The sequence below is a fragment of the Anabrus simplex genome, chromosome 1, assembly GCF_040414725.1.
Source record: "Anabrus simplex isolate iqAnaSimp1 chromosome 1, ASM4041472v1, whole genome shotgun sequence".
Classification (NCBI taxonomy): Eukaryota; Metazoa; Arthropoda; class Insecta; order Orthoptera; family Tettigoniidae; genus Anabrus; species Anabrus simplex.
The window spans coordinates 593,225,062-593,369,240 of NC_090265.1; the positions used below are offsets into that span (position 1 = coordinate 593,225,062).

Genomic DNA, 144,179 nt, shown 5'->3' on the forward strand with positions numbered 1-144,179 from the left:
CTTTTCCTATAAGCATTTTTAATATGGATCAAATTCTTGAGGAGATTCGGCGTGGTGTCTTCTTGGGTGCCTTTGCAGTACTGAACCCGCTGCTGGACTGCATTTGTAGTCATTACCCGTCCAGACCCGTTTCCAGCGTTATTATTATTATTATTATTATTATTATTATTATTATTATTATTATTATTATAGATGTTCTGGACCCCACAGCAAGATGCAAGACCGCTAATTAGTGGTAAATTCCATCTGCTGCCACAATGACATTTTTGACATTGTGACCAGCACCATTGTCGCGCGTAGGCAAGTACGCGGAATTTCTGGCGTTACGAATGACATACTTCCGTGCATTATTGACCTTATTATAGAGGTGAACAATTGGACAGTCAATCTCATTCCTATCGTTTACACAGCCTCCAAAGCTTCTGGTTTCATAAATGATAACTATTAATGGGAAGTTGTATTTCTCCTTTCTATAATCTCCGTGGTATGTTGATCTTTGAAGTGAGACAATTTGTGTTTTAAAATGGCTCAAGTTACTCTAGAAGATAAATCAATTTGGGATGATGCTGAGGTAAATAATAGTTTCGATGTGGTTTTCTCATTTTCGTTAAGTTTGAAGATGTTACTTTATATAAGTACTAAATATTCCAGATTTTTAGAATCGCTGTACTGCAATGATTGTGTTCGGAATGACGTGCAGTATTTTCATTGAAATAGTGTCTTATGTGTAGGTTAGGTCATACCGCATCCCGAAAGAAATTGATGTATGTTTTTAGAATAAGTGTAAATAATCATTGTAACAGCTGGAAATCGAATTGTACGACTAGGGTATTATTTTCTTTGTGACAAAAATTAATGCGCTTATGAATCACTACTTTTCTAGCCTATTCTGTTTTTTGTGTGATAATATTTAAGTATCGTTAAATAATCTGGGAGTAGTAGGTCAGTGTTATATAACATGTTAATATAAATATGATATACAGTAGTACCAAAAATATTTATAAATACAACATTATATCTACAGAGTAAGGTTATAGCGTAGTCAAAATGCAAGTGACTAATAGAATCAACACTTCTTCAAATGTTACCATTCTTCTTTTTTGTATTCATTTTCAAGTTTTAAGAATATTTTTTAATATTTCAGTAGTAGTAACATCATTTGACAACTTCTCTTTTAGTAGAACTAGGTCCAATGGTTTTCTGTGGTTTCCCATTTGCACACCAGGCAAATGCTGGGGCTGTACCTTAATTAAGGCCACGGCCGCTTCCTTCCAACTCCTAAGCCTTTCCTATCCCATCGTCGCCATAAGACCTATCTGTGTCGGTGCAACGTAAAGCCCCTAGAAAAAAAAAAAAAAAAAAAAAAAAAAAAAAAAAAAAAAAAAAAAAAAAAAGAGAGAACTAGGTCCTTAGCCTGCACTGCGCCGGAATGGTACGTACACGGTACATGCTGTTGTTACTTTTGGAGATTGGAAAATGGTTTTCTTAAATATAACAGAAGTAGAATAGGTAATTCAGTGAGGGAACATTCGTTAATTGCATGTCTTTGAATACAGTTCAACACTGAGCAAGCTCGCTGTTCGGTTAGGGGGCTGCAGTTGTGAGCTTGCACTCCGGAGATAGTCGGGAGCTCTTAAGATGGTTTTCCGTGGCTTCCCATTTTCAAACCAGGCAAATGCTGGTGCTCTACCTTAATTAACCCTTACTCTTGTCGACTGCTCTAGCAGTCGGGAGGGAGCTGTGCCGCGCACCCGGTGGACTTCTGTAGCAGTTGTGCTGGATCTATGCCTCATAGCCGGTCAACTGCTGTAGAAGTCGCGTGTCTTTCAGCTGTTTTCATTTTTGCTACGATAGACTGCTGGGGAAGTTCGGCCTTAGAGGTCTCTTGTGGCTGACTTGGGAGCCTAATAGTTACAGCTATGATCACCAGATGACAGGAGTAACCAGTTTGAAGGCGAAAGCAATGTGTCCAGTATGCTACTCATTTCGTGCCTAGTTGCTCTCCTATGCTGACATGTTTGTGCTTCTTGATTTAGCTTTCAGTCGCCTTTAAATTGTAAATGGCCTAATGACATAGGAAAGATATACTGCGGAGGAAGCTCTTGCCCTCATATTGGGTAGTGAATTTGAAGAAGATGACGATGTTACTGATTTATCATCTGATTCTGGTGATGGAATGACTTCAATCACACCTTCTAATTCAGGTACGTTTTCTAATTAAGTTACCGCTTCGTCGTCTAAAGGTTTGCCTACTTTGATGATTCAACTGAAGATGAAGACCAGGTGCCTGAACCACCGAGCAGAGAACAAAATCGGAAAGGAGAACCTTAATCCGAAGAGACATAATTTTGATGCAGCTAATTCTGGACTGAAAAGTTTAACGGACAAAGCTAGTATGTTAAGTTCCTTTCAGCTGTTTTCAAACACAAGTATCATAACTCTTCTTTGCAAGAAGACTATTAGATACTGTGGATTTCCACATTAAAAATAAAATACATTTAACTCTTCCTGTTCTCGCGTCATTGCGAGCCGTATGCGGACGGAAGAGCAGAGCGGGAAAAGTATCCTGTACAGCGGGCTCGGTGTGCCACTCGCTACTCGCGTCCAGAGGTGTCATGCCACCAAACTCACTACGCGGGAGTGAAACGGTTATGGACGGAGCCGCTTTCTTCCCACTCCTAGCCCATTCCTATCCCATCATCGCCATAAGACCTATCTGTGTCGATGTGACATAAAGCAAAATTGTTTTGTACAAAGAACTTGGCAGCACGAGCCCATTTATCAGTATGACATTGCACCCCATCTGGCCTAGATGCATGCCCTGATTTGTTTGGGAAGGGTGTCATAAAGCTATTGTATCCTCTCCTGAGGCAAGCTGGCCCAAAACTGTTGTAACTGGTCCTTGATATCCTGGATACTGGCTCTGAGGCGGTTTGACATCCGAGCTGGTCCCACACATGTTCTATCGGGAACAGATCTGGGGATCTTCTTGGCCAGGGGAGTACCTCAACATCATGCAGACAGTTCATAGAGACACTTAGCGTGTGTGGACGAGCATTGTCCTGTTGAAAAATGGCACCACGATACTGTCACATGAGAGGTAACACTTGACGACGCATGATGTCCGTGGCATACTGTTGTGCTGTCAAAGTTCCCTCAATCACTACCAGCCATGGCCTGAAGTCATACTAGACGGCTGCTCTCACCATGATGCCAGGAGATACACCGCTGTGCCTCCTAAACTTTGGAAAAATGGGACCTCTCCCCAGTTTACCGCCATAGAGACGATGTTTATCTGGGTTAGTGCAGGACTGCGATTCATTGCTGAATGGCACCATTCCAAATGCAGCCGTTTGTGTTGTGGTGTTAACAACAGCCTACGCATGGGACAGTAATTCCCTAGCCTGACTGCTGCTAGTCTCCAACCAATAGTGCGGTATGATACAGAATGTTGCAGGGAGTCCATTACTTGTTCCTGGATGGCAGGCGCAGATGTGAAGGGGGTTATGATGTGCTTGGTGCACAATACAGCAATCCTGTCTTGTGGTGGTCAACCGGAATCTTGACGACGAGTATGCCTGTCCTCGTGTTCCTTTGCAGCTCAAAATTGGGCCACTGTCACATCTGAATGCCCCACAAATTTGCATATTGCACGATTCGACCAGCCGAAAATGGAGACCTACAATGAGGTCCCTTCCAAACTCGGTCAGGTGCTGATAATGCTGTCTCACATGAGTTCTTGGCATCTCCGTGTTCTTCACAGTGATCACTCAACATTTGTCCGCCTTCGTAGCGTAACGTTTAGTGTTATTAGCTGCCGTCCTTGGGGGCCCGGGTTCGATTCCCGGTACTGTCAGGAATTTAAAACTGACAGGAGGGCTGGTATGTAGTTGAAATGGCACATGCAGCTCACCTCCAATGGGGGTGTGCCTGAAAAGAGCTGCACCACTTCGGGATGAGGACACGAGTTTACCTAACATTTGACACTGTTCACACCCCGTATATACCCTACCAGGCCTGGTAACAACACTAAACATGAACAACACTAATGCACTTTGGTGGCCATTCTACCTTTCACAGAGAATAGCAACTCTAATCATTTACATACCTTCCAATGGTATGTATATGTATGAAGTTACGTTGACATCCAACCAGTTCTTGGTGCTTCAATTTTTTTGTCATGCAATGTACTATCTGCATCTGATGAGAAGTCGCGGCAGCATGTTGGTACGGCACGAGTAACAGGTACTACAGTAAGCTACAAACATTAGCTGTGATAGACAGTGCGAGCTTTCTGAAACAGATGTTCATTATTAAACTGTTCAATATGCAGTAATTACAGTAAACGTGAAACTAAAGAACAATTACCCTACCACTTTGAAAAACCGTTATCATTGGTTGCATATTATTTCTATTGTAAGTACAGTTTGTGCTGTACCGGGCTAGTTGGCCTTGCGGTTAGGAGCGCGCAGCTGTGAGCTCCCGCCCAGGATAGTGGGTTCGAAATGCTTAATGCTTAATTAAGGCCACGGCTGCTTCCCTCCCATTCCTAGGCCTTTCCTGTCCCATCGTCGCCATAAGACCTATCTATGTTGGTGCAACATAAAGCAACTAGCAAAAAAAAAAGAAAGTTTGTGCTACAGTAACGAGTGAATGAATGACTTGTGATGTTATGAAAAGGAAAAAAAGAAAAGAATCACTTGTTATACCTACAAATTTTTTAGTGAAAATTTACTTTTCTCAGTTTCCTTCTTTATATTATTCTTTCTGTAAGGTACACCTATCCTTAGGATTACTTATAAATATATATTATACAGCATAATTACTCTTTCATTATTTTCTGATTGTAGGAATCTCTTGGTGAGGAAGTTCTGCGAATGTCAACAGATGAAATTGTAAGTCGTACTAGATTGCTTGACAATGAGATAAAGATAATGAAGAGTGAAGTTATGAGAATTTCTCATGAACTTCAGGCACAAAATGAAAAAATCAAAGAAAACACAGAAAAGATTAAAGTCAATAAGACACTACCATACTTAGTTTCCAATGTCATTGAGCTTTTGGACGTTGATCCTCAAGATCAGGGAGAAGAAGATGGTGCTGTGGTAGATCTAGATTCTCAGCGTAAGGGCAAGTGTGCTGTTATCAAGACATCCACTCGTCAGGTAAGAAAGTACTCCTATCTTTTGTTCGAAATCTTACAGTAGTAAAAAAAGAATTTACTATGCCACTGCTTCATAGCTAGTGCATTGATGTTTGCGATACATGTGGTGACTCTTAGTACTAATGCTGCGTGGCATGGGATATAGTTATAATAAAAATTGGCTCCTGTTTCTTTATGATGAAACATTTCTTTACGTCCCAACACGATTGAAAAATTAGCAGACTTCTTTTTGCATTAATGAAACTGAGGAAGAGGTTCCTTAGGTAGGGCTACTCTTTTTTTAAAATTCTTTGTGTATAAAAGAAAATGATTTTTTTAAAATCAGAGTTCGGAAATAAAAAGCTTAAAAATAAACCTCATTAATTGTATTTATATTCATGATGCTGTTGAATTTCTGTTGCATCATATCAGTTCAGTTCAATATAGTTTTTAAGAGAGGGTCGTTTTTCTAGATGAATCACCTGCTTTCGGAATTGATTTTCTAGGGATTTACTGATAACTTTCCAAGAGGTTATCATAACTAGAAGGAAGAAGATGCAAAATTCTTCCCATTCATTGAAATAAAATTTTCTGCATAATATTACTATATGACTCATCAGTCCCTATCCTCCATTTGTGCGTTGGTCACTACACCTCTTTCTACGAGGGCTATTTTTTTTTTAAGATCCAATCGGTCACAAAATTAAAACCACAGTGAAAATCAAAAATGTTCTATTTGCAACATTTAGCTACATCGTTCAGCTACTTCTCTCTATAGTCACTGTTCCAACATAGTCATTTGCCATAGCGTGGTACCAACTTTCCAATATCCTCGTCATAGAAGGCAGCCACCTGTGCTTTCAGCCACTTCTCTATGCTGGTCTGTAGCTTGTTGTCTGTGCCAAAATGCTGTTCTCCTAGCCAGCGTTTCATGTGAGCAAAGAGATGAAAATCAGAGGGAGCCAAGTCTGGGCTGGATGATGGGTGATCAAACAGTTTCCATTGAAAATGCTGCAGGAGCATCTTTATTATAGCTGCAGTGTGCGGCCGAGATTTGTCATGAAGGACAATGCATGATGACAAATATTCCTCTTCGCTTGATCTGAATTGCCTATCGTAGATGTTGAAGAGTCGTGCTGAATGAAGCTGCAGTGATGGTTGTGCCACGTTCCATGAATTCCATGAACAAAACACCTTTTTGGTCCCATATCACAGTAGCCATACACTTTCTGATGGAGAAGGTTCACTTGCTCTTCTTTGGTTTACCCAGGGAACGAGAATGTGTCCACTGTTTGGATTGCTCTTCTGTTTCTTCTTTTTCGAAATGGGCCTATGTCTCGTCCCCTGTGACATTTTTGTTCAAAAAAATCTCCTTCAGCACGGTAGCACTGGAGAAATGTTAAGGTGGCGCCCATTTGGTGTGTTTAGTGATGGTCGGACAGCATCTTGGGAGCCCATTTCTCACAGTTTGTGGTACTTAAGTCTTTCACTAAAGAACTGACCTTGAAATTTTGGGAAACAAATCACTCAACGCAAATTGTGAACCGGCGATTTTCTCAAATCACCTGATCTACTTGCTGAACAAGATCATCAGTTTACACTCGCTTCCTTCCTTGATCGCCTGCATCATGAATGTCTATACGTCCTGCTTCAAAGTTCCTGCACCATTAACACACTTTGCTGTCGCTCATGAAAGTTTCACCTTACACATTACTCATTCATCAAAGAATTTTGGCTGCATTGCACCCCCCAGCATGAAGAAATCAAATGGCAGCAAACACTTCACATTTGGCAGGGGACTCTATTGTTCTAGGCATGTTTACATGCTCACTGCACACTCAGAACTGACAAGTGCGACATGACGCGGTCCACGGGCATATTAGAGACATTGTGCAACGCTTCATCAGATTCTCACTGTGATTTTAATTTCGCGACCGATCAGACCTTGAAAAAAATAATAGCTCTTGTACATCACCTATACCATCCCCCACCCCCTCGTAAGTTTTGTGGTAAGGTTATTTGTTTGTAAGGTAGATTTGAATGTAGGTGTGTTTGTCTCTAGTGAGATGTAAACTGTAAAACTTGTTTTACATTCATCAGGTGAAATGTAGAAAATTAATAGAGCATAGATATTTTGTAATCCTGTTTGATAATTGGTGGTATTAATAAAGTTGAACAATTACTTGAGAGCAGCATATCAAAAGGAAGCAGAGTAGGCACTCGAGAAATCCACTGTTTGGATTGCTCATTTGTTTCTTCATTTTCGAAATAGCCCATATTCGTACCCTGTGACAATTTTGTTAAAAAATCTCCTTCAGCATGGTAGCACTGGAGAAACATTAAGGTGGCACCCATTTGCTGTATTTTGTGCTCCATTTCCATATAAATAACATTATTATCCTACGGATGCATGCGTCTCTGTATTCAGCATTGTATTTTGCAATGTTGTGCAAAATAAAACAGCTTAAAGTAAGGGATGGAACTTTTCATGTGTGCACGCGTATTTTGTTTTGTAGTATACGAAAACGCTCCTAGAAGACAAACGGCCAAACAGCTTAGAAGAATCAAAAGAGACCATCAAAAAGAAAACCTAGCTAACATAGATGAATCATTCAAACAACATAAGACACAAGACTATTATAGGACATTTAAACTATATCAATCAGTGTATACTCCACCTACACTCATGATGAGAAATAAACAAGGACAACTAGCACACAATAATCAGGAGAATGCCAAAATTCTAGCTGATCACTTCAAAGAATTACTAAATGCTGATGACCCAAAAGAATACCTAGAATTTTCACCTGATCCAAAAAATAAAACACGCTTAGACAAGGCTTAGACTTAGACTTCCATGAGGCACTTTAAGCGATTAATTGGCTCAAGAATTATAAAGCTGCAGGAGAAAATCAAATGGTTGCAGAGCTGTGGAAGAATGCAAATAACCAAACACTTTAAAACCTACACAAACACATCATAGACATATGGAACTCTGAAAAACTGCCTGCAGAATGGAATACAGCTATAATTCATCCAATACACAAAAAGGGGGATAGACTGGATCCAAGTAATTACCGAGGGATCTCTCTACTTGATATCACATATAAGATCCTGTCTAGAATTATCCTCATGAGAATTCAAGAACAGCTCGACCAAGAACTTGGGGAGTATCAGGGGGGATTTCGACCTGAAAGAAGTTGTCCTGACCAAATCATTAGTCTTAAGTGGATTATGAACCATCAAAGAATGAGAAACAAAAAGCTAGTTATCACTTTTGTTGACTTCAAGAAAGCATATGACAGTAGTATTCATCGTGAGTCATTACTTAAAATCCTTAAAGAATTTGGGTTACACCAGAAACTCATTAATCTCGTTGGTGTTACCCTCAAGAACACTAGAGCAAAAGTTAAATTCCGAGGAGAGTTGTCTGAATCATTTGAAATCCGGACTGGACTTCGACAGGGGGATGGTCTCTCACCAATACTGTTTAACTGTGCATTGGAGAAAGTTGTGCGAAAATGGTCTAAGAAATGTCAGCCAAACATCAAGATTGGCAAAAATATCAAACTTAATTGTCTAGCATTTGCAGATGACCTTGTGATACTTGCAAGTAGTGTGGAAGAGACTAAACTCCAAATTGAAGAATTCGAACGAATAGCAGCAAAAATTGGATTACAAATCTCCTTTGAAAAGACGGAAATGATGCCATCCTTCAAAGTTGAAACATCACCTATCACACTGACTAATAACAAACAAATTAAGGTGGTTAATAAATTTAAATATCTTGGAGAGAATATTACTTGGAACTTAAAAGAGAAAATATCAGTTGAAAATAGAATTGCCAAATTAAAACAAGCACAACACATTACTTGGCCAACCTACAAGAAGAAATCTCTCTCGATAAATGCAAAATTTAAACACTACAACTCCGTTATTAAGCCTGAAGCAACCTATGCTAGTGAAACCATATTCAGTTTGAATACGAAATCAACTACAGATAAATTACAGAAAATAGATAGACGAATCATTAGAACAATTCTAAACAAAAAACACAAGTAGTTGGACAATGGCAATTACTATCTAATAAAGTTGTATACCAGGAGACTGAGTCTATAATAGATACAATGCAGAAAAGAAGAGTTGCTTTTTTCTGTCACATATCACGACTACCAGAGACTAGGATACTCAAACATTTATTCAACTACTTTTGGAATAGTAAAACTAAAAATCACTGGTTCAAAGAAGTCCAAGAAGATTTAAATGAATTAGGCTTGACAATTCAACAAATTGAAAACAGAGAAAAGAAGATCATCCTGAGAAATAACGACATGAGACTTAAACTGAAGACCTATACACGCAAACAGTACAACATAACTGACGAAGAACAGGCAGCCAGGTCAGAGAGAATGAAACATTTCTGGGAACAAAAGAAGAAACATCAACCAAATTTGTAACCAATATTCATAAGACTTGACTGTATATAGTGCAACCTTTCCACCCTACGCCATTTGCCGCATAGAACCAATTGACTGCATGATAATCCCTAAAATGTCGAGATACCGCCATATAGCACCATACGCCAAGGCGCTTGATGGAAAGGGACCTTTTTAGTCTAGAGTCAGATGCCACCTCATCAGGAAGGAACGAAAAAGAAAATTTTTCAGAAATGATGGGTGAGCAAAAGCTCTTCCGACTGTGCAAGGGTCTACTACACCCTTCCGTTCCATAGAATCAAACCACCGACCTCCCAGGGCCATGGTGCGTTCGCGGCGAAAGATTAAAGAAAATAACACATAACTAGCTTAAAGGCATAAATGAACGGAAGGAAACTTGGGATACAATGTTATTCGGCAAAATGACAGGCAGACAAAAGTTCAAATACCTATTTATTGAGCCTTGATAAATCAAATTAATTAAAAGTTGACCCTGAATATTTATAGTATATCAATGTTGAATATGCAGTGTCCAGTGGACTAAATACCAATTGTAAAATGTCAAAATTTTATTTCTCCTTTACCTCTTTCTTCTTCCCGACATGATGATAAATATTACATTATAATTTGTATAACATACTTTTTTTTTAAAATCAGAAATATCCTTATAAATGCGACGGTTATCATTAAGAACTTTCTTCACTATCAGAAAGAAGCAATTATTTATACAACAACAAAAAAATTGAAGATAACTTGAAGTGGTCACCTAGCTAAATTAATTATATTACAAAAAGTAAACAAATAATAAGTGAATGCTAGTCGATAAAATCCTAATCAAAATAAAATGACTGATGTCGGGTCCAGAAATCGAACCCACATCCCATTGAATCCATTGACAAAAATTATGAAAATAAAACTCGATTTGTCATCCACATAAAGAGTGAAACACGACTAAAAGAATGTATAAAAAAGGAAAATATGTACACATAATACGAAAAGAAACAATAAACAATATACACATTCAATTGGCTGTAAAAAAAAAAAATGTGACAACAAAAATCCATGGTTGCCTCAGAACTCGAACCGATGATATCCAGGATGGCATCGACAAACGGGTCTATAAAAACTCCCTTTCTTAATTAATCATAGGGTCAACAAATAAATAATAATACTGGCGTTCCAGTTAGTTAAATATTATTATAAGATCTTACATGGAAAAGTAAAAGAATCCTTTAAACTATAATCGGTGTCGCGCTGCCTTCATTCTAAGTGGAATAGCTCGAACAATACAGTATACAGTAATCCCCTACAAGGGGCAAGCCTTCTTCTGACTCCCCTCAGGTCGTAAATCTCTTGACGTCAAAGCCCTAGCAAATAATGGCCTGTTATGGCAGAAATATCTTTTCAACATCTCAAGGCGAAACCAAATCGTTTCCCTTGGAACACATATTTGTTAAATAATCTAATTTCATTACGTATTCCAAAGCTCCACTGGCTTATTAGTTCACTGCCTTATCACAATTCTTTAACTCAATATCAGGCCACCTTTTATCTTATCATATTCACATCCTCAGAATTAGAATGACCAGGTTCGCTTCCATCCGATTACAGAATACAACCTAGGTTTTTCCTACATTTTAAACTCAAACCAATAAAATCAAATATGGATTTTAAACATATCCATAATGTTATTCTCATATATAGAAAGGGAAAATATTCGACATTAAAGGAAAACGCTAATCTCAATAGGAGGGCGTTTGTTTGATGTCCAGGCATGTCACAAGTTACGCATATAATTAATACAGCCATCTACAAATATTATCATGCAAATTACGTGAAAATAAGAGTGCCTTCCTATCCTGATGTTAACAGCCGATAGTCCGTTTTTGAAAGCATAATCACCATGCATTATCATAATAAGCTTGGATATCACGTAAATAAATTTATTTAAATTACGGTTTGGCTCAGTGCCAAAACAAATCTACATTCTATTCCTTTTACCTAATCTAAGCACTCTCAGACTAATATTTTATCATCACATCAAATACATGCATTATGTTAATTATATATATTTAAGCCCATGGAGTAGACTATTAATTCCATGAAATGAACATAAATGAATATGAAGATCACTCACAAGTTCTCTCTCTAATTCAAAAATACATGCAATTTACATTTCTAGCCTAATTTATGTGATCTGCATATTGAATAACTGCGCATTTATTTAGAAAATTATTTAATTTTAGTACTTATCATCATGTCGTAATAATCCAAGGTTCGGGTCCTGAGGAAGACCCTCATTTTTCCTTTTTAAGCTTCCATGGTGTTGACGTTGGTCACGGGTTCATGTCCGTTGCTACTCCCGCTGAGCGCGTTCGTAATCCAATGGTTATCTTCTACACTTATAACAGCTTTTATGAGATTAACACTTGTTGCGTCACTTTAACACAAAAAAAATACAATTATTACACTTTAATGAAATTAACACTTGTTGCATCACTTTTAAAAAATTACAATTATACCGTTCTTGCGGTCACATAACTTCAACCTTTTTTAAATACTATTGTTTGTAGACAGTTATATATTCTCGAAGATGTAAACTGTATATTTGCAGTCTGAAACGCTAAATAGATCAGAACACCATCAAACCGTGGTTCTGCTTTGGATCCTTCGTGTCAAATGGATACTGTTGTCATCACTGCTGTTCCTTTTATAAACTTACCCCCACTCATGAAAGAGACAGTGGCTAATCCCCACTACTTTTTTAAATTAATAGTTCCACGTGTCGTATGACACCGGTAATACACTCAAACGTGTGACTCAGATTCTTAAGTAGTCTGGTTATGTGCGGAACCTGAATTGTTTGGCCATTTATTTAAAATTAATTATCAGAATAATGCCCCTACAATGTCCTCCATGAGAGTGCTGCGTACAAAGGAAGCGTCCTGACGCTTAGCGTGTTATATAATGCAACGATTGCGTATTCTTCCACACGTTAATATATTATAAAGAATTGGAATTTTGGCAGATGTCTATAATGAAATCATATAACATCCCGAGGTTTCCCACATTAAATATTATTCATGTCTCGAAATCTCATCATACAAATGCAACTCGCGAGCTGGCAACATCATGTTTCGGCCATTTCTCAACGGGTGAAGGTATCATTATCGATTTTTCTGGCTTGACATTTTCTTTTCTCTCTCTCTCTCTCTTTCTCTATCTGTGTATTCTTTTAGTTAAGACGGAGTGGTGTTTAGCAGGCTACAAAGGTTGTGTAAGCAGGTGCAACCTAATGCAACTTTTTGTAACAAGTACGAGGGAGCTTTACAAAGGTTTTTCACTGCCATTTAATTAATAAATAAATATGTACATGACCGATAAGGTCACAATAGATTGATTTCAGTGCTCCAATGTGGGCGTAAAATAAATTTTAAAAACCCAGGAAAACACTTTTTCTCGTGTCTGAATCATCTTTCAATCACCTTGATTTAAACACTTATTGCATTATTTTTGTTCTGGAGTAACATTGTCTTGGAATGAGGTTGTAAGCCATGGAGTTAGCCCATAACCAGAGTATCCAAGCAGAAGTTCCCTAGCTAGGTTCCACTGCATGATTTAAAAAATGTCTGAATGTTTCCATGTACATGAGTTGTGTAGAGACCCTGGTCAAGAAGCAGCAACACTTGTGAATTCATCTCTGGAGTTGCAGGTAGCCTGAACATTAATGCTGCAAAAACCCTTCCTGTTGACATATTCATCCCCATGCAGAGTGGGCTTTAGGATTGGAGTATGGGTACAGTCAATAGCCTCTACAGCTGAACGGAAGTCATACTTTCCTTGCCTTGGTCTTTCTCCTTCTGTAGATCTTCAATGGATGAAGGGAATCTAATCCAGATATTTGAATTTTCGATAATAGTCGCCATAACATTTAAAACCGTTAAATATGCCATTGTCTGGTGAACTCCCATGTCTTTCCCTATGCCACTTTAGAAACACAGATCTCTATCTGTTTTCCCTAGGACCGTTTTAGTGGGCGCACTGCCCTGCAGCTTTTAGAGACCACCCAGCTAACATAAACTAGGTATGTGCTATATCATAGTTACATAATGTTAATACATATTTGGGTCATTGGGTGCTCCAAATTAAAATGTAAATACTGTAAAACTGTTTATTTAAATGAAATAATTTTTGTCAGCATAATTGCGTCAGTTACATCAGAGTTTAAATGTTGAGCTTGACTAACATGTAGTGTCGTGCACAAGTCGTGTCTGGATTAAATTGAAATAACAAATAACGTAGTTCAACCTATTCAATACAAGTAAATAAGAAATGTGGTGTTACATTCCTATTTAATTATAAGCAGGAGCGGTACCGGTTTCGACCCTAATCTGGGTCATCATCAGCCGAATAAAATGCAAAAACAATGCATAGGTAAATGAGAAAAGAATGAGTCTTTAACAAAAACAGTTGAAGAAGCAATATAAGATAATGGGGATAGGCACTGCTCTTGCTTGTAATTAAATAGGAATGTAACACCACATTTCTTATTTATTTGTTTTGAATATTTGAACTACGTTATTTATTTCAATTTAGTTGTGATACAGTTCAATACGGAACATCATAAAATTTTTATCTCGTGTATGGATTAGCGTGGAATCGCATGCGAGCACTTGATTCCGCATGACACTCCACAGCAACCGAGTGGTTAGCCCCAGTGTTACATGATTACGAACAAGCAGTAGAACGATAGAAGTTCAAAATACTCTGCTATGTCTTGTTCGTGGTAACACTATAATAGTTCAATTTTGCAGTTAATGTTTACCTGTCTGATAATATTGTTAATGCCCTTAGGGGAATAAATTGAAATTTTATCATATTCACTTTTTATGTAGTATTCTGCCCGCATGCTCATTTCTTTCACCCAGCTGACAAAAATTTCTGGGGAGAATACTGTCTGATATACCGAAGGCACCCTATCCTAGATTTAAAATTATCACTTGGAAAATGTTCATTTAGCCACATTTTCTTTATCAAACCAATATAGAAGACGATAATAAACATCACGTGAGTCTCTGTGAACTTCATAAAACTTTCTCGCCTGGAAAACAGGCATATATTCACATATATTCAGCTATAGCATCAAGCAATTACCTCTCTAGCCTTTGCTGAGCAAGCTACTGAGGTACCTCACGAATTCTTGAGCACCTAGTCCTTTTGCAGAGCATTTGCTAATCTTGTTCATATGAAAATGGGAGCAATTGCTATGATCGTGAGCAAGTGCTCTTGGAATGCTCCCTATTTGGACACATGCTCGTCAGTTTTATTCATAGCATTTGGAGCACCTGCTCCAAAAACTTGAGCAAAAAGCAGGTGCTCAGCTTCATTAATACCACTCAATAATTATTACAAACACCTTCCATGTCGTTTCAAGAATACTATTGTTTTGCATTATTTTACAAAGGCTTTAGTGTATCATGGGGGAAAGAAGTAATAGTTTTGAGTCTTCAGGACCTGTGTTATTTGCAAGTCCTTGGAAGATGCTTAAAAATACATTTTTGAGAGAAGTGCAAATGACCAAACGCAGAGAAATTTTGTTAACTGATTGTATTTGTAGTCTTGATGCTGTGAATTTCTGTTGCAGCATATCAGTTTAATCTTCACTGCCGTATAGTCTTACTTCATATTCTTGTATATTTACATTTTAAGTCCATATAATAATAATTTTGTGTGGCTATTTCTAACCGAGTGCAGCCCTTGTAAGGCAGACCCTCCGATGAGGGTGGGCGGCATCTGCCATGTGTAGGTAACTGCGTGTTATTGTGGTGGAGGATAGTGTTATGTGTGGTGTGTGAGTTGTAGGGATGTTGGGGACAGCACAAACACCCAGTTCCCGGGCCATTGGAATTAACCAATGAAGGTTAAAATCCCTGACCTGGCCGGGAATCGAACCCGGGACCCTCTGAACCGAAGGCCAGTACGCTGACCATTCAGCCAACGAGTCGGACTGAAGTCTATATGAATCCTCCATATTCAAAACTAGCTGTTACCCACAGCTTTGCTTGCTTGGATTTTGTAATTTGATAAAAGTAGTCATTCCTCGGTACTGCACTAAGACATTATCTGAAAATTCCCAAAGTATAAAAATGCACCAAAAAATTGAGTTTCACTTACCCCAGTACCTCTTTGTAAACAAGGTTTGTGGTATTCCCTTTTGAGGCTAAGGTGACTGTAGTTGGGCCCACGAAAGTTGGAGTCTGACATTTGAGCAGCAAAAGCAGTAACTATGAAGTATGCTGCGTTGTAGTTACCTCCATTTGTGGCATATCGCCCTTTCATACAGGCTGAATATTTAATCAAATGTGTAGGTCTAATGCAATTCAGTAAACTTGGACCCGTTCCTAAGCTTGTGTAATAATTCCAGCATTTAAGACAGAACACGTCATTGCCGATAAATATGAGATTTCATAATCACTAAACTGAAAATAACCTCAACAAATGCACATGTTAAATAGAGAATAGAACTGTACAACTAGCCAGTGATTAACTTACACACACACAAAAAAAAAAAAAAAAAAAAGACAATGAAAATAATTTTCAGGAAACAAACACTTAAATAATTACATAAACCAGCAACAAGTAACACAGCTGACACAGTACCACTCTGAATAATATCACAAAAGCAATTGAGAGCAAGCTAAACCACAAGGCGATAGATTCCTTAAATATGGCATCTCTGTTATCGTTGCCATAGCAACAGACTCTTTTCGAGTGGCGTTAGTCAACTTTTGCTAAATATCAGACTCCAACTCCTGTGGACCCAACTAAAGGCTACTGACAGAGCTAACTCTGGAACATGGGACATAGATCTGTCCATATGAGAAACAGCCCTCTCTCAAATTGAAAAAAAAAAAAAAAAATAAATAAAGTGTTTCTTTATATTTAAAGGAGATTACAAAATACGTCTGCAACATCTTTAGTTTTCGAGATGTAAGTATCCTCATAAAAAAAGACTTAATTCCTATTTTTCCTGGGGCACATGCAAGAGCTCTCCATCTGATTCGATTTGGTGCCACAGTTTTGATATTCTTCGAGGACTTCCCAACCGACGCCACCTCCGCTTCCACTGTTTGACGCCATGTTATCCTTGGTCTCCCTCTTCTTCTAGCCCCTTGTGGATTTTATTCAAAAGCCTGTTTTGGAATGCTGTCAGGACCTATCTATTTCCATTTACCTTCTTTTATCTGAATTTCAGCTTTGCGTTGTTGGGTACGCTCCCACAATTCCTGATTTGATATAATATCTGGCCATCGCACTCTTGCGATGGTTCTTAAACATCTATTAATGAAAGTCTGGACCTTGCGTGTTATCTCTCCAGTCATCTTCCACGTCTCACATCCGTAGAAGAGCACTGATTTCACATTTGTCTCAAAGATCCTCAATTTAGTCTTTGTTCTCAATTATCTGGACTTCCACACCGGCCAGAGCTGAGCAAAGGCCCCTTTGGCCTTGTTTACCCTATTTTGGACATCTTCATTTACTCCTCCACTTCTAGAAATAATACTTTCTAGGTAACAGAAGTTATCAACTCACTCTGTCTCGTTCTCTAATACCAGTGGGTTCGTGTTTCTGGCATTGATCTTTAGCTCCTTTGTTTTGGCAGTGTTTATTTTGAGTCCCACCTTTTGTGCTTCCATTTCAAGGTTTTTCATTTTCTCTAGTGCATACCATGGAGGCCACTGTGTAGGCTAATTGGAGCCACCGGCAGTGCCAATGCACTAGGAGAGACCAACGGACCAATTATATTGGTATTATAAATTTACTCATTCGGAACAAATATTTCAGGTTCCCTATGGGAATCATCTTTATAATCTGATGGCCAGGCAGGCATCAATTTTTGAAAATGAGATAAAGTCTCTCATAGTGCATTGGCACTGCCGGTGGCTCCATGCACTAGCCAAGCGTTTTGGTGGGTGTGCTATTTACCAACTAATGAGCCCAACTTAGCACACTGGGATGAAATGCTGGCAACCAGGAATGAGTTAGCTGGAAAATTTATAATGTCCAATAACTGACCAACTATATTGGTAAGTCCAAATCTTCCAGACAATCCATCATCCCCCATTGTATTCCTCTCTGCTTCCCTTCAACAACTTTTCTCATGACCTGATCTAATGACAACAAGAACAGCAAAGGTGAGAGCAGGCACCCTTGTCTCACTCTCGACTCTATTTCAAAGGGCTCCATCATGTTCCACTTGGCAGGTGTAACCTCTGTATAACATTTTTACCATGTTGATGATTTTCGTTGGAACCCCATACCCCTGCATCACTCTCCAGATTGCTTGGCGCTGTACACTGTCAAAAGCTCTTTCAAAGTCAACGAATGCCAAGTACAGTGAAGACTGATATTCCGTGGACTGTTCTACTATAATTAATGAGCTATTTATTTGATCTATACAGGATCGATGTTCTCTAAAACCTGCCTGCTCTTTCCGGATCTTAGCCTCCAATGGTTCTCTCAAGCAGTTCAGTATGATTCTCTAAAACCTTTACTTGGTATAGCCAAGAGTATAATTCCTCGCCAGTTGGTGCAACAAGTCAGATCCCCCATGCCCTTCTTCTAATCCTCTGGGAGTGTCCCCGCCTTCCAAATGTCTTTGAACAATGGCAAAAGCATCTCAGCTGACAACTCGTAGTCTACATTCAACACCTCAATCACAATATTATACACGCCAGGTGCTTTGCCTGCCTTGCAGCTTTGCAGTGACTTTATGATCTCGCTCTTCGTCGGCAGGTTGATATTCACTCTCAATTCCGGAACCTCTCAATAGTCTTCCTCCCCTTGGTCCTCCTGTACCGTGACTTTTTTTAGCACTTCTCTGAAATACTCTTTCCATCTTCTCATTTGTTCTTCACTATGCGTAAGCTTCTTATCTTCCTTGGATTTTATTGGCCCATGCTGATTGAATTTCTTTTGAGACAGTTGTTTTGTAATGTTGTAGAGCTGTTTTGAGTCTCCTTTAAGTGCTGCCTCCTGTGCCAACTCTGCTAGGCTATTTACCTGATTTCTTCTATAATTTCTTGCTGCTTTCTTTGTCCGTTCAACTGTTCTGTCAAGCTTCTTTTCTTTGTTTCATCTTTGCAATGATTTAGCTTTGTTTTGATCTCTCTTCTATGTTCTTCTAGGTATTGTCTGATATCCGTACCTTTTTCCTGTTTTGCTTGAATCCCAGAATCTCCTCACTTGCTGATTTTATCCTTTCCCATTTTCCACTCACTCTCATTTCATGTGGGCCTCCTCCTGCATTATCTAGATCAAGTGAACTGTACCTATTCTTCAGCTTGATTACAAAATTCTTTTTACCTTCAGCATCTTTCAGTTTTTCGACGTTGAATTTTCTCTTTCCACTTTGTGTATTTCTTCGGTTTACTGAAGCAATCTTCAGTTTATCTTTAACTATTACCAGGTAGTGGTCGCTTCCACAATCTGTGCCTCCTTTGTTCCGAGTGTCTAAGAGGGTTTAAATTATAGTGGGTAGACAAGCGACATAAAAATTGATAATAAAAATCTGAGACTGGGAAATTATGCCAGGATAATAAATTTTTGTAAAAGAAAATTAACACATTCATTTAAACTGAATATACTGTAAGGTACATTATGTGCATTAATACGCTAAAAGTTCCTTAAATATGCATTATACATTACTTTTTTCCTAAAAAGGCCAAAACATGCAAACATGCACAAAAAAAGTACACTTATTTGAAACGGGAAGGTAATGAAATGGGTAAGTACTCAGGTTTAGCTATGTCCTAGGTTCATATAAAAACATGCATTTTCATGAAAGTCTCGTCTAGTTATTGATGCTTGCGACAATAAAATATTATTAGACTTTTTATAATGTCATTTGCAAATATGGGTTTATGAAAGCTTACAACTACTCTTTATTAGTTACAAAATGTGTGCAAAGCGGGGCAGAACATTTTTAAACTTCGCTCTACTGATTATACACGCACAGCCCCATTCCACTACCAATTGTAGTTAGCTCCATGCTCTCCCCAAATAGTCGCCTTATATCCATGTCTCACTTCCACTACATCTCAGCCTATACCACACCATAGCCACACTGTGTCGACTTGCTAGCATTTTGCTGCGCATTCCTCCCATTGCTGGCCGGAGGACAGAGGAACTCTACGGAGTACTCTTATGTCCATCAGTGTGTTAATGAGATATTGTATCATAGATATTTAAGAGATTCATAATAAAAAATGTTAATATAAATACAGGTAGTGAAATGAATATCATTCTTAGGGCATCTAATATGGTCACCAGATAATAGAATGAGTAGAAAAATAATAGAAAAATTAAAGAAGAGTAAGAATAATATTACATGGATCACAGAACTTAAAGAAGACATGAGAGAGTTGCATATTACAATAGATTTAAAATACAAAACAAATACACTCAGCATGTTGAAAGATAAACACACCAGACTACAGACAAAAATCAATAAGCAGAGAATAGGAGGAGTGATTCCAGAAGCAGAAAGAAAATTACGTTCAGAAAGGATGAAACAGTATTGGGCTGACAAAAGGAAGAAAACCCTCCATAAACCTAAGTAGTCCTATGTTGGCTCAAAAATAAAAATAAAAATAAGAACAGGTAGTGAATAGATTTTTGAATCTTTTATAATTTAGTCTTTTTACAAGTTGTGTTTTCCATACTCTAATTTAATCATTGTTGTGTAGAGTGAATGGTAGCCTATAGAATGAAGTTTTCTTTACCATATCAGTAGTATTTTTCCTTTTGTAATCCCATTATAAGATTCCTGATTTCCTTTGTCAGAAGAGCTTACTTAGTTCTTTGTTTATTCTCATTTCCAGACATACTTTTTACCAGTAATTGGCTTAGTTGATGCTGAGCGTTTGAAGCCTGGTGATCTGGTAGGAGTCAACAAGGACTCTTATCTAATTCTGGAAACCCTTCCGGCAGAATATGATGCTCGAGTGAAAGCTATGGAAGTTGATGAACGTCCTACAGAGCAGTACTCAGATATTGGTGGTTTGGATAAACAAATCCAAGAGGTATGGTAAAATTAATAAATGTGTTTTCTTTTGTGAACCTCCTAGATTGTTAATCACGATGTTTCAGAAGCGTTTATTTGAATAGGAAGTATGTAAAAGAAGTGTTAGGCTAATGTTTGTACTATGATTAGGTTTCAACATTAACTTTCATGTAAGATCTGTCAGATTAGGGGAAAGAGAGAAAAGAACTTTTGTGGAGACTTGTGAAATAGATTGCCCCCATAAATGCAGCTTGCAGTGAAAAATGTAACCTATTAAAGTTGCAGGAACTGTGATAAATGCATTCTTGAACTGTTTATCAATACCGTCGCTTACATTCGGAAGATGGTAGGTTTGAATCCCACTGTCAGCAGCCCTGAAAATGGTTTTCTGAAGTTTCCCATTTTTATACCAGGCAAGTGTTGGGTCTGTAACTTAAGGCCACAGTTGGTACCTCCCCAATCTAAGCCCATTCTCATCCTTATGTTGCTGAAAACCTTCAGTGTATTAGTGCTATGTTAAACCATTAGCCAAAAAAAGAGATACAGTACTTCCAGTATTTGAGTATTAAGACTCTAGTAGTATTCACTGTTGTCAAAAATTCCTCTTACCCAAATGCCGCTGAGTCAAACCATATTTATTTATTTATTTAAATACAGTGAAACTCTGTTAAGTTTTTCAAGGGGGAAAACACACACACACACACACACACACACACACACACACACACACACACACACACACACACTTCTTAAGCTTCTTAAAAGGGGTAATGCCCACAAACTTTAACGTATCCAGACAGATGCACACAAGATGCTGTCAGTTGGTACAATTAATTTTATTCACATACTAGCTGATGTACCTGTGCTTCGCTACGGGATTATCAGAAAGACTGCCTTTGTGGTTTTCTAACTGAAGTCAACATAGGTCATTAGCTCATTACAAAAAACGTCAGTAGGAATGTAGTGATTAAAAGCAATGAAAATACTTGATCAAATGAAAAACTGCACCTTTTTTCTCACTTTTAATGAACAGTACTGCGGTGCCGATATAACAGTCCAAAGTCCCGGTACTGGAATGACCAGGCCGCAGACAGCCGTGAACACTCCTCTGCCATTGTTTATGTAAGTGAGCACACTGCTCATTTCAATCAGTGGCACAGAGTAGGGATTGAATAGCTCGAATGCTATGATGAAGCAGTGTGTTATCTAAGTTATCTAACTCCCCAGGTACTTTCCGCCAATATTCAGGCAGGCTGTTATACTGGGTACGACCGGGCGAGTTGGCCATGCGGTTAGGGGCGCGCAGATGTGAGCTTGTATCCAGGAAATAGTGGATTCGAACCCCACTGTCGGCAGTCCTGAAGATGGATTTCCGTGGTTTCCCATTTTCACACCAGGCAAATGCAGGGGCTAAACCTTAATCAAGGTCACGGCCGCTCCCTTCCCACTCCCAGGCCATTCCTATCCCACTGTCGCCATAAGACCTATCTGCGTCTGTGCGACGTACAGCAAATTTTAAAAAATACTCGGTACGCAACAGTAATCCCATCTATCGGAAATGAGTGGCAACAGAAGACACAAAGCATATCAAAACAAACAATGGTCAATGTCATGTTATTGTTGATCAATTTTATGAAGCCTTCACATTTAGTTTTCTTTCAACTCTCTGATATTAGGGCGTCTTATAAAAAATTTTACAGCGTAGATTGTAGTTCCTTATTCCCCAACTTTACATACCGATTTTCATTAAATTCTGTTCACCCATTTTCTCGTGACTCGGCGCTGATATGGACTTACAGCAACAAAAATCCAAATTCATGAATATCTCTGTTATACCCGGTACGGCAAAAATGTATAAGACATAAATGATCGGAAATTTAATACTATATAACTTTAGTTATGTAGTATTTATCGACAGGACCACTAATAACATAAATATTTAAGAATTAAATTTTAGGCCTTACCCTGAACTACCATTTCACTCAGTGTGAATAAAATATTTACAGCCTAGATTGTAGTGGCCCATTTTCTGACTTTGCATACGTATTTTCATTAAGATAGGACCCCTAATAACATAAACATTTGAGAAATAAATTTTAGGCTTTCCCCTAAACTGCCATTTCACTCAGCGTGAATAAAATTATTTATAGCCTAAATTATAGCGACTTATTCCCCGACTTTGCATACGAATTTTCATTAAGATAGGACCACTAATGACATAAATATTTGAAAATTAAATTTTAGGCCTTCCCCTAAGCTATCATTTCTATCTGCGTGAATAAAATTATTTATGCCCTAGATTGTAGTGACTTTTTCCCTGACTTTGCCTTCTGATTTTTTTAAGTTCTCTTTAGCCGTTTTCTAGTGATGCGTGTACATACAGACAGACAGACAGACAGACAGAAATTACGGAAAATTAAAAAGTGCATTTCCTTGTTACTGTTGACACGACCGAAATCTCGTATCTTGGTGCTCTCATGGGTGACGGGCGTGCGTAAGACCGGCTCCTCAGTTTCAGTGAATTAGAAGGTGCTATTCTAAAGAGAGCTATGTAATAAGTGGTACACGAGTGTGTGATACAGATTCACAATTAAGTATTTATTTATTTTCCACCTAGTCGATACAATGATTGCTTAAGGCAATTTTTAATGGTCAAAAGTGGTACATGTTTCGTATATTATCAACATCTTCAGCCACATAACACTGTTTAGATGAAAAATATATAAAATTGACAAAGTAATGCTTTAGAGGAAGTGTCCTTAAAATTAACAATCAAACCAGCGAGTATCAGTCATTGTAACAATCAGTTCACCAATATTAAGTAGTGATTTCTCAGGCAATATGGGCCGTAGCAAGCGCAACACCAGTGACCAGAGCAGTAGTGCCAACCGCAGCAGTGCCAATCCTGTTGAAGAGGCAGTCACCAGGATACTAAACGAAACCATCAGCTCTGGTAAGTTCCTTGAAAAGAAAGTAGCCGCCATATCGGAGCGTGCGACAGAACTCGTCATAAAGGAATTAGAAAAATCTCTCCAGTTCAATTCTTAAATTGTGGCAGAATTGAACGCAAAACTCGAAAGCAGGGATAAAGAAATCCGTGAGGTGAGGGAAGACTTTGCTGCAAGATGTGACTCACTGGAACAGTACAGTAGAAGAGCTAATGTTAGAATTTTTGGGGTACAGGAAAGTGTAAGTGAAAATACGGACGAACTTGCGATAAATGTTTTTAGGGATATAGGTGTGAATGTGAATTTGCAAGACATTGATAGGAGTCACCAAGTTGGACCTTAATCTCCAAGGAAACCTCGGCCAGTCATTGTCAAATTCACATCATATCGAACTAGGCAATAAGCGAAAATTGAAAGGTACCCCAGTAACTATTCGCAAGGATCTAACCTCCACCAGGTTGTCAATTCTTAAGGCAGCTATTCTCCGCTTTAATCAGAGCAATTGTTGGACCTCGAGTGGAGACATCATTATAAGAAACCAGATGGCAGTAAAATTAGAATTAACCGGCTGAGTGACATTCCTAAGGACAGTGACAGCAGTTAAATGTAACAATTCACTGAACTGAGTGCACCGAACTGAGTGTTTATATTCCTAGATTAGTCCATATTTATTTCTCTCAAGATCATTAAATTTTATCTTAGAATAGTTTAGTGAATTGTCATTTATTTTCATTTAGCTTAGTTAAAATTTCTTTTTTGCAATTATTTATGTATATATTTTACTAAATAATTGCATTTACTTTCTTATTTCTTTATGATTAATTTAATAATTTTCAATTTTAAATACTTTTAATTTTTATTTTATTAATTTAGACACAACACCCTTAATTTAGTCGCGCTTTAAAATAATAGGTAATTCTAGGCACAGTTGATTATATTCCTGCACCTCACTACTTCAATTAACATTAAATTCCTCCTAGCGCTTTGTGTTTATCTGTACATTTTGTTAACTTTCATCATTCCAAGTTGGCAAGAGTTACAAGTGACAAAACAAATTCCTCTGACATCACTAGTTGATTTCAACAGCCACCGTATGTCGCCTCAGACCAGCTACCCTCTCCCGTCCTCCCACTGTCCCCACTCCCCTCACCCTCTAGCGCAAACCTTGACCAAAGTACCGCTAGTATCCTCAAGAATTTCGTCTCGCAACATCCCAGAGCCCTACACGTTTGTCATATAAACGCGCAAAGTATATTAGCAGCCAACCGAATGGACGAGATTGTTGGAATATTCACTCCACCTGTTTTCCATGTCCTGCTAGTGTCTGAGTCATGGTTAACAGATAATAGCCAGTCTTCTTTGTGTCATCTTGAAGGCTACTCGCTTCTGAGAAATGACCGCACTCACAAACAGGGTGGAGGGGTATGTGGCTATTTCCTAACTAGCCTCAAACCTAAGCTGGTCGGTCATTCACCTGGCAGGTATGAGAAAAAACCGGAATACATGCTCATAGAAATAACAACAAATGGGATTAAAGCGCTTGTAGAGTAGTTTACAAACCTCTGAATATAGGTCACTTAGAGGATTTTGATGCTGACTTCACTAAATTACTGCTGGACTACCCTCACACAATAATTATGGGAGATTTCAATATGGACTTAACTGACACAACTTCTTCCGAATCCACATGACTCAAAACATTGTTTCAAGCCTATAATATGGAAATCTTACCCCTCTCTCTCTGACTCACCATACATCTCATTCACACACACTATTAGATCTTATAGTTACCAGCAACTCAGACAGAGTTCTCAATGTTGGTCAAACCTCCGTGCCTGGTATATCTGCACATGACGCAATATACATCTCGTATAACCTCCGGCCACCGAAACTCTCCCAGAAAGTTATCACCTATCGACCATTGAAAAATATAAATAAAGATAGACTCTTAGAGGGCGCAGGCAAAATACCCTGGCATGACATAACGAACCATAACAATCTAGATGACAAAGTTGACTTCTTTAATAGCAAAGTAACGGAACTATTTGACAAGCATGCCCCAAAGCGGCGAGCGAGAATATCGAAAGGACCCTCCCCGTGGTTAAGTGGCAAAATTAGACAACTTATGAAACAAAGAGACTGCGTTTACAGACAGTACAAAAATGACCCTACCATACAAAACTTTGACGAATATAGGAAGTTACAAAATAAGACTACACAACAAATACGAAATGCTAAATTGCGACACGCTTACAGTTTAATTACGCCTGACGGTAGAACAGCGACGACATTTTGGAAATCTATTAATAAGCTTGGACTTACGAAGAACAAGACCAGAGAAGAAATTACAGTACCTCTCGAGACTCTTAACGAGTACTTTACTGCTAACTGCTCTGCAGTACGACATGACGACAAACAGAGACTTATGAATTATTATGGTATACACCCTACTCCTGACAGAGAAAAATTCTATTTCATTCACGTTACGCCCCTCCAAGTCAGAAAAGCGGTCCTCTGAATAAGCACGAAAGCAAAAGGGATTGATGACATAGGGACTGACATGGTCAAACTAATTCTTGATTGTATATTACCAACCTTAACTCATATAATCAATTTCTCTCTTCTATACTTCACATATCCAACTCTCTGGAAGAAGGCTATTGTGCTACCTCTTCCGAAAAGTCAAACGCCTTCGAACGAGTGAGACTATCATCCAATCTGTATTTCATCAGCTTTATCAAAAATCTTAGAATATGTAGTCAATACACAAATGTCTGAGTACCTTCGAACGCACAATCTCCTTAATCCTCTCCAGTCCGGTTTCCGACAAGGTCATAGTACAACTACAGCCTTACTTAAAGTGACTGAGGCTGGGGCTGTAGCTTAATTAAGGCCCCGGCTACTTCCTTCCCACTCCTAGCCCTTTCCTGTCCCATCGTCGCCGTAAGACCTATCTGTGTGACGTAAAACAACTAGCAAAAAAAAACTGACTGAGGATGTTAGACAAGGAATAGACAGAGGACGATTCACAGTTCTGGTACTACTAGATTACAGTAAAGCTTTCAACAGTGTAGACATTGACATTTTAATTGTAAAACTGAAGGTTCTACATTTTTCTCAGAGTACGATTGCTTGGATGCATTCTTATCTTCACGGACGTCAACAATGTGTGAAACGTAATAATGGAATCGTTTCCTCGTGGCGCCACGTGAAGACAGGAGTCCCTCAAGGCTCTGTACTTGGTCCTCTTCTTTTTGCACTCTTTGTGAATGACATGACATCATCCAATTTAAGACACTGCACATACCATATGTACGCTGATGATCTTCAACTCTACACCGACTCTACAGCACGAGACCTCCAGGAAAATATGGACTTACTAAATATTGACTTACAGTCTGTTAGTGATTGGTCTGCTGCGCACGGCCTGAAATTGAACCCTACAAAGTCGCAAGTAATCCTTCTTGGCCATCAAAGTATAACTAAACGTCCTTTGCCAGGAGTAATCCTGCAGGATGTTCCAATTCCTTTTGTATCACAAGTGAAAAATCTTGGTGTTATGAACGAACGCATGACTTTGTCTACACATGTCTTACATATGTCAAAAATTTACTCAGCTTTACATTCTTTATATAAACATATATTTCCAATAAAGCTTAAAAAGAAATTAATTGAAGCCCTTGTAATGCCACATTTGACTATTGTGATGTTGTTTTCAATGACGTCAGGCCGCAATTTTCCCTAAGGCTACAGCGCGCTCAAAATGCATGTGTGATATATATATGCAATTTAAGAAAATATGACCACGTGTCACCATCTTTCCTAAAATTAGAGTGGCCGTGACTCCATGTTTGTTGTAACCATCATACTTTCTCTCTCCTCCATCGAGTTCTTACTACATCTTCCCCATCCTACCTTTCTTCACGTTTCCATTACTTCTCAAATGTTCATTACAGACATACAAGGGCTCAAACATCCAACCTGCTCATCATCCCTCACCATCGAACTGCCGCATATAACAGCTCATTCTCGGTGTTTGTCGCACGAGAATGGAATCGTTTACCAGACGACGTCAGAGGAATACCAACTACAGTGTCATTTAAAAGAGCGTTAAGAGGTACAACAGGATGCGAGTGACCTGTGAATTTCTGGCCTTTCAGTGATCGTGCTACTACAATATCATTACTAGCTATTATTATTATTATTATTATTATTATTATTATTATTATTATTATTATTATTATTATTACATTATTGCTGTTGTATGTATGTCCTACTGTGGTGGAATTTTATTTCAGTTGTATTTTAATTGTGTCTTCTAGTAATAATTACGGTAGTATTACTTATGACTTTAATGTATACTAATTGTTTTAATGGAAGAGAAGGCCCAATGGCCTTAACTACGTCAGTAAAGACATTTATCTATTCTTTTTAAATTTTGAGCAATGTAGAGACAAAACTCTTATTTTATATATATAGATATTCACAAATTAACACACACCTAACCTTAAACACAGTATCAAAACACTTCACTTCGAAAATATCAACGAAGCCGCCATTATTAAAAACAACTGCCAACACTTCAATATGGAGGTTACAATTTTGAAACACAGTTGAAAACCCTTGGCTGCGTATTTCAATATGGAGACTGCAAATATTGCATGTCAGCCTTGGATATACACTTGCTACACCGTAACTCTACTAAACAACAACTAACTTTCAATAACTCAGCAGCAATTAACTTCACCATCAAGCTTGCCTCTTTATATAGGTGCCTGGCCTGGCTTCTAGAAAGTTACATTATAAAATATATCTTAGTGAAAATTCTAGTGTGTAATACACAGTTTACAACGGATGGAATATTCTCAATCATTCTAGTGCCTATTACCATTCTAGAAGTTACAGTGTGTTTCACAATTATGGATTACAATTTATATATACAGGTAAGAATAAATTATAATATTCATTTACAGGTATTTACATTAACTGAACTCATATGAATATTTATGTATAACACATGTTTCATGACATAACCTCACACACAATATGATCATTCAACCACGTAAATAAAAATTATAATACTAATACTAATTGGGTGTAGATCACTTCATAGCCATACATACAAGTAATAAAAATAATAATAATTCAAACCCGATATCTGCATTAGTGAGAGAATATTGTTTTCAAGATATACCTGTTATCGCACTTGCGTCAACTTATTCTGTACTCTGAAATACATGTGAAAAACACAGCCAATAGATTTCCTTGTTTATGAACAATACCAAAATAGACCGATATATAAGAGCTGCTAATAGAAAGCCACAATATAAAAATTTGATTATCATGACATGCATTTTTAAAGTTAAAGTAAAATAATTGAACATATGTATTATAAATATATTTGATAAGAGAAGGGAACATATTATATTAAACCTTGCACAAGAGATAAGAAGAAATACTAAGAACATTAAAACTGTACATGGTAACTGTACATTATGTAAATTCTGTACTGCATTAGATATTAAATACATTTCAAACACAAAAGTCTAGGGTCCTACGTGGAAAAGAAATTGTCCATTGTTGACTGTTTCAGGTTTTTACTGCTTTCTTGAAGTATAAACCTCTCCATTTCCCACATTGCCTTTCATGTGTTCTGAGGCACACTGGCTGAACGTTCCATAAACTGCCTCAGTTTTTTCAAGGCAGATGTTTGCCTCACTGCAAGATGGTCTTGGGGGATTCTCTTCCTCAACCTCCTCGTCTTCAATCTCCTCATCTCCTGCATGAATTTCCTTGCAGATCTGATCAATGGTCTACTCCTTGCAAGTGATTAGCATATCATCCAGTCAACCATCGACTTCTTCTAACAAAATTGTGACATCACCAAAGACTTCCATCTAATGTGCAAAATTTAAAATATTCTCCACAATCAAAGATTCTTTGTGGAATTTCAGGGAAAAAGAAGCAGATGGAGAACACAGAAGAATGGGTTACCACAAGGCAATATGCTCGCACCACTGTTATTCAAAATCTATACTAACGATCAGCTTCTACCTGAAGGTACCCAGAGTTTTGTCTGTGCTAATGACTGTGCAGTCACTGAAAAGGTATAACAGACTTTATCCAAAGCTCTGGAAGAATTTACCGACTACTGCAGTGAAAATCACTTGAAGCCAAATCCTGCCAAAACTCAGAGCTGTGCATTTCATCTCAATAACAAAAAAGCAGCTAAAACCCTACAAATCACCTGGAAAGGAATCCCTCTTCAACACTGTTCGACTCAAATATCTGGGAGTGACTCTGGACCGTACGCTTACATATAAGAAACAGTGCCTATATGTGAAACAAAAAGTGTCTGCCAGAAACAACATAGTGCGGAAACTGAGAGGCACAACCTGGGGAGCTCGCCCTTGCACAGTGAACAAGTGCGCTAGCACTGTGCTACTCCACTGCTGAATGTGCATGCTCCGTGTGGCATAAGTCCAGCCATGCCAAAAACATAGATGTGGCACTAAATGACACTTGCCATATTATCACAGGTTGTTTAAGACCTACTCTCATAAATAAACTCCACTGTCTCACTGGTATAGCACCACCTGAAATCCAACATGAGATTGCTGCTAGGTATGAGAAAAGCAAGGCTATGACTATGGAAGCCCACCCTTTGGATGCCTGTCAATCAGCACATCCTAGGCTGAAATCAAGAAAGAGTTTCTTGACAACCACTGAAGCTCTTAAAGGAACACCACAGCAAGCAAGAATCTCAATGTGGTGGGAAAAATGTCAACATGTGAGAGAATGGATGGTTCCAATGGAAGAACTTCCCCCTGGACATTCTGAAAAGTGGACAACATGGAAGGCTCTCAGTCGATTATGCTCCAGTACCACGAGATGCAAGACCAACCTATAGAAATGCGGCCTTCATGTGGAGACATTTTACTGCAAGTGTGATACTAAGCAGACTAACGATCATCTTCTACTGTGTCCTTCTTCTCCAGCCATTTGTACAATTAAAGACCTAATGAGGGCAACTCCAGATGCGCTTGTCGTGGCCAATTTTTGGTCAACCAGTGTTCAAAATTTCTTCTGTTTAATTTGTCTCGTTTAATTTGTTCTTCTGACATGATAAATAAATAAGCATATCATCAATGGCAATGAAGTCGTTGAAACTGCTGTTAATCTCCATCTTCTCCTGTATAGTTTTCCAGCACCCAGGCTCTTCATCACCAAATTCCATAAAAATGCTGTTGGTACCACCGCCGAAGCCTGCTTTCTTGAGGCAATTTGCTATTATTACAGGCTCCACTGAATCCCATGATGAGGCAATGAAATGCATTGTGTCCAAAAAAAAAAAAGATTGTTTGAAGATGGGTTTGCCTGCTTGCATGCGTAGCAGCATACGGCGCACAACTGATTTTTTTTGTACCTCTGCTTCAATACCTTGACTATTCCTTGGTCCATGAGCTGTAGTACCGATGTAGTATTCGGTGGAAAAAATTCTACCTTGACGTTCCTTAAATGGGGCGACTCCTTGGGATGAGCAGGGTAGTGGTCCATAAACACCACAATCTTCCTGTTCTGGCTCCCCATTTTCACATGTAATGCCTGCATATACTCTTCATGCAGGGAACTTGTCATCCAACCTGACTTGTTGCTGGCGTACTTGCACGGTAAAGACCTGACATTTTTGAAACAACGTGGCTTTGTAGACTTCCCTATCATCAGTTGAGGTAGTTTTTCAGTTCCTTCCATATTAGCACCAGCCAATACCGTAACCCGCACTTTACTTAATTTTACCCTGTGGCAAAATTCTCCCTTCAAAACTAGACTTATCTGGGATAAGCTGGTAAAAAAGTGCAAATTCATCGAGATAAAAAATGTTGCAAGGTTTGCTTATTTTAGCAGGCAGAACCATTTCCTTCCACGCTTTCCTTTCCTCTGCACTTACATTCTCTGTTTCGCCACAAATTGTTTTATAAATGATGCTGGCTCGATTTTTAAAATGATCCAGCCACCTATTTGACGCGGTAAAAGGTACCTTAAATTTGCACGCAATTTCTTCGACTTTCTCCTTCACAATAGTTGTGCTGAAAGGTATGTTTAAACTTCGCTGCTGTTTAAACCATATTAGCAGAGCTTGTTCTACTTCTTTGTACTTTCCAGATTTAACTTTTTTTGCAATTTGCTGAAGTATTCCCTGCAGAAGCAAAGACCTCTTCTTTCTTTGCTATAATGCCATTCAAAGTAGATGGCGGCATCCCCAGCTCCTTTGCCAAAGCAACATGGGATAGTGTAGATGACTCCACTTTCCTTATAATCTCCACTTTGTCTTTTATTGTTGGTGCCTTTCGTTTGATCTCTTTCCTCTGAGTTCCGCTCATTCTCACTTAAAACGTTTGTACGTTGATATTACAAGCACAACTAACTTCACTGACTCCTGTTCACACTAATCACGACACTACACTATGCTTGGCAATCCGTAGCTTATGCTTACAAGATGCAAAGAGAAGACGTGTACTACGATTTGTTAGCATGTGCTTTCTATCTTCCTCCCCCCCCCGGACACTTGCTTCAAGGTTAACGGCAGCAAATGGAAAATCTGGCAGCTTTTTCTTAGAATCTAGGCCTAAATCGCCCCTGCATTTCTACTGGTTGTCACGGCAACGGGCATAGTTTCTGGCTGTTTCGCAAGTACCGCATGGCCAAGCCAGTATTGAGTTTATTTTTCCGTTTCAATCCTCTTCGTGCTATAAGTAATGAAGAAAAGCACAGGTTCGAAGTTGCAGAAATGAGTGCGTGGAAAGGTATCTGGGGTATTATGTGGGAGTGATAAAGGCGCAGTAGCAACACTAGCACATCTAAACGTAAACAGTTTCTTTCCCCGCGAGAATTTTATTTCATGTCTCTTAATCCATGTGCTACGTTCTAATAATGCAATGTAATAATTACGAGTGACACGATAATACAAAAAACAGATCAGATGTAAGGCTTTTCAGGCGTTTGCTCTATTAACCAGCGTTTCGTCTTAGGTCTGACACTAGACTCATCAGAGTGGGATGTGTCAGACCCTACCCACTGACGCTGGGGTGTATGCAGGTGAATTTATCAGAAGCCCTATATAAGAGGCACAGTCTGATAACTGCATACGGGAGATAAAACTCCACAATGGAATTATTGCGCGCCTAGTGATTCCGAATGGAAATTCTAAGTTACCAAGGAGGAAATTAGGTATTTTTCCACCAATAGAGCATGTTTAGCTTGTATAAAGGCAAAAATAAAAATAACTCAATTTTATGCCAACACGTGGTATTGCAACGCCTCCCGCCAACACCCAGTTGGTTATCAACATTCGTTCAACTTCGTAGATGAACGAAATCTTTCGGCCGGCTGTTTGGCGGCATGTGCATCAGCTGGCAATTTGGCTGTTTCCTGCAGAGTCGGGAAGTTGTTTTTGTTCACCTCACTAATAATGGACACGGAAAATCTTATCAGTTTAGTTCAAAAATGTAATTTCCTCTACGGCAAGACCCATAAGTATTTTTCTTTTGCTTTACGTTGCACAGACACAGATAGGTCTTGTGGCAGTGATGGGACGGGAAAGGCCTAGGAATAGGAATGAAGCAGCTGTGGCCTTAATTAAGGTACAGCCCCAGCCTTTGCCTGGTGTGAAAATGGGAAACCACGGAAAATCATCCTCAGGGCTGCCGACAGTGGGATTCGTACCCACTATCTCCCGGATGCGAGCTCACAGCTGCGCACTCCTAACCGCACGGCCAACTCGCCCAGTCCCATAAGTATTATTGCAACAACAACGTAAGAGAGAATGCCTGGAAGGAAATAAGCAAGGGAATGAAAAATCAAACAGGTTAGAATATTCAATTTTGTGGTAGATTAGACCTATACGGTATTTAGATTATTTCGCAATTATTGTTGACCTTATTTCAGAATCATATTATCATGTTGGAGTCCATCTACAGTACGGTATTTCGGTAGGATAATTGTCATTGGTTGGAATGTACGATCTTTAAGTGTTCATTATAATTTTATAAGTGGCATTCCATAGGTTTGTCGTACATGTATTCATTCCTAACAAACAGTACCGAGCTCGATAGCTGCAGTCGCTTAAGTGCGGCCAGTGTCCAGTATTCGGGAGATAGTAGGTTCGAACCCCACTGTCGGCAGCCCTGAAAATGGTTTTTCGTGGTTTCCCATTTTCACACCAGGCAAATGCTGGGGCTGTACCTTAATTAAGGCCACGGCTGCTTCCTTCCAACTCCTAGCCCTTGCCTGTCCCATCATCGCCATAAGACCTATCTGTGTCGGTGCGACGTAAATCAGTTAGCAACAACAACAACAACAAACAGTAATGTTGGTGGACAAATACATTTTATGGTTTTTAATTAATGTTTAGGCCACCTCAATTATTGTCTTCACCCTGTTGTGGCACGCAACTTACTGCATTAAAGCTTTATCAAATCATGCAGTGTGTGCTTTATGTTTCTCGCGTAGAATTTCGTTCGATTCTATACGCTAGATGGAACGGTGGAGTGGAAATTTCAACTGATGGGTTCGATTCGATTCCACAAGGTGAGAGTGAGCATCTGGTATCCCTGTTGTCATAGCGTGATGTTGTATGGCCTTAGCAAGTCTGGTCAGGTTCCGTGATACCAGGGTGCAACTTGTGCGGAGACTGGAGGGTTCTAACCATGGGCTGCTTTGAGGAGACGTTTTCTATCTCAAAGGGCTCTAAAATCCGAACTGTTTAACCGGGAAATATATTTACAACAGAACACTTTAAACGGGAAAAATATACATATGTCTTTATGCAACTGATCAAGGGACCAAGAATATCACACTTCTTAGGTGGGAAAACTTCTTATGCGGGAAATTCTTAACCGAGTTTCACTGTATATGCCATCAATGGTTCCTTTCCATTTTACCCTAATCTTTCCTCCTTTCCTCTCCCATCTCCATGTTCTAGTTCAGGTCTCGTTTCTCTATGCTGTTATTAAACCATAATAATAATAATAATAATAATAATAATGTGGGTCTTCCTCTGCCTGTATCGTTTCAGTTGTAATTTCATCATTTGTTGTGGCATTTCATCCATTCAGTATGTCTAGTTCATCAAAGTCTATTTTTCTCCATTTTAGTTCTCAACTGTTCCACTTTTCATTTATTTCTGTATGTCTACATTTTGCATTCTGTCTCTGCTTGTTTTCTGTAACCCGTTTCTCAGATACTTCAAGTTTTCTAACACAGTTTATAGAGAATGAAACTTATGATACGTGCTAAGACAGTGCAGAAATTTTAATTGTATGTTTTCATAAATTTTGGTGCCTACCGCACATACATTTTCAATGGTAAAATACAGCCAACCTGAGCTGAGTCATTGTGCATGTTTTTGTGACTTTCTTTGAATAATCTCACTCACTTCCGAAATTGCTATCTCTTTGCCGTACACTTCACATCAGGTGAGAAATTTCCAGTGATGTCACATTTCTTATTATCAAGAATCGGATAACTGACGTTTTCATATGCAGTGGATTGCTCAATCGTCTTCAGTTTTTATCACACACTGTGAAGTGCACGCACTGACAGTATGGCTACAATGGCTACAAATGATGTCGGTTTTATGGCAGCAGGTGCCAGGAGTCAGTTCTATGGGCAGAATTACAAACACAGAAGCTTTCAAAAGATATTGACAGATGGTCCTTATGATTATGATGACGACTCTGTCTTAATCACTGACTGTGTTAATGTACACTCATGTCTTGGTATTCCTTAAGGTTCTGCAGGCAGACTGTACTGAATTAATTTAATTTAGTATCTTGGAATTTGAAAAGAGCTGTAGTTAGTATCATACAAAAATTAACTTATCAAAGAATAAACAACGGAAAGGTGACCTTATTTCCAAGATAGTCGAAGTTATTTGCGAAAGATCTTCTCATAATAGAATTTCAGGTTGGAAATACAAAACTGGAATTTATGGATCATTTCATGAACTTAATATATTACACTTCTAATTGTTGTATAGTGAGTGAAGTAGAATCTGCGTTGAACAAAGGTAATGCCGTGAAATTGCAGTTATGATTTATTGTACTATGTAAGAAGGCCGTAGTAAAACAGGTGAAACTGTTATTCCTTCAGTCTGTATTCAGATCAGCTGTGCTGTTCGGGAGTGAAAGCTGGGTGGACTTTGGTTCGAGGGTAGTAGACATGGAAGTGGCAAGAATGATTCCTGGTACAAATATGTGAGAACAGTGGCGAGAAGGCACCTGCAACAAAGAAATAAAGGCTAAATTAGGAATGTTTGGGTGAACCTGTTTTGGTAGTGAAATGAAATGGCGTATGGCTTTTAGTGCCGGGAGTGTCCGAGGACAAGTTCTGCTCCCCAGGTGCAGGTCTTTTGATTTGACTCCCGTAGGCGACCTGCATGTCTTGATAGGGGATGAAATGATGATGAAGACGACACATACACCCAGCCCCTGTGCCAGCGAAATTAACCAATGATGGTTAAAATTCCCGACCTTGCCGGGATTCGAACCCGGGACCCCTGTGTTCAAAAGCCAGCATGCTAACCATTTAGCCATGGAGCTGGACGTTTGGTAATGGGGCATGTGAGGTGAGTGAAGGAGCATATATTATCTTGGAGAATAATATACTCATCAGGGAGAGGGTAAGGAAAGTAGTGGAATCCCCATGAGGTGGCGGTTTTTAACAGTAGAAGAAGCTATGGTGCTAGTTGCATACGGCACTTTGTTCATTCACAGAAGCTTGGAAGAATGCTGAAAGGTGTAAGAGTCTATAGTGTATGACTAATCTCTCCAGACAATATTCTTTAGAATAACTGATATTGACATTTTTCTAATTGGTAGTTTCTTTAAAGATTATCGATCTTAATGCCCATGGCAACCACAGCAAATTAGGGAAAGGACCAGGAAGAAGACAAATCACTTGCCAGAAAGACAAATCACTTCCATGTCTATTACCCTCTAATCAAAGTTCACCCAGCTTTCACTCCTGAACAGCACAGCTGATCTGAAGATTTGTCCGTAGCATGATCGGTAAAACACGGAGGGACAGAGTCCATAATGAGGAAATCCGCAAGCAGGCTCAAGTTGTAAGGCTGCAGGACAGAATAACAGTGCAGCGACTGAGATGGTAATGTGACACGGGGGAGATAACAGATTACCGAAACAAATGTATGATCTAAAACTTGAAGACAAAAGTCCAAGAGGGCGACCAAGACTCAGGTACAAGGACAGGGTGAAGATTGACAATGAACAGGGAAGACATACTTTGGAAAGCATTGAAGGAGATAAGTTCAGAGACCGGAACTGGTGGAAAAGCCTCGTTCACCGACCCATCGCTTAAGATGGAACGACGTGGGATATGTAGGTATGTATGTACCAGGAAGAAGAAAGAAGTCTTTTACCAAATGACTAGCCACTTTTCTACTGTTTGGTGTGAATTTAATATGTTTGAATTCATAATAAAATATTGAAATACTAAAAAGAAATACTCTGAATCCTGTTCCAATATTCCTTCTTTACTCACGTATGATTTGAACCCATTGCTGATATGTAATTTCATTTTCTGTGAGGTTTATTAGACTATAACCAAATAATTCCTTTTAGCTAGGCCTCTTTTCAATTTTCCTTTCCATCCTTGCTCTCCTAAATCACATTATTGCCTTTTATTTACATACCATCATTCATTTATGCAAATGTCTTGTATTTGTATTTTTTGGTTTAAATTATCATTGACTGGGCGAGTTGGCCGTGCGGTTAGCTGCACACAGCTGTGAGCTTGCATCCGGGAGATAGTGGGTTCAAATCCCACTGTCGGCAGCCATGAAGATGGTTTTCCGTGGTTTCCCATTTTCACACCAAGCAAATGCCGGGGTTGTACCTTAATTAAGGTCATGGCTGCTTCCTTCCCACTCCTAGCCCTTTCCAATCCCATCGTCGCCATAAGACCTCTCTGTGTCGGTGCGATGTAAAGCAAATTCTAAACATAAAAAATGAAAATTATAGTTGTTACAGTTTCATTTATAAACTAGGGGCAGACATTGCTATTTTCTGCTACATTCCAATTGTTTGTATTCCAGCTAATCGAGGCCGTTGTTCTGCCAATGACACACAAAGAGAGGTTTGAGAACTTGGGTATCCAACCTCCGAAAGGAGTCCTTTTGTATGGCCCTCCAGGCACAGGTTAGTTATGTTCAGTTTATTTACCTGTGTTTATACTAAAAAAAGCTGATTAACCCACAGAATTAACATTACATGTTAAAAAAGTGATTAGCCGATAAAAGTAACTTTGCATGGACGTTCCCAGATAAAAAACATTTAAAATACTGTCCTTGAAGTTTTATGTTTCCGAGTGTAAGATGACATTAGCAGAAAGACAAAGAAAAGTGTAAGAATGTCGGAATCCAAAGAGAAGCATTCAAAGGATCAAAGATACGAAAATTTAATTAAACTTTTATGCATGTTACTGGATTTCTGGGGAAACAAAACTGGGGTTTTCCAACAAGTTGCAAAGTTATTAGAACGAAGGGATTGGAGGTGGCATGCAAGTTAAAAGTTTCACTTATTGAATTTAAGACGAATCTAGGGTGGAGTAAATTAATTATGGGGCATTCGAGACTGTATTTACCATGTTCCACTTCTATTACGCAGTGCCTACTGGCAGATTACACTGACGAATTTGATCGCCTATCAGCGTTACATAACAGAACTGAAGACAGTTCACAGTATTTTATATTAAAATAAAACGTTTGTTATTAGATTTAATTTAGGGCGTATTGCAGCATTTGGAACTGTATTTATGACATCCCACTGCTATTGTGGATTGCCTACTGGCAAATTACTCTAGTAAATTTGATTACCTCTCAGTGTTATATAATAAAATTGTTGAAAGCCCATAGTATTATACATTAAAATAAAACTTTTGCTGTTAATTCATTTTAGGGCTTATGAAATTGTTAGTTATAGCAGGAGGGGGAGGGTGATTGGTTCAGTGGCTTAGCTGTTGCTTCCCGCCCAGATGGCTGAGGTTTGAATCCCGGTCGATCCTGGGTTGAAATTTTCATCTCAAAAATCACATGATGGCAGGAAGGGCATCTGGGCTTAACACTTTTGCTATGAAGCCATTAGATTCTATGGGCCGTGTTGTTGTTGTTGTTTTTTTTTAAATCATTTAAACAAATGATATTTTGCTAAGTGGTGTTTCTATGGGTTTTAATATTGGGGGTTTATGCCTTGTATTGGGAACAATACTCAAGTGATGACACTCCAGTTGACATATTTTCAAGGTCACTCCTTTCTCATGACAGTGTTATCAAGCTGCTTTACCACACGCGCCGGAGTGTAAGTGGAGGCCCGCCAAAGTTTATCATGGCATGATATTGAGGATTGTTTAGCTAATATAGATGAAGATGGTGGTATATTGGTAGGTATAAAAAATACTCTGCAGTAATCTGGGTATAACAAAATACTGAGCGTTTACAAAATGGTACAACTTCTTCCACGATTTCCCAGTACTGTGTTCAGATGGGTTATACTCAATACGCTGATTATTTGAATCAACTCCAGATGAATGCATATCGTAGTTCGAAATAGTTAGTGGTTTGAGTTACTTTCTTGCAAGTCCTTGTTACGCGTTCCCCAAAGTATGACCGATGCTTTTTGCTATGTCCAATGCATTTTGGCTATATGATTCATTGCACTGGAAGAGCATAACTATCACTGATTTCATCATCCAACTTGCAGCACAATTTGTTGAAGGTGCGGTTCCTAATGCAAACACATCAATGGGAACTGTGAAAAGGCTAACAGAATGACATTTTATACAGCGCATTCCTTCTATAACCAAGAAGTATGCTGCTAGGGTATGCCATGTTTGCAGTACAAGAAGTAAGGAATCAAGTGAGAAAGCTTCTTGTAAGGAGACACGCTACCAGTGTGAGCAGTGCAGTGTTGCGTTGTGTATAGAGCCATGTTTCAAACTTTATCACATGAAGAAACAATATGATTCCATGTAATAATGTAATAAAACTAATAATAATGGTGTAAAACATGCTACAAATTCCATCCATAGTGATAATAAGTGAATGATCAGTTTTATGAACAGTGGTCCTTTGTTTGCCTTTTTAATGTGACATTTACATGGTTGAAAATTCCCCCGTAAGATTTGAGATTTATGTGAAATAATTGTGTGTTTTATTAGCATGTTATTGCAGGAAAATAGACCTTCGAAATGATATAAGTTTCATTAAAGTTTGTAGCATAATTACAACACAAAATAAATTTAAATATTGCAGAAAATGCCTGATTTTCAGGATGTAAATAAATATGGTCTGGTAGTGAGAGTGACAAAGTCCTGGCCAAAACCAAAATGAGCCTGGGTGGTTCCAGTGACCCCGGAAATAACAGGGATAAGCTGAAGGAAGTTAAAACTATCTGTTACAGGAGAACATAAAGATGATGCATTTACATTAATTATATAATTTTTCTTGTTTCGGGAAGCCCATTTCCATATTTTTATCAGTATAATGTCTGGCTCAGTGGCTACATGGTTAGCGTTATGGCCTTTGGTCAAAGGGGTCCCAGGTTCGATTCGCGGCAGGGTTGAGAATTTTAACCATAATTGGTTAATTCCGCTGACATGGGGGCTGGGTGTATGTGTCGTCTTCTTCATGGAATAAATGCCCGCCTCTAGTGTCAGACCTAAGACGAAATGCTGGTTAATAGAGCAAACGCCTGAAAAGCCATACATCTAATTTTGATCTGATTTTTTATATGCTCTATTGGTGGAAAAATATCTAATTCCCTCCATGGGAACTTAGAATTTCCATTCGGAATTGCTAGGCGAGCATTAATTCCATTGTGGAGTTTTATCTCCCGTATGCAGTTATCAGACTGTGCCTCTTAAATAGGTTTCTGATAAGTTCACCTGCATACACCCCAGCGTCAGTGGGTAAGGTCTGACACATCCCACTCTGACAAGTCTAGTGTCAGACCTAAGACGAAACGCTGGTTAATAGAGCAAACGCCTGAAAAGCCATACATCTAATTTTGATCTGATTTTTGATAGCTTGTGTTGTGATTTAAATATAGATATCGATGGTTGTCTTGAACAAACTTTTAGCGAGGTACCTCCGTGGTTAGTTTCACGACCGGAAATACATCTAGATCCACTCCGTGGACTCAAGGTGAACACGGATTCCTCCATTATCAGAGGTATTTCCGGGACTTCATTCACCAATGAAATGTATAAATGTACACTCATGCAGTTCAGTCTTCAGTCTATTTATTTTTGTAGTAGAGAGGAAAAAACATACTTTGGGACCTTGGAAGAGGTGTTCATGTCCGTGCCTGAGAGTGTCTGCTAAAGTGAGGTAACATTATCATTGGGGGTATAGGATTTATGTTGGGACATAACCTTCTGTCTGTATCAGGAGTTTTCGCGTCATAGAGGTGTCCTTAAGGAGAGGTTTCACTTTATATTAAAGACAGGAGTTTTTAGTATTACAGGAATAGACCTGTACAGCATGCTGTGTTCTCTTCTTTCTCAGGCAACAATAGTGTTCCCTAGAGGACTTGTTTCTAGAAATAGCAATTTTATAAGGGCATTAGTTATCCTCTCTTTTAAGAAATAGGTACACTGTGTTTGAAGTGGCTCTTAAGTCATCCCCAGTGTATTACTTTGTAAAAGCATTCATTATCTCTTTTGAAGCATCTCTTATGGACTATATTTTGAATGCTGCAGGAAATCATACATTTACACCTTCTGTCATTGGCATATAGTTTTTGATAGTGTCTTTTTGTCTTTTTCAGGTAAAACTTTATTGGCTCGAGCCTGTGCTGCTCAGACGAAGTCTACTTTCTTGAAACTTGCAGGTCCGCAGTTAGTGCAGATGTTTATAGGTGATGGCGCCAAACTTGTGCGTGATGCATTTGCTTTGGCCAAAGAGAAGGCTCCAGCCATCATATTTATTGATGAATTAGATGCTATTGGTACAAAACGTTTTGACTCGGAAAAAGCTGGGGACCGAGAAGTTCAGCGGACAATGTTGGAACTTCTTAACCAACTCGATGGTTTTAGTTCAACGGCAGATATTAAGGTACAGATTCATTCTTATTTTCAATACACTTGAATTTATAATTTTACACTGGATAATTTAATCCCAGTCTCATTTTTTCCCTTTCAGATTTCTTTCTTATATCTGACATTTTCTCTACTATTTTTTATCTTACATTTTATAATTAACTTTGGAAAAGTTCTTTTTCCCTTTCAGATTTCTTTCTTATATCTGACATTTTCTCTACTAATTTTTTTCTTACATTTTATAATTAACTTTGGAAAAGTTCTTGGACTGTAATTGTTGAAATACTTGTTGTTCTGTTTTGGCTCTACAGTTCATTGTAAACCTTGGCCTCTTCAACAGTATCTCAATCCAATGCTAAAGCCTTTCAATTCGTATAACCCATTTCCTGAAAATCTTCAGTGACTCCGTCCGTCCGTCCATGGCCCCTGGATTTCTATTTAAATTTTTTTTTAGGTACTTCTGTATCACTACTCATTCGTGCTACATGCCCAGCACCCCATAATCTGGCTGATTCCACTACTCTTCTAATAGGTGGATCTTTATAAATGGTGTACAGTTCATGATTGTACCTTCTCCTCCATGTTTCTCTTTCACAGATTGGGCCAGTGATTCTTCAAATCTTCCTTTTGAAAGCATCCATCATTCTGGTATCTTTTGCTGTTAATGGCCAAGTTTCCAAGGCATATGTAAGCGCAGGTCTTACAAGTGTTTTGTAGATGGTTAATTTGGTGGTACGAATCAAGAGCCTTCAGGAGAGAAGTCTTGTTGGAGCAAAATAGTCTCTGTTGGCTGCTATTAATCTCTGTTTAATTTCATAGCAGGTATCATTTGTGTGGGTGACTGTCAATCCCAGGTATTTAAACTGCTCAACTTTCTCAAAGGTGTAATTGCCCACAGTTATAGAGGTTGGCATGTTACCCTTACATGCTTTCCCAACAGCCATATGTTAAGTTTTCTGCTGATTGATGTTCAGTCCGATTTTCCTACTGGCTTTCGGGTTCTTGCCGCCATTGTTGAATTGATCTTGTTTTATATATTTACTTGCTTTTGTTGTCTGTCCCTTTAAGAATAGACACTATTACTCAGCTCTGTGTGTATCTGGATATTTTCATTAGTGATATCCGTTATGTAGTCATATCAAGAATTAACAAGGAATGATGTCAACTTCCCTACTGATTTGATGGTAAGCAAGTTACCTCATTTAAGTCCTTTTGTTCAAAATACACAGAATGCACTAGATGAAGGACAAATGTACTCACCTCATCACAAGTATGGAAATTGTGTGTATCTGCTCTGAGGATTACTCCCTTAACTCTCAAAAAAAAATTATGAATTAATAAATATATATTGTAATGGTTATAGCGTCTGCCATGCCAGCTCACTACGCGCCGGGGGCGTCACCGTATCGGCCCCATTCCCCTTACGATTGAGCGCGCCAATCACGAGCAACACTTGGTACTAGGCCGGCCCTCTCGCCTCCGTCCGCGGTCTCACAGCAGAGGACTATGGAAATTACTGGAAGATTAATCTGGAGTGTTCCATCTCGCGAGATTCCTGGATCCATCGAGCATCTGGACGATTCTAGAAGGGCCAGTGCAGGTATATAAAAGAGGAACGACCTGCCTGCGAGTTAGTGAGAGTTAGTTAGTGAGTGAGTGAGAGCGAAATTGAGTTCGCTGGTGTGAGTTAGCGAAGAGCGCAGTCAGTGATAGCCTGGGCTGAGGTGTCAGCCTGTTGGAGCCGAGGACTTGTTCCTGTTTCGTTGACGTCGTGCGTGTGTATCTCTTGGGGCCGGCTGCTGGAGAAGAACCTTGGGTGTTCTGGAGTAGCGCGAAGGGAACGCTGGGTGCTGACGTGTGAAGACCGCGTAGTTCGACGGATTGAGTGAACAGCGGATACTATCCCGACCTGCTAGACTGACGTGTAGGCTGTGGACCGTGACAGTGCTAACGAGTGTAATTGAGTGCCTGAGAGAGTGTACTGTAAATAATCGATAACTCTCTCTCTCCCTCTCTGTGTTTGTGTGTGTGACATTGTAGATAGGACATGAGAAACTAAGAGAGAGAGAGCGCGAACGTTGTAAGTGTGTAACCGTGTGTTTGTGTAAGTTGTGGCTCGGCTATCGGCTGTGTGTGTGTAAATCTGTAATTGTAGTGCTTATTTAATAAATCTTAGAAATAGGACGCTACCAGGTTCTGTACTCATTTATTTACCCCGCAAACACGTTAGAATAGAATAGAACATCTCTTTATTGCCCACCCTAGTATACACCATCAGCTTACAGGCAATAAAGACAACAAAACACACAGAAACAAAAACAAACTTTAAACAAACAATATATAATCTGTGTCTCTTAAAACTACCAACTACCTACCCTAACTAATTTAGTGGCGTCCCCCAGGCGGATCACCAGACCTTGGGCTGTGCCACCCTACACTAAACAAACAATATCTACTATTTAACCCTTAAAACTACTTAACTCTATAAAACTACTTACTCCAAACTCTAACTTGTAAGGTGGCGTTGCAGAGGCGGATTTCCAGACCATAAGCAGCACCACCCTACACTAAAACTAATATTCTACTACTACAACTAACTAACAAAAGAAAAAAAGACAACTGGCTGTTCGTGGTATCCCCTAGTAGTGAGGGAACCCCTTCCACCCATGACACCACTATCAGCCACACCCGTGGGCCAGATGACATCCCCACCTAAACCTCTATGGCAACGTGTTTCCCTCACATTCTTTGCTTGATGAATCGCCAAGGAGGATACCTGACCGTCATGCGATTCGTCATGCTCTTATCTATTGTCCCGCCTACTAATGAGTCGTCATAAAACACATTGCCTGCTCCCATCTTGATTCTCCATTATCTCTATGTGCGGACATGTTTGTTTTACTCACCTAAGGAGCAAACACGTTACAATATATATATCAAAATGCTCTTGCAATGTTAGTGAATAGACACATTTTTAATCAAATGCATTATGCAACGACGTCATACTAAAATACCTTAACTGTAATTCTGGTAAGGAAAAGAAAATAGTGTCTTTATATCCAGCAGTTCAATTTAAAACAGGCAAATAAAATCAGTAGGAAGTGCTTCAGTTAAGAAATTTCTTTGCCATCAAAATCAGTAGTGCTGGGCTGTGTAGCTTGGGCAATATAGCACTAGCCTTTTGATCTAGAGTTGATGGGCTCGATCTCAGGTCAGTCCAGTGATATTTGAAGGTACTCAAATACGCCAGTCTCATGGCTGTAGATTTACTGGCACATAGAAGGACTCCTGCAGGACAAAATTCCAGCGACTCAGTATCACTGAAAACCATAAAAGTAATTAGTGGGACATAAAACCAATAACATTAATTATTAAAGTAGGTAGTGAAGTTGTTTTATTATTCATTTCTGGCTTTTTTGAATACAATATCAGACTTCTTTTGGTTTGCTCATAAACTCATTCCTTTCTGCATTTTATATCTCTGGTATGTTACCTTGTTGCTTTCTTTCATGTATTTTCTAATTTGGAAAACAGAAGTGCTTCTCATGTAGTAAACCCATAAAAAAACTTTATTGTATTCTTGCTAGAATGGTGAATTTCCCGTGAAGCTAACGAACATATTTTCTGTATCAAAGTTCCTTTTATATGTTTATAAAAAGTTCTCATATTTCTAATTTTCTAGTGTTGTATTTATAGCTGCCTGTTTTCCCATCCATGAATATGTGAAAGTTTTCTTTCATAAGTGTGTCTTCTATACTTTTTTATTCCTTCAAATGTGAGGTCATGAAAACATTAAGGCTATGACTAGATTTGCATATTTCTGGCCTTCTGACCCCAACTTGGCAGGTTTGATCCTGGCTCAGTCCGGTGGTATTTGAAGGTGCTCAGATATGTCAGCCTAGTGTCAGTAGATTTACTGGCATGTAAAAGATAAATGGCCATGGAAGAGATCATGTCTAGTGGAGCTCTGCGATCTTAACATCTTTTCTCTTGTTTTGTGTGGTGTTAGTGGGTATCGGGGAGTATAGCGGGCATTGCCAAAGTATGGAGAAAATACTGATGACCCACAACCAATGCCAGGTCACTAGAACCCAACAGACATTGAACCAGTAATCCTTAGAAAAGTGGAACGTCCAGTAAAAAAAGCTCCGGAATGGGAAAGTACCAGGCCAGGATGGAATCACTGCTGAAATCCTAAAGAACATGGGTGACCTAGGTGTCAACATCCTCCACTAGTTATGCCAGAAGATATGGACATCTGGAAATTGGCTGACCTGTGGTGCCACTCCATCTTCGTACCACAGTTCAAAAAAAGGTTCTCCGTTTGACTGTGCAAACTATCGAACCATAGCCCTCATCTCCCATGCCAGTAAAATCATGCTCACGGTGCTGAACGAGAGGCTGAAGACTTTCTTACACTTCCACAAATATCAGAGGAACAAACCGGGTTTGTTCCAGGCAAAGGAACTCGTGAGCAGATACTAAACATCCGGCAGCTCATAGAGAAGACAAGGGAGTACAATATCAAGATGTTCCAGTGCTTCATGGACTACAAGAAAGCCTTCGACAAGGTGAAATGGTCAAAGCTCTGGGCTATACTCATGAGATGGGGACGCTGAGACATTTAGTGTACCTGACTCAACAACTGTACTCTCCGAACACTGCGAATTAATAGCAACTTCTCAGACATCTTTTCTACTACTGCTGGAGTGCGACAAGGTTGCATTCTCTTCTCCCGCCTGTTTAATGTATACAGTGAATTAATTATAAGGGAGATTCTCGAGTATTGGAGTGACGGCATCACAGGTGGTGGCAGGAAAATTAACCATCTCAGGTATGCGGATGACACTGTGATAATTGCAACAGATGATCATGAACTAGAAACCATCATGCGGAGGTTCGATGAGCGAAACAGAGAATATGGTCTTGAAATCAACAATAAAAAGACCAAAGTGATGATTGTAGATCATTTTAATAACGACAGACCTGCCATAACAAGAATTGCTGATTATGAGGTTGTCAGTCGCTTAGAGTATCTGGGATCTATTGTTGCGAGTACCGGAGACTGTGAACCTGAGCGCATTGCGATTGCAAGAAATTCAACAGCAAAACTTACATCTGGAAGGACACCTCCATCGCTTCCAAGACAAAGCTCACCCCCAATCGATCTCTGATCTTCTTTATTGCGACCTGTGCAGTAGAAACTTGGGCAATGAAGGTGGCGGGTCGCCGCAGGATTGATGCTCTAGAAATGTGGTGCCGTAGGATTTTACCATGGACAGCACACTGTATTAATGAATCGATCCTGCAACAGCTCGGCATCAGAACAAGACTGTCGACCCTTATCAACCAAAAACAACTCGGATATTTTGGTCATATTGCCAGAAGACAGGAGGCAATGGAAATACTCATCATAGAGGGAAAAGTAGACGGCCAAAGACCTAGAGGACGTGCACCGTTACGATGGATGGACCAGATCAAAAGCTTGACCAGGATGAGCTTACAGAAAGCAAATCATCATGCCCAAAGCAGAGACTCCTGGACTCAGATCATCAACAGGCTTGTTGCTTGATGTCACTACATCCTTACGAAGGGTTGGACTCAAAGAGAGAAAAGAACTCCTGCGGGACTAAATTCCAGCACTTCAGCGCCTCTGTGAACCGAAAAAGTAGTTAGTGGGACGTAATGCCAATAACTTTATTATTTTTGATTTGTTATGGCCAACTAAGGAATGTGTGTGAACTTGTTTAGCACAAAGTTTCATCTTGTCTTCCCAAAATCCCTTCATCTTTTCGTTGTGCTACTTTTTGCATTCTTCCGTCCATCCTGTAGCTTGTCTTTTAGGTTGATGGGCAAATTTGTGTTTGTTTATGAGATTTCTGAATTTTTTCCTGTCTTGCAAGATTTCTTCATTTATACCAATTTCCTGAAGATCTTTGTTTATTTCTGTAAGCGAGTTGTGATTTTTTAGATACTGCGAGATTTAGTATTTTCTTTGTTAGTCCATTGTTATCCATCCTGATCAGGTGACCATAGAATTTTAATCTTCTTTTCCTAATGGTGTATGGGTTTTTTTCTGTTATGATAGATTTCCTGTGATTTCCTTTTCATCCAAAGACCATTTTCGCATTTAGGTCTAGAATTTTCCTGAGAATTTACCTCTCTTGTTTTTCAATGTTTTTAATTTGTGATCTGCCAACAATTATAAGAGTTTCTGATACATAAAGGGCTTCCGGTTTGACAACTGTGTTGTAGTGTTGTAATTTTGTATTTTGGGATATAGATTTTTTGTTATATCTGCCCCAGATAATTTTGTATGCGTTTTGTAATTTGGTAATTCTTTGTTTGCTTGCTTATTTATCCCATTTGGTAGTATAATTTCGCCTAGGTATTTGAATTCATCTATTTGGGAGATTTTTCAGTATCTAGTGATTAGAGGATGGTTGTTAAATCCTGATTTTGTACCTTCTATATACTTTGTCTTTTCATATGAAATTTGCAGACCTGTTCTTGCTGCTATTTCATGAAGTGTTTCTACGGACTGGAGTGCTTCTTGTTTGTAGTTGGAGAGGATTACCACGTCATTTGCAAAGGCAAGGTGAATTTTGTGTTTGAGAAGTCTACAATATTGATCCCTTTAGTTTCATTTTTCCATTCTCAAACCACTTTTTCCAGAACTAGATTGAATAGTAGTGGTGATAATCCATCGCTTTGTCTGACCCCTGTTGTAATTTCGAATGGCTCTGAAATTTCTCCTAAAAATTTAACTTTTGCTGTTGTGCCTGTTAGAGTTTGCTTGATCAATTCCCATGTTTTTCTGTCAATTTGAAATTCCTCAAGTATGTTGAATAGAGTCTGTGGGTCTATTGAATCGTAAGTTTTTTGAAGTCAACAAAGGTAATTATTGTTTGTTTTGTTTTATGAATTTGTAAAATAGTTTTTAGGTTTAAGATTTGTTCTAGACATGATCTTCCTTTTCGAAACCCTGCCTGATATTCTCCGATGAAGTGGTTGGTTTGTTTTTATCTATTCAATAGGGCTTTAGAGAAAATTTTCTAGACAACTGATAGTAAGGAAATCCCTCTGTGATTGTTTATATCTGATTTATCCCCTTTCTTGTGGAGTGGGTGAATTAGTGCATATTTCCAGTCTTGTGGAATTTTCTCAATATTCCAAATGTTCTGTATGATTTCTTGAATTGCGTAAACCATTTTATTATTATTTGCATTTTTAACATTTGTATTTGTATGTTCAATAATGCAAGAAATATGCACAGGGTGGTGTGCAATATGGTTAGACGCTATAGAAGTTACTGCACAATATCAAAATACAAAGCCGTCCTCAAGGTCGCAGTGCAGACGAATGGATTGTATCCCATAATCTTCTAGCAAAAGACGTAACTTTCAGCGGCTACACGTACATAAAGTAGTGTTCGAGTGACCGTGTTGATCATAAGTTACAAGTATCCTCCACTTTCTCAGACGTTTCTATTCATGACGTCATCTATCGCCCAGTAACGTATCAATTGCTTTTGATGTTATGCTTGTTTCTGTCATGACATTTCAAAACACTTCATTTGTCCTTCAAAAATGTACAACTGTCTAAATCAAGGCCCTACAGTGAAGAAAACAGTTAAACATACTTTGTGTAGCCAGTGTGTTCCGAAACCTTTGTTATTTAATGCATAGATAACTGCATTACTTACGGTACAGTACTGCCAGGGTAAACGAAAGAACACATTATGTTCATTTCGCAAAAAGAAAAGAAAAAGGATATGTTTAACAACACCAGTCTGGCCATAGCCCTATTGTTTCGATGGCCAGTCATCAGTTTGTATATGGAGAAGTGCAAGTGACAACACTGCAGTAGCATGAACACTCAACTTAGCAAACTACGCTAAATGTTGGTCTATGTATGCATTGCTAGTATGTTCTTGGTAACCCATTGGGAGGCACATACTTGTTCTACAACATGTATCAGCTTCAGTGCGAAGTATTTTTCATACATTGTGTGTAAATTTCTTAGTGATGGTGTAATATTTTAATGCAACACTCAACCCACTCTAAATTGTATTAAGGCATCTGAATTATTTAAGGTATGTTTGAATTTGTATATGAACATGCTGTATTTTCAATGCTAAGATAATGGTTAGTAATTGGACTGCTCAGTCTACTGTAAGTCATAGTGTAAAATTTTTGACATACGTAAGGAATGTTGTGAATTTGTATATGACAGTGTTGTAATGTTAAGCTAGTAGTAAGCTCAACCTATAGTACAGTATTATGAGTTGTAGTGTTAAGCACTGGAAATACTTGAGTTGTGCATGAATTTGTATATGATGATGCTGGATTTAGAATGTTAAACTGTAGTATTTCTTGTAATATTTATTTTCAATGGAATTGCATATTGTGTTGTTGTTGTTGTTGCTGTTGTTGTTGTTGTTGTTGTTGTTGTTGTTGGGTAATTATATCTTTACTTTATTATCACACTACTGTAAGTGATCATTGCCACCGGGATATTTCCCAGTTGCGATGTATTTGTTAATAATAATAATACATAAGTGAATATTTGTTCGTAACAAACGAAAACTGCACTTACAAAGTACAGTTTATTTTATTTTATTTTTTTTTGCTAGGGGCTTTACGTCGCACCGACACAGATAGGTCTTATGGCGACGAGATAGGAAAGGCCTAGGAGTTGGAAGGAAGCGGCCGTGGCCTTAATTAAGGTACAGCCCCAGCATTTGCCTGGTGTGAAAATGGGAAACCACGGAAAACCATCTTCAGGGCTGCCGATAGTGGGATTCGAACCTACTATCTCCCGGATGCAAGCTCACAGCCGCGCGCCTCTACGCGCACGGCCAACTCGCCCGGTTAAGTACAGTTTAAATGAACAGTGATCTCTTTAGCAGAAAATAATGGGGATTGTGCTGCAGCTTGTGAGTTTTGTGTAGACACACACACTGTATTAACCCTTCGCAGGCGGTGGTACTTCATGGCGGTAGGCGACAAAAAAAATAGTAAAATTAAACAGTGCATGCAAAATTTGGGAAAATTTACTGACAATGGAAATATACTCATATTAACTGCATACATTGTTTAAGAGTGCAAACCCAAATTTGAAGTAGTCTAAAGACAAAATAATATTGTCTCATCATTTTTTCAATGGAAGAATGGCACAAGCGACACTCCACGATATGATCTGACAATGGATAACTTTAAGTACACATTATTTCTCTGTATGTCTACCCGTTAGTCACATCTCCTGAAATAGGGTCGGGGATGAGGTGAGATGAATTTATATTGCGCGTTTATATGGCTGAATGCCCTTCCCGATGTCAACCTCAATATTGAGGCGCTAATGAAGATTAAATGAATCATGGTAAATGAAATTGGGTAAGTAGCTGGAAGAGAACGGGTCTGGCTTAACGAATAGGACCTGTCCTGGCATTTGCCTGGAAGCGAAAATGGGAAATCACAGAAAATCATTCTAAGGAAAGCCGTTGGTGGGTATCAAACTCGCGTGTTTGCCGAATGCAGAGCCGTAGCACGGCTACTTCGCGCGGTTCACATTAGTCCACTAATTATGAAATATATACACAGAAAGCTACTTTAATAACATTTTGGTTTCATTTTTTGTCTTTGTTCGCCAAAAACTGGAAAAAATAGTCAAAGAATAGTCACAGAATTTGAACCCACACTCCACATAAATAAATAAATATTCTATAGTGTGTGTTTCAGTATCAAAGCTTGATGGCAACATTGGCCCTTGATCAATATTACGAACGGGAATAATGGTTGTAGTTCTGGGACTGTTACTATTTACGTCCCGTCCACTCTGTCGCTGCCAGTGTCACTTGTGTGGTGGTTGCTCTCAGATGAGCTGGAGAAAGAATTTTCGACTTCAGAGGTACATACACTAAAATCCGACACTTCTTCGTATCATCCAATATTAACACTATACCCTTTATTGCTGATCTGTTTTTGCGACACCATTTCACTGAAAAAAAAACTAAAATACGTAATAAGTATGTGCACGAAAAACAGCATCACACAACGTGTATTATGCAACTCTGACTAACAGAAGAAAATATATTCCAAGATACTGAGGGGATTTTGCTCATCGGTAGAGTTGAAGGAACGACTTCCGCCGTCTATGAGCACATGTATGCACCTCCTCGACTAGTAAAGGCACAAAATTCGAACGGAACATAAATGTTTCCACCTCAGGAAAACAAATGTAGAGCATATACAGTATATATGTTACTGCCCGCTAAGAGTTAATGCATTAAATTTACAAAAATGTTTGTTTATTCATTTTATTGTGACTATGACATAAGACCAAAAAACTGTTTAAAATACCGCCATGTTTTAGGACAAAATTATCATTGTTGCTTTAGATAATTTACATAGTCCAAATCCCAGGCACTCCATGTGAGATTCGTGCTGGACGAAGTGGAGGCAGAACAGGTTTTTCTCCGGGTACTCCGGTTTTCCTTGTCATCTTTCATTCCAGCAACACTCTCCATTAACATTTCATCTGTCATTCATTTATCATTGCCCCAGAGGAGTGTGACGGGCTTCGACAGCCGGCACATTTCCTATCCTTGCCGCTATATGGGGCTTCATTAATTCCATTCCTGACCTGGTCAGATGACTGGAAACAGGCTGTGGATTTTCATTTTTCATTGTTTTCTAATTTTACTTATTAAATAAACAAATTGAGGGCACCATCAAAATACTTAAGATATATGAAAAGAATGTTATGCACTATAAATCGCAGAGTGTATGTCCAGCCATTGTACCGTTGCTTCACTGGGTCGGGTATGAAGCGAAATGAAGCTTCGTAGCGAGTTTTTACAACCAGATGCCCTTCCTGACGTATATCTCATCAGAGGAGTTAATGAGGTTATAGTAGAAAGGGATGGGTGAAACCCGATGCCAGCACATAGCCTACTCCTATCGAATAGCACCAAGGCGTCTGCTCAAGGCTCAACGTCACCATCCGATGGAAGAATCACCATCAACAGTGCCATGCCCTCACTTTATACAAACTCTGCAGAGAGGTTTGGAATTGAATCCAGGCTCTTGCCACACAATCTAGTAATTAGAAATTATATATCACCACCTCTCCTGCCGGTCAACATTCTGATGATGAAACATTTTTCGGCCAATGGGACTCGAACCAGCCCACCACGGTGTCAGACCATATAGACTTGACTCCTTAACCATTATGGCCGCCATGCATGCTGCAATGTAAATTGAGGAGTATTTTACACAATTTATTGTTGTAGCTAATTTCTTGTTGTGCTTATGTTCTGAAAATGGAAAAAAAAAAATACTAAATAGGGTTAATATAACTTATATCTACAAGATGTTACATTCCTCGCCTAATATGTAAAATAGCCGGGCTGAGTGGCTCAGACGATTGAGGCCTTCTGGTTTCAACTTGGCAGGTTTGATCCTGGCTCAATTGGGTGGTATTTGAAGGTGTTCAAATCCATCAGCCCCATGACAGATTTACTAGCATGTAAAAGAACTGCAGGACAAAATTCCGGTTCCTCGGCATCTCCGAAAACCAAAAAAGTAGTTGGGACATAAAAACAATAACATTATAATATGTAAACTAGGTAATATTACTAAGAATATGTACAAATGTGTAAAATAAAACCCAAGTACCATATCAGAAACACAGCTTGTCAATATTTTTCATTTTCAGTTGTCTACAAGTAAAGGAATGGATTATGTAATTACATAAGAATCTGAGCCTTACTCTTCAGCTAATTCTTTGCTGGCATATGAATATCTAGAAAAGCACCATTAAAGGAGTATGCTCAATTAAAAGTCACCCAGAGGTGTTTGAGTCATCAGTCCATAGACTGGTTTGATGCAGCTTTCCATGCCACCCTATCCTGTGCTAACCTTTTCATTTCTACGTAACTATTGCATCCTACATCTGCTCTAAGCTGTTTGTCATATTCATACTTTGGTCTACCCCTACCGTTCTTACCACCTACACTTCCTTCAAAAACCAAATGAACAAGTCCTGGGTGTCATAAGATGTGTCCTATCATTCTATCTCTTGTCAAATTTAGCCAAATCGATTCAGTATCTCTTCATTCGTGATTCGATCTATCCATCTCACCTTCAGCATTCTTCTGTAACACCACATTTCAAAAGCTTCTATTCTCTTTCTTTCTGAGCTAGTTATCGTCCATGTTTCACTTCCATACAATGCCACGCTCCACACGAAAGTCTTCAAAAACATCTTTCTAATTCCGATATCAATGTTTGAATTGAGCAAATTTCTTTTCTTAAGAAAGCACTTCCTTGCTTGTGCTAGTCTGCATTTTATGTCCTCCTTACTTCTGCCATCGTTAGTTATTTTACTACCCAAGTAACAATATTCATCTACTTCCTTTACGACTTTGTTTCCTAATTAATATTTCCTACATCACCTGCCTTTGTTCGACTGCACTCCATTACTTTTGTTTTGGACTTATTTATTTTCATCTTGTACTCCTTACCCAAGACTTCATCTATACCATTCAGCAACTTCTCGAGATCTTCTGCAGTCTCAGATAAAATAACAATATCATCGGCAAATCTCAAGGTTTTGATTTCCTCTCCTTGGACTGTGATTCCCTTTCCAAATTTCTCTTTGATTCCCTTTACTGCCTGTTCTATGTAAACATTGAAAAGGAGAGGGGACAAACTGCAGCCTTGCCTCACTCCTTTCTGGATTGCTGCTTCTTTTTCAAAGCCCTCGATTCTTATCACTGCAGACTGATTTTTATACAGGTTGTAGATAATTCTTCGTTCTCGGTATCTGATCCCTATCATCTTCAGAATCATAAATAGCTTGTTCCAATCAACATTATAGAATGCCTTTTCTAGATCTACAAATGCCATGTACGTGGGCTTGTCCTTCTTGATTCGATCCTCTAAAATCAGACGTAAAGTCAGGATTGCTTCACGTGTTCCTACATTTCTTCTGAAGCCAAATTGATCTCCCAACTCAGCTTCAACTTGTTTTTCCATTCTTCTGTAAATAATACGTGTTAAAATTTTGCAGGCATGAGATACTAAACTAATGGTGCGGTAGTTTTCACACCTGTCAGCACCGGCTTTCTTGGGAATAGGTATAACAACATTCTGCCGAAAATCGGATGGGACTTCTCCTGTCTCATACATCCTGCACACTAAATGAAATAACCTTACAATGCTGGTTTCTCCTAAGGCAGTCAGTAATTCAGAGGGAATATCATCAATTCCAGGTGCCTTGTTCCTATTTAGGTCACTCACAGCTCTGTCAAACTCTGACCTCAAAATTGGGTCTCCCATTTCATCAGCATCAACAGCCTCTTCATGTTTCAGAACCAAATTATCTACATCGTTACCTTGATACAACTGTTGGATATGCTCCTGCCATCTTTCTGCTTTGTCTTCTTTCCCTAGAAGTGGCTTTCCATCTGAGCTCTTAATATTCATGCACCTAGATTTCCTTTCTCCAAAGGTTTCCTTGATTTTCCTGTATGCAACATCTACCTTTTCCAGGACCATACAGCCTTCGACATCCTTGCACTTCTCCTTCAGCCATTCTTCCTTAGCTACCTTGCACTTTCTATCCACTTGATTCTTTAATCGCCTGTATTCTTTTCTGCCCTCTTCATTTCTAGCATTCGTGTATTTTCGTCGTTCATCAATCAGGTCTAGTATCTCATGAGTTATCCACTGATTCTTAGTTGATCTTTTCTTCCTTCCTAACATTTCTTCAGCAGCCCTACTGACTTCATTTTTCATGACTCTCCACTCTTCCTCCATTGTGTTTCCTTCAGCCTTTTCATTTAGTCCTTGTGCAACATGTTCCTTGAAACAATCCCTCACACTCTTTTCTTTCAACTTGTCTAGATCCCATCTTTTTGCATTCTTTCCTTTCTTCAATTTCTTCAACTTCAGATGGCATTTCATGACCAACACGTCTACTCCTGGGAAAGTTTCGCAATCCAGCACCTGGTTTCTGAATCTCTGCCTAATCATAATGAAGTCTATTTGATACCTTCCAGTGTCTCCAGGTCTCGTCCACTTATACAGCCGTCGTTTGTGGTGTTTGAACCAATATTGGCAAGGACTAAATTATGATCAGTGCAGAATTCAACCAGCCGACTTCCTCTTTCGTTCCTTTGTCCCAATCCAAATTCTCCTACTGTACTACCTTCTCTTCCTTGGCCTACCACTGCATTCCAGTCTCCCATCACAATTAGATTCTCGTCACCTTTTACATATTGTATTAAATCTTCTATCTCCTCATATATTCTTTCAATTTCTTCATCATCTGCTGAACTAGTAGGCATATAGACCTGCATTATTGTGGTGGGCATTGGTTTGGTGTCTATCTTGACAACAATAATTCTTTCACTATGCTGGTCGTAGTAGCTTATCCGCTGCCCTATTTTCTTATTCATTATTAAACCAACTCCTCCATTTCCCCTGTTTGATTTCGTGTTGATAATTCGGTAGTCGCCTGACCAAAAATCCTGTTCTTCTTGCCAATGTACTTCACTTATACCAACTACATCTAACTTTAGCCTATCCATCTCCCTTTTCAGTTTCTTTAACCTACCACAACGATTCAAACTTCTAACATTCCACGCTCCGACTCGCAGAATGTCAGTATCCATCTTCCTGATGATCGCCCCCTCTCGTGTAGTCCCCACCTGGAGATCCGAATTGGGGACTAGTTTACCTCCGGAAAATTTATCTAGGAGGAAGCCATCATCAGTACATCATTCATACAGAGAGAACTGCATGTCCTCGGGAGGTAGTTACAGCTGTAGTTTCCCGTTGCTTTCAGCCGTGTAGCAGTATCAACACAGCTAAGCCATGTTGAGTATTATTACAAGGCGGTATCAGTCAATCATCTAGACTGCCGCCCTTGCAACTACCGAAAGGCTGCTACCCCCCTTTCGATGAACCATTCGTTAGTCTGGTCTCTCAACAGATACCCATTCGATATGGTTGCACCTGCGGCTCGGCTATCTGCATCATTGGGACACCCAGATCAGTCCATAATTTACTGGTTGAGGTAATTATTCCCCGACAAAACTCCATTCGTTTTTCTTTGTTCAGACTTACTACTCTGTGGATAGGAAAGTCTGGTGTATTCATATTACAGTAGAAGTCCGTTATAGGGAGAATTCATAACAGCGAAAATTTTACTCGCTATAGTGGATTGCCTTATCTGATTTTTCATTAAAGTCAGGGACACACACACACATATTAAGATCGGGATGAAACAGCGATCACTTTGTTCAAAATTTATGTTTTTGCATATTTCCGTACTATGACTTACTCGTTAGTTATTTTTCTAATTCCGAGAAAATGTGAACGTGTATGTTCAATTTCATTCTGAAAAATTGGAGTTGTATCACTACAGTGGCTTCTGTGGCAAATGTTTTAGTTTTCTTAGGGCTGGTTCTACCACCTACTAGTAAAATAGCGCGTAACTTGCCCTCCGTGTAAAAGGGTGTCTCCGTTCGACCACTCCCAGGTAGCATTATCGGCAGCATAAATCGTAGTTACCCGGCGCGTAATTTATCGGCCACTTCGAGGGCCCGATAAGACTTCACCTGCCAGGCAAGTTTTGAGAGTTGAACATTATTAACTGTATTTCTTGTGACATACAACTTAAATTAGCTTAGTATACTGAAAAAAGCATGATACTGTAACAGTGTTCGATATTGTATTGCAGGATTTTGAACATTAATGCTTCCCTCGAGTTGCAACGGTCACACCAGCCTGTCGCGTTTGTAGCATAGGGAGCACATTTTATACGTCAAGCTGTCGTAAAGAAACTTTAAAAGGATGTAAAATCAAAATCTACTTGGAAATCATTTCAAATAGGCTTTAATTTTCTACTTTTTCAGTTTTCAGACACGAGTTATAACTTATTGTATGTATCTCGATTATCGCAAGCATTCTCGTAGCGTACCGGCTAACACGCTCGCTTCGTAGTACGAGGTATGCTGGTTTGAGTCTTTGTTACGATGAATCTTTTTTATTTCCATTATTAGCGTTGTGTTAATCTGTATGCTTTTCATACTTCTTTTGTTAATAATATATTTCACTGAAATGTTTAATCACAATATTATGTCTACTAGGAAATTGCTTTATATGTGTGCTACTTATAGAAAGTGATGTTATGATTAATAGCATATAGGACTGTCGCTCAGGTAGCAGATTCCCTATCAGTTGTTTACATAGTCTTCTTGTAAATGATTTTGATGATTTTGAAGAAATTGGAAACTATTCCATTCTCGAATTCCTCTTCCTATGAATGGATATTTACCCCGATTAGTTCTTAACATTTACAGTACCTTCCAACTTTATCTTCATAAAGTTAAACATTAGAATGAAATGCATTATCAGTAAATGGAAGCATGTGGAACTGAACAAGGTCACAGAGCTAGTTGCAAATAGAGCATTGTGGAGATACTTAATTCACAGAAGCCTGCACATAGAATGCTCAAAGGCAGTAAGTCTGTAAGGAAGACGTGTATGTACATACGTATACGGAAGCGCATAAAGAGAGTTAAGACGGCAGGGGAAAAAAAATAATTTTTAAGTGTAAATTAGAAATACGATGGAAACCTGCGTACCTTCTATTACGGACTTAGCGACTTGACCAATCTACTACTAGAATACTTTTCAAAAACGCTGCCTTACATGACAGGTTATAACTGGCATCAGAAAATGTAATCTTGAGATTTTAATCCCAATTAGGTATTGATATTGAAGCTCACAGATTAAAATCACGAAAGCTTGACATAAATCGTTGTGATAATCAGCAGATGCAAGCACAGGAAAATAAGACAATCGAAATGAGTTTCATACATCTGACGATAGATAGCACCACACTTGAAAGAGAGAAGTCGCTGAAAATCAGTCTAGCCACCTTCGTATATCGGTGTCTAGCTCCGGGTAGCTGCCTAGCGCTTGCGCGGAGGTGGTTGCACGCAAGCCAAAGTACCAGCCGATTTACACCCCCAGGTAGTTTACCTCGCGGGCAGCTGCCAGCCACTTTACCAGCAGAACCGGCCCTTATTCAAACAGCATTATCTAACGTAACTTAACCTACTGTACATATTGAAACAGGAACGCCCGTACTTCAGTTTATCGGAGAGCATGAGAAACGACAAGGCGTGTACGGCCCATGCTAAGAGAGTGAGAGAGAGAGAGAGAGAGAGAGAAGGGTAGTGAAAAAAAAATTTTTTTATGATTAAGTGGATCCTTCAGTTTATTCAATAGATATGCAAAGAATTATATCACCTTTTACAGCTGAATCGTGGAGTTGTCCTTGAAGGCGTGGAGGGGACGTCGTCCTGCGGCGGCTGCGTCGTCTTGCGGTCGGCGTTGGCGTTGTATTCCGTCGTTGGTGTTTTCTCTGTATTAGTGTTGATGGCGACTCGAACCCGAGGCAGGAACGGGGAAATGTGGAGCTTCCACATCGGACATCATGGGACTCTGGTGTGACACCTCTCTAAGGCGAAGCACACCGAAATAGTTCCCACAGTCAATGATGTTGAACGCACTTTAGCAGCAACGATAAAGTCAGAGTCACAGTTCCATGAGAATAAGATGGAAGGAATTATCGTATTTGGAATAATAAACAAACGAAAACAATCTAGGACCTTCCGAGGTGCAGTGATTAAGCACTTCACAAAGAAAATTAAATTCACCGGGTACAGTCTCTGCACTGTACACCATGAGCACAATATTCACACACTTGTTGAAATAAACGACAGTCCAAGTTCTGTTACGTCGTAATTTTCAGAAGATTATCACTGGCACTTAAGATCATACGTGATTCTGAACAGGTTATGATGGGAATTGGCATGGTCCCTCGGAAAGAAATTACGATACCGTATTCCACAAGTTAATACTGTCTTTAAGAGTGAATGTTGGCACAGTTCAACGGATAGACACAGTCTTTAAATGAAATGAAGGTCGGCACAGTTTTATTACGAACACAGTTCCGAAAAATGGATAAACACAGTCTTTAAATGAAATGAAGGTCGGCACAGTTTTATTACGAACACAGTTCAATGGATAGACACAGTCTTTAAATGAAATGCAGGCTGGCACAGTTTTATTACGAACACAGTTCAATGGATAGACACAGTCTTTAAATGAAATGCAGGCTGGCACAGTTTATGCTAGAAACACTATCGCTGTTTTCACACAGTCTTTAAATGAAATCAAGGTTGGCACAGTTTATGCTAGAAACACTATCGCTGTTTTCACACAGTCTTTAAATGAAATCAAGGTTGGCACAGTTTATGCTAGAAACATTCATAGTCCACAAACGAAATATAATCGCCCAGTCGTACAGACTGATAAAAACGAAATTACGTTTTGTTCATGCACAAAGTTCAAGCCCACGGAGAAAGCTTCCAACACTAACATTTCTGAACTCAAGTATACAGCCGGACCGAGTGACGAATTATATCACGACGTGCTTACTTGCACACACACACACTGAACTCACGGCTTACTGCCGACTCCCCTCACTCTCTCTGCCTACGGCACACTTCAGCTGCACACTGCCCATACTGCACACTCTGTGCTTTACCCCAGGCTGGCGATTCGCTTATATTGCCGAAGGTCGGTGGGCGTGGCTACACATGTGGGCCCCAAGAAAATTTTATATCTTGGCCATCTTTACACCGATTGACATGAAATTTCGGCTAGCAGCGTTCATTATTCCTGCCTGCAAGGTGACGTTATTGAAATATTGATATCACATTTCGTTCATGCTGCAATGCTATGGAACACGAAAGAACCTTCTGCGTGACGTCGCTTGACCTTGGCCGGTGTTCTGGAACAGCGCGAGCTTGCTTGCAGTTCCCACAATGCCTGTGCGCTCGGCGCAAGTTTTAAATGCTTACGGCCGGGTGTTAGCGAGTTCCTCTTAATAAATGAATGAAACGTGAATGCTCATAGGACGTTCCCGTTTCAATATTTCAAGCGCTAGTAGAGTTATGATAAACATTTTCGTACAAATTTACATGCCAGCCTTTCCGAAATTTAACCAGATGCGAAAAAATACGGTGAAACCTCGTATGTTGAAACTACGCAACTTGAGTCGATCGAAGTGTTGTCGCATTCGAGATCACGGTCGAAGTAATCCTCTTGCACATGGCCGGGTTTAACTTCCATATAATTCATGGTTGAAGAATGTGACCAGAAAACAATGCTTAATAACCCACTGGTCCGAAATATAAGGCTTCAGCTAACATTCGGTTTACAAAGAGTGTGATCTGCAAATAATGCGCGTATACTTTTATACACCCCATTGCAAATATTTTTATATTAATGTTGTTGTGTTTTACACACCTTTTAATACACTGTTATTTGTTAAGACATAGTGGAAAAGGTTTTCGTATTTGTTTCTTATTTTTCATGCCTTTTAATATTCTCATCTTTAGAAACAGTAGATAGCCTATATCTTTCACTGTACTCGTCCATACACGACGTAAAATGCACGCGTGTTGGAAAAAAACCATCAAGTGTGTTATATTCCTGTTGGATAGTTCTGATTCGTGTATTCAATAGTACGTTTTCTTGCTTAACACATTATCTTTCCTTGTCCCCTGCAGAAACATCCTAACATGGCTTTACTGAAGACACTAACCTCTGAGATCAGCATCCACCCTGGGCCGTATTTTATGATGTATCACATTCTTACTTAATTTCAGTACTGGTACTTAGAATTTAAATTAAGCGATCATTACTTCAGCCTTTATTTCTAACAAGTTAACTACTGTTACCAGCCATGTTATTCATGCATTTAAAATACGGAAACAGGTTCTCTTTAATTTTCAAATTGTGTTTACAGAACTCCAGTTGACGAGTATTACTAATTGACTCTTATATCCCCTTCGAGTTTGAATATCGACGAGAGAGCTCATTAGTGCATATAGCACTAAAACTATACCGAAGATGATCGATCACACTCAATATAATTGCTGGAGTGCATATACACTATATCGATAACGGAAAAAATAATGCATTCTAAATGACTCGTAATAAGGAGTGCTTCAGTGATAGGGTTCTCGCTATAACCAAAGGATAATACACAGTTTAATATAGGAATTTTGAAGGGACAGGAAAAACCTGTCGTAACAACGGAGTTCTCGTTATATGCCGTACTCGCTATAGCAGGCTTGTACTGTATTTGATTTGTAAATTATTTATTTGGAGGTAGCAGCATGATTCCTGAGACTCTTCCTGAGGTAAAATAGCTTAAGTTGCCCATTTATAAAGATGAGGTTACTTCTCTTTGTTTCCATATCTGCCTGTTTATTTTAAACTAAATCAGAGGAAGGTGATATTCTTGATAAGAGGTTTTGAGGTCCTCCAGATTACATTATGTGAAGTATAGCTGTCTTAAATGAGAATATACTACTGCAATATATTTTTAATGTACTAGTTTATGTACCCATGCTTTGCTACAGTGTTCTCAGAAAGACTGACCTTGTGGTTTTCTTTACTGAAGTCAACATAGGTCATTACAAAAACGTCAGTACGACAGTAACGATTAAAAGCAATGTTATCATATAACATACTCCATTGAATGAAAAACCGCACATTTTCTCACTTTTAACGAACAGTACTACGGTGCCGATATAACAGTCCATAGTTCCAGACCTGGAATGACCAGGCCGCAGACAGCCGTGAAGACTCCTCTGCCATTATTCCATTAAATATGCACACTGCTCTTTCCAATCAGTGCCTCAGAGTAGGTATTGAATAATTTGCATGCTGTGATGGACCAGTGTGTTACGTACCAGTAGTATCAGAACATTTATAAACCAGGGGAATGGCATGGTAAATAATAAAGTTATCTAACTCCCCAGCTACTTCCCGCCAATAGTCAGGCAGGCTGTTACAATCGGTACGACCGGGCGAGTTGGCCGTGTGGTTAGGGGAGCGGAGCTGTGAGCTTGCATCTGGGAGATAGTGGATTCGAATCCCACTGTTGGCAGCCCTGAAGAGGGTATTCTGTGGTTTCCAATTTTCACCCCAGGAAAATGATGGGGCTGTACCTTAATTAAGGCCAAAGCCTCTTTTTTGACACTCCTAGCCCTTTCATATCCTATCGTCACCATAAGACCTATCTGTGTCGGTGTGACGTAAGGCAAATTTAAAATATACTCGGTATGCAGCAGTAATCCTATCTATCAGAGATGAGTGGCAACAGAAGACACAAAGCACATCAGAGCAAACAATGGTCAGCGTAATGTTACTGTTGATCAATTTTATGAGCTTTATACATTGTGGGCCTTCACATGTAATTTTCTTTGGACCCTGTGAGGTTAGGGCATCTTATAAATTTATTTGTAGCATGGACCGTAGTTCCTTATTCTCCAAATATACATACCGATTTTCATTAAATTCTGTTTACCCATTTTCTCACGGCTCGGCGTTGATATGGACTTAATAACAAAAATCCAAATTCATGAATATCTCTGTAATCATAGCCGGTACGGTAGCAATGTATGATCATAGCCGATACGGTAACAATGTATAAGACAAACTATCAGAAATTTAATACTGTGTAACTTTAATTATGTGGTATTTATCGATACGACCACTAATAACATAAATATTTGAGAATTAAATTTTAGGGCTTCCACTAAACTACCATTTCACTCAGCGTGAATAAAATGATTTATGCCCTAGATTATAGCGACTTATTCCCCGACTTTGTGTACCGATTTTAATTAAGATAGGACCACTAATAACATAAGTATTTGAGAAATAACATTTGGGCCTTCCCCTAATCTACCATTTTTCTCGGTGTGAATACAATTATTTGTGGCCTAGATTGTAGCGACTTATTCTCCGGCTTCGCCTACCGATTTCCATTAAGATACGACCATGAATAACATAAATACTTGAGAATTAAATTTTAGGCCTTCCTCTAAACTACCATTTCACTCAGCGTAAATACAATTATTTATGGCCTAGGTTGTAGCGACTTATTCCCGGACTTTGCATACTGATTTTCATTAAATTCTCTTCAGCCCTTTTCTTGTGATGCGTGTACATACAGACAGACAGAAATTACGGAAAATTAAAAAGTGCATTTCCTTGTCCCTGTGGACACGACTGATGCAGAAATACCATCCTTTTTAAATTCTGAGCAATGTACAGACAAAACTCTTTATTTTATATATATATATATTTAGTGTGTGTGCCTGTTTATAGAAGGCTGTATGGAGAAAAGAAGTAAAATTTGAATTTTTTGTTAGAAACTTGGACGTGTTTATGAACTTGTTTTGGGTTTTACCACACTTCTCAGTTGATAAAATGCGTAAAATTTCAATTCTGTTTGTGTGACTTGTGTACTTGCATATTATTACAGAATTATACCATTGTGGGTTTTAGGTGATAGCTGCTACCAATCGAGTGGATATCTTGGATCCAGCTCTGCTTCGATCTGGTAGATTAGACCGCAAAATAGAATTTCCTCATCCTAATGAAGAAGCAAGAGCTCGTATCATGCAGATTCACTCTCGAAAAATGAATGTCAGTCCAGATGTAAATTTTGAAGAACTGTCACGATCTACCGATGACTTCAATGGTGCTCAGTGCAAAGCAGTATGTGTTGAAGCGGTGAGTCTTGATCATGTCATAGTTAATTTAGTTCCTTTCCTATTCTTATACCATAGTTAACTTATTTGCATATGGTATGTATTGAGTGTATTCATAGCTGTCTTCTCTTGTGTGTAGTGATTTACTCATATGCCTCTTATTTTCTGATCACTTGGATGATTTCCTTCAATAAGTTATTGAAAGTTTTGAGGCGTATATAGTATTCTTAGTCATATCCTTGGTGTGCTACAGCTGCTGCGATGCCATATCTTTATACAGTAATTTTTCATTTTTCAGGAGGTTTTCAAACCTACCAAGCGGACTGGCCAAGTATGTTAATGACATATGGCTATGGATCCAAGCTCTGTATTTAGGAGACGAGTGGGTTTGAACCTGACCATCAGCTGTCCTGAGAATGGTTTTCTGTGGTTTCCCATTTTCACTTCAGGCAAATGCCAGGGCAGTTACCATTCACAGACCACAGCCGATTCCTTCAACCTCCTTACCCAGTTTTGTTCACCATCACTCATTTCATCTTTAGTTCCTGAACTGAGATTGGCATCAAGAAGGGCACACAGCCAAAGAACATGCCATACAATTTCATCTCACCTCATCCTTGGCACTGTATCAGGAAACACTACTAAGTGGTAAATTTACTTACATGAGGTTTGCAAACCCACCTGCTGTTAACATCTGGAATCAGGAAGTTTTGTTTCAGAACAGTTTGGGATAAAGTTGCATATGCTTCTCTCTTGGATGACTTGCTTCTTGTGTGAGCAATTATAGCATTGATTTTTCTATTTATAGCAAAAATATTAAAATAGCATTTTGTAGCATTAATGCTTTGAAGAAATAGCATTTATTAGGTATAACCTGTTTTTGATGTTTTATTAGGCCTGTTTGAGTAGTGTAAATGGTGAAAATATTAGGCTTGCATAACCTAATCCTGTTCAGTTCAATACAGTCGCCATTAATTCCGACCTCTGATGGTTCGGCTCTTCGGATAATCCGACCATGACGCAGGTCCAGTGAAGCGTGTGCATTGCAGGCATGTAGGCATTTGAAACATTACTTACAATACATTGTTGAGTCATTCAGCTGATGATACTTGAGCAACCAGGGCATTCTGATTCTTTACTTAGGTGCTCATCTTTAAAGCAGTGTTTGTTGACAGGGTGAACAGTTCTTGTATTTTACAATAAAAATTCGCTATCAGTTCACGTACTCGTTACATAATGGCAACCGAGAAGCATAAATAGGTTATGCTGATTTGAGAAGAGATAGTAACCGTTTTGCTCTCAGGCTATTTTCACCAGTCAAGCCCAAAACACTCAGACTATTTTTCATGATTATGCATGTTAAAATGTAAAAAATTGTCATATAAAGAAATCCCCGGATACAAAATTGAAAAAAAAATCACAATAGAACACTATTCAATATAACTTTAGGAAAAAAATTTCCCAAAATTGTTCGTGGCATATTTTACTGCAAAAAAAATTTAATTGGAATATATATTACAAAAATAAAAATCGGTTTTCAAATACTAAAAAAGTAATCTGTTCGTTAGTCATATTGTTGATCATTCATTCTGAAAATAAGAGCATTTAATTCTGTATAACATGATATATATGTTTTTCCTTATTTATTCATGACCATGAGTTATAGCACCTGGCAAAATAACTGTACACGTACCTTCTGGATTCCGCATTTGTGTTTTGGAAAACATTCTTATCATCACTGTCTGTAAAATCCGAATCACTCTTCTTTTTCTACCGCTTTTCCCACACCTGTGGGGTCGCGGGTGAGAACTGTGTCACAAATGTGGATTTGGCTCTGTTTTATGGCCGGATGCCCATCCTGATGCCAACCCTATATGGAGGGATGTAATCACTATCACATGTTTCTGTTGTGGTTGGTAGTGTAGTGTGTTGGGATAAATACAAATACCCCAGTCCCTGGGTCAGAAGAATTAATCAAAAGCGATTAAAATCCCGGACCCGGCCGGGAATCGAACCTGGGACCCTCTGAACCAAAGACCTCATCGCTGACCATTCCTCCAATGAGTCGTACTGAAATCTAAATCACTATCGGCTATAAAGTCACTGTCATCGTCTAAAGCATCTAAATAATTCAAGACTTCGGAATTATTTAGCCTAGAACTTGGCCCAGCCATTTTAAAATATAGGCCTACTCGTGGCACGAAAATCGAATAACGGGGAATGTTAAACTAAACTTCACTTGAGAACACTGATAAATGTTGAATATAAACAAAATATAACAAACAATAAAGTACTATTAAAATGGGAACAATATAAGAAAGGAAAACACGTATTATGAAGCTTAACCCTTTGCAATCCAATTTTCTGTCACATGTTCCAACAATGTGGTCCAAATTAATTTTGCACATTTTTACCTAGTCAGATTAAACTCAGAATTTTCATTAGTAATTATAATATTATTATTATGATTATTACCGTACATTCTGTTGCATAGGAATTAGTTTCCATAATAATTTTCGTCGTCAGTGCAGGAGTAAAAAACAACATAATAAACTGAAGTGGAGTGATGCAGCTAGGCAGAACCTGCGGTCCTCTAGTTTTCTGACCTGATGAATAATTTAGTCTAGGTGGCTCACTATCATGAAATGTTACATTCCAGCAAACACTATTGCCGTTTGCGTTCCCATTTGTATGTGCGGAAGTATGTTCAGCATCACTTTTAGTGAAATTATCAACCCTAACCTGAGAAGCATCGTCATTGCCATGTGCCGTATCCCCTCTTCCACCCCGGCCCATTACATTCGCGTGTCTTCTTTCTTTTGTAGCAGTCACTGGAACTTTCTATTCTGAATCATCGGAAACAGCATATGACGGTCCGGGATCATTTCACGCATTTTTACGCACAGGTCCAGTCACTGAAATTTCACTTGCAATGCTGGAGTTCATTATACCTTCATTTTCACTTCACATTTCTCTAAACAATCATCATCACTGCTATCTACATAAACGCGCATATGTATTTCTTCTTCATTCATATTTGCCTATTTTATATCGCAAATTCAACTGACACAATTCGCTTTCACAGATAAACATGCCTAGTACAACACGTGTGCAGCACTACTTACTGTAAACACAGCTGACAGGCCGTAGGTAACCATGACAACACACGGCTACATATATCTCGCAATATATCCATGGAGATAACAGAACGGTTTCTTTTGTGCACAAAAATTTGCTCTAGAAACCCCAGAGATATCGATCGACCGGAATCAGGTCGAAGAACTTCAATAAATAACTTCTCATGTAGAACGAAATCTAATGTCGAGGTGAGCTCGACGTTGGACCGATTACAGTAAACCATAATATCGAGGTCATCTCGACGTTGGACCGGAAAAGGTTTAAAAAGATTATACTCACAAGCAGCACGCTTCAACTCGCCATGCGGTAAATGTACGCGCTTTGATAACTTCATTTGCTTCAAACAGATGAGCTTAGTGTCTCTATCTCTCGGGAAAAGTGTAAACTAAATCCAAAAGCTACTGTTGTTGTCTTTTCCTGACATCTGGGAGTCCATTAAGGTACTAATACAGCCATCTGAACACAGAACCGTTAGATCAGCACGCTGAGTGTTTTAAGCAATACCACTCGAGCCGATAGATCGGTTCGCTTAGCGTATAAGAGTTAAAAGTGCTTCAAAGATAGGACAAAGGTGAGTCTCATACATACATACATACATACATACATACATACATACATACATACATACATACATACATACATACTATAGTGAACCTTTTCTTGAGCCCTGAGCTCCCTAGTGCTGAATCGGTAGACCTCGGTTATCTTCGACATCCATACAAGCAACCTTTGAAACACAAACTATGCATCGCTGTGCGACATCTGGCGTACACTTTACGAACTAGTACTGATGTTGTTTACACAGCAAAGCCGAACTATATAATTAATGCTAGGAACAAGATTTGCATCGAGAAATGTTATATAATGTTAAATAATGTATGTGTGACAGAGTTGTTGGCGTAAGATAATAAATGTTTAGAAAATTCATATCGATCGATCATATTATCGATTCAATTCAGATTTCATTTCCATTCAGTTGGCAGTATAACTGGAACCGTCAGCGCTCCCTCCTTACCCCTCACCCCGTAAAAATTGAGCTCAAGAAAAAGTTCGCTTATAGTACATACATTATAGACCGTTATGTCTTTCAGCGTTCAGTCTGCAAGCCCCTGTAAATTTAATAAATATCGCCACAATCCTCTATTTGCAACTAGTGCTGTGGTCTCATTTAGTTCTATACCTCTTATCTTTAAATCTTTAGAAACTGAGTCTAACCATCATCATCTTTGTCTCCCTCTACTCTTCTTACCCTCCATAACGGAGTCCATTATTTTCCTAGGTAACCCATGCTCCTCCATTCGTCTCACATGACACCACCACCGAAGCCGGTTTATGCATGCAGTTTCATCCATCAAGTTCATTCCTAACTTAGCCTTTATCTCATCGGTCCGAACACCCTCCTGCCATTGTTCCCACCTGTTTACCAGCAATCATTCTCGCTACTTTCATGTCTGTACTTCTAACTTATGAATAAGATATCCTGAGTCCACCCAGCTTTTGATCCCTTAAAGCAAGGTGGTCTGAGAACAGACCGATGTAAAGATAGTTTCGTCCGGGAGCTGACTTCCTTCTTACAGAACACTGTTGATCGCAACTGCGAGCTCACTGCATTATCTTTACTAGACCTTGATTCAATCTCTCTCACTACATTATCATCCTGGGAGAACACACAACGTAAATACTTACAATTATCTACCTGTTCCAGCTTGTATCACCAATCTGACGTTCACTTCTGTTGAATTTCTTACCTACTGACATCAATTTAGTCTTCGAGAAGCTAATTTCCATGCCATACTCATTGCACCTATTTTCAAGTTCGAAGATATTAGACTGCAGGCTTTTGGCACAATCTGTCATTAAGACCAAGTCATCAGCATAGGCCAGACTGCTTACTACATTTCCACCTAACTGAATCCCTCCGTGCCACTTCATACCTTTCAGCAGATGATCCATGCAAACTACGAACAGCAAAGGTGAAAGAAGATTACAGCCTTGTCTAACCCCTGTAAGTAGCCTGAACCCAGAACTCATTCTACCATCAATTCTCATTGCAGCCCGATTGTCAGCATAAATGCCTTTGATTGATTTTAATAATCTGCCCTTAATTCCATAGTCCCGTAGTATGGCGAACATTTTTTCCCTTGGTACCCTGTCATATGCTTCTCTAGATCTACGAAACATAAGCACAACTCTCTAGTCCTCTCGTAACATTTTTCAGTTACCTGGCACATATTGATTATCTGATCCTGACAGCCCCTTTGTGGTAGGAAACCACACTGGTTTTCATCCCACTTCCTCTCAACCACTGATCACACCTTCCCTTCCAAGATGCCTGTGAATACCTTGCCTGGTATACTAATCAATGAGATACCTCGATAGTTGTTGCAATCCTTCCTGTTCCCTGGTATATATAGGTGCAACTACTGCTTTTGTTCAATCTGAAGGTACCTTACCAACACTCCATGCTAATTTTACTACTCTATGGGTGGCGTGCACCAACCAAGAGTAAGTTCTGCTTCCGTAGTAAAGTACTCTTGAAGTCAGCATTCGGCGACTTCCATACGAGAGTAAATTACTTCCAAAGTATTTTAGTCCTTTCATATACTCCTGGACTAAATTGCTACAAGAGTAAAATGTTGAAGAGCATCATCTTGTAGTATATTACTAAAGAAATAAACAACGCACGAATATAGGTTAGAATTTACTCTCACGTCGTGCATGGAGTAAGCTAGGATCAGACTTGTTGACTAATTGAATACTGTATCGTAATACCAATATAAATGATCCGTTATTGGACATTATACTGTATCGTATACGAGAGGAAGAAGTTTCAAACGTGGTTATGGATTACTTGAATTATATTGACGATCTCGATGAAGAAAATGATGGGAATGTAATAATGCGTACAGTGTGTGAAAGCAAGATCCGTATGACATGTACATGGAGAGAGAGTTTAAGGAATGTTTTGGCCTTAGGAAGGAATCCTTTACTTTCCTTCTAAATCTACTTGTACTGTAGATCATTTACAACAAAATTCAGACAGAAATTCAGCTTTATCTCCCAAATTATATTTGTTGTGTGCCCTGCGAGTATTTCGTACTGGAACATTTCAGTTAGTTGCCGGTGATCTAATTAACGTTCACCGCACGACTGCTTTCTGTATCTTTCATCGTGTAATTGGAGCAATAGTGAGGTTAAGAAGGAGGTACATAAATATGCCTGCAAATGATGATGAATGTTCTGAAAATAAAAGGAAATTATTCATGTTGGCAGGTTTTCCACACATCGTGGGTGCAACTGACTGTACACATGTTCCCATTTTGTGCCCTCCCGGCGACAACGGGGAACTTTTCAGAAATAGGAAGGGGTATTTTTCTATAAACACAAGTTATTTATGGTGCAAGTGTGAAGATCATGAAGATTGTTTGCCGATGGCCTGGTTCTACGCACAATGCACGAATATGGGACAATAGTGCTGTTGCAGTGAACTTTGAGCATGGTTTATATAATGGAATGTTAGTGGGAGATAAGGGTTATGCCTGTACAAAATTCCTCATGGTACCACTCCTAAAACCAAATACACCCGCTGAACACCAGTGCAACATTGTTCGTGCAAAAACTTGCAATATTGTGGAACGCACTTTTGGAGTGTGAAAAAAATATTCCAAATCCTTGAAAAGTAAATGTGCTTCACACCTACAGCATGCAGCAACTCAATAGTAGCTACGGCAGTCCTCCACCATTTCGCTCTGGATGTAGGCTATATGTATGAAGAAAGAGACTTGTTCAGTAAGAAACGAAAACATTCAGTTTATTATATAACAGGAAATGCCTTTCAGTGAGCAATTATAAATTATTACTTTTCATGAATGTGAAAACCAGTTAGTGCATTTTTCCATCATCATCATCTTCGTTTCCCGTTTGCAGCTTCCCTGGTCGGGTTGTGAATCAAGGACCTCCATCGCTGCCTGTCTCTCCACCACTCTTCTCCTTTTCTAAGTACATCTTCTGGTTTTCCTCCCCTCTTCTCTATGCACTCCCACACTGAATCTGTCCACCTTCTTCGGGGTCTTCCTCGTGGTCTCTTTCCTGTTAGCTTCTCTGAAAAAGCTTTTTTTTGCCACTCTCTCTTCTTTACAATTCACCGTTTGTGGTGATTAAATTCTAAGTGATATGTATATGCTACATAGGTACATATTTCGCCCTGTTTTTGGGCATCTTCAGCCTATTGTCAATCTTAAGGTCAAGACCCAGGTCCCAGACCACGATCATGGGATATACACTATTATAATTAACGAGGGTTATAACATTCTAAATTTTTTTTTCTATTTATTTACAGACAATATAACTTAACAATCCCATGGCAGACAATGAAACACCGATAACATTAGTCTAAAAAGCATTCAAGTAACACTTCGTAGAGGAACAGCTAACTACTGAATGACTTTGGATAACATATATAATTTTGACTGCAAGTGAAGGCTGGATGCATCACTGGAAAAAATTTAATGGAATTTGAAATGTCGTAATTTCAGGCTTCAAGCGCTGTTGTTTCACAATTTGAAAAAAAAAAAAAGTATGTTGAAATATATGGTATAACGTTGATGAATCAGGTCTGAACTATCAGATGTTTCACAAAGAGGTCTTGCCACATAAAATGACACTGAGAAAGGGACAGAACTTGCTAAGGAGAGAGTAACTTTTGATACTTGAAGCATTGCTAACAGTAGTCATAAATAAATTCTCTTTATAATTGACAAACCAGAAACCCTTAGGGCATTCAAGAATCTTAATTTGTCATCCCTGCCAGTGTATTATCAATATAAAAATTGGCTTGGATAGACAGCGGCTTTTTAAAATCCTGGTTCATTAAACAGTTTGTGTCTGCAATTGAAAAACATTCAATGGCAAAACAACTCCCTATTTGTATTCTTTTACTGAAGGTCAATGCGCCATCACATCCATCTAAACAAGAACTAAAAAAGAGGGAAATAAAAGCTGTATTTCTCCCACCCAACATCACTTCCCTCATCCAACCAAAGGAATAATTGAATGGCTAAAGAAGAAATATTGCTGGAAATTTGTTGCATCCATTTTGGAGAAGACTACAACCTGTTTGAGGCTATGAAGTCTTTTAATATAAAGGATGCTATTTACACAATTGCTGAGGCTTGAGAAGAAATTAAAGCATCAACACTGAGTGTATTATTTCGGTGAAGGGTAATGCGCCATTGCATCTATCTGAATAAGAACCAAAATAGAGGGAAATAAAAGCTGTATTCTGTGCTGTTAGGGGCGTGCAGCTGTGAGCTTGCATCCGGGAGATAATTGGTTCGAACCCCACTGTCGCCAGCCCTGAAGATGGTTTTTCATGGTTTCCCATTTTCATGCCAGGCAAATCCTGGGGCTGTACCTTATTTAAGGCCATGGCCGTTTCCATGCCATACCTAGCCCTTTCTTATCCCATTGTCGCCGTAAGATCTACCTGTGTCGGTGCGACGTAAAGCAAGTCGTCAGAAAAAATCTGTATTTCTCCCACCCAATATCATTTTTCTCATCAAACAAATGGAATAATTGAATGGCTAAAGAAAAGGTATCACCGGATATTTGTTGCATCTGTTTTAGAGAAGACTGCAACCTGTTTGAGGCCGTGAAATCTTTTAATATAAAGGATGCTATTTACACAATTGCTGAGACATGAGAAGAAATTAAAATATCAACACTTAAAAAAACCTTGCATAAATTTTGACCGACAGTGGTAGGTGAAATTTATCAAGATAGCAATCAAAATTAAGATGAAGATACGCAGGCAATCGTTGATGAGTGGCTTTCTGAAACTGATGTTGACTGCACAACAGAACAGCTTAGACAACAATCAGGTCATAGCAGCTGTTGTCCAGAATGCAGACGACGATGAAAACTACTATGAGTGTCCCATGCAGACACTAAGCAGGCTTTCAATGAAGCTCTTCTGTGTTTTACGTCTATGGACATTTTGTGGATAAGGAAATGGAGAGATATAGCAGCAAAGTCTCAAATATCATCTGTCAAGACAAACAAACATTACCAAATCTTTTCATTCTTAAGTGTTTTAGGTATGCTTGTTTATTATTGCTTTGTATGTAATTATACTGTTATTAACCTTCTTCTTAGTGCCAGACCCGGGTGCTCACAGTATGCCAAGAGTGCCAAACAGATTTAGAGGATTTTGCAGGTTCTCACTCTCTGGACTATATAGTTCACAAATATTATCACTGTTACTTGAAATTTTTAATAAATGTTTACAAGATCACACTCTTACTGCTGAACTAAATTATAACATTAAAATGCTCTTGGGTAGTTTGACAAAAAAATATTTTGCAAACAATTTGAAAACACCAAAAATTAAAAATCAGGAACAAAACAGAAAAAATCAGAAAATTCAACTCTATGATAAATATTGACGACTTCTTTGAAATGTCCTATTTCAGATGAATGAGCATGTAAAGTTTCAAATTTTTATTTTGAGTAAGAGTTATGAACAATGGTACTGGAATACACAATTAGCATGTTCAACAATGGGATCCACCCTGGCACATGGGTTGTAGTCAGGGTGACCAGATGGTGATAGATTATCAATGTTCACAAGATGAAAGAATCTCAAGATGAATTGTAATCTGTTCCTTGAGAACATATTTCCAAACCATGGAATATAACGGGAATTTTTGACCCAATAAGAAAATATGTTCGGCCTTCTAGTTATACCCATTTCTAACAAAACAGCAGTGAAACCCTTCATTTCAGTCAATGTAACTGGGTGTCACTGCTGTGCTCTGACATGTGGTGACAAGACATGGCTTCTCAAAAACTGATTAGCAAATCTGTAGTTATGAGGCTCCGTAATTGAGCTGGGGGAAAAAAAACAAATAAAAATACGCTGTAGGTTTTGTGTCTGACGGAGGGGCGTGTATCGGGCCGGGAGTCTCATAATAACCATGAGGGTTGGTATTTTGCATCCTGATCTAATTTAATTTCATGGAAAAAAGGAAATTGTTGCTGTTGGATATTGTTACAGCCGTCATCATCATCATCGGTACTGTCACTCAGACGGTCATTACCACTTTCACCGTTTACACTTGGACAATGAGCACGTGATCGGGTGTTTACAGAAAAATCGTCGTTATCGCTCCCAATAACACTTTCATTTTCCCCTTCCTCACTTGTTGGAGGAATGAATTCCTCATCTGAGTCTTCATCATCCTCTTCTTCACTTAAATTATTAAGATATATAGCCAGTTCGTCATCGTTAACAAAATAACTTCTGCTAATCACCATGTTACTCACGTGGCATGGAGATCATACGTCATAGATGAACACGGAATTTAGAAATTCAGTGCATGGTAACAATGAATGTACGCACTATCTAGCGGCGAAGTTAAAATCTTATGGCCCTTCTTTATGGACTCGACACATAAGATGTTGTCATATGATGGCCCAAGTTGTACTAACTTGTATAGAAAAGTGCGCTATCCAAATGACGATATCGTGGTTGGCATTTACGCATATATACGAAACAACTATATATTGTTGTCTGGCTGTCTACGGGTTTATATGTTCAGTATTACAGTTGATACTATTGTGCCTCTGGTAATCTGACCTTTCTTGCATTCTGACCATGCCTTCAGTCCTGAAGGTGACGGATTAACAAGGTGCTACTGTAACTAGGCCTGTAATACCATTTCAATAATGTTGCCGAAAGTAAAAACAGGAACCAACTAGACGTTGCAAAAAAATGTGATTTATACCCACAAATGCTCGAAATTTTTTCCATGAATTTCAATTAAAGAATAATATTACTCAAGTTTCAGCAGTTTCAACCTTGATTGCTTACCAGTAAAACACTGAAATCAATTGATCTTGTGTGTTTAAATTTACGACAACCTGGGGGAAAAATCAGCAAACGGTGCACACTTTCGCCTCCCCCCACCATTACACACACAGGGACGACCCCCGCGTGCTCTGTAGTGGACAAAATTAAAGATCACTGATGCACAGTTTACGGTATGTTTGCTGACTTCATGATAAAGTTTTCAGCTGTGTCATATGTAAAGAACGACTGAGCAAGTGTGTGCGCAGTTTGGGGAACGTAGCTATCAGTGTGCATTCGGTAGATGGTGTTGGCTGCCCTGGAGATGGTTTTTCTTGGTTTCCCATTTTCACACCAGGCAAATGTTGGGGCTGTACCTTAAGGCCATGGCCACTTCCTTCCCGCTCCGTGCTCTTTCCCATCCTATAGTCGCAATAAGACCTGTGTGTGTCAGAGTGGCTTAAAGCATATAATAATAATAATAATAATAATAATAATAATAATAAGAGTGGCTTTATTTGCCTACAATGGAAACTCTTTCTTCAAACTTAACCAAAAACCAATTAATTTACAAAAATAACTTTTCTGTAACTGAAAATCATTGGAAATTTCAAGAAGCTGTTCTTTGTTTTGTTCGATCGCGGAAGTTCATTCTTTGTTTTTCTTTTACGCTTAATGTGGATTTCAAAATATTTCTCTCTTCAAAGGGATTGTGAATCCAGTTGTTATTATTAGACATAGCAGGGAAATATTCCTTGAAGGTTTTTCCAAGTCCCTTCAAATGTTCTTAACATTTTTGTCCAAAGAAAGACGATTTTCCATCAGGAAGTCGTGAAGGGTTCAAAGAACTCAGTTTCATTGGTATTGAAATGTTTTTTTACAAAAGTCTAGTTTTTTATTACAATTCAGTGCAGTCTTGCAAAGTAAAAATGCTTATTTGACCCCTGAAGAGATAACTTTAAACTGTTAATTTTTTAGAAAATAATCTGCCAAATAAGCCAAAGTCTTAAGTCAGATTTCATCTTCTGTTCACTTTGATCTGTGAAAAGCATGGTTGGTGAGGAATATGTAAACTTTGTCTTTAAGCCAAACAATTTGGAAACATTTTTATCCCACAATAGCCACTTAACTTCATTGTGAGATAATAAACAGTAATAAATGCTTCCCATTTCCTTGCTAAGCACTGAGAATTGTAGGACGTGCTGTAATAAATATAACAATTTTCACTGCATTGTCCAGCATGGATTTCAATCCATTAAAGCATGTGTTTGGAAACGAGAGCTTGTCTGAATGCAACAGTGTTTACAAGAAGTGTTCGGGCACCACTGATTTCACTCTGGCTACAAATCCACCATAACACTCTGTCGGTAATGGTTGAAAAGTAGCAAAATGGATAAATTGGCAATGTCAAGTTGTCATAAAAAAAAAAGGCCTGCGATGAACTCTATCCAAAATTCGATTTACAACATAGTTTGCCATGTTGTTAATCCAGCAGTTAGTCTTATTTGACAATGGTACCATATTGACTTTTTTATACAAGGCCGCACTAGAACTTTTGTAATCAGTTCAGGTTTCACAGCTTTAGCAATTTTGTAACTAATGTGATAAGATGTGTTAAGAAGACCTTATCTGTGTTAGTGTGGCAAAGCAGATTGAAAAAAAAAAATCATTTTTCCTCTCATTAGCTTTTCGTGTAAAGAAATCAGAAGACTTTTACATGGGTGGGACGTTTAGTTTCTAATGGCGTTTGAGTGGAGAGGGTTTCAGACTACTGTTAGCGAGAATGTCACCACTACACAGTCTTGGACAGTCCTTGTCACCTGTAGATGAAAATCCAAAATAATGTAATTATCATCATACTTTCTTTACATACAGTTCACCTTTGTCGGATTGACACATGTCACTAGAAGTTGAATGACTTGTTGAGTTTGAAGTTTGAAGTATATGCAGCACTAATTTCTGATTTTTTTTAACTGCCTGATTCCTTTTCAAACGTCCACTTTTCCTGACACAGGTCATCTTTATCCGATTGACTCGCCTCAATTAGAAGTTTAATGACCAGTTGAGTTTGACGTTGATGCAACACTACTTTTCAATTAGCTATCGTGGTTACAGGAATGAGTGTCGTCCAGTTGACTGTATGGATGGATATGGATGAATGTTGATTATCCACTAGTATGTCACTGGTTGATAGTATCTTTTCACTCACAAGTAAATGAACGGTTTTGTTAGATGTGTAGTAATTTACTGTAGTTGTTTGTTGATGTTAAAAATCCTTAATTTGGAATATACCTTGATTGTTATCATTCAGATGAGTGTCGTGTTATGTTTTTTGGTCCTGTATCACCCATCATCCAAACACTATCTGATATCAGTTACAAGGGTCCTTTCAAATTTTCTAAAGATCTTCTTGTTTACAAACCTAAACCTAAATATATTCCCTAGGTAGTCTTACCTATTATTCTGCACCTTATGATTCTGCAATACTATCACAGTTCCCCTACTGGTCATCGGGGCATTTCAACAGCTTATTATAGAATTTTCTCCCAATTCTATTGGCCAGAAATGCACCAAGATATTTATCATTTTATAAAAACATGTGAAATATTTAAAAAATCTAAGCCTATCAGCGTTCTTCTATCATCATAATAATCGTCGACTTTCCTTTCCAGCAAGCCGAGTGCGGATGTTTACGAGCCTCTTCCAGTTCGTCCTATCCATCTACAGCTGATGTTCTACCTTTTGCTGCCAATTTACATTACGTTTGGCAGGGTCTTCGAAAATTTGCTTTTCCTCTGCGCTTCTTACCAACAATATTCCTTTCATAGTATGCTCTTGGAGTCTTAATTGGAGCCATCCTTCTCATATGTCCATACCATCTTAATCTACTTAATTCTAAGGTTTCCAACATGCTCCTGTCCAATCCAAGTTGTTTCCGAATACTTTAATTCCTTATTTTGTCTCTCCTTGTCTTTTGGAGTCATGACCAAAGGAACTTGATTTCAGTGGCCTGTAGGCGACTTTGTGCAGGTCTTGTCAACGTTGCTGCTTCCAGTCCGTACAATTGGTACAAGATAAGTTTTGTACAGCGTGAGTTTGCAAGCTTGGGAAAATGAGTCATCCCAAAGTAATTGACGACTGGAGTGGAAGAATTTTGATGCAGCTTGTATTCTGTTGCCTATTTCTTGGCTTATGGTATTGTCAGAAGAAAGGAAGCTCCCTAAGTATTTGAAAAAACTGATAATGTCTACTTCTTCATTTTGCACTCGCAAGTAGGCTGCTTCAGGATTTCGACTCGTCTCTAAACAGACGGTTTTAAGTTCCCATTCTTTCAAATTCTTCTTGCCAAAGATCTAGTTTAGCTTGAACTTCTGCTTCTGTCTCACCCCATAGCATAACCATCAGCAAGTACAAGTGCATTTGTTGTCTTTTCACTGCTTTTATAACCTCATCCATTATCATAATGAAGAGAAGTGGTGATAGACAACTTCCTTGTTGGACTCCGCATTTGGTTTCAGAACAGTTTGACCTGTCTCCTTGAATTTGCACACAGCTCTTTGTCTCTCGATATAGTTGTTTTACTAGAGCTGTAATCTCATCTGGCACGTCTTTACGTCTCAGACATTCCCATATGTGCTTACGTGATACATGATTATATGCCTTCTCAACATCCAAGAATACAACTATAATCATTCTGTTCTTATCCCAGTATTTTTCAAAGAGCATTCTTGTCGAAAAATGAGGTCTAGTGCTGATCTGTTCGCTTTAAATCCGTGTTCTTCTTCCTCAACTTTAGTTAGGTTCAACAAATTTTCTGATTTTTCTCTCCAGGATGGTCTTAAATATTTTTAACCCATGAGGGTTACACCTTCTTTTTGTCACCTTTCTTAAATAGTGGAATAATCACTCATTGCCTCCAGTCACTGGGGATTTCATTTTCTTCCCAAATTTTATTTAGTACCCTGTACAACCGTTGTATTCCAGGTTCTCCAAGTGCTTTGATCATGTCCACACTGAACTCATCCAATCCTGCAGACTTGTTGTTTTTCATTTTACATATTGCTGTCTCCACTTCCAGCCAGGTCAAACTTTCTACATTATAATTTATAGGGTTTAGAAGGTCATATTGTGTGTCATCAGTTGTATTACAGTTCAGTGAGGGTGCCGGTGTCATCAACACCTGTTAAGTATATATTAACAAGTAGTTAGTTAATACTGAGCTTAAAATTTAAGAACGTATTAGGTTTGTTGCATTTCTTCAAACTTTTCGTATGGAATGTAACTAATTGGAAGTTAACTCTCCTAACATTGCGAACTGGTGCAAATCAAGGAGGCAGTGGTATGAACATGCTGTTTTATTACATCGTGCTCCGATGTGCTTTTGTTTGAGTACAGCTGTTAAATATGGCACGTAAAGTAAAACGGAGTCGTGGTTCTAATTTTTCCTCCTTTGAAAACGAATTGCTAATTGACCTGGTTAGTAAATATAAAGCAGTAATAGAGTGCAAATGGACAGATGGTTCGACTATAAAATAAAAGGATGAATCGTGGGAGAAAGTTCGCGAGGAATTCAATTACAATCCGAATGTAACCTCCCGAACTTTAAAAAAACCTGCACCAATTTTATACTAAAATTAAAAGATTGGCGAAGAAAGCCAAGGGAGTAGAACGGTTGGAGAGCTACAATATAGGAGGTGGTCCGTATACTGCGATTACGATATATTTCAGCCCTATTGCCTCCACGTGATTGGATTCTTAGATGTGTGCAATCTATTGCAATTGGAACACCAGGAAAACAGCTTATGTCATAGAAGTCTCAGATAATTTGCTGACGTTCTTATACTGAACGGATGTTACATACCTCCTTCTCATGGATGCTATTACTGCAGAAACTCGACAACCAACTCTACTAACAGTGGCTTTAGAAATTCCAGCATTGTCTCCAACCATAACGTGAAAAGAACCATTAGCAAAAGATCTTAATGTTATCAGTACCTGTAACATTGGAGAAAGTGGTTTCTCTTTGTAAGATATTCCAACCTCACTCAAATTTCGTCAACAACCTTAGCAACGACTATTTCGATAACCTGTATTTTTGAAGAAATTATGTGTCCTTCAGATTTTCAAAGTCATTACGTGGCAAAACTCTTTTTCGATCAGGATTATTGTATAACAGTTCTACATAGAGCATTTCTGCATCTAAAGAGCGATTCACAGCAGTCATCTTGGAACAGGTTGCTAAATGCTAATGTTAGCCATTTAACACGGGAAATGCTGATGTTAACTTTAACATGAAGTTTAACATAAATGTGTTAACAGTTTTTGATGAAGCACAAGTTTTGTTAAATTGTATGTTAAAATGATGAGCTTGTTAAGTACTAACGTGTTGATGAAACCGGGCCTGAGTGATTGAAATATCTACTGCCAACTCCTGTAATATTTCATTTTCATTTCTAGTTACCTCTCCGTTTGGAAGCTCTACAGTGTTGATAGTACTATTATCATTTGTTTTTAACAATGCTATACAGCAGCTTCTTGCGTTTGTCTTGCCCTATTCCATTGGCAAGGTCCTCTTTGCATTTCCGTTTCTCAATATCCATTATTCTTTTTACCTGTAATCTTTTTTCTCTGTAAAATGATAGTTTATCCTCGATTTCACGTGGATTTCCTCGCACTCTGGCATGGTACAAAGCTCTTCTTGCTCCATTTCTAGCTTTGACAGCTTCTTTTACATCCTCATTCCACCATGTTGTTTCTTTGGATTTTCTTATTTGGCTCTGCCTTCCACATACTCTCTCAGCTGTCTTCACCAATACTCTCCTCAGGTTATCCCAATCCTCATTTGTAGATTACAGATCTTCTTTTGGTAACATCTTCCAAACATTTTCTTGAAACATTTCCTCCATCCTTGGATCAGGTACACAAGGTACAATATTAATTTACTTTTCTAAAAATTTATTTTCAACTTTTTTCAATTTCCCTTCACAAATTAAAGTTGTAGTAAACAAAAACTTAGCAGGAGTAGTGAAGATTAAAAAGGAGGACAATCCTATTTACGGGGTATGAACCCATTCACGAAGTTGATGTAGTCGCAATAAGTGTACCTAAAATTAAAGTTGTAGTAAACAAAAAGTCAGAAAGTGTTCTTTTGTTGTAGACTTTAGGTCGTCTTCTCTTTGTGATATCTGCAACCATCAGCCTGTGGTCTCCATCCAAATTTTCACTAGGAATTACTTTGACAACATTTACAATCTTCCAAAGTTCTTGGTCAGCGAGTATATAATCAATCACAGTTCCATATTGATCGTCCCAACTATATCTTGTGATCTTGTGCGTGTCTCTTTTCTTGGACCAAGTGTTACTTACAACCATGTTGTTCCTCATACAAAGATCTAGGAGATGTTCACCCTTTGTCGTCTTATTCTCCATTCCATGAGGACCCAGGGAGGATTCATAGCCCAATCTGTCTGATCCAACCTGTGCATTAAAATCTCCCATTACTACCAAATTTTCACAATCATGTTCTTCCAAGTTGGACAGGAAGGCTTCTTTTTCTTAATTTGAACATCCTGATTGTGGAGTATAGACCTGGATTATATGATATTGTCTCCATTCCAATTTACTGACACTTCAATTATTCTATCACTGACATATTCAATCTGGCTACAAATGTTAATATCTTTATGAAGTATAAAGCCCACTCCATTTCTTGACTCCAAGTTATTTCCAGATCAGTGTAGTTTATAGTCTAGACGGAGTTGTCTTATTCCTATTGCCTTCCGCTCATCCACATGGTAAGAATTTTCCTCCTTTCCATCATATCAACTATTTCTGTAGTTTTATTTGTCAGTGTTAGAATATTCGATTTTCCAATCCGGAAATCCGCGTCTCGATTTGGGTTTCGTAGCTGGTAAAGCTTCGGGCTGTAAGTCGTCATACGCACCTAGCTGTTGTCGTTGTGTTGAGTTCTTAGATCCAAGGGTCGTATTTGTCTTGAAAGCAATTGCAATTACCCTCCAATTGACTTGCTAGGCCTAACATTAGAGAAGATTTTCTGTCTGGGTTATCTCGCTTAGCCTTTAGGAGTCCCCTGCCACATCTGCAAGGCAGCAGCTTCCTGTTGAATTTATGTGTCATTTCCTACACAAAGGCTTCAACAAGCCCCCTAAGGGTGAACTCCTCTGCCCATAGCCATTGGTTCTCCCTTAGTTTGTCAGGTTTGATAACGACCGCCCAACCCTTGGCCAGACAGTCGCAGGTGGTACCATCTACAGTCACATACGGTAGGAGAATGTACCTGACCTGAGTCTCAGAAGGGTAAATAAGTAGGGAGACAGAATAAATGCCAGAAATGGTTGGGAAGTAAAAATAGAAACTCCCATTACAATTTGGCCAAATATGCTTGGTAGGGATAACATGATTGAAAGAGAGGACCAGACATTAAAGGAAACATGAGGCAGAGAAAAATAATAATTATGAATGATGACCTACAGTTAGGTAGAAACTAGTCCCTGAACGTAAATGTAATGTGAAACATTGTACAGATTGTATTGAAAAGTTGGATCTTAATAATAAAATATTTAAATACTATTGTAATCGCAGTTCAATATGGATCAATCATAATGAAATGTATATCTTCTAATGATACTATAATTTTTAAAAAATCGTTGGAAAATGTATGTTTTGATATCAGAAGTATCCCTAATTCCTTGTAAAAGTACAGTTACAGAAAAAAAAAGAAGATATTTGTATCTAGTGCAATCAAATAAGGATATAATTTACCAGAATTATTCCGAGAGGCTGAGCTCTGAGGATGTTTATAAGCAATACTGAGTTAGAAAGTTTATTCGTATATGCTTTTTAACATGAACTGACAATATGTTTGATGAGCTCAATATAATATTGATGTAGAGGTGATTTCCAAACTACATTATCCTCTGTGTCAGGAAGGCTGGCAAGAAGAGCGGGCAAGTTCCAATTAAGGGAAAAGGGTGTATGTAGGGCTCTGTCTAAGATATTGGCAAGAGCATGTCCAGTAGTGGAGTTAGAGGAATTGAAGGCAAGTGCAAAAGATGGCAGCTCCTTGTCCCACTGCCTCTGATTATCAGAATGAAAAATGGACATCACATCCTTTAAGTTGCGATGGTGTTACTCTACCAAATCACTCGGAGGATAATCCGGGCTGGTAAAAATTTTGTTGAATCCCGAGGTAAAACAGAAGTCATGGAAGTAAAAACTGTAGCACTGTCTGAGACTGAATTGTTTGGAGTGCTAATTAATGGCAGAATATGGTCTTTTAACAATGTAATCAATATATTAGGAGTTAATTTGCATAAAGGACAGAGCAAAAAAAATTAGAAAAACCAAGTAAAATAAAAATAGACATAACCAGAAGAATGAGTGAGAGGACCAGCAATACCATCTGCATCGCTTTCTGGCTCTAGAGTACCGTGATGGAGATGCCTTGTTTCAGCAGGACAATGTGCTATGTCACCACTCTGTGGTGGCACGCGGGTGTTTGGAGGAGCACTCCAGTTAAGTCACAGCCATGGATTGGTCCTCCAGATCCCCCGATCTTAATCCAATCAGGCATTTATGGGATGCTGTCAATGCTAGTGTACGCTCCATGAACCCTGCACCAACTACACAAGAACAGTGGGAACAGTGCAAGATACGTGGGTCCAGATCCCTCCAGAATGATTCCAGCACCTTGTAGAGTCGATGCCTCGCTGTATTGCCGTCGTTCTAGGGCTCGCAGAGGAGCAACTCATTATTAACATCACATTCAGTGTATTCCCATGACGTTTGATCACTCAGTGTGTATGTATGTATGTATGTATGTATGTATGTATGTATGTATATATATATATATATATATATATATATATATTTTTTTTTTTCATTATGACTTTTAGCAAGTATTGCTGTATACATTGAATCCTATAGGGTTTCAGATTCATTGGTCATTGATGTAATTTTGTTATTTTCATTATAAAATACCATCTTTCTTTTCTTTTCCATAGGGAATGATTGCCCTCCGCCGAAGTGCCACTGCCGTGACTCATGAAGATTTCATGGATGCTATCCTTGAAGTACAGGCAAAGAAGAAAGCAAATTTGAACTATTATGCCTAAGATCTTCAAGGACGTGGTGTTATGTGCATTTGCAGACTGTTTCCAGTACCTTTGTCTTTGTTTAATGAACTAGTGAACTCATTCTAGAAATAGTTCATTGCTCTACCTTTTTTTTTTGTACTGTTATTTCCTCTGTTCTCACATTAATTCATTCCACCATTCATTTATTTGGAATATTGCTATGCAAATAATGTTTTGATTTACTCAACCTGTAATTTTCTAAGCCTGTAGAAAGTGAGAAAAGGAAGATTTTTATTTAACTTATTTTTCTATAATTAGATATTAGTCTGCGTGTTAATAATGAATGAATGAGTAATGTGTATATACAGTATTCTGTTTTAAAATCTTAACCATGAAGGTTTTTCTTTTACATGAAGCCCTTGGTGTATCTTGGAAAGAGAAAGTTATGCCAATAAGAGAAAGAAAATTTTCAATTATTGAATCTTGTCACAAGTGGAATTTCATTGTTTCTAGTAGGGATGGGACAAATGGTTAAGTTCTAGAATCATATTCCTGTTTATCCATTACACTGTAATATTAAGATATAGAAGTAACATAAGTTGCAGGTCAATTTTTAGGAGGAACATTCACTATACCTACTGCTTCTTGCAGCCCCATACCATACCCTTCCTAAGTACACACTGTATGTACTCGCGTAATTTTCACCCTGCCTCATTTTTAGAATGAAAATTTGGAATATGTACCGTTTCCACTAGTTGCGATCCACGGACTTATCTTGTCTTCGTGATTCATGCCGAAGGACGGAAATTGGGAACTAGTTTGGAAATTCCAGTTCGTGTTTCCCATGCTATAGAGCATCCAACATTAAGAAAAGACTACAGGCCTTGTGGGCTTTACTTCTGTTTAGTGTTACCCACTTTAGTTCTACATGTATATAAAAATTATAATGAATTCCTATCAAAATGTATAATTTTTCTTATGAAACAAGCATTAATTGTGCCATACAATACTGAAGAAGATGTAAAATCATTTTCATATCTTTGAGTTTATCCTTTTAAATATCGTATACGCAGTTCAGTACACGGAACAGCCAGCTGTGCTTGTCGCATCGCGTGCCACATTTCAGCGTGTAGTGCGGAAGTGTGTACAGTAGTCAAAACGTGTAATAACTCAGCTTAACCACTGCGAATCATCATTGGTGAGGTCAGCACGGCATGTTTCCTTTTTGTGTGTCACTCATTGCAGTGATTGCTTATGTAAGGGAGATATTCAGCAGAGTGAAGTGATCGTCTTCCTGGGGCGCCTAGTGTTTTGTTATAAATATATTTTGTTTCGTTTTTTTGTGTATTGCATTTGGTTGTGTGTATCGTGTATTTTTTTTGTTTGTTTAGTATTTTATATAATCGGTTAGCGAGTAATACATTTAAATTATGGCTGAACATGTGAAAAGGAGAAGTGGTGAAGTTGTCAGGAGAAAGGAACGGCAAATGGTGCTTAATATATTTTCATATTTGAAAACAAAGCATCCAGGACGAAGTGTAAACTGGGTAGTAGATGAAGCCGCAAAGTGTTTAGGAATTTCGAGGTCTTCCGTCTTAAAAATAAGGAAGGAAGCCAAAGAAGGGCCACTCCAGAGTCCCAGCAAAAAGCGGGAAAGGAAAAAGTTAATTCTCAGTAATTTCAGACTCATTAAATACATTGATTTTGTCAGAAGTGGAATTCAGCGCACTGTTCATGAATTCTATTTTAGAGATGATCCCTCAACTCTGAACACAATCCTCACTTCTGTATACAACAACCCCTAACTACCTGATTTTAAAAAATCGTCCGAATATGTCATTCAGCATTTCTGTATTTTATGTTGCAGAAGAATATTCAAGTTATCATACTTTGTGATAAACATGAAGCCCTTGCATCTGTTGTCACAAGTAAATTTATAAAATGAGCTGAAGGATACATCACCGAGATAGAGATATCTCGCCGTCAGCTTCCTGTGTTGTAACCACACAGTATTTGCCTTAATAATGAAATGTATCTGGGGGCTAATAGACTCAGCACCGTGCTCTCTTAAAGCAACAACGATCATGAAATTTTCTCAGATATAAGAAACAAGACAATCATTTCGGTTTCTGGACATGCATGTTATTATTATTATTATTATTATTATTATTATTATTATTATTATTATTATTATTATTATTATTATTATTATTATTATTATTATTATTTAGTTCGCATCCCTGCATGTTCAAACTCTTACTCTATTTCGAATGATACAGTCAGTGGGCTATTATCCTTAGAAACGTTATGGCAAAACGAAATTTCATGACTGAAATTTCATTAATGACTGAAGATAATCTGGCATTTATATTATTATTAGTCTTGCAGCAGTTGTACCAAGCGATGTATAATTTTATGTCATCACTGTATTTCACAAGCAGTGTCCGAGCCGCGGTGAGTGAGCGAGTATGGCAACAGTGGAAGGCAGCAGGCCCATAAGGCCTGTAGTCTTTTCTTAAATCTGGATGCTCTATAGGAGAGGAGGAAGTGACTGATTACTCGATATTCCAGCGCCCGGGGCCAGAAGACACCTGTGACTGCTAGCCATAACTCGCCCTTGTTATCACCTGTGACTCGCACGCCTATAGTAATTGCTTTCAACAATGTTTTTACGTACAACAATGCAAAGTATTTGTTAGTGATGTGATGGGAAAGAAAAACAGTAGTTACGACGCACAAATTAAATTGTCTGTAATCGAATTTGCCAAAAATAAGAGCCGTTTGCTGCATCTCGTGAATTTTCCATAGCACTATCACACATGCATTTCTGGCAGAAGCAGAAAGAAGAATTACAGTGTACCAAGAAAACAACTGTATCATTTCGGGGACCAAAAACCGGGAAGCATCTAGTAATTGAAAAGGAAAATCAGTTTAGAAATGATGGCTTTTCAGTTTCCCACAAGGTGCTCCAGTTAAGGGCTGTAGATGTAGCAAAAACATTGAAAAGTCCTGATTTTAAAGCAAGCAGAGGGTGTCTTTGTTGGTTCATGAAAACGTAGGCTATTTTACGGATTTTACCCTAATACAGTATTCTAATTTATATCAGGTATCTGGCTCGTATCTTCAGCGAATTCTCGCTTGACATTAAAAGATGACAGTTTCCGTATAATTATTGCTAGGAAACGTATTATTGCCTTTGATTGTTTATTAAAATTAATTGTGTTATTCATATTTTCAATTTTTTGTACTATTTTAGGCTTGATGTTACTTATAAGATTTTATCTAAAATTATACGTAGGTCGAATCATAAGTCATGGCAACTTTTTTTTTTTTTTTTTTCTCGCGAACTGTAGACAACATGGAAAATCTAAGATATGCATTTCGTAAACGTATGGTATGTACTTGCATATGATGCAACTAGATGGTGTATGTAAACAACAGTGTGGGTCTAAACATGCCCCCAAGTTCATTGTGTGAGTGAGAGCATCACAAAATGGAAGTCAACAAGCAGGAGCAACGCCGTATTGTTCACTCTGGTATTGCTGTATGTTCTTGCAATTCCGCTAGAGTCCAGCGCCTGTCCTCATGTAAACACTGATCGATCACCATTATCCGTACATCTTTGTCCATGGACACTGGACGGCCTAGGCGAGGCAAATCGGCATTTGATACTCTACCCCGTTTGAACGTCTCCACCCACCTCGCCACTGTTCTATAGGGCATGGCATGCACGCCTAATGCTTTCCGCAGCTCTGCATAGCATTGGCGTGCATTCCTGCCGCGGAGAACCGCTATTTTAATATACGATTGTTGCTCCTGCTTGTTGACTTCCATTTTGTGATGCTCTCACTCACATACTGAACTTGGGGGCATACTTGGACCCATACTGTTGTTTACATACACCATCTAGTGGCATCATACACAAGTACATACCGTACGTTTCCAAATGCATATCTTAGATTTTCCGTGTTGTCTCCTGTTCGCGAGAAAAAATGACTTATGATTGGACCCTCGTATATACAAGAATTCAGGAACTGTGAGAATATTAGGGAGGATTTTGACCAGGGCGAAGCTGTCCCAATCAAATCATCAGTCTTAAATGGATCATTAAACACCATAGAGTTAAGAAAGAGGATTCTTTTATTGATTTCAAAACAGCTTATGACAGTATTCATCGTGAGCCACTACTGAAAGTCCTTGAAGAATTTGGTTTACACCAAAAACTCATCAGTCTTATTGGAATCACTCTTAAAAATGCTAAGTCGAAAGTCAACTTTAGAGGTGACTTGTCTGAGCCATTAGAAATCCACACTGGAATTTGACTGAAGATGGACTACATAAAATCAGCTTCATGGTCCGTATCACACTTCAATAGATTCACAATTAAGTATTTATTATTTTCGACTAGGTGGAAAATAATAAATACTTAATTGTGAATCTGGAGATGGACTCTCGCCATTATTGTTTAACTGCACCCTGGAGAAAGTCATGCGAGAATGGATACCGAAATGTCATTCAAACATCAAGATGGGTAGAAATATTAAACTTAATTGCCTAGCATTCACAGACAATCTTGCATTACTAGCAAGTAGTGTGGAAGAAGCTAAATTTCAAGTTGAAGAACTCGAGAAAATTGCTGCAAAACTCGGACTGCAAATCTCATTTGAAAAGACCGAAATTATACTGACCTTCAGAATTGAAACACCAGCCATTCACCTCAACAATGGCAAACAAATTAAGATTGTGAATAAGTTCAAATATCTTGGGGATATTATAACCTGGAACACACAAGAGAAAACATCGATCGACAGAACATCTAAACTGAAAACAGCACCTGGCCAACATATTTAAAAAAATCTGTCTCCATAAATGCTAAATTTTGACATTACAGTTGTAAAACCCAAAGCATCGTATGCTAGTGAAACACTCTTCAAGATGAACACTAAATCAACAACCAATAAACTTCAAAAAGTAGATAGAAGAATCATCAATAAGAAACACCAAGTTGATGGCTAATGGAGATCATTACCTAATGAAGTATATCGTAAAAGCAAATCAATAACAGATACAATGCGGAAAAGGAGAATTGCCTTTTTCAATCAGTCACTACTGATCTGCATTTAGGGCAGTTGCCCAGGTGGCAGATTCCCTATCTGTTGTTTTCCTAGTCCTTTTTTAAATGATTGCAAAGAAATTGGAAATTTATTGAACATCTCCCTTGGTAAGTTATTCCAATCCCTAACTCCCCTTCCTATAAATGAATATTTGCCCCAATTTATCCTCTTGAATTCCAACTTTATCTGCATATTGTGATCTTTACTACTTTTAAAGACACCACTCAAACTTGTTCGTCTACTGATATCATTCCACGCCATCTCTCCACTGACAACTCGGAACATACCACTTATTTCATAAGACCAATTTTATGTTTTTGCCCGTGTTGAACTTACTACTAATAGTCTTGTTATTATATCCACCTTATTCAATACATAAAAATGTTTATTGTCTCTAAATGGTTATTTTACTAGAATACAAACATTAAATGGGACATGTTTCGCTCATTGTGTCGAGCATCTTCAGCCATTTTGTACGATTATCTCAAGGTTGAGTCATTATATTAAACCTTATTTTACAATTATTTGTTATTATATGTTATTACAATAAAATATCATTACTGTATAAAAAGTAAACAGGAAGAAGTAACAATTAAAATGGGTCTATAATAGATTATTGAATAAAGTGGATATAATAACAAGAATTTATAACTATTAGTAGTAAGTTCAATAGGGCAAAAACATGAAATTGGTCTTATGCAATATGTTAGCCAACCAGGCAAACAGTAAAATAAATAAATTTATAAATCTCAAGGTCAAAATCAGTAAGATTACCAAAGATGTATAGTTTTTAAAAGAATGTCAAAAATACAGTCTAATACCAAAATTTTTGAGGTCAACCCAAAGAAGTAATATATCAGGTCCAACGTCACATGATACCCAAAACAAAATCAATAAGATATGGCTAAAAATAAAATAAAATAATTATATAGAAAAAAAATCTTTATTAAACTTGCAACTGTATAAGGTACACTTAAATGTTGCTCACTTAACAACCCCATTAGAATGGAATTCCATCCAACGGCACACTTGTCAACATCTTAGAAAAAAAGAATATGCTAGTAAACAAGTTAGAACAATTAAAAGAAACAAATAATGAGTCAAATAAGCTCGTAATCAAAAAAGAAAAAGAACTAATTTCTCCAATATTTAACAAACCCAAGACAATTAATTTATCGAACACTAAATTTTCTGAACAAGAAACTAATATATTGAACAAAGGAGCGAAGTTCAATTCATGCAACCCATACAAAACAGAAGACCTAACAAATACAATAGCAGAAACAGAATTTAATGTAGGGAAACTGCTGTAAGAAACACAGAACGATGTTAAATTTGAAATAAAAAAGAAACTTCCAAATGTAATAAAAGAAATGAAAACTGATTCCAATCAGGCCTTATCTATGCAAATAAACGATTTAAAAACCAGAATAAAAGTTAATAACATAATTGTCAACAAGGCAGACAAAAGCAATAGTACTTGTAAATAAAGACTACTACTGTACATTAAAGAAACTGAAGAGTTTTTCTCGGATAACTCCTATACAGTTGCGAACAAAGATCCAATCCCCAGAATTCAAAGAAGTTTAAAATCTACCCTTAAAATTTCTAATTTTCTACTCAAAGAACAAGAACAGAAACTGATAAACATGAATCCGAAAATACCAAAGGCAAAAGCTCTACCCAAAATACATAATAACAACATCCCCATTCGACCAATCACAAATACCCATGGAGGAATTGGATATTTTTCAACAATAGAGCATGTCAAAAATGTCAAAGACAGATCTCCTCCATGGGAATTTAGAATTTTCCATTCGGAATTGCTAGGCGGACAATAATTTCATTGTGGAGATTTATCTCCCGAATGCAGTTGTCAGACTGTGCCTCTTATAAGGGCTTCTGATAAGTTCACCTGCAGTGGGTAGGGTCTGACACATCCCACTCTGATGAGTCTAGTGTCAGACCTAAGACGAAACCCAATCACAAATAACATGAACAGCCTCACTTATGGTACATCAAAATTTATACACCAGTTTCTAAAATAATAATACTTCTGTCAAAAACTTAATCGAATTCTGTGAAAATTTTTAAAAAGTTCAGCCTGCAACCCCATCATAAAATAATCTCCTTTGATATCACTGACATGTACTCTAACATACCTGTCAATAAAACAGTCAAAATAATTGAGTCCAATTTATCCAAACAGCATTTTAAGTAAAATGGAAATAGATGAATTTATTAAACTATTCAAATTTGTATTGAATAACAACTACTACTCATTCAATAACAAAATCTATCACCAATTAAGCTTGGCTATGGGGGACCCCTGCTCAGGGATATTGGCCGATATTTATATGGATAACATGGAAGAATCTAAAATTAAACCAAATATAGAAGGGCTGTGCCTTTGGTTGAGATACCTACGTAGATGATACGTTTATGATAATAGACCACTGAAAAAATAACAGTACAAAAATTCTAGAATTTTTAAACAGGGTAGACAGTTGCATAAAATTGACCAAGGAGGACGAAAACAACGGTTCATTGAACTTCCTGGATATAAACGTAACACGTACAGACTTTGGATTTGATTTTCAGATATATAGAAAACCAACACACACCCCAATTACAATAATAAAACTATTCCCTTCATCCGAAATCACATAAACAGGCAACCTTTTCCAGCCTGGTCAATAGAGCCTTCAAAACAATTTTATTACCAGTTAACTTAAAGAAAGGGCTCAGATTTATAAAAGAACTAGCACTGATTAATGGTTACCAAACAGAAACAGTTAATTGAATCATTAACAAAATAAAACTTAAATTGGCTACTAATCTTACTCCAGAGAAAACTAAAAAATCAAAATATGCTACTTTCACCTACACTAATCCTGCGATTCACCACATTAATAATCCTTTGAAAAAAAAAAACAAGATTTACAAATAGCATTCAAGACACATAACACTAACTGGAATATATAGATTAACATGCACACAGTGCAATTTTTCATGTGTTGGCCATACTGGGTGTAGTTGTAGTTTCATCACAAGATATATGGAACACTATAATGCATTAAAACACAATTATTCTGCAATGGGTAACCACATGAAAGAGACTGGCCATCAATTTAGTACAATACATACAGACCTCGAGATAATAAAAAGAATTGAAAAAGGAAAGTGAATGACCAAGTATGAAAACATTTATATTTATTTGAATCAGTACTTCAATAGGGGGAAAAAATGCTAAACAATGCAATCAGAATTTTAAAAAGCCATTAATAGAATAATTACCAAAATTGCTACAACCCTTCAAATCAGATAACAGTAAAATTTTAAAAATTTTCAATCGTAAACATTCTAATACGTCAACAAATACAACTCCCACCTTGAATATACATAGAAACCCCCCTCCATATGTTAAGCCAGCATCCAATACCTGGCCCACAACCCCTTCCCCTACGTCCCCTTACTTATCCTCCTCACGTTGTGCCAGTACCCAACGCTCCGCCCACAGTTCCTTCTCCTTCCCCACCTACTCGCCCTCCACCACACCCGTCCCATACATATAACACAAGAAGTAAGAACACGACGACAAATATTCTCAGTTCTGGAACAAGCACAGCTAGGCACTAAAGCATGAAATAAAAAGTGGTAAGTGATGTTTCAACCTTAAGAATCTATAAAAACAATTACAAACCATCACGCTCATAACATTCTTTGGTTACAGAGATATTCATCCATAACGTTGCAGTAAACAGCACACCAACAACTAAGTAACAAATATTCATGTCCCTTTTAACCACGCTTCAATAACAAACAGACCAATAAAAATTGGCCGACTCAAATCAGTTGGAGATTGATGAAGACTACAAGTATGACGCATACAACAGACTACAAACCTCCAATGATTTATCTTTTAATAATGGTGTAATTCTCATCTAACAAGAATATGTTGCAAGTAGTTTTGTGTAGGCTGTGGATATGCCGTTGAAGATCTACGCGCTTTTAACTCCTTAAGGGGTAAGACCTCTCCGTGTGTTTTTGTGGTTCCGACTTCACCGTGACCCACCTTCTCACAGTGTATGCCGTAGTGCGGGATTTAAATGTGATTTCTCAGTGAACTGGTACGGTATTTAAATAGGATGTGTAATGAGCAAATAATTGTAAAATAAGGTTTAATATAATGACTCAACCTTGAGATAATCGTACAAAATGGCTGAAGATGTTCAACACAACGTGCGAAACATGTCCCATTTAATGTTTGTATTGTAGTAAATGTCCTTTTAGAGACAATAAACATTTTTATGTATTGAATATGGTGGATATTATAACAAGAACATACCACACAGTCAAGCAGCTCATCTTCTTTCTCCCAAGTCTTTCCAGCCCAAACTTTGCAACATTTTTGTAACGTTACTCTTTTATTGGAAATCACCCAGAACAAATCGAGCTGCTTTTCTTTGGTTGTTTTCCAGTTCTTGAATCGAGTAATCCTGGTGAGGGTACCATACACTGGAACCATGCTCTAGTTGGGGTCTTACCAGAGACTTATATGTGCTCTCCTTTACATCCTTACTACAACCACTAAACACCCTCATAACCATGTGCAAAGATCTGTATCCTTTTTATACAATCCCATTTATATGATTACCCCAATGAAGATCTTTCCTTCTATGAACATGTAGGTACTTACAGTTATCCCCATAAGGAGCTTTCACTCCATCAATGCAGTAATTAAAACTGAGAGACGTTTCCTATCTGTGAAACTCACAACCTGACTTATAATCCCTTTTATCACCACACCATTGCCGACTGTCTATCTCATGACGTTATCGACATCATTTTGCAGTTGCTCACAATCTCGTAACTTTTTTATTGCTCTATACATAATAACATCACCTGCAAAAAACCTTATCTTTGATTCCACTTGTTTACTCATATCATTGATATATATAAGAAAACATAAATGTGTAATAATACTGCCTTGAGGAATTCCCCTCTTAAGTATTGCAGGGTCAGATAAAGCTTCACCCCTAATCCTCTGAGATCTATTGTCTAGAAATATAGCTCCTTCATGCAAACAATAATCAGATTTGGTACTATATTCCAACTCATTGTCTTTAGTATATAATACCCAGAAATCTTATCAATTCCAGCCGCTTTTCTAGTTTTCAACTTTTGTATCTTATTGTAAATGTCATCATCATCATAGGTAAATTTTAATACTTTAACATCAGTCACCTCTTCTATCTGGACATTATCCTTATAACCAACCATCTTTACATACTGCTGACTAAATACTTCTGCCTTTTGAAGATCCTCACTTACATGCTCCCTTTGTGTTCATTAATGATTCCTGGAATGTCCTTCTTGGAACCTGTTTCTGCCTTAAAGTACCTGTACATACTCTTCCATTTTTCACTAAACTTTGTATGACCAATTATGCTTGTCATGTGATCCTTAGCTGACTTCTTTGCTAGATTCAATTTCCTAGTAAGTTCCTTCAATTTCTCCTTACTTCCACAGCGATTTCTAACCCTATTTCTTTCCAACCTGCACCTCCTTCTTAGTCTCTTTACTTCTCTGTTATAATATAGTGGATCTTTACCATTCCTATGCACCTTTAAAGCTACAAACCTATTTTCACATTCCTCAACAATTGCTTTAAACCCATCTCAGAGTCTGTTTACATTTTTATTTACCGTTTTCCATTGATCGTATTTACTTTTTTTAAACTCCCTCGTGCCTGTTTTATCAGCCATATGGTACTGCCTGATAGTCCTAATTTTAATATCTTCCTTTGTTCACATTTATTTTTAACTACCACAGAAACAGCTTCATGATCACTAATACCATCTATTACTTTGGTTTCTCTATAGAGCTCATCTGGTTTAACCAGCACCACATCCAGAATATTCTTCCCTCTAGTTGGGTCCGTCACACTATGAATCAGATGTCCTTCCCATATTAACTTATTAGCCATTTGTTGGTCATGCTTCTTCTTGTTCGTATTACCTTCCCAATTGACATTTGGTAAAATGAGATCACCCGCTACACGTTCCTTTCCTTATCGTTTCCCACATAGCTGATTACCTTATCAAATAATTCTGAATGAGCGTCAGTGCTACCCTTTCCCGGTCTGTACACTCCAAAGACATCAAGTAGAGATGAGCCTTTCACCTAGAATTTCATGTTTGTCATCTTTAACTTTTTCATAGCTTACAAATTCTTCTTCCACCAGAATGAATACTCCCCCTCCTACCATTCCCATCCTATCTCTATGATACACACTCCAGTTCCATGAGAAAATTTCTGCACCCATTATTTCATTTCTCAACCATGATTTAACTCCTATTACAATATCTGGTAAGTACCTAAATTCTAATCTTTTTTTTTTTTTACAATACTTCTACAGTTCAGCACTAACATTTTTGTCATCCCTGTTCCCTTATCACCGCTCCCTAGGCCACCCTTTTTTCCCGAATGCACCTCCCTATAACCCTTCTAAACAAATTTCCAAACTTATATGTACCACTGCAGTTTAAGTGAAGACCATCTGAGTGCAGATCCCTATCTCCTACCCACACATTAAGATCTAGAAATCTCTCTCAGTTTCCCACATACCCACTCAATAGTCTCATTTAAATCCCCAATCACCTTCCAGTCAGTATCCCTCCTACACAGTATTCCATTGATAACAAACTCCGCTTCCTTAAACATCACCCGTGCTGCATTTACCAGATCCCACACATCCCCAACTATGTTGGTACTTATACCTGCTTGTCTTACGTTGTTATTACTAACGTGAAACACTACCAACTTCTCCTTTCCCTCCTCCTCCTCTTCTACTTTCCTCATCATCTGCCTTAACCTAATTCCTGGATAACACTCCTCCCTGGTTCCCTTTCCTCCACACACTTTCCTACGTGTGTAACAATGGAATTCCCCATGGCTGGAGCCTCAACCTACCCACGTCATTTGATCCTCTCCCCTCTTGGTCAGTCATATTTTTCCTGACAGCTGCAGAAGCTACTTCCTCCTCCCTTTTCTCCATAGCATGACCCTGTTCCACCTGTCTTTTCCTATCCACTACTCCACATTTCCTTTTCCTACCTTTTCCCTTCCTCCTACTTCCACACTTCTCATCTTCCCTCGGTTGTTCTACCTGCAGTGACTCGTATAGATTTTTCACAGACACCTGTCCTGAATTCTGATCCTGAAAGGAGCCGTTAGCTTGCAATCTCCTTCCCCTTAAAACATTAGACCACCTGTCTTCTACAGTTCACCCCTTTCCTTCCCATCCCTCTTTTTCACCTACTGTATCCTGTACATTGTTTGAGAAAGGCCTACTTTCCTTCCTGTCCTCTGAAAGAATCCTAATTTTCTCCCTCAAACTCTCCAACTCTTCCCTCATACTCCTTAATGCTTGGCCACACCCACAGTTCCTACACTTGCACTCTTTAGCCATTAGTTACTGAATATTGAAACGAAAAGGAAAAATATGATAAATTATTCTGTGCAAAATAAAAATGAAAGGAAAGAAATATTGTCTAGGATAGTTCACAAAAGATCACACGACAACAAGGTAATTAATAATTAATATAGGCTACTACTACACTACAATACTATTTAGTTGTATCATTTTTTTCCCTACAACACTAACAACAAATAGCCAAATGTTGAAGCTGTAAAATGATGCAAACCATTGTACAAATAAACAGGTCTATGTGTTTATTAAACAAATAGGAAACTTTAGTGTTGGTATTACCTTCGTATACTACACAAATATTTCACAGTAATAGAATAAACACACTAATTTCTAGTAAGATACCTTAATACACTACAATAATTTTAAACTACGTTCAGATACTACAATACACTACAATAATTTTAAACTACATTCAGACATATTCTAATTACAGCAGGTTATTACTAAACACTACCAGAAATAGATATTACAATTACAAATTACAAAAATTTGTATCATGTATTCAGACTGCCAGAAACCCTACTAGAGAAGGGGTTATTTAATTACTTCTGGAAAAATAAAACAAAGAACACTTGGTTCACAGAGATCATGAATGATTTAGATGAATTAAATTTACCAGTGCTCCAAATTGAAGGCGGGGAAGAGAAGAGGATTCTAAGGAATAACCACGATTCAAACTCATAACATTTGAATAAAGGAAGTACACCATTACTGACAACCAAAGGGCAGCCAGGTCTGACAGGATGAAGAAGTTTTGGGAGCAGAAGAAGAAGAAGCTGAAAAGCTGACTATATTTAATACCATAGCGAATAGAAAGAGGAAGTGAGAGCACTTCGACTCTCTTCCCATTACAATAATGGAGAAATTGGTGGCTACAGTGCGGAGATTCACCACTGCAGTGCAACGATCGCCTTGGGTGAACAGAGGCCATTGTTTATACTGGGTGCTCGTGTTTTTACTTGTAGTGGGAGTGATTTTTTGAGTGTAATAACTATATTTTGGAATATAGTGAGTGTGAAAATGTCATCGTGCTTTGTGCCGGGGTGTCGATCTGCTTATAGGTCAGGTGAAGGTAAAAATTTCTTCTGTCCACCTGAAAATGGGGAGCATTTCTCTCAGTGGGCTAGAGCGATCCCAAGAAAAGACATGCAGCTTAGGCATAAGTCGAGGATTTGTGTCATTTTTCGAAAGATCTTATTATATAGTTAGCCTCGTTTATTATTGATGGGGAAAAAGTTGAAATTCCTAGAATAAGGTGGAGCTTAAAGCTAAGAGCTGCCCCTCACATTTTTTTCTAACTTACCGTCTTATTTAAGCAAGTCCTTGAAAATTTGAAAACCCCCATTAAAACGAGAGTTACTCAAAGAACGTGTTGGCAATGACAATATTAACAGTAGTAGCTTAGAATGTAATGAACTAAATTTTCCCTCCACATCTAAAATAATTAATAGTGACAATAATGTAAAAATAAAAGAACCTGGTCTCAGTTTGCCCTGTAAAGTAGCTGATAGTGACATTGATGCTTCTAGAACTATTCTAAATTTGAGGAGACAAGTTAAAAACCTTGGTAAGAATTTAATTATAACCAAAAAGAAATTAATTGCATGCTAAATTAAAGCAGATGTCAAGTGAAGCTCAAAAAATGTGGCACCAGCCCGAAAGGTATGCGCTATTCTAATGAATTTATATTAGATAGTTTGCTTTTGAAAATCAAATCCGCTAAGGGTTACAGACATTGTTTGAAGCATGAGTTACATATACTTCCTCTCCCTGCTGAAGCTCATTTGAGACGACTATGCAAAGGGTTCTAATGTAATTATGGTATTAATGCAATTCAAGATTTTTATTTAAATGAGCAAGTGACAACAAGCAACTAGGTATAGTGATTTTTGATGAAGTGAAATTGAGAGAAGACGTTAGATTTAATACAACTACACTGATAGTTGACGGATTTGTTGATTTAGGAGATGAAACTTCCTACGACAAATAGAAATTCCATGCCAATCACGTGCTTGTATTTATGTTTGTCCCTCTGTTGCACAGCTGGATCCAGCCTGTAGCAGTGTATGCTAGCCAAGAATGCAACTCCTGGAGAACTATTGTCAAAAATAATAATTCAGGTCATAATTCAATTGGAACAAGCTGGGGTGAAAGTAATTGGTTTTACGTGTGATGGAATTCTGTGTAATAAAATGGTGTGGATGAATTTGGGAATTTCCGGGAAGAATGATAAAATAAAATGCTCCATTGAAAACCCGACAGATCATCAAAGGCGAGCGTGAGCATTTTCTGATTCCGTGCATGTTTTGAAGTGCATACGTAATTATTTATGTTACGGAGTTACCCGTGGAGCAGAAAGAGGTGAAAGAAGGTGCTGGGGGGAATGGGTCTAACTTCAATATTAATTTAAAACTTTAACAAAGGTTATATTTCTTTAGAATTTCAAAAATAACAATGTAACAGGTACAATTAGCAATTTAGAAACAAGTCAAGGAAAATACAATATAGTGATTTCCACAAGTCCTGAGCTTCAAGCCTCACGCTTTACATTTCCTGAGCTCTCAGCTCAAATTTACAAAGAGCACAAATTCATTCAAGGGCAGAAATCCCCCTAATTCATAGAGCACTTGCTCCCAAAATACAACATCTAGCCTTCAAGAGGCGTACAGTAATTTTACTTCGAAAATGAGCTAACAGACTCTCAGTTTTCCAAGCCTATTCAAGGAAACATCAACTTACAATTTCTGGAGTATATAGGGGTATTTAATACCCAACCTACTGGGCCTTCATGGAACAAGAATAATGGCTAAATAAATGGCCCAAACACAACAAGGAATGGAGGCGAATACTTGCACTCCTAGATATGAACACTTAAAGCCTAAAGGGCACTAGGCCGATGAAGCAGGGGCTATTCCCAAAAAGACATTAGGGAAAGGAAGAAAACCAGTTACAAAACGTAGTCACCTCAAATCAATATGAAGGGGAGCTTGAGAGGGTCCATCACTCTCTATCCCCGATTTACAGTTAAAGATTTTATGAAATTTTTACATTAGCCAGCAGAAAGTTACATTTCTAGGAAAACTAGATTACGTAGTTAATGATTCGGACCTTTCCCTCAGGTTAAACTGCGGAGCTAGCAAGAAATAAAGATGTTATGTGGCCATTACCTTGTCGGTGTACTGCTGCCTGATGAAAGAGGCGCCGCCCGCCTCGTGCTTTGACACACACACTAGGTCAGATGACGATCAATTGGCCAAGAGACGTGAAAATCCGCAGTTTATAAACCCTCGGAGAAAGTTCGAGACCATTCAAGATTAAACTCTTGGGTAATTTAAAAGTTACACTCAAAATCGAAGAAGAATCCTGTGATTGGTAGAAAATTAATTACAGAATTTAGGGATTAGCTGAATTCAAAACTGGTGGAAAGAAAAGATAAATATTGCCAACCCAAAAATAAATGAACATCAATTAGTAAAAAAACTTATGAATACAGAACTTCTTTAAGTCAAAAGTTCTTTCACTTCGCACCAGAGTGCATGATCAGTTTTTAGCAGTGACATCTATGGAAGAATGTCCAAACTTCTTATGAATGGCAAACAAAACAAGTAGAAATTCACACAGTACAGGAAATTTCACAATAACAAAATTACATCAGATTTCTGTGGTGACATCTTCTGAGTAAATTTATAAGTTGGTCCAGTTTCAATTTCACTGTTTCACCAGTAGAGTTCTTTTAGGCGCTAGATTTAAATGCGCGGCGTTGGGGTGTACCTCCCGGTACAATTTCCATGGTAACATTCTTTTTCTGTATAAAGGCAAAGAGGTAAATTACAACTTTTATAGGCAGTTATATCATATTGACACTTCTCCTGAGTTCGCTGGTCTTCGAAGTTGTTCTAAGATAGTCCTTTCACATAGACCCAACCTCATTTCAGAGAATGAACGCCAGGTTAGCATTTCAGTTATTCAGTAATAGTGTAGCCGACACAATTAAGCTGTTTAGGGATATCAAGCCTAATAAATGTGATAGTGAGCACACAGAAATTTTCACACGACAAATCAATAATCTTGCAGGTGCCCTTAACTCCCCATTGCCCGTAAAAGGGCTTTATAAAAGTTCTCTGTCACAAAATATTGTTTGAATTTTTAGAAAACATCACATCTCAGAAAAACATATTTGCATCTGCAAGAACTTTGGAATCATTAAGAGCAACCTTGAAAAGTACTCTGGAAATGGCGGACTACTTGTGGAGCAGAGGATTTAGGTATGTCCTGATGGCAAAATTTAATCAAGATCCTTCGGAGCGCCATTTCGGTATTTTGTGTTTCCTTAGTTGTTACGATCACCCCTCCACTGTGGACTTTTTACATTTACACATGCTGCAGTCTGTGTATAAACCTACCAAACTCGCCTAAAATTCAACCGCAAATTGCGAGTCAGTGATAGATCCCCCCCTCACTCCATTTGTTAGTCATATCGATGCTATGGCTAAAGAAAGTGAACGTAAGAATAAAGAAATTAAAGATTCGGCAGAGGTCAAAATTAAAGAAAAAATAGTACTCACGGACTGGGAAATTGAAATAACTCTTCCTTACGAGGGAAACCTCACAAAACAGAATTTAGTGTTTCACTTGGCAGGCTACATAGTAAGAAAAAGTGACAAATGTGTTGACTGCTTAGATTGTGCTCGCACTCTTTTGTAGTGAACAGCCACCTGAGCTTCCACTGGCAACATTTACCCCCATTAGAGATTATGGCATGAAGAAAGTCTTGCGATACTTGACATATCCTTCACCGTGTGTGTTTAGGTTGCTACTGCAAGTAGAAGAGGTCATCTCAGAAAAATTGCGATCAGAACAAAATTTATGGGATGTTATATTTTTTGCATGTTTGAAGAGCATAGACTCTATAGTTGGTCCGACCCACAGACTTTGGATGCAGCATTGATCACGGATATGACCTTGTGGGAAAATTAGTATTTCATTAAGTGCCGATTCTTCTTCCGTACGAAGGAAATAAGGAAAGAGCTGCTATCGTCCAAATCAGCGAAATTGTCCCGGAAGTTCTCCAATGTTTCGAACAACTAACCCTTTCGAGAGCGAGTTAAAACTTTTGTATATGTCTTAGATGATGTGAAATGCATAATAGTTTCAACTATATCTCAGTACTTCGTAAGTCATTTAAGAATGACTGATGTTCAAATCTTTTCATTAAATTGGTGTGTTAACCAGCTTCCTCTATTCAAATATTCTTGGACTGTACACATATGGCACGTAAAAGGGAATAATTCAAAGGTCATTCTGGTAACTGGAAGGCTTAGAGAATTTATTTCGTGTACGTTTTGTATAGTGCCGCGCCCGCTTATTGTATTAACGCGAGCAGCGTTGTTCACCCATAGCTATACTAGTGCAGTCTGCCGCCACCGCCTATTAAGTACGAGAGATCACTCATTTCCTCTTTCAATATGCTATGTTAATACAATTAGACTTTAATGTATATGACTGATTAAAGTGCTCGAATGGGGCATAAAGTATGTATTTAAAAAATTTAAACCTTAAATGAATTTCATATATTAAGTACCGGTAAGGTAAATACGTTTGATTTTTCATTTCTATTTTTAATTTAGATTTGCATAATTTTCCCTACCCATTTCTGAGGTTACAAAAAGTAAAAAAATAAAAATAAAAAAAGGTGGGGGAGGGGAATTATGCGAGTAAATACGGTAAATTCCAGAACTATATCTCCATATTGCTTTCTCCAAACCCACTCTCCCTTTCACCAGCTTGTCACTCACATTCTTAACTCTTCCAAGAATTTTTTTAAATGATCAATTTATATTCCCAGAGCTAATAATTTGAAATCTTTATTTCTAATGTGCAGTGCCTAGGTAGCTCTGTGTATCCTAGATGTCCAAGGATCTGTATTTAGACCGTTGCCTACGTTATTATACAAGGCCTGGAAATAGAGCCCGTAAAACGCTATGGTAGTGGTTACACCGAAGTTCAATGCCGGGCCGCTAGGATCGCTTTCTTGCCCCCCCGTCTACCAGGCTCGCGCCTTTAAACGTGTTCATTAACTGAGTTGGTTGTGAATGTATTATGTATTTGTCTGATGTTAAGCATTCGCAGTTCCAGTCATGGTTTATTCACGAGAAATTAAAGGTAGTGGAATTTCGTTTCACGAGTTTCCAGTGAATGTTCAATGTTCGAAACATTATACAGAGGAAGTATTATTACGCATGAGATACGACTTCAAGCTGATCGAAGTAGGCCTCTGTTCCTAAGTTTTGATCCGAGTTACGTCATAAGAATCGGGCGATCCCAAAATTTGTCACTGGACTTTCTTTAAACTATGCTACCGTGACCGCCAATCATTTGAGAGGCATCTCCAAACTCAGAAATCTTAAATTAGGAAACCAACGAGGAAAATAATTTGCCCAACAAATTTCAAGAAATGAATGTAGCAAGAGCTAAAAATATTGTTTTTCCCCTGTAACAATCTCTGGTTTGAAAAGTATGGAGGTGGTTTTGTCCCAAGAGCATAAACTACAGTTTAAAATAAGTTATTTGTTTTATGGAGCATTTTATTAAATAGTTCAATGCGCATAACGTCTGCAACACCTCACATGGGACATATTCAGGAACGAGAACAAACGAGCATCATTTAACCGGGCGAATTGGACGTACGGTTAGGGGCGCGCGGCTGTGAGCTTGCATTCGGGAGATAGTGGGTTCGAATCCCACTGTCGGCAGCCCTGAAGATGGTTTTCCGTGGTTTCCAATTTTGACACCAGGCAAATTCTGGGGCTGTACCTTAATTAAGGCCACGGCCGCTTCCTTCCAACTCCTAGGCCTTTCCTATCCCATCGTCGCCATAATACCTATCTGTGTCGGTGCGATGTAAAGTCACTAGCAAAAAAAAAAAAAAAAAAAAAAAAGCATCTTTTAGTACTGAAAATGAATTCCTCAGTTGGTTAATTAATGATTTCCTGTCGTATATTAAGAAACGTAGAAATGCATTCAGAGAAAGTAAAAAAGAATCATAAGAGAAATGTATCAGGCATAGATCTTGACTGCCCAGTCCACTGTGGCCTGCGTAAAATACCTCATAAGTATACATTTGCACTTTGCATTGACGAGGAACCTAACTAGCTATGACATCGAGCTCTTCTTCAGCTAGGGTACCTTAGACGCCAAGCGGAATACAATGACATTATGGTTCGTGTGGCAAAAGAAAAAACAGACTGTAAAGGCTGTTTAGAACATATCTGTTCTCCAGCTACTCAAAGTCCAACATTGTGTCTTATTCGTTTTCAAGATCGAGGAGCCCTCAGATACCGAAAATCATCGTCTGTGGCACTTCTGCAGTGAACGATGGAATTTGTCACTTCCGCTACGCAGTACTTGTCCCGAAGAGAGTTACTAAAAGGTGTACGTTTATTTTTTCGAAAGAGATGTTCAACAGTGAAATTAAGTGTGGAAAGTGTAAAGGCGACAAACCACCTCTTTTTCTACTATGAACATTTCTGAGACCTCTGTTAGACAACATTCCTTTGAGCCACTCAAGTAGAAGAGAGAAAGTTTTGAAACTTGATAAGAAGCCCCTCAGAAGGAAAGTTTTGAAACTTTAATGACATATCCAAGCCAATGCAGCACCGCTCTATAAATAAAGTACTGTCAATACTCGCAAAACATTCAGTTCTTTTTATTTAGGATATACTTTACTTATTGACATATACGGCCATGCGAATACAAGGGGGCAAGACCGCGATCCTAGCGGCTGAATGGTGAACTAGGAAGCAACCCGTTTCCACGAGTGCATTTCAAGGCCTTGTATTATAGGGTAGGCAACGATTTAGACAGACACTGGAACCCGACATTATAAAATACATTGACGAATGATTGTCACACACTGTTCATATGCTACTGGAATGAGAAATGAGGAAATAGTTCTCCTGTCACACACAGGGTTTAATCTATTACTTTTTATATTTTTTTGTACATCGCACCAACACAGACGGGTCTTATCCCTTTGAGACTTGAAAGAAAACTGAAGGTGTGAATTTTTGTTTGTATGTCAAAAACTGACTAAAATGCACCTCAATACAATTATTGATAGTTTATTTTACAAAATAAAAAGTAACATCCGAATAAAAGGACCCACACAATTGTGCGTGTCAGGATTTAATTCACTCATTTCACACACACAAAATTCAGCTCAGTACATGTTCAAATGTTCTATTTCATAGTGTGGAACGACTTAAAACAGTTAGAATCCTTGTTCAAACACAAGTATACGTAGGTGGTTTGAAAAGTTCTTGGAATGTACTAGAATTAAGTATCTTACCTCGGTGGAACTGCTTTTATTTTTCAACATAGTCTCCCTGTAGACTAATGCATTTGGTCCAGCGATGTTCCAATGCCTTGATCCCATCTCGAAAATGAGATTCCTCCAGGCCTGCAAAATACCTCCAATTCGGCTGTCAGTTCTTCCCTTGTAGAAAATCTCCGTTCACCGAGGAAAATTTTCAGCTTGGGGAATAGATGAAAGTCTGATGGTGCCAAATCAGGTGAATAAGGTGGATGTGGCAACAATTCGTACCCCAGTTCATGAAGTTTTGCCATGGCAATAACACTTGTGTGCGGCGGAGCGTTGTCCTGATGAAAAATGACCTTTTTCCTTGCCAAACCAGACCTTGTTCTGCGTATCTTTTCGTGTAGTTGGTCTAGGAGGTTTGCATAGTATTGCCCTGTAATTGTTTGGCTAGTAGGAAGATAATCTATCAGCAGAATGCCTTTTGCATCCCAGAAAACTGAGGCCATGACCTTTCCGGCCGAACGCACTGCCTTTGCTTTCTTTGGTGGTGGTGAATCAGCATGTTTCCACTGCTTTGGCTGCTGTTTTGTCTCTGAGGTATAGTAGTGGACCCAAGTTTCATCTGTAGTCACAAACCGGCGCAAAAAATCTTGTTGGTTGCACTGAAAACGGGCCAGACTTTGTTCGGACATTTCCAGTCTGGAGCGTTTATTGTCCAATGTCAAGAGCCGCGGAACCCATCTTGCGGATAATTTTTTCATACCCAATTCTTCGGTTAAAATGTAATATACCCGTTCAGAAGACATCCCTACAGCTTCAGCAATCTCCCGCACTTTCAGTCGACGATCCTCCATGACCATTTTATGCACTTTTGCGATAAATTCTGGGGTCGTAACACTTTTTGGCCGTCCACTACGCGGATCATCCAAGCTCTCCCAACCAAATTTAAACTCGCTGGTCCACTTGGCAACAGTTGAAAATGAAGGAGCAGAGTCCCCCAGTGTGTTCTGAAAGTCAGCATGAATTTCCTTTGCTTTCATACCTTTCTTTACAAAGTATTTAATCACTGCTCGAATCTCAGTTTTTTCCATTGTCACAAATCACTACGCGGGAACAACAACAAAGAGTCGTCACTACCACACTCCTGCAGCTAGAGCACTGACGAGCCACGTGTTCACTCTCACAAAGGATGTGTGATTACTACGCGGGAACCTCGTTGCTCTAGCACTGACATCTAACGGTGATTCCGAGAAGTTTTCAAACCGTCCTCATACATTACACTTTGTACATCGTGTACGAGTTTGGCTTTTGCAGTCCTTTTGGCGGCAGCACTTTGCCGAATTTAATTCATCAACTACAGGCCAGTGGTCATAGCCATCGAGTCTCTTGTCTACAGTAGGGATTTTCGCGACTCTAGTTCTTGATGCGTCAGCGCTGGAGCAGTCATCTTCTGTTTAATGTCTACGTTTTTTGGTTGGTGCAGCAATTAGGGCTTCTGAGACAGCTGTTCGAAACCCAAGCAAGTCCAAATTATCCTTGGCAGGAATATGAGCCTCTCTGCAATCCTCCCGATATTCCATCCATGCATTTACCAAGGCGAGGTCCAAGAAAAAATGCAAGGATACCTTGAGGGTCCATTTCTTGGTTTTTTATCCATGTCGGTAGCACTCCATTTGCTGGTCACAAATATCAACACCACCCATACATGTATTGTAGCAGCGTACAACAAAGGGACGTGGTACCTCATTATACTTTCCCTCTTTCTTAGACCATCTTTTCACATTTGCCACTGGTCCTGCTCCACTACATGTTGACAGAAGGGTAACACACTTGCTATCTCGCCATTTCACAGCTACCACCTTCTCATCGTTTCTACAAAATTCTTCATAATCATCCAGTCTAAGCTTTGAATCATGACTGAAATTTACCCCTTTCAACCTATTAACCATGATAGTGCCTGCACCCTCCAGATTAAGTTCTATCTGTTTGTCCATCAGTCCCACTGTTGTGAAGAAGCGATCAAAATATACATAACTACCAGGTGGAAGAGTTTGTACTAGTCGCACAACTACTGAAGGCCCTAGTCCCAGTTACCTCTCTGGTAATGGTGTGGTTGTGCCCTGGTAAATTTTGAAGTCTACTACTAATCCAAAAGAGGTGGTAATAACAAAATTATTTAGTCCTACTGGCCTTGGTTTATTCCTCACATACTGTCTGACCTTACACCGCCCAGTAAACGGGATCATTTGTTCATCGACCGAGTACGACTTGGATTTATGTGGGATGGCAAGACATTTCTTACGAACAGTGTCAATAATTGGTTGCACTTTCCACAGTCTGTTAGTTGAAACTTCTTCAGAATTCACTGCAACAATTTCCACAAAATATAAACACTGTCTAAGATCGAAAATCTGTCTCTAGCTATTGCAGGTGCCACAAGGTCCAGTCGTACATCATCTCGCCAATACATTCTCATTTGTGGATACGGAATATTACCCATAACTATATTTACTCCAAAGAATTTTAAAATTTTGGATGCACTAGTTTTCAATTCTTTTCCATTCTTAGACAATGAATAATTGTTGGAGTAGTAGGCAGTAGTTTCAAAAAAATCATCTGGGAAGTATTCCAATGGCCTCTTGAATGCGTGGTCCTGAAAAAATGAAAAACCTGTCTGAGGCCATTGAATAACTTCTGTTAATCTACAAAATACAATTAAAAATAAAACTAGTGCTTACCACTGTTTCCACGTAATTAATGGGTGACGGTGGAGGTTTCGATAAAAAAAAGGCTTCCGTCTCGAGAGGAAAGGTCTAGAATTTGGAGTGGGTGCTGGTGATTTTGGCGATGGTACTGCATCAGGTTCATCTCCTTCACTATCACTTTCAGAGTTGCACAAAACTTCTGGTCTTTCAAAAAGACCATCATCATCATTATCATCATCATCATCATTCGAAAGACCTTCGATTTCAGAGTCACTTCCTTCTAGCAATTCCAAATTTTTCCTTCGTCATTTTCCAGTGATTCGAACTCTGAAATATAAAATAAATGAGGCATGTAAATGAGTACTTTCGGCCTTACTACTACCTAGTTCTGTTTGCTCGTGTAAGCAATATCACGACATACAGGATTTATTATGAAAAATTACATTATATTAAAGCAATATCACAAGAACCCAAGTGTGACAACACAGCACTCCATTATGGATTGTCTGTAAGAAGACCTAGCCCGCACAATGTTGCTTATCAACATTCAAAACCCCGTGGTATTACATACGATGATATTTCTTCAAATTTTACGTTCACTAACCAATTTACACACTTCATTGATTACATTCTGGTATTCAGTAAAGCTTCTAGATTAATATTAACGCAATAAATAAATACTTTTGGCACTACTGCTTCCCGCTATCTCGCCGATCAACTGTGTTTTCAAACTCTTCTTCCTTCGCCCTGGCGGTCAAGCGCTAACTAAAAACAATTGAAATACACACCATGTGTCCCGCACAATCACTGCAGTCTGGTCTAGCGCCGAGAAAAAGTCAAATACGGCCAGGCATGAATAAAATACGAACCCGCACAATTGTGCGTACACAGCCCGAAAGAGTTAACGGTGATGAAGGGATAGGATAGGACTAGGAAGGAAGCGACTGTAGCCTTAATGAAGGAACAGCCTGGTGTAAACATTGGGAAACCACGGAAAACCATAGTGCTGCTGACAGTGGGGTTTGGACTCGTTGTCCCTCATATTCAAGCTTACAGCTACATGACTCAAACCGCGTAGCCAACTCCCTCAGTAAACCCAGTAAAAGAGGCTACAAAATCTTCGTCTTCTGTCATAGAAAAAGGCTGGAAATCTGTGGTAAACAATTGTGGAAGGGGCTCTTCTTATTATTCTTATTCTCCTCCTCCTCCTTCTGGATATCACTCACTTTCCTTTGTACTGGTAAAAAGTCAGGAGGGACAGGTACACAAGATGGCACTTGCAGTGACTTTTCAGGACCTGATAATTGAATACCTTACACTCTCAGAACAGACCGGTATAATTTTGAATTTTTTAAACTATCAATTATTATTATTATTATTATTATTATTATTATTATTATTGGGTGCCTTCTTTCAACGTGTTTCTTAAAATTAGGAACCATTTTCCTGTAACTGAGTTCTTGTTTACTTAAATCGTATTGGACATATTTAGTTACATGGTCTGTGACTGTGAAAAAGGCTTTTGCTCATTTTCCATAACAGCATGAAACGCGAAATATAAAGACAGTGCGGAACTATTTGAGGAACAATGCTACTGTGTTTGTTACCACCAGTAAGCGTAATACAAAGCACTTCAAATAAATAATATCTGTAACTGGGCAAAAAGTAATAGAATAGGATTATTATTCAGCAAACACTTCTGCAAATAGGGCTCCGGAGTAGACGGAGGTTTATTGCAGCCATGCAAACACTGGTACATTGAAGACAATGGCTAGAATTTGCTTGACAGTGTGACGGATGGACCACTGCTGATTGGTGATGGGTTGCCTCATGTGACGAGTCACATCTTCAGCTGCATAGAACGGATGGACATCAGCACGTCTGGCATGGAACATCGGAGAACCAACGTCCTGCAACCATTGCTGGATGATCACAGGACGGTGGAGGTAGTGTTATGGTGTGCAGAATGCCCTCATGGTATTCTCTAGGTCTCGTTATCCATGTGGAAGGCACTATTGATTGATTTGTTTATGAATTGTGATTGTCACAGTGGCTGGAAGAACATGATCAAGACTTCAAAGTTCTTCCCTGGCCCCCAAACAGCCTTGATCTCAATCTAATTGAACATCGGTGGGACTGCCTCGATCGTAGCGTTCGCCGTCTGTCTCCTCTGCCACGCACCCTTCAAGTGTTGTGGTACGCCCTACAGCTAGTCACAGTAATGTGGTTCGACTATGTAGAGTCGTCTTAAGATGTCTAGGACTCACTTTTTTAAGGAAATAGAATGGTGGGAGGAAGACAAGTACGCAAATATTAACAAACAAATGTAGACTGCAATAGATGAATATTGGATCAAGATCAAATGAAAAGATAACAAGATAAATCATGAAAATGTACAGTATTTCCAAGAATGGAAGGAGGATAAAATAAACACTACATCAGATCATCATGCATACTAGGGGTTTATAGGTTAGATTAACATGTTCACGGCCGCTCGGTTATCAGTAACCGCTACCGCGGTACCATAATACCTTTTTTGCTTAACGGAGTTTATTTCTGTGTCCCGATGCATTTTAGATTATCATTTGAATTATTTCAATATTTCTTTGCATGGGAGACATGACGCACATGGTGCGTGAGTGGCACTACCGATAACCTTTTCGCCTGCGGTGCCGTTTGACACAGCGTATGCATCGTGACAGGTAATAAAGTGGAATCGGAAATAATATTTTGTTTGGTCGTAGATATTCAATTACTTACCTACAACAGTTAAATACGTTTTTGATTTCTGCCAGAAATGCTGTGTGGTAAAATCTGTGTTATTGAGGTGTGAACAGTCGCTGTACAATGTACCTAGTCAATGCACTAGCCTCTAATAGTGTGCTATAGCAAACACAGGTAGATATGGCATTGTTTGTAGTCAGTTACTTCTGTCTTTTGCTGAATTCTACGAAGTATTACTCAAAACACAAGCCTGCCTGTCCTAAACGCTATCTACAGTAGAACATTCAGTCCTGTGCCACCGCCCCTCTTTGTAACACTGTCTGCATGACTTCCGCAATCTACGCCGATTCACCTTAGCCATACATTTAGTAGCAAAATGTGAAAATATGTTCCTTTAGGCAGTGTAATCGATTTTGGGAGCCTGCAAGACAGTATTTCTTCTGCTGAGAAGGCTCTGGAACCTCACTATTCTCTGTTGACATCGCAGAAAATTATGCCGAATTGTAACGACTACAGAGATAGTAACTAACAATTGACCTGATGCCCATTTGGAGCATATGTTTAACAATAGTTTAACAATGCCCAAATAAGAGGTCTGCTTGTTTACATGGTACTGGCGGAAATATAGCTTTAATATTTGGCACGTAGTGTGACGCACGTCATCATCGGCACTAAGTGAAAGTGGAGTCGACGCACGTGTCGTCATTGGCCGCGAACGTGTTAAATAAGTCTTCACTGCATAATTGGCCAGAGAGTAATCACAGTTATTGGATGAAAAGTCCTGTCTCTGTGGGTTGGATTAACGTAAAGCTAGAGGTCCTGTGGCTAAACCTCTTCCTGTGATTTGTTGGCTGTCTATTTAAGTGCATAGTCCACCTTTCATTCATCTAATCCTGTGCATTTTTACTTGCTGTAAACATTATTTTTGGTGGAAAAACTAAAACTTATCTTTGTATCTGACCAAGTCTTGCAATGACAGCGGCTTCTGCTGTCGTAAAAGGTGGCATGGCCAGGACACAGTTCAGTTCGTTCATCAGAAGAGGAGGCCATCGCTAATGGTCAAGAAATTGGATAATTTGACAATAACAGAGAGGTAGGTTCTGTGTTAAGAGCCTGAAGGTACAGAAATTGTATCTCCAGATGGAACGAACTGGAAAGTTGGGGTAATGTGTGATGTTACAGCTGGTAGATGTGGGACTCAAAATGTGTTTAGAGATCATGCTGGACCTACTGCACATGCTAAACGTAATGTGAATGACTCTTGCATAAGTGCTTGGCAACTTATGACCGTGGGCAAGATTTTGAAACATATTGTGACATACTGAGTCAGAGGCACATCGTGTACTGATGTCAGATGATTTGGTCTCTAAAAATTGAGGAGATGGAAGCCTTTCTTGCTATACTGTACATGCATTATGCCATAGGAGCTAAGGGCTTAGAACTGGGTTCATTGTGGTCAACGAAGTGGGGCAGTCCTATTGTGAAGGCAACAATGGCTCATGATAGATTCAGGAAGTATTAAATGGTCGTAGGCAAAGACTCGTATGTCTAGAACGCTTTCTTGTATCTAAGAAAAGTTTATGCTAGGCCAAATAATAAGCACCTTGATGATTTGTAATAAAGAAGTTGATGGAACCTTAAATGAAGAAGAGAGGAAATATCACGTGACAATTTCTTCACCACCTTATTTCTCTTCAAAACACTGGAAGCAAATGCAACAAGTTTTGTTAGTGCTTGGAACAAGGCTCGCAGGTAAGTACCAGTATGTATGAAGAAGGCAAAAAACAGCACAGTGCTACTGATAAAACATGATACATCATTGACGGCCTGCCAGGCTGAGTGGCTCAGACGGTTTAGGCGCTGGCCTTCTGACCTTAACTTGGCAGGTTCAATCTTGGCTCAGTCCATTGGTATTTGAAGGTGCTCAAATACGTCAGCCTCGTTTCGGTAGATTTTCTGGCATCTAAAAGTACTTCTGCAGAACAAAATTCTGACACCTTGATGTCTCTGAAATCCATTAAAAAGTAGTTATTGGAACGTAAAACAATAACCTTATTACTATCATTGTCCGACTCGATAACTAAATGGTTAGCGTGCTGGCCTTTGGTCCAGAGAGCCCCGGGTTCAATTCCTGGCCGGGTCAGGGATTTTAACCTCCATTGGTTAATTCCAATGGCTTGGGAGCTGGGTGTGTGTGCCGTCTTCATCAGTAGAATTCATCATAGGTAGGGCTCCATCATCATAGGCGCACAGGTTGCCTATACGGCGTCAAATTGAAAGACCTGCACCAGGCCTCTTCGGATGCCACACACCATTATTTATTTATTACTACCATTAACAGTCTATCAGTGAATGAGCAACAAAAATATTCTTGTTCTCAGCGCTATGCATTCTGATGTGAAAATTGAGCCTGGTAGCAAAAAAAAAAAAAAAAAAAAAAAGAGAAGAAGACGACAGTCACATTTTACAACAGCACCAAATATGGAGTAGATGTGGTCGATCAAATGGCTCGCAAATACTCAACCAAGGCACCATCCAGGTGCTGGCCAGTTCATACATTTTAGAACTTGCTGAATTTGGCAGGAATGAATGCCTGGGTAGTGTGCAATGCACTGAATGAGAAGAAATTGAAATGCAGGGATATCATTCTGCAGCTGAGCGAAGAGCTCCCTGAGAAATATGCAGCAACTAGGATTGCAAATGCCCGCACCATTATTCCAGATGAGATTCCTGAGAGGCGGGAAAAGCACACACATTGTCAGGTAAATTTCAATTGCACAGGAAACAAATTGTTTGTGAAGTGCCAATCCTGCAACAACAAAAATAAAGAAAAGCTATTTGGAGGAAATGTACAGCCCAGAACTATTATATGTGCTCAACATGTGATGTGCCATTCCCACATAGGAACTATTTGCATCATATGTACATCATGTGACATTCACCAGAGAAAGTTACACAATTGTCTACATGTTCCCTCTTTGTAATCTTGATATTCTACAACAATAAAATAATTAATAAAAACAGAGAAAGAAAAGTGTTTGATGGCTTTCATTGCAAAACTAGAAAAGGCCAGTGAAAACAACAAGAAGCTCTTGTCTAGAATTGTGAACAACAGAAGAAACACTTTTGTTACCATGAAAGCCCTATAAACCAATGATGGAACTATTGTATGGAAAGAGGAAGATATGAGGAAATATTTTGCTCAGCTATAAATGATGGGAAAGATCAAATGAAGATGGAAGAAGATAGTTCAGGAACTGAGAGTGAGTGTCGAAATAATAAAGGCTGTAGGACTCTAAGGATTTCATTGGCATATCAGAGTTGATGAATACCATCTGGAAGGAAGAAAAGATTCTACAATATTGGACAAAGGACATTGTAGTTTCCCTCTTCAAAAAGGGAAGCAGGCATAAATATGGCAACTCCAGATGAATCACACTCCTGTCTCATGGATTAAGGCTGATGGAGAAAATCATCGACAAACGGTTAAGGAGCATCGTTGAACCTGAGCTATACCAAACACAGAACATCTATTAACATGGGCTCAATCAGTACCGTGATTCCTACTGAGCGCTGTTGCCACTTTAACGTATTGGTGAGGAAAAGAGAGATTTCACACAGTTCTACGCTCGCAGTGTACATACAGTGTTCTCATTGGCCTAATTCCAACGCACCGGGCGAGTTGGCCATGCGGTTAGGGGCGCGCAGCTCTGAGCTAACATCCGGGAGATAGTGGGTTCGAATCCCACTGTCGGCAGCCCTGAAGATGGTTTTCTGTGGTTTCCTATTTTCACATCAGGCAAATGCTGCGGCTGTTCCTTAATTCCTTCCCCCTCCTAGCCCTTTCCTATCCCATCGTCGCCATAAAACTTGTCTGTGTCGGTGCGATGTAAAGCCACTAGCAAAAAAGAATTCCAATGCGATCTGATCTAATTCATACTTTTTGAGCTGTTCTATGACGTGACACAGGCTAGTAACCGTCTTTTGGGCTGTTGGATCATATGAAATGTTGTGTTCTGCAGCCACTGTTGTATATCTCATTTACGAGAGCTAGTGTTGGGCAGTTTGTCTAGAGCTAGCTAGCATTATCCATTATTATGGTTGATCCCTCTTCCAAGTAATTTAGAATGTGGTGAACAAGCCAGTCTTTAAATGAGTCAACATTCATTTCGAAATGATAATTAGAATCCTTGCTGTGTGGATGGGAACGAAAAACCCACTTACTGCCGTGCACAGAGCCAGTTTTCGCCGACCCTACGTGACATTGTCATCCTGCCTCCTTTCCCTATGGCCACGAGGACTCACAGGCCCCCTATTTCAGACGAATCTTGCCGTATACCCTTCCTGGAGTGGTTCTGATTAATCCAGATAGAAGAAAGGTCGGTGATCACCAGTGGTCCGTAGAGCGTGCACTGTACGCAAATGTTAGTCTGGCAACAAACAATGTTGATTCTTTCTAAAATGAATTTCCTACAGTCATTGGTTCGCTTGTATTTGAAACCGAAGGATTTGAATAACATGTAAATGGGAGATACAGAGCCCTTATAGTTAATTTTCTCCTTCATTTAAGTACACCAATTTCTTAGGTGTTGGAAATTCTCCATTATCGTACAAGTCAAATATCGTTCAAGTGTAACTTACTTTTTCAGTCTGTCGAACACACAAGTTCAGTATAAATAATACACTATAACATACCTGTAAAAAAACACTATTAAACAAGGAATAAAAATACACACTACAGATATCGAACACAGCTCGCCGCGCTATTCCATTGGTTGGTACGGACAGGAGAGTAAATTTGCCTCCTTCCTCATTTCATAGTTGTTCTGTGTTTAGTATAGAAAAAGAACAATTTGGATTGAGTGGTAATAGGGTGGTTTTGGTGGTACTGTGTGACAGCACTAAAAATTCTGAAGCTGTCCATTCAAACCCCATGATTCTACGACCAGGCGTTCGGGAGACACTAACTCCCGGCCTTAAAGCCATGCAATGAATAATTTTGCTCATTTATAATTGTGACAGCAAGGCTGCACCCTGAGGGGAGTGTATGGATTTTAAACAACCCTTCTAAAAATATAGAACTTGACAAATATAAATAGCACATACAGGTTTTTGAAAATTCAACATATTAAATCAAAACTATTATGAAATCAAACATTTGGAAACGAATTTCATCTATAAAAGCTGTGCTGACTTGTTTCTCTACGAACATAGTTAACAATATTGGGGAAAATAATTAGGATTTTTTAAAATTTTGTCGATATACATGGATTATCTTTTTTTTTTAGGTTTTTAATAAATTTTGCATCATTCTTCAATATTTACACTCCAGACTAATTTATTCATTTCAAAAATATTTTTATTGGCCTTTTTATTTGCATCATATAAAAAATGTAGTAAATGGAAAACCAAGTCGATTGTCTTTAAGTTTTGAAATGCATATCCTACAGTATTTGAATTATTATCAGGTTTCAAATTTATGAGTATGACTCATTTTGTCTTCAGATTTTGACACATTACTGTAGTTATTAATTCATGCAGATTATGCCTACCTCCGTAGTATAATGGTTAGCTTTATTAGCTGCCATCTTCGGAGGCCCAGTTTCGATTTCCAGTACAGCCAGAAAGTTAAGATTGGCAAGAGTGCTGGTGTGTGATAAAAAAAATACACGAAACTCATTCTATTTTTGGGAGTGTGCCTGAAGAGGAGAGGATACGAATTTACATTACATGTGGAAGATGTTTAAAAAATACTTAAGAGTCTAAAATAAAATTTATCTAGAGCATTTTCCATAGCCTACAGTAAAATGAAATAACAGATTAATTTTTGTAAACAAGATATTCAGTGTTTAGTCTCCATTGCTTTGATGTCCTACTAGACTTGGTCCCAAATTGTTGTCGCACATTCATTTTAAGAGTGATCACTAGAACAAATTATTTCATAATTTCAAATATTCCCAGCCGGGCTGAGTGGCTCAGACGGTTAAGGCGCTGGCCTTCTGACCCCCACTTGGCAGGTTCGATCCTGGCACAGTCCGGTGGTATTTGAAGGTGCTCAAATACGTCAGCCTCGTGTCGGTAGATTTACTGGCACGTAAAAGAACTCCTGCGGGACTAAATTCCGGCACCTCGGCGTCTCCGAAAACCGTAAAAGAGTAGTTAGTGGGACGTAAAACAAATAACATTATTATTCAAATATTCCCTAGAGTAATTTCATTTGTAAAACCCTTAAATGAGTCCTCTTATTAACAAAACGCTTGTTCCTGATTCAGAAACAAGAAACTAAAAGTAATGCAAGGAGAACCTCTGGCCGAGAAATTAGTGGTGGTGGCGGTTATTGTTTTAAGAGGAAGTTCAGTTGTGCAGCCATTATCTCTCAATATTGATCAGAAGGAAAATGGAATTGGTCCGACGCTTCGAGAGTGAATGTATCGGCAAAAGAAACGGAAGGGCATGAAAATGAAAAGACTCCTTAAGCCTTGCAAACCTAGTACCGTCGGGGTCGGAAGAGAACGAGAGTTGACCAAGAGAGGTCAAAAAGGAAAGATTAAAATAAGGAGCCTGATAAAAGTAGGCTAAGTGGAAGCTGTGCCGACTCATCTGGGGAAACCACTCTCTAGTTGTGAGTTCCTGTTCCCTCTTTTAGTCACCTCTTACAACAGGCAGGTGATAGCGTGGATGTATTCTACTGTCTCTACCCAGTGGGGGAAGGGGGGGGAGCATGAGGAAATCCCAACAGATCTAGTGCAGATTCAGGGGCACAGAAATCTGAGGAAAAACGTAACAGATATGGGGCACCGTTTTTTCAGTATAGGTTATTCATTTAGTTCCTTTTGTTTACCACACGTAGAGGTGCATATTTGCAGTAAATAAAGGGAGAAGTGAAGCACAATTGGAGAGTCTAAAATTGCATTTGGTCATTGCAAGTCTCAGTGTCGCATCGTTTCAACAGCCAGTTAACTTGTTAACAGTAACAGTTTGATAGTGATCTGGCAAGTTAGAATAACATTACAACACACCCGCAAGTTTTATGAGAAATTAATATTATAATTTATTGGAGTGTGTGGATGAATTGATTTTTAACAGATTTTATGCAGCAATATACTACTTACTGTATGTAAGTAGATTTAATCAGATAGTTAAATATTTGCTGCATAATAACATTTATACATTTATTTGTGGACATGATTTATGAAATATTAACCCTTTTCAAAGTTTCTGCTATACAAATAAGGAGAATTACGTATTGGTGAAAATATTTATACTAAACTATCAGAAGTGAAATGAACAAATTATCCTTTCAAACTTACGCCAAAAGGCAACATTTGGTACTTAAGGCAAAACTAAAAGGATTTTCCTCACCTGTGCATTGTTTTAAAAACGAATTCGTGACAGTCTTGAATAACTAAGTTATATAAATGAATCAAAATACGTGAAATCGCCCCCGTATCCCACCAGCATTACAAAAATGTAAATATATTAGATTTCTTTAGCACTACATTAAATTATTTTGGCTATAAGTAGTTTTGCAAAATTCAAAATATTATAAAAGTTTTAAACGGATTTTTATACAGTCTTTTTTTTTAAATATGGTACTCTATAAGTTAATAAATGTAAGTTGTAATGATTGAAATTCATATATTTATATAAACAAGTACAAACTATTAAATTACAAATATGACACTCAGATGGCATCATTTTTGAACTTAGGGGACATCATTTTTTAATTTAAATCAATTTTTAATAAACATATTACAAATATTTTCACATTATCAAACCTCTAGACGAGTTTTTAATGTATTAAACCTGTAAAAATTTTAATAATTGAACATTTGGTCACCCCATTTTTAAACAAATGCAGAAATTTTTGTATCGTGCGTTATACAGGGAGTATAATTTAAGACTTCATAGCGGAGTACCGAGGCATAGGAGCGCAGAGAAGCGGTGACACCGAGCGCAGTGCCCGCAATGACAGTGGACGTAGTCGTCTCAAAGAAACGGCATGATTATGCCTGTAGAAACCAAACTAAAATGTCCAGACGTCCGGAGGAAGTTTAAATCCATGGCTGCTCCGGAGTTCTCTGTCTCCTTTGCAGAAAAAGTCGCCCAAGTATGGATCACCCCAGAGAGTTTCGTTCCATTCAGAAGTACAGCAAAAGCATGCCTTATCCAACTCCATCGGAGGTCAAAAGATCCTCGAAGATGACCAGCAAACAATTTGCCGGCTCTCCTTCAAAGAACAAGAAAACGGTGGGTAAGAGTGAGAGGCCCCGACGGTTTCCCCTTAGACCCCTTTCTGGGGGACCTAGTTCTCCCAGAAAGATTCACCATCTACGGAGGGCTCGGTCTCCAAGTCCCCCTCTGCCACGCAATAGCACTATTGCGGTTCTAGTTACACTCGTCGACTAGCTGAGTTACGTCAGTTGATATCTGTCTCTGCAGCCTCGAGAGACCTGGACACGACAAGACTATTCTAAAGACAGAGTAGCTGTGGATGGCGCGGCGACTGGTGGTGTTTGTTCCCTAATCAGCTCCGACATCTTTAATACCGAAATGCCGCTCCACACTCAGCTGGACGCAGTTGCAGTTCGCACTTCGTTGCCAGTAATGACAACGGTGGAACGTGTACTTTCCACCGGACTCCGATCTTCGCATGCCTGAACTTAAAGATTTAAGCGCTCAATTACCTCCTCCTGTTATCTTACTTGGAGACATGAACGCTTGTAACACCCTGTGGGGTTCTTCGTATTCTTGCGCTTGGGAGAAGATTCTCGAGCGGTTAATCAACCAGTTCGATCTTTGCGTGCTTAACACACGGGAACCAACACATTTCAGCAGCGCACATGGCACATTCTCACACCTGGGTGTCACCGTGTGCAGCCGTGCGCTAGTTCCCCTGTTACGGTGGCAAGAACACGATGGCATCTGTGATAGTGACCACTTTCCGATATTTCTAACGCTCTTGAATCAAAGATAGTCCAAAGTACCTAAGCGCTGGTTACTTCGGTGGGCAAGTTGGACAACTTCGTGATTCCACACTCAAAGTTACGTTGATCAAGAGTGAGGCGTCGGTGGCTATCTTTTGGCTTGGACTAATCTAATGAAGAAAGCAATGAACGCACTTTTGCTATTGTCAATTTAATATCTGTACGATCAAGTGTTCTCTACGATGGTGACAATAAAATCGTAAGCAAGAAAAATACTACAAAACCTCTAGGACGATATGCGTGTTTCATTGTCAGTTGTAAGGTCTGATATCAAACATTAAAAAAACTGTATTTGCTGATTTTCATTATGGTAAAGTGTTTTCTATGATGGAACTGTCCTGGCACTCGCCTTGGTGCAGGAGAATGGAAAACCACGGAAAACTGTTCTCAGGATAGCCCCTCGCCGTCTCCCAAATGCAGAGCTGTAGAGCCACGATAAAGCCGTCGTTCGAAATGCAAACTATTGGACGACGGACCAGCCGTGGTCACTTGTTAGTCGAAGCCTACTCTGCATCCGCCGACCCACCGCGTTTCTGCGTCCGTCGTCCTATAGAACAGAAACTGCCCATCCTCCTCTTTTTTCATCAACATCATCATCGTCGTCGTCATCATCATCATATGCATACCTGAAAATCACAAGGTGTTGCGGTTTTTCAGTTGTACCATTTGTCTCATCTGCTTGCAAAGTAAATTTTCTGTATTTTATTATCTCCACGACTTGTTCGTTTATATTGGATTATATATTGAACCCTTCGTTAGCGGGTTATACTTTTGATACAATTGCAGCAGTAATGCTACATATCGGGGTGACAGCCGAAGAGAGAGAGAGAGAGAGAGAGCACTTCTCAATTAAGAACGGTCAGTATAATGCTATTGTTAATCAGTTTTATGGGGTTTGAACATTGAAGTTCACCGCATATTTTTCTTCCTACTTGGCGATGTTAGGACCTCTGGGGTCAGGAGAGTCTTTTATTTCCACCCCCTTTATGATTCTCTTTAGTATTATTTTCCTTGCACGTAATAAATTTCATATTAAAGCCTGTATTGTCAAAGAATCAACTTGTGAAAATTTAAATTTATAATTCCACCTTTACAATGCTTTAATTGTCTTTATTGAAAAGACTACAATAGACTATATTCGTGATACATGTTTCGTCCTCTTGTGGGCCATCCTCAGTCACACATACAAACATTGAAAATAAGGTGTGGACACGTTAAAATAGGTAAATGGAAAGTCTTTAAATGTTGTGACGCGGCGTGTTGGAGTCTTGTCAATCTTGAATCATAAAATGGTGCAGCATGAACGTAATATGAAGCATGAAGTCCAGTTAAAACACAGATTAAAATGTTGTTATAAGACCTATGCATAGAACTGCCCAATTATAAAACAATGCGAGTGGCTATGCGAATTGTGTACAATATACATATAATTTTATTCGCATAGCCACTCATGTTGTTTTATAATCGGGCAATTCTATGCATATAACAACATTTAAATCTGTGTTTTAACCGGACTTCATGCTTCATATTACGTTCATGCTGCACCATTCTATGATTCAAGATTGGCAAAACGCCAGCACGCCGCGTCACAACATTTGAAGACTTTTCATTTACTTATTTTAACGTGTCCTCACCTTTCAATGTTTGTATGTTTGACTGAGGATGTCCCATAAGAGGACGAAACATGTATCACGAATATAGTCTAATATAGTATTTTCAATAAAGACAATTAGAGTATTGTAAAGGTGGAATTATAAATTTAAATTTTCACAAGTTTTATTTTTCCTCGCATCTAATTTTGACGATTATCGTACTTTACTTCGTGATCAATATAGACTGATTATTACGCGGTTTTTTACCTTATAAAAACAATCATAACAACGACCATCATCATCATTTCATTCGTTACTGTGACGATTGAACAATATTTCCATGGCATCGATGTTCGGCGTCCGTGAATCTCTCTGTTATCACAGCCCCTACAGTAAATATGTAAATGATTGTAAATTGTAGTTTCTATGGGTACAGGTTTTCGACGAAAGAAATATATCCTGAGATATTGATAGTGAAAAATGTGTTAATTGCGAATATTTCCCTTATTATTCGTAAGATAAAAGTACATCAAACATAAATACAGGAAAATGTATTCTAGACATTTTTTTTAATTTAGCATTTTTTGGTAATGCTAATATTTGCTGTATTAACCCCGTAGGTTCAAGAGGAGAACTGCAAACAGTAAGTGCCGAATATAAAAACGTTAATAGAGAAATCAGGAATAAAATAAGAGAAGCCTATGAAAATGAAATGCAGGATACATGTGGTGGAATGGAAGCATTACAACTAAAACATAACAGTTTCAACATTCATCGTAAAGTTAGGGATCTGATAAGAAAATACAAAACAAGAATAGCGAACAAGTCGGTAGACAGCGGCGGAAAAAGTCATTGTTGACTCAAAAGGAACCAAGCATACGTGCAAAGGATACATAGGACAACTGTTTCTTGACAACCGACCAGAACCACGCAGGTAAACTGTGAAATAAGACCGAGGAAGAAATAGAGGAATAACAAACAGAAATAAAGGCAATTAAAGTTGGTAAAGCGTCAGTCCTAGACAACATTAATGAGGACAATGTGAAATGACTGACTTCAGTGTGCAATGATATCTATGAATCTGGCGATATCCCTTGCAAGTGGCTAAAACTGGAATTCGTTGCACTGTCTAAAACACCTGGGGCGTTGCGATTAGAGAATGATAAGCCTTATTTATTTATTTATTTATTTATTTATTTATTTATTTATTTATTTAATTTATTTATTTATTTATTTATTTATTTATAATTTATTTACTTGTTTGTAGCGAAGTTAGGGATCTTGGCCCTCTCTTACACTTAACCACATTTGTTGAAACTTTTTCTTAAGGTAATTCACAGGAGAACATAAAAGCTCTGCAAAGAACAAAGCCCTATTCAGCATAGAGGTACTATTTCAGCGATGGACACACATTTATGCCTGTTTTATTGACTATGGGAAGGCCTTTGATAGAGTGCAACATCACAAGATGATTGAAGTATTAAGAAGTATAGGCCTAGACTAGCAAATGTAGCCGTGCTTCGCTATGGTATTCTACGTTGTTTAGGGACATCGAAGAACATTGGTGTACACGCAGTGAATAAGATTTTTTTTAAATTGCATGTCTCTTATCGTTATCCGAGAAACAGCATGGGGAGGTCCCCATACATTGTTTCCAATGTAAAGTGCGAGTTGCGGAGTTGTGATGATAACGTCAGGCCCACTTGCCTACTGTCATTGACGATGGAGTTGGGAAGTTTTCATTGTAATGGTAGGCTCCCTTGCCTACTGCGCGGTCGCAATCGATTTGGAGAGTTTTCGTTACAATGACAGGCCCCCTTCCCTACTTCCAGACATATTACAGTTGAGGAGTTTTTATTACAGTATAATGGTAGGCACCTTCCGTGCTGCCAGTCAAAATTGAGTTGTGTTGTTATCATTATAATGCCAGGCCGCTTTTCCTAATGCCAGTCAGCTTACTGCCAGTCACACTCGAGCTGGTGAGTTTCGATTACAATAGCGGGCCACTTTGCCTAACGCCAGTCACATTTTAGATGGATTATTTTGTTTTAATGGCGGGCACCCTTGTCTGCTGTCAGACAAAATCGGGTAGGCGCGTTTTGAACAAAACTGGATGCTCCCTTGCCTTATGCCAGTCAAATCGAGAAGGGAATTATTCATTACAATAATAGGCCCTCGTTACCAATGCCAGTTACACAAGAGTTGGAGAAGGACCCCATTCCTATTGCCAGTCAAAGTCGAAGTGGGAATTATTGATTACAATAGCAGACGCCCTTCTCCTGACAGTCACTATCGATTTGTAAAGTAATTGCACCATTCTTGATCGCTACAAATAGACTTCAATGAATATAATATATAGATCGACATACTAAAGTATATGCAGTTTACAATATTGCAGACCTTCATTTACAGATTAACTGCGGATAAACAGTACGTCATATCGACAAAAGGATTACATCATAAAACTCCAATTTTAGCAGTCTAAATGCTTGATCCTATGACATTTTCTCGTATCTCCTCTGTGGGTTAGATTGAGTAACGTTGAATAGGACAAAATTTGGGTTCAGTTTTCGAACAGTGCATCACTTTTCCGATACATATGTCACAGCTAAAAACATAGAATTTGGCTCACATATGGCCACTGGGCGGGCCAGTGTTCGTGCCGAATTTGATGATTCTGTCTTGATTATATAAGTGTGTAAAATTATGAATTATCCTTGTAAAAAGTACAAAATGTACGTACAGTCGAGAAATACAGCCAAATCTAACGTATAAGGAGTCATAGGACCAAAGTTGTAGATCACTCGAAATTGAACGATTGTGCCATCCATTTTGTGATACGACTTACCGCTTAGCCACCAAATACCTCGAAACGAAGGTCTGCACTGTCATTAAATTTGCCTCCATATTTCGATATTTTTCGGGGGAAAAGGAAAAATTTTAACATCTCGTAATTTTTCCGTCGGTTACAGGCTAAAAGCTATAATTTTGTTTAATTTCAATTTTCTACCTCGTCTGGCAGATTGTGCCGCCGTCTTGATTGTGGGGAGGGGGTTAAAAATTAGGACATTCAGGAAGCTTTTAATCCCATGAAACCTATAGGTTATCGTTTTGGATAAATGTATCCGACTGCGTTCTTATGCTGAGCCCCAAATTTGAACCCCCAAGCGTGACCCTCTCAGAAAATTTTGAAAATTTTCGATTTTTTTAGGGATCCTGAAGTCATCAGCATCTCTGGTACCAAGTTTTAAATTTCTAAGATGCCTGGAAGCGCCTCATTAATTCACGTCTATTTTAATTGTACACCTTAATTTATATATACATACAGAACACGTAGATCGCTCCAAACCGACTTCCATTTTTTAATATAAATTATATTTCACCCCTCTTCCCTAGAGGTTCTAGGCTATATGTCTAACTATTATAGTTAAGCCTGGTGGACTTTTTTTGTGGGCATTTATGATTCCACAAACATGTAGTACATTATTTTATGCATCATCAATCGTTTTCGCATCGCACGTCAAATAATGACTTTTAGAGGCAAATTTTTTATACCTTTGGGTTACATTATTTCATTTTTCGTTGGGACCTCTAATTATTCTGAAAATAATACAGCCCATATTACTCAGTGGTAATTTAACTTTCTATAGGTGAAAGAAGTTTAAAGTAGATGTATTTTCAGATATACTGCGGATGAATATACTGTTGGAGAGAGGAAAATTGGAAAATTGGAAACTCGATTTTTACCTTAATCAAATATAGTTTCTGTTATAATTTTACATGCTGGGCTAAAACTCCATGCAAAATAGAGAAATTAATGGGCATCAATCCAAATACAATAAAAAGATAAGAAAATAAGTAGACTAAGGCAAGAATGCTTCCTTTCACCGTATATAATATATATTATATCCTCTTCTTTGAGAATGTAATAAAAATCTTCAAATCAAAACACTTAGGATAAATGAAATCGCTTTGCCTGTACAGTATAAGGTTCTGAGATGAAACTCCAATACTGCAATCGCAATCATAAAAACGTTCTCAACCAACGTGAAGGAATTTCAGTTATTGTCAGTAAACCATGTAGCGACCGGAGTGACCGCGTGTTAACGCCTTACGACTATGGAGCCTAGCTTTGCATTCGGGAGGCGAGTGGGTTCGAACCCCACCGTCGGCTGTCCTGAGAATGGTTTTTTGTGGTTTCCCATTTTCACTTCCAGGAAACTGCCGGGTAGTTCCTTCCACCTTCTCACCCAGTTTCATTCATCATCATTCATTCCATTTTCATTAACTCCTCACCTGGCCATAAAATCACGCAACATAATTTCATCTCACCTCATCCCAACCCCGCGTCAGAAAACGGGACTATGGAGGTAAGCACACGGTCAGTAAATCATATCAGAGGAGAAATTTAAATTATAAATCTGGAAACAATAAAGCAAGTCGACAAGTTATGCTATAGGCCTAAATGCACCGGCATTACAAATGGCAATCGATGCTGCAGAGAAAGGAGAAGAATAACAATAGCTTTAAGAATATTTTCCGATGAAAAATTAGTCCTTAATAAAAAAAAAACTCTCTGTGTTAGCAGAAGGAAAGAGTGTTTAAACATTTATGTTACGATTATTTTCGGATACAAAGTACTAGGGAAGATAGAAGATATGATGCAGGCTACAGGATGCAAAAATACGAGGAAATGAAGAGGACAGACAAATAATAGAAGAATGGTGCAGCGACAAGGTGGCTAGTGTAATAATAATAATAATAATAATAATAATAATAATAATAATAATAATAATATATAAAGCAGTGTCCTAGCCAAGTACAGGGTCAAGTGGTCAGCTAACACCGAGTTATAGAAACATATCATCTAACGCGCTCACCTCCAGGGCGGGGCCGAATGAGCCATAATAGAGCATTACAATAATAATTGTTGGAAATTATTGTGTTTAAGAGAAAGTACAAATGGGAAGCCATCCTCAATGGAGTATTACGAGAATGAAAGTTACTGAGAAATCAGAAGACCTCGGTTAATACCTATCTCGTCTCTTATTTGTCTCGGACACATTTTACATGTGTCAATGACCGAGATTTTCAATTACAATCCAACAATCTAACATCGACAAAGGGACAACACTAATGTATAGATACTCACTACCCTCTCCAACTTAAGAATCTGGTAATTAACAGTAAAAGCGCAGATCTGACAAATCTCTTATACCAGGCTTTCTTTGAAATATTTTTATAATAAGAATAACAATAGTAGGGTACAAACAATGACTCATTTATCACTTCTTTAAAGCACTTGACTAAATTATATAGTTATTGGTGCTCATTTATCTTCTCGGGTGTGAACAATGATATAAATAATACGAGTTCTGTGATGGAACTGGAGGGGATGCTGAGGGTGCATATTACTACTGTAGTATAGGCCATCTGCTCTTTCTGTCTTAAAATGTCGTGTTCTTTTGCCGTGCCACCTGGGGTATAGTTTTTTCTCCCTAACAAATTCCTGTGGTAGTGTGAGCCGAATTCGATTCGCCTCAGTCCCAAGTCGGATGGGAAGAGGGGAGATGAGGGGAAGCATTTATTGTGTTCCTGCGGTAACCTTGGCATCAGATTAGGAGCGCTCAGCGAGCCTGCCCGCCACGGCGACGCCAGCGCTGTTGAATAGAGGCGGGCGAGTCTCTCAACACAATCAAGTGGGCTGGGTTTAGCGTATTAAATCATGATTAAGGACGGGGTAAATGCCGCAGGTGTCTTGTACTGCATTGTAGGAGTAATACCCAACCACGCATAAGTAAAATTTGTCAGGAACTCCGATTAAGAAACATGTTGCGGTAAGCAGGGTCCAGCAGAACAGTGCTTGAGACCAAACTTTTTTTTTTTTGCTAGGGGCTTTACGTCGCACCGACACAGATAGGTCTTATGGCGACGATGGGATAGGAAAGGCCTAGGAGTTGGAAGGAAGCGGCCGTGGCCTTAATTAAGGTACAGCCCCAGCATTTGCCTGGTGTGAAAATGGGAAACCACGGAAAACCATCTTCAGGGCTGCCGATAGTGGGATTCGAACCTACTATCTCCCGGATGCAAGCTCACAGCCGCGCGCCTCTACGCGCACGGCCAACTCGCCCGGTGAGACCAAACTTATTGCCGAAATGTAAATGATAATGCGTTGCTTTTCATGCTGATCCCTGATGATCAGAACATACTGGCCGTATTTAGTCGCAGCATATGGTATGTGCTTACCTTTCTGGCAAATAAGGTTAACACATCTTATCTGCCAAAGATTGCTATTAGATGTCCAAGTAACTAGTATTTTGAAAGTTTTTAGATGGTACCACTGTCTCTGGAAGAGAAAATGTGTACAATATGCGTTCTAACATTAGGGAATTGCCTACATTTTCGTTGAAATTTGTAATGAAAGTGAGAAGGACGTAACAACGTAGTGACCAGAGTTGGAAAATAAATGCCGCAGAGGTCTTGTACTGACTGCATTGTAGGAGTAAAGTATAATACAATTCTTTATAAGAACGTATTTCTGTTGGTCGAGCTGTTCAATACGAAATGCCCTACCATGCATATGTAAATCTGTTAGGATCTCCGATTAAGAAACAAGTTATGGTGAGCAGGGTCCTGCACAATTTGGAGATTACTTGAACTGGCGAATACATTATCTTGTCTGCCAAAGATTGCTGTTTGATGTCCAAGTAAGAAGTATTTTGAAAGTACTTAACGATTACATTTTCAGTAATCTTTACTTGTAACCGTTATTATTTACAAGAAGTAATTTTTACTTGTAATTTATTTCTTGACAGAAAATTAATTGTAATCGTGCTTTCTAGTATTGTAATTGATATACATCGCATGGAAAAAGAGACAGGAAAAAAATGAAGATAACTTTTTCAGTTGTACTACAGTAGAATCTGTAGCTTCACTAATGTCCGATGAGGTGGTCTCCAGTACTTCCAAAGACATCATACTTATACCGACGATGTACTTAAAATTAAACACATGTATTTCTTTTTAGTAAATACAAAGTTGTACTTCAGTTTAGTGATGAGAATTTTAATAACCATAATTATATTTTGTTTCTAAAGTAAATTATTTGAAATGCTAAGTCATTAACTAAAATAAAAATGATGAGAAAAGATAATTTGCAAGTTCCAAGCTACCATGCTTAGTCTCACCTCGTGATGATAGCCACTTAATGTTTTTATGTTAAAATCAAATACAAAATGGAGTAATATATATATTTTTTTCAAACTTTCTTATTATTCCAGCCCATGCAAAAAATTTATTTTTTAGAATTTGTTTTACGTCGCACCGACACAGTTAAATGTTACGGCGACGATAGGATAGGAAAGGGCTAGGAGTGGGAAGGAATCGGCCGTGGCATTTGCCAGGTGTGAAAATGGGAAACATCGGAAAAAACCATATTCAGGGCTGCCGACAGTGGGGTTCGAACACACTATCTTCCGGATTCAAGTTCATAGCTGCGCGCCCCTAACCACACTACCAACTCGTCCGGTAAAAATAGTCAATGATTTCCGTAAGGTTAGCGTTCTGTGATTGTTATTGTAATTTTACTGATTACTTTGAAAAGTAATTTGTAATTTTATTGTAGTTGATAAATAATTCTCGGGTAAGTGCAATTCAGCCCGATTACTTTTTTCTTGTACTCTTCCCATCACAGGTAGTGGCTGTTTACCTCATGGCGTCAGTGACCAATCCACTATAAGAATATCACGAACTCAACCAATCAACTGCTCTCTATCGCCACAACTTTGTTGTTTTCGTTTTATCACTCTAGTTTTATCGCACCTCTGTTCACTGTTTTTATGTAAATGTGAATAGGACATAACTGTGTTATTCTGAAGAATCCGGCAGCCGACATATTGGGAGACAGCGCTCAAAAAGTTTTAAATGCAATATTAAAATATATATATATTTCTGTGTTGAAAGTTTTCTTCCCTGTGTATATTTTGAACAGAGCCCGGATGTTTAAGCAGTAATAGGTTAGAATGGGAACTAATTTGGCTAGTAGGAAGTGTAGTCTAGACCGCTCTTCCGTAATGCAGCGAGAGTAACATAACTTTTAGGGGGTTCTAATAGGCCGGGCCCCTGCTGTTTATGCAAATCTCATAGCGTAACTGTTGTCCTGTCTAGAGTACACTTGTTACTCGCTTTAGTAAGTGTGCATTCTCATCTATAAATGCTAGAACATCCGGGCTTTAGTTATGAATACCTATGTATTGGATTTGATTTATATTTACGCATTTTTACTATCATTAATTATTTAATTTTGTAGTTATTCGCTAAATATTTAAAATAAATATAACTCGAGCACCAGATTTTCTCCAGTTAAATTCTGGAGCTCTTGTTGTATTACTACAGATAATTTACCCTAGCAGCAGAAGTTCGGATCCTGATTACGAGGACCAGAATAGAGTCAACGAGGAGATCCGGCCTTAAAACTCTAAACATCATCATCGGACTTATTTATTTATTTATTTATTTATTTATTTATTTATTTATTTATTTATTTATTTATTTATTTATTTATTTATTTATTTATTTATTGCACACTACAGGACTTAGCGCCCTAATTTCAGTGTCAACCACGTTATATAAACTACAATTAATATGGTGGTACTTATATCTAAACTATATTCTCATTTTATCTAACCTAATCTCTTATAATATTAATATAAATTATTAAAGAGCCTTATAGAGAGTCTAATATAGTGAAAAAACACATGACAAAGTAAAAAGACAAAAGAAATGAAGCAGTTCACGTACAAGCATAATATTACAGAATTTCACCTTGCAATACATACACTCATGTTCATAAAAAACAGAACACCTTGAAAGACTAGAGATAGGAAGTTCATATTCACAGGACATGTTTATTAGTATGTTCTGCAGAAACGATTAGCATTTCGGTCACCTAGGTTCAGCAAGTGTCTTGCTGCCTAGTAGACACTGGGTCCTCCATGGGTACTGATTACTTTTTCCATGCGTGATGGCATCGACGCGTATAACATGCGTATGCTCACCTCCATTGGAGGTGTGCCTAGAAAGAGCTGCACCACCTCGGGACGAGGACACGAGTTTACATTTACGCGCGAATGGCGTCCTGGGGTATAGCCATCCAGGCTGCATTCACCTGGTTCCACAGTTTGGTGGTTGGCAATGGGTCACAGCGCCGCACACGTCGTTTCACCATATCCCACACATTTTCGATTGGCGACAAGTCCGGTGATGTTCTACAAAAAGACCGGGACAGCACATAACCCACTATAACTGTTTTTATGTTACAGTTTGCTGTAAAAATCCGTCAAATTTATAAAAACAATTTTAAAATTGATTAGTTAATACTTATCCAAATAAATTGTTTACTGCCCTCAAGTAACTATAATAAATAAAGTGTAATTTACAGAATTTTATTTTCATCTATACTTTCGGAGATACCGTCGTTTTCAGTTTTCGCGTAATCTCCATTCTGAAATAAGGAAATATGAATGATCAGCTTCAGAGCGACCGAGTAGATTGCGAGTCAGCGCGCGAGCTATCAACGACTTCGGCCAGCATTCGTTGAGAACATGCTACGATACTTTTTTTTTTTTTTTGCTATTGGCGTTACGTCGCACTGCCACCGATAGGTATTATAGCGACGATGCGATAGGAAAGGCCTAGGAGTTGGAAGGAAGCAGCCGTGACTTAAATTAAGGTGTGCCTGGTGTGAAAATGGAAAACGACGGAAAACCATCTTCAGGGATTCGAACCCACTATCTCCCGGATGCAAGCTCACAGTTGCGCGACTCTTAACCTCACGGCCAACTCGCCCGGTAGATACAATAATTAATAGTTTTCCAGTGATTTTTCGTTATCTATATAAAATCTATGATAACCCATCATGCCTAGACGGAAAGCGAATATGGACCGTAGTATATTGCATTCAAAAAAGTTATTTATCACGTAACAATAAATCTGACCAACAAAGCGATTCTCGAACGTCGTAGGACAGTGAAAGAATGAGTTCACAAAGACGAAGGGAGTCACATTTCTCCAAATTCACTGCCCAGGTTCACGTATACACAGCAGTCGATAGTAATACCCTACGCTTCCGGCTTGCTACCACACAGGCTGATTTTGAAAGTAGGGGTTGCCTATTGTATTGTTACGAAATCTACACCCATCAACGTTGTGTAATGGGACGCGATTGGTAGCGAACACTTGGAAAAAACTGTTTAACTGAAGCTACTATCTAGCTGTAGCACAGGAGAAGCGGTCTTAATACCGACAATTCCTACGATTCCTTCAGATTTGCTTTTTGATCTCAAGCGAATCCAATTCCCGGTAAGAGTCTGCTTTGGCTTGACAACAAACAAAGCACAGTGTCAGACACAGCGTGGCTGGAGTTGACCTCAGTGGAGAATATTTTTCTCATGGACAGCTTTGCGTGTCTCTTTCGCGTGTTACATCAAAACAAAATCTTTTTGTGCTCATTACTGGAGGGAAAAACTACTAATATCGTACCGGCATATAAGTCCTGGGTTAAAAGTAACCTATCGCCTTAAATTCATCAGTGCTCCCGTGCGAAGCCGGGGCGGGTAGCTAGTAACTTGATAAGTTAAACAGACAGCCTCATGCCTATGCTGCTTTTGTTAGTAGTCAAAGCACTTTGGACGATCTTCTTCTTACAGCACCAATATGGATGTCATGCTGATCTACTATTCCCTCAGAAATCTGTACCTCCAACTGTTAAAAATACTATTGGCCAAAATGTTAATAACTTACCTTAGCATTTTGTCACTGTAGAGGAAGCAAAACAAACATTATTCACTATTAGAAAAACAGTACATAACAATTAATATCTATTCCAAACAAAGTTGTTTTTCTTTAATAAATATGAACATGTAGCTAAACGGATAAAGCGTAGGTTACCATCTAGAAAGACAGGAGTTAGATCCTCAGTCGTGGCAAGGATTCACTGTAAGAATTGTCACCTACTTTACTGCCAGATGTTTGTCGACTGAATCCGGCTCCATGGCTAAATGGTTAGCGTGCTGGCGTGGCGTTTGGTCACAGGGGTCCCGGGTTCGACTCCCGGCTGGGTCGGGAATCTTAACCATCATTGATTAATTTCACTGGCACGAGGGCTGGGTATATGTATCGTCTTCATCGTTATTTCATCCTCATCACGACGCGCAGGTCACCCACGGGAGTCACATCAAAAGACCTGCACCTGGCGAGCCGAACATGTCCTCGGACACTCCCGGCTCTAAAAGCCATACGCCGTTTCATTTTTTGTCGGCTGAGTCAAGCGTCCAAGAGGGATTTCTTCCTTCGACGGACTCGCTTTGCCGTGTCAGGCTGGTCGAGGCATATTATGCTGATCCCTAGTACTACAACAACAAAAAATTGCACACAAATTTACATCATATCTAATATTGAAAGTCAATATCGGTACAACTAAAAGAATGGCAAACATGGTAGGTATTCGGAGTATCAAAACACTTATTCACCTCTTTATGCACTGCACATATCAGTCTCTGAGTTCACCGGGTGAGTTGGCCGTGCGGTTAGGGTCGTGCAGCTGTGAGCTTGCATCCGTGAAATGGTGGGTTCGAACCCCACTGTCGGCAGCTCTGAAGATGGTTTTCCGTGGGTTCCCATGCTTACACCGGGCAAATGCCACTCCCTTCCCACTCCTAGGCCTTTTCTGTCCCATCGTCCCATAATGCGACGTAAAGCAAACAGCAAAAGTCTGTCAGTTCTATGTCAGTGAAAGTTAGAACATTTTGTTCCGTATTGAACTGGGTTTGCAGTAAAATGAAAATGTTAAAGTTGCACCTTTTCAATACCATGAATGTTTATTGATGTGAATATATATTACATAACGTTTAAAGAAGATTGGTGCTAGTTTCGACGCTCATTGCGCGTCATCATCAGCCAACAAATCAATTGAGTAAAATACAACTTATCAAATAGCAATATATAACACATGATAGCACCTACAAGACAAATGTTAAACTATGACTAGTTGAAATATAAAGCACATGACCGCAAATATGAGGATTAATGTTAAAAGTTAAATTGTCAAAAGTTAAAACAATGAAAGCAAAACAGAGAAGGTAACAATAGTTAGGGTATGATACATGAGAAAATAGTCCAGCTTGAGGTTTGTAGAACATAAGGTGTATCTATATACAACATTTAAATGCACCTACTAAGGCAAATTTTAAATGTAACGTTAAAATGATGAGGGTATGGTGCGTATGACCATCTAAAACCCATGACAGCACCTATAAAGTCACTGTTAGATTATAACCAGTTGAAATGAAGAGCGTCTGACAGTAAAATATAACATTTTTGAGAAGGTATCCCAGTTTTTGAGTATTGATAAACAAGAGAATAGTCCAGCTTGAGGTGCATAGATCGTAAGGCTACATGATAACATATTGTGATTTTCTGCTTGATTTATAATGTTAAGCTAGTAGTATTTCTTATAGTATTTCTCATTCCAGGGAATTGTTTGTTGTACTCATGTTGTTGTAGTTGTTGTTGAGTAATTATGTGTTTAACTTCCTTTATTATCATTGTAATGTTAAGCTCGTAGTAAGCTCAACTTACAGTATTGTAAGCCGTAGAGTTAAGCACTGGAAATACTTAAGTTGTGTGTGACATTTTATATGATGATGGTGCATTTGGAATGTTAAACTACCGAGCTCGATAGCAGCAGTCACTTAAGTGCGGCCAGTATCCAGTACTCGGGAGATAGTGGGTTCGAACCCCACTGTCGGCAGCTCTGAATATGGTTTTCCGTGGTGTCCCATTTTCACACCAAGCAAATGCTGGGGGTGTACCTTCATTAAGGCTATGGACGCTTCCTTCCCACTCCTAGCCCTTTTCTGTCCATTGTCGCCGTAAGCCCTATCTGTGTCGGTGCGACGTAAAACAACTTGCAAAAGAAAATGTTAAACTAGTAGTATTTCTTGTAATATTTTTTCCATGGAATTGCTTGTTGTACTCCTGTTGTTGTAGTTGTTGGGTAATTATGTTTTAAGTTTACTTTATTATTACTTGTAATGCTTAGCTAAGAGTTGACGCAAGTGTGATAAACTGATAGAACTTGAAAACAATATCCTTTAACCCATGGGTAAATAATGCAAGTATTGAGCTCGAATTATTATTATTATTATTATTATTATTATTATTATTATTATTATTATTATTATTATTATTTGTGAGGTATGGCTATGAAGTGTTTACATCCACTTATTAGTATTAGTATCATTATTATTTACGATCGCATTGTTTGTGAGGTTATGTCATGAAACATGTGCTGTGAACTGTAGGTATATATATATATACACGAGTTTAGTTAATTTAAGAACCTGTAATTAATAGTATATAATTTATTATTACCTGTATATATGGTGTGTAATCCACTACAGTATTGTACAACACATTGTAATATCCAGAATAACACTAGGTAAGACGGGAACTATGGAGAACCTTCCTTCCATTTGTACCTATGTATTAAGCACTCTAGAATTTACTACTTGTGTGTGAAATTATATATGATGATGCTGGATTTAGAATGTTAAACTAGTAGTATTTCTTGTCGTATTTTCTTTCCATAGAATCACTTGTTGTACTCTAATTGTTGTGGTGGTGTTGTAGGGTAGTTACGTTTTAACTTTATTATCACTTGTAATGTGAAGCTAGTGGTAAGCTCAACCTATAGTATTGTAAGCCGTAATATTAAGCACTGGATATAGCCTACTTAAGAATGTTAAACATAATATTTCTTGTAATATTTTCTTTCCATGGAATTGCTTGTTGTACTCTTGTTTTGTTGTTGTTGTTGTTGTTGTTGTTGTTGGGTAATTATGTTTTAACTTTACTTTATTATCACCCTACTGTAAGTGACCATTGCCACCGGGATATTTCCCAATTGCGATGTATTTGTTAATACTAATAATACCATTCCTTAATTTCTCCAGATATTCTGGACTTGGACAAAATAACAATATCATCGGCAAGTGTCAGAATTTTGATTTCCTCTCCTTCGATTGGGATTCCCTTTCCAAACTCTTCTTTGATTTCCTTTACCGCCCGTTCTAAATATATGTACATTGAAAAGGAGAGAGGTAAAAATGCAATCTTGCTTCACTCCTTTTCGGATTGCTACTTCTTTGTCATAGCCCTCGAATGTTAGCACTGCAGACATACTTTTGTACAGAATGATAATCCTTCTTTCATTGGTATCTGATCGTGATCATGTTCAGAATCTCAAATATCTTGACCCAACCAACATTATCGAATGCCTTTTCCAGATCTACGAATGCCATGTACGTGTGTTTGTCCTCCTTAACTTCATATAGACTGCAAAATAGTACATGATAAATGGTACGTAGATTAAAATCACGATAGACAAACACAACAGTAGACAATGCTCTATTTTCATGTTCACGTTTTTAATACTTATGCACACTGAACTTCTACATGTAATCACTAGTAATTGGGGAGGTTAAACAACAATTGAGGTCCTTTCCAGACGAAGGGCGTATTGGACAAAATTGAGAGATCCAAGCTGAAAAGTTTTTAAATGTAATAATAGAATATTTTTCAGGGTCGGGGTTGGTGTTGAAGAAATTATTGTTTCGTTTATCCAATATGTTTTTAATGGTTTGGTTACTCGGAAATTTCGTTTAATGTCCGTTTTTAAATTAAAAAGATTGAAAGTTAGTCATTATACATCCTATGTCTTTTGCAACTTACTGATAAGGCTTTTGATATATACTGTAGAACAAAAGGCAGTTAAGTATAGAAAAAGATACATGACTATGAGTATGCGAAATTGACACAGCAGCTCAACGACCATTTATTAACGAATCACGAAATAAGGCACTAACAATCTTTATTTACATGTTTTTTCTATGTAGCACCCTCATGAATCTACGCAAAATCCAGATAACAGTAACATAATCAGTAAATTGGAATAATTTCCTTGCATCATATTGGTTATAGTTGTTGTTGTTGTTGTTCTATGGAATATGCGGTAATTGACTTAATTTCCAAGCTCTCAAATATTCGATATGGTAGGAGTTTACGATACACGGGTAAGGGGAAGATACCGAGGAAGATAGATAACGCGTGCATTTTATTATATCTGTAAGGTTGTGTGCTTAACAGATGTTAAAAGAGAAGGGCAGAGTGTAGGGTAGGACTCTGTTCGTCAGGAATACTACATATTGCAGGCAACATAGTTTCTGTTTTTTCTTGGTTTTTCATTTTTGTTTTCTTATTTCTCTTCTTTACTCGTTTGTATATTTTATATTTTGCGATGACGGCAAACACACCCAGCCCCCGAGCCATCGGAGCTAACCAATGAAGGTTAAAATCCTCGACCCGACCGGGAATCGAACCCGAGGCCCCCTGAACCAAAGGTAAGCACGCTGACCATTTAACCATGGAGCCGGGCAACGCTGTTAGGCACGTAAGTGAGCGAACGATGTGGGGTAGATTTAGCTGTTGGAAGAATTAAGAAGATAATTTTCTCAGTCTTTTCACCATGTGAGGGTGCAGATGAGGATTATGTTGACAAGTTTTACGACGCGCTGAGTGTCATCGTGGTCGGGGTCAACAGCAAGAATAGGATAGTGCTAGTGGGCGATTTCAATGCGAGAGTTAGAAATAGAACTGAAGGATATGACTTCTCACTAGCTGCCATATTCCTTTACAAACTGACGGATGTGTCTATACATTTTTTGGAGCTATCTTTGAACTTTAAAAATACATTCTACTTGTTTTTAAGTTTTTGATGGAAATTAGAATATCCGTGCCTGCAGCGTTTAAAAACTCTTATGGAACGGGTCCGTAGGTAGGCGCTGTCAGTTATTGTTGAATGGGAGTAAAGAGCGACTATGTTGTTTAAAAAGGGCTGACTTCAGAAATTAATATTAGGAATGGGCGGCTTGAAATGCCTATCCTTCTTGGAAGTAACGTTAGATAATAAGTTGTAAAGTTATTTTGGAGGTAATGATTGTCATTCTCTTTCTAAAGGTGGCCTACAGTTTTACTCCACAGTCATTTGTCCTCAAAGGTTATCATTACAGACGATGATGCCCGAGGGCGAGCAGCAGAATCACACCTGCTCTTCCATCAGCTGCACCCTCGGTGGATGAATGGACCTGAAGAAGCCGTCCAGTTAGAAGCACTGACTGCAGGTACGCTAGGTCACGGAAATAAAGAACAGTGTACTGTATTCTAGTTTATATCTCAGAGACAGTATTTCAGGATAACCTTAATAATAATAATAATAATAATAATAATAATAATAATAATAATAATAATAATAATAATAATAATAATAATAATAATAATAATAACAACAACATACATCATCACTACAGACCAGTATGCGTTTCAGTCTGCAAGCCTCTGTGAATTTACTAAGCGTCGCCACAATCCTCTATTTGCAACCGGATGTTGTGGCTTCATTTAGTTCTATACCTCTTATCTTTAAATCGTTAGAAACTGAGTCTAACCATCGTCGTCATAGTCTCCCTCCACTTCTCTTACCCTCCATAATAGCGTGTCGCTACGGAGTTCTATATTGTATGTGAAGGAGTCTGCGCGTTATAAAACTTAGTCAAATTGACTTACCCGAGAAACACCCTGATACAGCTTATGTTACCCGGGAAAAGCATGAAAACAATGCAACATAGGGACATAAACATTGACAATGGACTCTTTTATCAACAGAATGAAATAGGCCTACAAAACATTTCCATGTCACAATGGAAAGGAAACTTTAAATTATTATCAGGCCTTACCCTGTCGGTCAATTCTCCTTAGGGGTGTATTATTTTAATTGCAATTTTAATTTAAAATATAATACATACAGGTCAACTATCATGTGAAATTTAGAGCTCATTATGTCCAACGGTTTCATAGATGTGAATATTTATGTTTACAGGTGTATTAGTTTGATACCACTTTTAAAAATCTAAGACATGTAGGAGAACCACTATGTTTCAGAGAAATTAATGTTTATGTCGTTTGGCCCCACCCCGCAGTCAAACGCCCTCGGGTGCATTGTTTTAAGGCCACTTCTTATTTAAAATCCATTCCATATAGGAGCAACCATCACCTGACATTTCAACCTCATACGTCAGAGATATGAATATTTATGTTTTCAGGTCTCACCCTCCGGGTGAAAACCCTCTTAGGGGTGTATTATTTTAAGACTCATTTTTATGTATCAACCATCATGTGCAACTTCAAGCTCGTATGTCAAACAGTTTCAGAGAAATTAATATTTTTGTTTGATACCCATAAGGGGATTTTCAAACCCTTCCTTGGTGGGTGCGTACACTGTAGCAGAAAAGTATCCCCAAATTTCATTTCCTTATGTCCAGTAGTTTTGGCTGGGCGTTGATTGACAATCAGTCAGGACATTGCCTTTTATATACCCCACCTCCCTTGAAGGGCCATGGCCTACCAAGAGACCGCTGCTAGCCCGAAGGCCTGCAGATTACGAGGTGTCGTATGGTGGGCACGATGAATCCTCTCGGCTGTCTAGACCATTACATATATTATAGACTAGCATTTCGTTCAGCGTGAATAAAATTATTCATGGCCTAGGATATAGCAACTTATTCCCCGACTTCGCATACCGATTTTCATTAAGATAGGACCACTAATGACATAAATATTTGAGAATTACATTTTAGGCCTTCCCTTAACTACCATTTTTCTCAGCGTAAATACAATTATTTATGCCCTATATTGTATCGAATTATTTCCAGACATTGCCTACCGATTTTCATTAAGATAAGACCATTAATAACATAAATATTTGAGAATTAATTTTTAGGCCTTCCCTAAACTACCATTTCACTCAGCGTGAATACAGTTATTTATGGCCTAGATTGTAGCGACTTATTCCCCGACTTTAAATACCGATTTTCATTAAATTCTCTTCAGCCGTTTTCTCGTGATGAGTGTACAGACAGACAGACAGACAGACAGACAGACAGACAGACAGACAGACAGACAGACAGACAGACAGACAGACAGACAGACAGACAGACAGAAATTACGGAAAAGTAAAACGTGCATTTCCTTGTTACTGGTGACATGACTGATACAGAAATACCATCCTTTTTATATTCTGAGCAATGTACAGACAACACTCTTATTTTATATATATATATAGATTATATTATTGCAGTATCTTGCAGTTAACCTTCATGCCACCATGGCTGGCCGAGTGGGTTTTTGCTCTTTTTCGTCATTTGTTTAAGTTTCTTGCCAATCAAAGACATTCAAAATAAGATAGACTCACACGCGGTGCTAGTGTACTGTCCTCAGATTGAAGCGGAGTCAGTTGTATATGGTTTGCACTTGGTTACAGCGAAAAGTAAAGAAAAGCCGAGAAGGTGAGTGGGTGCCGTGCATACCGTGAATCACACACGTTCTCGAATTAAATGGAACAGTTTCCGCCATTTTGTGGCTTGTTTTAGTTGATCAAAGTAAGAACATTAGGCTCCAGTCCTCAAAATTATGAGCCAAAACAGAAACATTCTTTTCTAGAAAATCATTAGAGTTACAAACAAACATTCATATAAACCTTTTTCTGGCAAATCGAATTTTAAGAACACTCTTTGCTCCAATGTTCGGGAAACTTATTCATTTTTAAGTGTCCTAGGCGTAAGTTTATCTGTGGCTTGCTTCATATTTTCTTTCGCTACATGGCCCGTTTAAGAGGAGTGTGATAGTAAAACACAGAAAAGCATCTTCTTCTGGAATATTGTTAGAATTACGAAGAAAATGCCTAGGAATTTTTTTCGAGAATAGAATTTTAAGTATACTCGCTGACTCAATTATTTAATAAGACTGACTGATCTTATATGTTAACCAAAAGATCCAGTTGCATGCTTGCCAAATTTGAGCACAATCCGTCAAGTAGTTTTTATGTGAAAGAAACCAAGACGAAGAGATCTAGGATTAAGCATGGGCCAAAACACCGCAAAACATGTTTTCCTCGAAAACTATTATAAAATACGAAGAAAATCCATATAAACATTTTTGCTGGGAAATCAAATTTCAGTTACACTTGGTGCACTCCATTTTTCAATAGGACTAAACGTTTAGCCCCAGGGTATTCAATTTTAAGGGTCCCAAGCGTACGTTTTCCTCTGAATTGCTTCACATTTTCTTTCACTACATAGGGCCCTTAAACGTAAGTAGTCTACGTGTTGACCAAAGGTATAACCTTGCCAAATTTGCCAACTTTGTACGTGGAAACAAAAACAGACAGGCAAATATACAAACTTCAAGATTTATTATCGCTGCCATTTTCTCCTCCTTAAATCACGGTTCTCGCGGGAACATTGCGGAATGATACATAGCCTATGTTACCCGACCGGTGAAACGGTGAAAGAAATTTCAGAATCGGCCCGGTTGTTTCTTAGACTGCCCGTTACGTAGCCACAAACTCACAATCTCATTTTATATATTAATAATGGCGTGTGGCCCCAGGAGAGATCTGGTGCAGGTCCTTCAGTCTGACACCGTATAGGCTCCGTGCGTATAGCACTGTGCTGCTGCGGGTGGATACTACGAGAACTACTCAGAGGCATCTTCATCAGCAGCTCGCCATAAGAAGCTGGAATGTGTGTGACGTTTACATGCATTTATTCAATTATTTTACAGTGCTGTCTTCAGATGATTATTTTTTAATGTCACAGCGTTAAGACAGAATGATGTGCTTGTTCTTGGCTGCATTAATAGATACTGTAATACAGAGCTTTCATTCACGACCTCACGAGATGGATTTGAAAAGACGGGGGATCTTATTAGTAAATTGCAGGAAGTGATTCCGGATTTGTACATTTACAGTATTTAATACACAATAACTCTTTACACAATGTAAATGTTAACAATTACAAACAAATTATTATAGCATCGTTAAATTTCAAAGTAAGCTACAATAGGCCACCCTTTTTAAAGCACACACATCATACTGTATTCTATTAACATAGTCTTAATAATAATAATAATAATAATAATAATAATAATAATAATAATAATAATAATAATAATACTGAAGAAGTTGGATGTCAACACCAACATTTACAAGACCATGCAGAAGACGGTGGCCATTGCCACGCCTAGAATTGTACGGAAATTTAAGGGTTCAAATTCTACGTAAAACTGTAGTGCAAATTAAGGTTTATTCTGCTTTGATTTCCTAAAATCTGTACAATTGCTTGAATATCATTACTACGAAAGTGTGCAAAATAAATAATAATAATATGCCGTACTGTACTACAGACCACAATGTGAAATTTTATAGTATTCTGTCACAACCTCACGAAATGGATTTAATTTTTGTTTTGTTTTTGCTAGTAGCTTTACGTCGCACCGACACAGATAGGTCTTATGGCGACGATGAGACAGGAAAGGGGTAGGAGTGGGAAGGAAGCGGCCGTGGCCTTAATTAAGGTACAGCCCCAACATTTGCCTGGTGTGAAAATGGGAAACCACGGAAAACCATTTTCAGGGCTGCCGACAGTGGGATTCGAACCAACTATCTCCCGAATACTGGATACTGGCCGCACTTAAGCGACTGCAGCTATCGAGCTCGGTAAAAATGGATTCAAAAACGCAGTGGACAAATATACTGTAATTACAGAAATAGGCCTCCATTACACAATATCAATAGCTCACAGATATACCGCATTTTACATACGTAAAGTTCTATTCTCTCCCCGTGGTGCATCTCTTTTCAAGCAACCCCTAATGAACATGAGTTGCATGTACCCTCCTGTCTGTAAATTTCTGTCTGTAACGGGAATCAAGCCCGAGTCCCCAACGAAGGTAACTAGTAAGCGCTAACCGTTATATTACAGTGGTGGTCGCGATGATATTATAAATACAGACACAATAATTGATTGGCAACGTTAAGATATTCTGATATTTTCAAGTGGTCCAACATCAAACCTGTGCCTTTTTATCGGAAAAAGTTCCTCTAAGCTCTTCTCGTTGTATTTCTCTTTCCCTGCTTTCTAGATGCGAGGTCCAGACAATTCACAGGGTTGATCAGTGCACGAAGTGACATGTTCTGAGTAAACTGAAAAAATAACAGCAGAAATATGCTTACATTTCATGGAAATATTTTTATTCTTTTACCAAGGCCTCCCTCGCAACATTAACCTACTCTAACATATCGCATTAGAGATAGGCCAAATATATTTTTCTGAAGACAGCATTGTTGAATGTGTGCATGAAAATTAATCTCGTTATCACCACAAATAATACATAAATTACTAAAAACCCTCTGTCGTGAAATGGTAGAGTCACTAGTGAACCAACATTTTTCTCTTATATTTGCAGTTATTCGCTCTATTGCTATTTCCTGTAAACATTTTCTTGTAAATTTTATACATGGCCACTTGAAGTTTGGAATAATTTGGCCGATTGTTGTTGCATAAAACACTCTGAAATACCACTGTTATTATTGAGTCGGCCATGGCAACACGCTGTGAAACGACAGAGATATGTGCGCGGTGATCGTATTAACTTACAATGTTCGCCACTCGCAGCGCAGCGGTGCATTTTCCCCAGAAGCGCACGGAGCCTATAGGCGACCTGCGCGTCTATGAGGATGGGGCCCTACCTGTGATGAATTCTAATGATGAAAACGGCACACACACCCAGCCCCCGAGCCATTGGAATTGAACCCGAGACCCTGTGGAACAAAGACCAGCATGTTAACCATTTAGCCATGGAGCCGGACTCTTTATTAGTATAGACTGCTTAAAATGATCGGATTTATTTATTTATTTATTTATTTATTTATTTATTTATTTATTTATTTATTTATTTATTTATTTATTTATTTATTTATTTATCTTTGACATCCATGGGTGACCTGTACGTCTGGGTGAAAGATGATGATTGTCATAAGGTAGGGAGAGGATAAGACCCGTTGTCGGCACATAGCCTACTTCTGTCGAATAACACTAAGGGGTCTTCTCAAGGTTTAACGTTTCCGTCAGTTGGATGCAGTCTGCATCATAATATTCAATTTGATCTTGAATCATGGGGTCAACAGCTTGTAGTAGAAAGAATACATGGAAAAACAAGTAGGCCCTACAGTATATTTTTTATATTGTTCAAACGAGGATATCATTTGTGGGAAGATATTTGGAATGAAACTTCAATAATAATAATAATAATAATAATAATAATAATAATAATAATAATAATAATAATAATAATAATAATAATAATAATAATAATTAACATTATCATCTTGGCTTTCTAGACTGAGGTCGTTATGTTACAGTCAGTTAGCTCCTCCACTGTTCTCACCTAGGCTGAGTGGACCTTGAATCAGCCCTCAGATCCAGGTAACCTGGCCGGGGCTTATCAGAAGACCACAATGCCATTAATTTGAATTTAATCACCTTTGGTCCGTGTTTTTTGCACGTGTTTTAACGTCGGACTGACGATGGTATAGAAAAGGGCTAGGAATGGGAAAGAAATAGCCGTGCCTTGATTACAGCTCAGCCTCAACCTAGTGTGAAAATGGGAAATCCATCTTCAGGGTGGAGTTAGAATCCACTATCTCCAGAATGCAAGCTTACAATTACGTGGCCGCGGGGCTGAATGACTCAGACGGTTGAGGCGCTGGCTTTCTGACCCCGATTTGGCAGGTTCGATCCCGGCTCAGTCCGGTGGTATTTGAAGGTGTTCAAATACGTCATCATCGTGTAAGTA

At 38.5% G+C, this 144,179-nt stretch overlaps 1 protein-coding gene across 1 annotated transcript; it reads left to right on the top strand.

The window, feature by feature from the left end:
- Positions 1-423: 423 nt before the first annotated feature.
- On the top strand, positions 424-84,918 carry Rpt5 (26S proteasome regulatory subunit Rpt5). The gene is made up of 7 exons (XM_067135617.2): positions 424-571; positions 4,851-5,165; positions 20,463-20,663; positions 37,706-37,808; positions 41,436-41,722; positions 64,158-64,385; positions 84,371-84,918. The coding sequence occupies exons 1-7, from the start codon at positions 524-526 to the stop codon at positions 84,479-84,481; spliced, it is 1,293 nt and encodes a 430-aa protein (XP_066991718.1). The 5' UTR covers positions 424-523; the 3' UTR covers positions 84,482-84,918.
- Positions 84,919-144,179: the final 59,261 nt, after the last annotated feature.

Bases quoted from the DNA above. Each gene is read 5' to 3' on its own strand.
- Rpt5 (XM_067135617.2), top strand. From the start codon at position 524: ATGGCTCAAGTTACTCTAGAAGATAAATCAATTTGGGATGATGCTGAG. The intron at 572-4,850 runs GTAAATAATAGT...TTCTGATTGTAG, and splicing joins CAATTTGGGATGATGCTGAG to GAATCTCTTGGTGAGGAAGT. The intron at 37,809-41,435 runs GTTAGTTATGTT...TGTCTTTTTCAG, and splicing joins GTATGGCCCTCCAGGCACAG to GTAAAACTTTATTGGCTCGA.